Source organism: Giraffa tippelskirchi, chromosome 4 (assembly GCF_054371585.1).
Source record: "Giraffa tippelskirchi isolate mGirTip1 chromosome 4, T2T-mGirTip1v1.2.pri, whole genome shotgun sequence".
Taxonomy (NCBI): Eukaryota; Metazoa; Chordata; class Mammalia; order Artiodactyla; family Giraffidae; genus Giraffa; species Giraffa tippelskirchi.
In genome coordinates this window covers 188,220,610-188,364,788 of record NC_137278.1, presented here as the reverse complement: position 1 = coordinate 188,364,788, position 144,179 = coordinate 188,220,610, and the positions used below count along the sequence as shown (strand labels likewise).

General features: G+C 39.4%; 1 protein-coding gene across 1 annotated transcript; it reads right to left on the bottom strand.

Annotated features, from left to right (window-relative positions):
* Window positions 1–29,621: 29,621 nt before the first annotated feature.
* On the bottom strand, window positions 29,622–122,854 carry SLC15A5 (solute carrier family 15 member 5). Its single transcript, XM_081590517.1, has 9 exons — window positions 122,496–122,854; window positions 118,676–118,899; window positions 106,991–107,161; window positions 96,528–96,748; window positions 96,352–96,382; window positions 75,066–75,254; window positions 64,026–64,154; window positions 36,423–36,531; window positions 29,622–29,769 (listed from the first exon to the last, which is right to left on the bottom strand). The coding sequence occupies exons 1-9, from the start codon at window positions 122,852–122,854 to the stop codon at window positions 29,622–29,624; spliced, it is 1,581 nt and encodes a 526-aa protein (XP_081446643.1).
* Between the last annotated feature and the right edge of the window lie 21,325 nt (window positions 122,855–144,179).

Genomic DNA, 144,179 nt, shown 5'->3' with positions numbered 1-144,179 from the left:
TTCCAGAGATCTTTGGTCTAGCTAAAATGGAAAATAGAAAGATTTAGTTTTACTTACAATATATTTTATTATCTACTCAGTTCAGTTCAGTCTCTCAGTTGTGTCCAACTCTTTGCGACCACATGTACTGCAGCACACCAGGCCTTCCTGTCCATCACCAACTCCCAGAGTCCACCCAAACCCATGTCCATCGAGTCAGTGATGCCATCCAACCATCTCATCCTCTGTCATCCCCTTCTCCTCCCGCCCCCAATCCTACCCAGCATCAGGGTCTTTCCCAATGAGTCAGCTCTTCACATCAGGTGGCCAAAGTATTGGAGTTTCAGCTTCAACATCAGTCCTTCCAGTGAACACCCAGGACTGATCTCCTTTAGGATGGACTGGTTGGATCTCCTTGCAGTCCAAGGGACTCTCAAGAGTCTTCTCCAACACCACAGTTCAAAAGCCTCATTTCTTCAGCGCTCATCTTTCTTTATAGTCCAACTCTCACATCCATATATGACCACTGGGAAAACCATAGCCTTGACTAGATGGACCTTTGTTGACAAAGTAATGTCTCTGCTTTTTAATATGCTGTCTAGGTTGGTCATAACCTATCTTCCAAGGAGTAAGCGTCTTTTAATTTCATGGCTGCAATCACCATCTGCAATGATTTTGGAGCCTCCCCAAAATAAAGTCTGTCACTGTTTCCACTGTTTTCCCATCTATTTGCCATGAAGTGATGGGACAAGATGCCATAATCTTAGTTTTCTGAATGTTGAGCTTTAAGCCAACTTTTCACTCTCCTCTTTCACTTTCATCATGAGGCTCTTTAGTTCTTCTTCACTTTCTGCCATAAGGGTGGTGTCATCTGCATATCTGAGATTATTGATATTTCTCCTGGGAATCTTGATTCCAGCTTGTGCTTCATCCAGCCCAGTGTTTCTCATGATGTACTCTGCATATAAGTTACATAAGCAGGGTGACAATATACAGCCTTGACCTACTCCTTTCCCTATTTGGAACCAGTCTGTTGTTCCATGTCCAGTTTTAACAGTTGTTTCCTGACCTGCATACAGGTTTCTCAAGAGACAGGTCAGATGGTCTGGTATTCCCATCTCTTGAAGAATTTTCCACAGTTTGTTGTGATCCACACAGTCAAAGGCTTTGGCATAGTCAATAAAGCAGAAATAGACGTTTTTCTGGAACTCTCTTGCTTTTTCGATGATTCAGCGGATATTAGCAATTTGATCTCTGGTTCCTCTGCCTTTTCTAAATCCAGGTTGAACATCTGAAAGTTCATGTATTGCTGAAGCCTGGCTTGGAGAATTTTGAGCATTACTTTACTAGTGTGTGAGATGAGTGCAATTGTGCGGTAGTTTGAGCATTCTTTGGCATTGCCTTTCTTTGGGATTGGAATGAAAACTGACCTTTTCCAGTCCTGTGACCACTGCTGAGTTTTCCAAATTTGCTGGCATACTGAGTGCCGCACTTTCACAGCATCATCTTTCAGGATTGGAAATAGCTCAACTGCAATTCCATCACCTCCACTAGCTTTGTTCATAGTGATGCTTCCCAAGTCCCACTTGACTTCACATTCTAGGATGTCTGGCTTTAGGTGAGTGATGATACCATCGTGATTATCTGGATCATGAAGATCTTTTTTGTACAGTTCTTCTGTGTATTCTTGCCACTTCTTCTTAATATCTTCTGCTTCTGTTAGGTCCATACCATTTCTGTCCCTAATTGAGCCCATCTTTGCATGAATTTTTCCCTTGGTATCTCTAATTTTCTTGAAGAGATCTCTAGTCTTTCCCATTCTGTTGTTTTCCTCTATTTCTTTGCACTGATGGCTGAGGAAGGATTTCTTATCTCTCTTTGCTATTCTTCAGAACTCTGCATTCACATGGGTATATCTTTCCTTTTCTCCTTTGCTTTTCGCTTCTCTTCTTTTCACAGCTATTTGTAAGACTTCCTTGGACAGCCATTTGCTTTTTTGCATTTCTTTTTCTTGGGGATGGTCTTGATCCCTGTCTCCTGTACAATGTCATGAACCTCCACCCATTGATCATAAGGCACTCTGGCTATCAGATCTAGTCCCTTAAATCTATTTCTCACTTCCACTGTATAATTGTTAGGGATTTGTTTTAGATCATATCTGAATGGTCTAGTGGTTTTCCCTACTTTATTCAATTTAAGTCTGAATTTGGCAATAAGGAGTTCATGATCTGAGCCACAGTCAGCTCCTAGTCTTGTTTTTGCTGACTGTATAGAGCTTCTCCATCTTTGGCTGCAAAGAATATAATCAGTCTGATTTCGGTATTGACCATCTGGTGATGTCCATTTGTAGAGTCTTCTCTTGTGTTGTTGGAAGAGGGTATTTGCTATGACCAGTGAGTTCTCTTGGCAAAACTCTATTAGCCTTTGCCCTGCTTCATTCCGTACTCCAAGGCCAAATTTGCCTGTTACTCCAGGTGTTTCTTGACTTCCTACTTTTGCATTCCAGTCCCCTGTAGTGAAAAGGACATCCTTTTTGGGTGTTATTTCTAGAAGGTCTTGTAGGTCTTCATAGAACCATTCAACTTCAGCTTCTTCAGCATTACTGGTCAGGGCATAGACTTAGATTACCATGATGTTGAATTGTTTGCCTTACAAAGTTGAGGAAAAGTGACTTTGCATCATCAACTCTGTGCTATGCAGAAATCAAATACAGGACAAAGTGCCAAAGGAGTTACATCACTGGTTCTGGAACCTCTGTCTGAAACATTCATAAAATATGGGAAAACAGGACTGTCCTCAGTCTCCAACAGTTTCCATCAAGCTCCGAAATGGAGTTTCGTATCTCTAATTCCATGCTACCAGAGACTATTTTATTTTCACTTAGGGAAAACAAAAATAAACTTGCAGGTAACTAAAGAGCAGTGATGGCACATGGTTTCTGCTGGGCAAAAGATGTTGGTGCTCATCTGCTGGGAGAAGGTGCGTGCACACTTCTGAGCATCAACTACCAATCTGCCAATTAGTGTTTCTGCAAGGAGGAGGCTGACTCTCTTTTTTGTTATGTAGCCTTTGCAATAACACCAATGTTTCTATATAGTTTATAGTAGTATCATTTTATTTTGACGAGGTAGAGAGGTTATTTTTATTTTGTTTTTAATTTAATTTTTATTGGTGAAAGAGGAGAGTGAAAAAGTTGGCTTAAAGCTCAACGTTCAGAAAACTAAGATCATGGCATCTTGTCCCATCACTTCATGGGAAATAGATGGAGAAACTGTGGAAACAGTGTCAGACTTTATTTTTTCGGGCTCCCGAATCACTGCTGATGGTGACTGCAGCCATGAAATTAAAAGATGCTTACTCCTTGGAAGGAAGGTTATGGCCAACCTAGATAGCATATTTAAAAGCAGAGACATTACTTTGCCAACAAAAGTCCATCTAGTCAACGCTATGGTTTTTCCAGTGGTCATGTATGGATGTGAGAGTTGGACGGTGAAGAAAGCTGAGCACAGAAGAATTGATGCTTTTGAACTGTGGTGTTGGAGGAGACTCTTGAGAGTCCCTTGGACTGCAAGGAGATCCAACCAGTCCATCCTAAAGGAGATCAGTCCTGGGTGTTCACTGGAAGGACTGATGTTGAAGCTGAAACTCCAATACTTTGGCCACCTCATGCGAAGGGTTGACTCATTGGAAAAGACCCTGATGCTGGGTAGGATTGAGGGTGGGAGGAGAAGGGGACAACAGAGGATGAGATTGTTGGATGGCATCACCGACTCGATGGACATGGGTTTGAGTAGACTCCGGGAGTTGGTGATGGACAGAGAGGCCTGGCATGCTGCAATTCATGGGGTCGCAAAGAGTCAGACACGACTGAGCGACTGAATTGAACTGAACATTTGGTTTACAATGCTGTCTTAGTTTCAGGTGTACAGCAAAGTAATTCAATTTTATATATATATATATATATATATATATATATATATATATACACAATCTGTTTCAGATTTTTTCCCCATATAGTTATTACAGAATATTGAGTAGAGTTCCCTGCTATACAGTAGGTCTTTGTTGATTATCTGTTTTATATATAGTAGTGTGTCTATGTTAATCCCAAACTCCTAATTTATCCTTCCCCCACCCATACCTTTCCCCATTGTGGTTTAGTATTTCTGTCATTGATGTTGGTTCAGAGACACTCCTAATATGAATGACTAAGATTCAGAAGTTTTTATGAGCTTTGTCTTGGTGGAGAGTGATTCTAAACTGCTGAGAGGTTTGATGATACAGGAGTTGTGTTGACGAAGAAGTTATCTAATCAGGGTCTATGGCCAAGGCTCAACTCTTGTCTGTTGGCTTTGCCTAGACCACTGAAAGCCTTTATTGACCTTATTTTGTAAACATAAATTCACCCACAATGTAACCTTGCAAGAGGATGCATGCAGCAAATTACAGGTTTGCTATCTTTAAGATCTCTAGATCTAAGATGCAGATATGAGTCAAGCAAGAATTGGAGCATCACTTATGTTTTCCTTTTTCAGAAACTATTATTGTATCTTCATTGTAAGTTAGGCATTTTATTCATTCAAGAAATTCCAATTAAAAAAATATTGTCCATTTTGGATCAAAATAACACCCTTGAAATAGTAGTTTCAGTTTTGATAACAAGTTTGACTTTATCTAGACTATTTCCCCACGTTCCTATGTTGTCCAGCTGTTTATAGTTTGGAAGAACATTAAATAAATAAAGAAAGGGTAAGAGTAAAACTGCCAAGCAAAGTTGACTCTTCTGTCTGACAACTGAACAGCCTCGTAATTAGCTCTAACTTGCTGAGCTAGCCAGTCACAGAAATCTACATGGACTTGACTCATTGGAAAAGACCCTGAGGCTGGGAAAGATTAAGGGCAGGAGGAGAAGGGGGTGAGATGGTTGGATGGCATCATCAACTCAACGGGACATGAGTTTGAGCAAACTCTGGGAGATAGTGAAGGAGAAGGAAACCTGGTGTGCTGCAGTCCCTGGGGTCGCAAAGAGTCTGACATGATTTAAGGACTGAATAACAACACACGGAACTCAGCCTCTGTGTGCATCAGAATCCTCTAAGCAACTTGCTTAGAGCCTTGTGCTCTAATGCAATTTTCATTTTAATCGAGATTTTATCTTTATTTATTTATTATTTATTTTACTTTTGGCTGTGCTGGGTCTTCACTGCGGTGTTCAGTCTTTCTCTAGCTGCTGCGAGGGGGTTTGCTCTTTGATGTGGTACACAGGCTTCTCATTGCAGTGGCTTCTCTTGTTGCAGAGCATGAGCTCTAGGGCTCATGGACTTCAGTAGTCACAGCAGGTGGGCTCAGTAGTTGTGGCACATGGGCTTAGTTGCTCCTTGGCATGTGGAATCTTCCCAGACCAGGGACTGGCCCTGTGTTCCCTATGTGGGCAGGTGGATTCTTATCCACTGTACCACCAGGGAAGTCCTTTAGTCAAGATTTTGATTCAGTGGACCTATGCTAGGACCCAAGAATCTGTCATTTTAATAAGTACTATTGGTGATTCATCCTCAGATGGTTCTTTGGCCAAACTTTGAGAACCAATAGTAAGTGATACCTGAATCATCTGAATTCACAGGAGATTAGTCAGGATGCTATGAGGAAGCAAAGCTTTACTCTCTTCTTAGGGGAAGAGAGGTGATAAGAGGCAGAGAAACTGACAGGGAAGCGAGGGACAAGGAAGAAATGAAGTTGGCCAGGTGTTGTAAGTGTTGATTGCTATGGCAATACATCCTAGGAAAATGTATGAAAATCTTGTCTCACCATTATATAACTGCTTCCCATTGTCCACGTAGGACTGTGGACCACATGTTGCTTGGAGGGCAGGGAGCCCAAAAACATGGACTCTGAGACTGGCCTACAATTAACTTTTGCTTCTGCCACTTATTAGCTGACTGACTTTGGGAAAGCTACTTAATCTCTAAGTTTCCTTATCTGTAAAATGGAAATAATCATAGTATTTATGCCATGGAGTTGTTGTGAGGATGACATGAGCAAATATAAGTAAAAGTACTCCAAAAGTGCTTGGCCATTGGTAAGTTAATGATAGCGATTGTGTTAGTCACTCAGTTGTGCCTGACCCTTTGCAACCTGATGGACTGTGGCCCGCTAGGCTCCTCTGTCTGTGAAATTCTCCAGGAAATACTGGAGTGGGTAGCCATTCCCTCTTGCAGGGGATCTTCCTGACCCAGGGATTGAACCCCAGTCTCCTGCACTGCAGGCAGATTCTTTACTGTCTGGGCCACCAGGAAGCCCCTAAGGTCTTTAGTAAGTTATAGCTAAAAGTGAAAATCGTTCAGTCATGTCTGACTCTTTGTGACCCCATGGACTGAGGCTGGCCAGACTCCTCTGCCCACTGGGGTTTCCAGGCAAAAATACTGGAGTGGGTAGCCATTCCCTCCTGCAGGGGATCTTCCTGACCCAGGGATTGAACCCAGTCTCCTGCATTTCAGGCAAATTCTTTACCGTGTGAACCACCAAGGATGGTAAAAATTAGCTATTACTACTCTTACTTCTAACTCCACGCTTGTCTAGGAAGGAAGGGGAGAGTTGGAAAAAAAGCAATGAGATGAGGTCACTTAGAATAGAAGGAAAAATGTAGCACTTGTGAGCTCTTAAATTGTTCCAAGCCTTTTGTAAGGAGACTTTAATTATTTTAAGATATCTCTATCTTGTAAAACTTGTCTGTCTTTGAATGTCTATGTTTTTAGTACTTTCCTTTTATTTTCTTTTTGCTTGGCTTCTTGGGAAAGTCTTGTATGAAAAACTTCAGTGTTGATGTAAAGAAAAGGGTGCCCTAGAGCATTAATTTTTCAGCTGGAGGAAGTTTTTGAAGTAAAATTTGACCATATGTACTTAAGTGTATTTGTGGATATGAGATGAAAGAGTTCCCCACTGGATTCTGTGAGAGTACTGAGATGCCAAAAAGGTTAACAATCATCTTCTGAGAGCCAGCTTACCTGTGGCCTCTTCCTGACCCATTTTTATGATCCTAGATAAGTGATTTTCAACTCAGAGTAGTTTTACCCCCAAACTATGGTGGAGGTAATGAAGACAATGGTGACCTCCTTCAAAAGGTCCTGTGCATGCACTGCCACACTCAGTGCCCCTGACCCTGCAGCAGGCTACAGCCAACCCACGCCTCTGCTGGAGACTCCTGGACACTCACAGGCAAGTCTGGGTCAGTCTCTTGTGGGGTCACTGCTCCTTTCTCCTGGATTCTGGTGAGCACAAGGTTTCATTTGTGTCCTCCAAGAGTCTGTTTCCCCAGTCGTGTGTAAGTTCTGGCAGATCATTGGTTGGGTTAATTGCAACCTTCTCCAAGAGGGCTTATGGCACACCCAGGTCTGAAACACCCAGAGGCCCTGCCCCTGTGGCAGGCCACTTCTGAGTCATACCTCTGCAGGAGACACTCAAACATTCAAAGGTAGGTCTGGCTCAGTCTCTGTGGGGTCTCCTGGTGTGCACAAGGTTTTGTTTGAGCCTTCTGAGCATCTCTGGTGAGTATGGGATTTGATTCTAAATGTGATTTCGCCCCTCCTACCATGGAGGACATGGAGAACGTGGAACAACAGAATGGTTCCAAATCAGGAAAGGAGTACATCAAGGCTGTATATTGTCACCCTGCTTATTTAACTAATATACAGAGTACTTCATGTGAAATGCTGGGCTGGAGGAAGCACAAGCTGGAATCAAGATTCCTGGGAGAAATAATAACCTCAGATATGCAGATGACACCATCCTTATGGCAGAAAGTGAAGAGGAACTAAAGAGCCTCTTGATGAAAGTGAAAGAGGAGAATGAAAACTCTGGCTTAAAACTCAACATTCAGAAAACTAAGATCCTGGCATCTTGTCCCATCACTTCATGGCAAATAGATGGGGAAACAATGGAAACAGTGACAGACTTTATTTTTGGGGGCTCAAAAATCACTGCAGATGGTGACTGCAGCCATGAAATTAAAGGATGGTTGCTCCTTAGAAGAAAAGCTATGATAACCCTGGACAGTGTATTAAAAAGCAGAGATATTACTATGCCAACAAAGGTCCATCTAGTCAAAGCTATGGTTTTTCCAGTAGTCATGTATGGATGTGAGATTTAGACTATAAAGAAAGCTGAGTGCCGAAGAATTGATGTTTTTGAACTGTGGTGTTGGAGAAGACTCTTGAGAGTCTCTTGGACTACAAGATCAAACCAGTCAATCCTAAAGGAAATCAGTCCTGAATATTCATTGAAAGGACTGATGCTGAAGCTAAAACTCCAATACTCTGGCCACCTGATGCAAAGAGCTGACTCACTGGAAAAGACCCTGATGCTTGGAAGGATTGAAGGCAGGAGAAAAACAGAACGACAGAGGATGAGATGGTTGGATGGCATCACCGACTCGATGGACACGAGTTTGAGCAAGCTGTGGGAGTTGGTGATGGACAGGGAAGCCTGGCATGCTGTAGTCCATGGGGTCTCAAAGTGTTGGACATGACTGAGTGACTGAACTGAACTGAACTGGGATACATTTGGTATATAATCCCAGCTGGTGGGTTCTACTGGCATCCAGTAAGTAGAGGCCAGGGATGCTGCAAACTATCCTACAATGCTCAGGGCAGCCAATTAGACTATTGTTTTTGGTCAGTCACTAAGTCTCGTCCTACTCTGCAATCCATAGACTGCAGCACACCAGGCTTCCTTGTCCATGGGATTCTCCAGAGAATAATACCAGAGTGGGTTGCCATTTTCTACTCCAGAGGATTTTCCCAACCCATGGATCAAACCAACATCTCTTGTGTCTCCTGCACTGCAGGCAGATTCTTTACCTCTAGCACCACCTGGCAAGCCCCTAGGTTGGGTATTAGGCACACTTAGAATTTGGATGCTTGATTGGAAGTAGGCAAATTTGAATTTCTTTTTCTGCAGTGTTGACTTTATCAGGGGAGACATTTCCTCACTTGGGTAATGGAGTCCCTATAATAATTAGCATTAATTGAAATCCAGGTAGGCAGCTTTACTGGAAAGGCTGACAACTAAATCACTCATGGTGGTGATGACCTAGGGGACTAGTCCTGTAGGTCCTTTTTTACTTACATGAATGAAAGAATGGGAGGCAGGACTGAGTGAGGTTATTAAGTTAGTTTTCATGAAGCGTATTCATTATAAATAATCAGCAAATGATTTGGGCTAAACGCCGTGAACCAAACACACACACACACACACACACACACACACACACACACACTTCTCTCAAGGTATATCTGATCTCTATCTAATTGTGGACAGGAATCAGAGTCAGCAAGATTATTCGTTGAATAATATATAGATCCTGTCTTGTAGCCTGGGGACAAGATCGCATGTGTTCCAGTAGTGTCCCTAGAGTGTCTTTGTGTGACTCTGAACTTTTCTTTTATTTTTCCATCATTAAAGTGACCCAAGCCTTTATGGTTTTCTGTTCTGTGAAAACTCTTGCTTACCTCTGGAGAACTAGCTTTGGACCTGAGGCCAACTTCAGAGAGCACTATGATATTTTAAAGAGATCTGAGTTCCTTAGCTTTCTAGAGTTGTATCCTCATTTTAGGGGGAAATAGAGTGGGTGTGTGAGAGGCAAAATCATTTAGTTGACAATATTCCTTTTAGATGGGTCACTGATGAGAAAAAAATCATGGAAAAACTGGAAGAGTCAGGATATCTGCTATGGAACATAAAATGAAAAATAAGATATAAGACTATGGCTTTGTCATATAGACCTTGAAAATAGATGTCACTTAAAGTTCACTGGATAGTTTGTAAGTTTTACAGTTTCTCTCTATTCTTTCTCATGAAAGTACAGAATAAGAAGTGGTCTGGATTATATGAGGGTATATTCTCTATGGAAAGAAAGAAAGTGAAGTTGCTCAGTCGTGTCTGACTCTTTGTGACTCCATTGTCTGTAGCCTACCAGGCTCCTCTGTCCATGGGATTTTCCAGGCAAGGGTACTGGAGTGGGTTGCCATTTCCTTCTCCAGGGCATCTTCCCAACCCAGGGATCGAACCCAGGTCTCCTACATTGCAAGCAGACACCTTACCATCTGAGCAACCAGGGAAGCCCACATATTCTCCATAATCCAGGACAAATGTGGCAGATGCCAAAGCTTTAAGAGTACCAGAAATCTTTTCCCTGTTGTCCTTGTGATTTTTCTGTGAGGAAAGAAAACAAAGAAATATATGGATTCTAGTTCCAGCTTTGTCATTCATTAGCTGAAAAAAAAAATTTACTCATATGCCAAAAAGAAGGAATTGTACTAGATGATATCAAAATTCCCCCTCAGAGCTAAGTTCCTATAAAATCTGTCTCTATGATGTGTCAAGAACACTACATTCAATTTCAAGCAACACTCAATCACAGAAGTTTCTATGAGAAACAGAGTAATATTTCTGTAAGCTGTACCCCACAGAACTCCTTAGTTGTGGACAAGTTGTCAGGCTTAGACTTTATCCTGACCAAATTCATCAGCAGACTGAATTTACTGCTCGTGAGTTGCACACTTGAGTTTAAGCTGCTGTCACTCCAGATAGCTGGACACATTTACTCCTTTGAACAAAACCAAGACAGTGAGGTTACCCACCAGGAGCCTGTTTACACAAGAGACTTGTCAACTCTGTGTATTCTCTGTCCAGGAAAGAAATTCTTGGAGAAGAGAGCTCCAGGCACCCAAGCTTGCTCTAACTACTACTAGCCTTGTAGCTGAAAGGGTTTAGAATACATAACGGTGTCTATTATTTCCATTTGGCTATTGCCACTAAGACACTCACAAGACCTAAAGGTGCCTGGCTACTCTGCTTTGGTATTTGTGTGACAGAGTGGAGCTCTAAATGGGAAAACCCTTTGGTAGGGGAAGAAAATGTGGCTTCATTAAATTGAGGGTTTCAACATATAGAGTCTAAGAGACGGTAGCAGAGTGACAATGTCAGGAGCTGTCAAGATATCTATAAGCTCTGACAAGGATATATGGTAGTGGTGGTGCCTGGGGGTCTTGGGAGTCCTGAAATGCAGAACTTTTGTGATTGGTAGCCTCATCGTAGGGACACCCTACAGCTGTGCCACTGCTATCCTCCTGAGTGACTCTTTAGGGAGTATGTATGTAGGGGGAGGTATGACATAGGAGGGGCTACTTATCCACACGGGGTGGAGAAGGCTCTTCCAGGAGACCTTGTGAACCCCTCAGGGTGAGATTTTGAGTATGGCAGAAGCTCCAACAATCTCAGGTCCACCTAAATGATCTCATTTAACTTTACTTACAACTTCAAAGACATTATTTCCAAATACAGTCACATTCAAAGATACTAGGGGTTAGGGATTCAGCCTATACATTTGAAGTAACCCAAGTCAGTCTACATTCAGCCAGTAACTAGACTTTTCAATGGTATTAAGCCCATAAATTCCTATTTTCTTTGTGTAATTTGGGCTTCCCTGGTGGCACAGCTGGTAAAGAATCCACCTGCAATTGGGGACCTGTGTTCGATCCCTGCGTTGAGAAGATCCCCTGGAGAAGGCAATGGCTACCCACTCCAGTATTCTGGCCTGGAGAATTCCATGGACAATTCCATGGGGTTGCAAAAAGTTAGACACAACTGAGTGACTTTCACTTTCTTTTGTGTAATTTAGGTTGACATTTTTCATCACTTAGAACTTAAAAATTTAAACAAGATGGCTTCCGATGCAACATCTCAGCTCCCGCTCCTCCACAGTCTTTCTCTCCATAGACAAAATATTTTTAGTGCTCTTAAGAAACTTGGAAATAAGGGAAGAGAGACAGATAAAGTTGCCACGAAGTGCAATCAGATGCTTATGAAAATATACCTTCACACTTTGTCCATGAAGCCTGAAAATGTTAGTGATATTGAAGATTAGGTGTCAGCCCCTTCATGTTCACACATAAAAGGAGCTTGGGGAAGTCCAGTTAAACCCACATAGCTTGGGAACAAGTACATAGGCCTATCTCCTATGCCTGGAGAAGGCAATACCCCACTCCAGTACTCCTGCCTGGAAAATCCCATGGACAGAAGAGCCTGGTAGGCTGCAGTCCATGGGGTCTCAAAGAGTCGGACATGACTGAGCGACTTCACTTTCACTGTTCACTTTCATGCATTGGAGAAGGAAATGGCAACCCACTCCAGTGTTCTTGCCTGGAGAATCCCAGGGACAGAGGAGCCTGGTGGGCTGCTGTCTATGGGGTCGCACAGAGTCGGACACGACTGAAGCGACTTAGCAGCAGCAGCATCCCCTATGCCTAGATCAGAGTTCTTTCTATCCTTCTCCTTGATATTTACTCCAGTTGTCCATAGTTCAGAGATAAAGAGCCTAAGTTTGATCCCTGAACTGACTCAACTGTGTGATAAAAAGATTCACCTCCTAGGTGATCTGTGACTGCAAAAATTTTAAAACAGAGTATTATTTATATGAAATATGTACCATTACACCAAAGTCCCTGACTAAATTCAAATTGGCAAAATATATGTGATAGAAGACCGTTTTCTCACTTGTAAACAAATTCTTTTATAGAAATAATGCAAATGAATGTACTTCTCATTCAGGAAAGATTCACAAATGCTACAATCCAAACTGAGATCTTTGTAGATGTGACTTCAATTCCAGTATGTGAGAGGTAATCAATAATTATGGAAGGAAACTTCTCTAAGGCAATATTGGGCTTCAGAACCAGGACTGAGATTTGAAATTTAGAACACCCTCTACCTATCCCTGGAGTCAATTTCACATTCAGGGCATAGGCTTTGGTCTCAGGAATGAACAGGGAGCAGAAAAATGCTATTTTATTGATACTTGCACAATTTTCTAAAGAGGAATCACATTCAGGGTGGATGGATATTTTTTATTTATTGAATGTTCTCAGCATTTCTCATTGGTGTCTCTAAGCAGCAGAACTAAGATCAATAGGAAGGCATAAAGTTGCAAGATGGGAATGAAAAATGAGATTAAGAGTAATGCTTGTAAAAATGCAAAGATACCTGTGTGAGAGACAGCAGAGGAAGCGTGACTCAGACTCTCACAAGCTCTCCTCTCTTGATGCTGTGGCCCCCTTGAGAAAGCTCTTTCTAAAGTGTCGAGAAATTTGAGACATGTGGAGCTTGAGACGGTGACAGAGAACGTGCTATTTCAAGGGGAAAGACCATTCAAAGTTGAGTTTTTCATCACTATGGTAAATACCCAGGACTATAATGAAACATAGCTGTTTTCTGGGGGTTGGATCTTGTCTTCCACAAATATACTAATACATTCAAATGAATGTTTTCATTGGAAAGAGTCACCTTGATAGAACATGTATTACAGCATAGTACCCATTGCTCAAAGCATCTTTGTCCTTGCTTATATTTGCGTATATTCAGAGCTAACAAAGATATATCTGTTGAATTTTTAAAGCTGCCAGAAGCCTGCAAGTGCAAAGATTGGGAAATAAAACCTTGATTTAACTGGATCTTTTTTTTCTCTTTCTTTTATAATTGGTAATCAAACATGGAAAGTCAATATGAAGTAATGGAATTGATTTTCTTGTATGGTTTATAAAATGATGCTGAAGGCTTAAGAAAGGGTTGAACAATGACAATACCATAAATAGAACCTTCCAAGGTGTCTATTCTGAAGGGTCCAATGTTCGAGTGCATTTGGTTTGTGTGTAAACACACATGTACACACACACACACACACACAGAGCTTGTGTACAGGTTGCCATATTTTCAAGTGTCTTGGTTGTGTAGAAAATAAAACTTTATATAACTCAGCTAAATACACATTCAAAGACACTATTACTCTCTGGCTATAAACAACACAATTTAAGTCAGTTCTGAGTTTTCCCTGTTTCTGGTTTACATTCCATCAAGTCACGAAAGATGGAAATGAAAGTGTTAGCCACTCAGTCATGTCCAGCTCTTTGCTATCACTGTCAGGCTTCTCTGTCCATGAAATTCTCCAAGCAAGAATACTGGAGTGAATTGCCATTTCCTTCTCCAGGGGATCTTCCTGACCCAGGGATCGAACCTGGGTCTTCAGTGTTGCAGGCAGATTTTTTACTGTCCGAATCACCAGGGAAGTCCTTAAGTCATAGTTTCTGCTTTTTCTGGGTGCTAATATGAGCTCATAGCACAGTCTCATAACAATACGAATGAGACAATACCTGCTCCCCGGTCTCCACCTGTCCTGCACTGGTTTATCCTGAGATAGATAATTCTCCCATTTGGTCCACTATGTTGTTTTGTGCTTCTATGACCCCTCATCATGACCTCAAAACACATTTGGGGGGCACTTGTTTGTTCTCTGTCTTTCTCTCCTCTCTTTCGGAGCTATAACTTCTGTATCCTGAAGAAGGCAAGTGGGAATGCAGAAGACTTGGACATGCCTTGGACTCTCTGCCCCAGGCATCCCATGAAGCCATTCAGCTCTACTACTGCCTTGCTTTAGTGATATAAGCAACAACAAAAGCCCTGTAAAGATATGCCTGGCACAGAACAAGGATCACTCTGAATGTTTGTTGATTGACTGACTGAAGTGAACACAGATGCTGTCTTCCCAACTTCCAGAAGAACTGCGAGTTCTTTTGGATTCCCCAAATCATCCCAGGATTCTATTCCCTTCTTCACTCTCCTTGAAACTAATGCTACAATGAGAGTGGAAAGAAGAACATGAGGCCCCTTCTAAGAGACTTTGTAAAAATAATTCTAGATCTCCAAGGACTTCCTATATGAACACAGTCACTTGAGGGCTGCCAAGTGTCCCCCTTGTTTGATTAAGTTATATTCATCTTTCAGCTTCCCTGATAGCTCAGATGGTAAAGAATCTACCTGTAATGCTGGAGATGCTGGTTCAATTCCTGGGTCAGGAAGATCCACTGGAGAAGGGATAGGCTACTCCACTCCAGTATTCTTGGGCTTCCCTTGTGGCTCAGCTGGTAAAGAATCCTCCTGCAGTTGGGTGACCTGGTTTTGATCTGTGGGTTGGGAAGATCCCCTGGAGAAGGGAAAGGGCTACCCACTCCAGTATTCTGGCTTGGAGAATTCCATGGACTGTAGAGTCCATGGGGTTGCAAAGAGTCAGACACAACTGAGCGATTTTCATTTCACTACATGTCTTTCAGCATTATGAAATCTACCTCTTGATTCTTCCCTAGACTGTATGCCCCATGAGGAATCTTCTCTGTCTTCCTCACCTTTGTATTCAGTTCAGTTCAGTTCAGTCACTCAGTCATGTCTGACTCTTTGTGACCCCATGAACCGCAGCATGCCAGGCCTCCCTGTCCATCACCAACTCCCGGAGTCCACTCAAACCCATGTCTATCGGGTCAATGATGCCTTCCAGCCATCTCATTCTCTGTCGTCCCCTTCTCCTCCTGCCCTCAATCTTTCCCAGTATCAGGGTCTTTTCCAATGAGTCAGCTCTTCACATCAGGTGGACAAAGTATTGGAGTTTCAGCTTCAACATCAGTCATTCCAGTGAACACCCAGGACTGATCTACTTTAGGATGGACTGGTTGGATCTCCTTGCAGGCCAAGGGACTCTCAAGAGTCTTCTCCAACACCACAGTTCAAAAGCATCAATTCTTCGGTGCTCAGCTTTCTTTATAGTCCAACTCTCACAGCCATACATGACCACGGAAAAACCATAGCCTTTGTATTACTAGGTACTATACTGGGCAGAGCAGCAGGCAATACATATCTTTGAAATAATTAATGTGACCATGAAGAGTTGAACAATTTGAACCACGGTATTTTGACATTTCAGAGGGTTGCTGGTATTTTCTAGACTTTGCTAGTTGCTATCTCAGAAGAATTAGAAGTATTGTTTTAGCCTTGGCTGCATTTTTGCAAATCTGGATATAGTGGGTTAAGAGGGAAAGGTTACTATTCCCAAGTAAACATCCCTTACACAGCCCCAAATTTAATGAAATAGTTGGCTTTTAAAATGTCATTTCAGATAGTTGGTTAAAAAAATTCTTTTTGCACATTCTTTAAGATCTTATTAGAATGCTTTGGGACAACTTGAGATCTGACAAAGTTAGTAATCACATGTAAAATTTTGGTTATATGATGAACAGTCCATTTCTTACCATTCAGACTCCTCAGTGACCATAAATGACTTTGAAAGGAAGAATAATTCTCACCAACTAGTACAGGGAAATCTCCCAAGGACACTTTGCATAGCAAAGATTAGGAATGGCTGGTAAATCTTTAATGGACAATTGGCTCCACTTTTCATGGATTTATGAGAACAGCTGCACCAAACTTACTAAATTGAAATGTTCTGCACTCTGTGGAGAAGGGTCAACTTCTCTCCTCCTTCCTTCCTTTCTCCCTCTCCCTCCCCTTCCCTTTTCTCCTTATTTCATTTCATCCTTTCTTCCTTCCCTCCCTCTCTTCCTTCCTTCCTTATTTTCATTTTTCCCATTACATTTATAGCTACCATGTCTTTAGTTAACTAGTTCTGCACAGAAGTAACTTTACTTATGATCGGCACATGTGAGGGTGAGAAGAATGCTCCTTTCCACTTGTTTTTTCCTCATTCATATCCAATTCAGCTGTACATAGGAGCTAAATTGTTTTTAGGGATGAATAATAAAGTTCAAGGAAGATACTAGTTGTCTGGGATTTTCTTTGGACTTATGCCTTCTTATATCAGATACCAAAGACAGAGAGTTATTATATACGCTCAAAGTCAAGACAAAAATTTAGTATTTCTGTGATATTTGATATTTATTAACTTGGGTTCATCACAAGGAGTGGCACAGCCAATGGGAAGATGGGAGTTAGAAGATGTTAGTCCTTTTCTTAGATTTAGGGCAAATTTTTTAACTTTGAAATTTGAAATTTTAGATAGATTGCCTTTTCATTTTGTTGTTAGTTCCTTTGATGTGCAGACATTTTTTAGTTTTATGTAGTCTTACTTGTATATTTATGTGTTTGTTGCTTGTGCTTTTGATGTCATATCCATACAATTATTGCCAAGACCAATGTCATGAGGATTTTTTGTTTTATGCTAGGAATTTTACAGATTCAGGTCTTATGTTTAAAATGTTTAATCCATTTTGAGTTGATATTTGTGTATATGGTAAGATAAGGGTCCAGCTTCATTCTTTTATATGTGGAGATCCAGTTTTTCCAACACTGTTTTCTGAACAGACTATCTTTTATCCATTATGTGTTCTTGGCATCTTTATTGAGGATTAGTTAACCCAATATGTGTGAGTTTATTTCTGGGCTCTCTATTCCACTTCATTGGTCTTTTTTGTCTTTATGCCAAAACCATACTCTTTTGGATACTATAGCTTTGTAGTATATTTTGAAATCAGGAGAAATGATTCCTTCAGCTTTGTGCTTTCTCAAGATTGATTTGGCTATTCCTGGTCTTTTGTGGTTTCAATGAATTTTAGGTTTTTAAAAATTTCTGTAAAAATTGCTATTGGGATTTTGATATGGATGGCATTGAATCTTTAGATCACTTTGGGCAGGCAGTATGACCATTTGAAAAATATTAAATCTTTCTGTTCATGAACATGGGATGTCTTTTATTTGATTTTTTTCTAATAAATAAATGAATTTGTGTCTTTAAAAAATTTCTTCCATCAATGATTTGTAGTTTTAAGTGTGCAAATTTTTCACTTCTTTGGTTAATCCTAAGTATTTTATTCTTTTCCATGCCAGATAGTAAATGGATTTTCTTAATTTGCAATAGTCCATTCATAGTGTATAGAAATGCAGCTGATTTTTATATGTTGATTGTATATCCTGAAATTTAATGAATTTGCTTATTAGTTCTAACATTAGAAAAAATGGAGTCTTTGGGGTTTTCCATATACAATATCATACCATTTGCAAAGAAGGACAGTTTTACTTCTTTTTGATTGGGGTGCCTTTTATTTTTTCTTATCAGTTTGTTCTGGTGAAGATGTCCAGTACCATGTTGAATAGAAGTGGTGACACTGGACATCCTTGCTTTGTTCTGATCTTAGAGGTAAAGCTTTCAGTTTTTCACCATTGAGTTGATGTTATCTGTGGGCTTTTCATATATAGCCTAGGGCTTCACTGATAGCTTAGGTGGTAAAGAATCCACCTGCAATGCAGGAGACCTCAGTTTGATTTTTGGGTTGGGAAGATCTGCTGCAGAAGAATAGGCTACCTACTCCAGTATTCTTGGGCTTCCCTTGTGGCTCAGCTGGTAAAGAATCAGTCTGCAATGTGGGAGACCTGGGTTCGATCCCTGGGTTGGGAAGATCCCCTGGAGGAGGGAAAGGCTACCCACTCCAGTATTCTGGCTTGGAGAATTCCATGGACTGTATAGTCTTAATTATATTTGTATATGGTCTTAATTATATTCTTATATAGTCTTAATTATATTAAAAAAGAAAAAGACTTTTCATATATAGTCTTAATTATATTGGGATAATTTCTTTCTATTCCTAATTTGTTGAGACTTTTTATCATGATAAGGTATTGAATTCTGTCAAATACTTTTTCTGCATCTACTGAGATAATCATGTGATTTTTTTTATCATTTATTCTACAATGTGCTATATAAAATTAACTCATTTTCATTGTTGAATAATCCTTACATCCCAGGAATAAATCCCATTTGGTTATGGTAATCCTTTTAATATGCTGTTGGGTTTTAGTGTATGTGTCAAACCTACAGTGAGTTTCTTATAGTTAGTATATAGTTGGATTTTTTTTTTTAATCCATTCAGCCACTCTATGTCTTTTGATTGGGGAATTCAAACCATTTACACAAAAATAATTACTGATTGGGAAGGACGTTTTATTGCCACATTTTTGTTTCCTGTTAGTATTATAGTTATCTGGACCCTCCTTTCTTTTCTTGCCATCTTCTTTTGTATTTTGTTGGTATTTTTTTTTTTTTTTATTGATACCTGTCTTTTTCACAGTTCAAATAGGAGGAGACTTAAATGGAGTTTGGTGGTAATCACTAGACCTGCATCTTTCAAGCCCTTGGTGGTGGCAGTAACTTATGTAATCTCTCCAGAAATATAGTACTGCTTTTGGTTTACTGTTTTCCTATGTAGAGGCATTCTAACGTGTTCTAATGGCCTTTCCAACCATAATACAGCAAGTTCCCTACATATGAATAAGTTCCATTCTGAGAGTGCATTCATAAATCCAACAATGTTAACCTAGCTACTCAACACCATTGGTTACACAGTACAGTACCAGTTACATCACCACTGCTTTTATGTTTGCTTCCAGACATCCTGGTCTGAAATAAAGATACTGTACTCATACGGTACTATAGAGTACTGTACAGTAAAGTACACAAAAGCACAACCACTTGTAGGGGATGTACACATGTGACAATATATGCCAGATATTTGAACTAACTTACGTGACTGGACATGCAAACACATAATCACATCTTTGAAAGTTCACAACTTGAAGGTTCGTATGTAGGGGTCTTACTGTAACCTTCAGTCTATAGGCGAGGGAGTCAATGTGGAAATTGTACCAGCTGCTAAGTATGTCTATTCCAATTACACCTTCTGGAACTGGAGAAATAACCACAGGGTGGGTTTGGGAACATACTGAATTAGGCCATACTGAATCGGGCCCACTGCGAATTAGACTTAAGCTAAAATTCCGCTGGTCATCTGGTCTTCATAAGTCCTTACTCTAACCTGTGTGCCATAGTGATGTTCTGGGTCTCATGGAATCAATGTCAGTTCCAATACTGTATCCAGTAATTCCCAAATGGTCTGATCATTTCCTTATGCCCAGTGTACAGGTACTCTAGTAAAAGGCAGTGGGTCCTTTTTGGGGAGGCCTGGGAGAAAAATTAACAGTATATTTTTGCAGTGTACTGGGGTCTTTTCTCAAGGGGACCTGGTTCCCTTTCATCCAAATTGTTCTGTAAAGAGGCTCAAGTCTGAAAATTAATTAAGCGGCTGCAACTCTCTGTTTTTATGATTCAGATTAAACTTGCATTCACTTGATCTAGAACCTTTTCTGCCAGGACAGGTTAAGTAAGAATTCAGCATCTTACTTCTAGGAACACCACGGTCAACTAGTCAGTGCCGTAGGTCTGCATGAGTCAGGCTATTCTGCTTTGCCTCTGCTGTCCAGTATAGTAAAAAGTCTCACTTTGCCTTTGATGGTTGAGTGCTGCCATTGGCCTCTGCCACTTTGGGATCCGATCACTCCCATTGCATTTAGGCTTCCCAATTCAGTGACTGCAGTTCCCACTATAAGGTCTGGCCTACAGAGAACCTTCCAGCATCTCTGATGTATAGCAAAGAATACCAGTGCTGAGAAGTATTCTCTGAGTAAAGGATTGAGTGGTCACATGAATTTAGAAAACACTGAATAGCAAATCCATTTCTTAGAAATTCCCAGTATATATAATAAAGCTTCTGAGAAGTTCTGAAGACATCAAACTAAATTGCTTGTTAAATCCAGAATTTGATGATGGACACTTCTTCCCTAATAATTCTTTTGAGAATTTATACTCTACTGAGCCAGACTGAGTGTCAGAACTCCTGGAAACTTTCCCAATGAAATACGGGTTTCTCTATGGGTGAATTGCATCACCTCTCTGGATCTAGAGTTCTTCATTTGTAAAATAAAAAACTTGATTAGATGTTCCTTAAGGTCCTTTTTAAGTATAAATGCTTGATGATTCAGATTCATTTCCATATGAACAAAATCCATTATGCCTTGTATAGATCACCAACAGGGTTTTAGAAATCTCCACTCAATTCCCTACAGTCAGTCAGTTCAGTTGCTCAGTCATGTCCAACTCTTTGCGACCCCATGGACTGCAGCATGCCAGGCTTCTCTGTCCATCACCAACTCCTGGAGCTTGCTCAAATTCATGTCCATCCAATCGGTGATGGCATTTAACCATCTCATCCTCTGTTGCCCCCTTCTCCTCCTACCTTCAATCTTTCCCAGCATCAGGGTCTTTTCCAATGAGTCAGTTCTTTGCATCAGGTGGCCAAAGAACTGGAGTTTTAGCTTCAGCATCAGTCCTTCTAATTCAGGATTAATTTCCTTGAGGATTGATTGGTTTGATCTCCTAGCTGTCCAAGGGACTCTGAAGAGTCTTCTGCAACACCACAGTTCAAAAGCATCAATTCTTTGGCGCTCATCCTTCTTTATGGTCCAACTCTCACATCCATAGATGACTACTGGAAAAAAACATAGCTTTGACTAGATGGACCTTTGTTGGCAGAGTAATGTCTCTGCTTTTTAATATGCTGTCTAGGTTGGTCAATTCCCTATAGACACCTCAAACTCATTTTGTACAAACATGTTTGCATCCTTTCCACTATCCTGGTGCCCCATCCTCCTGTATTTCTTTCTTTAGTTGAGTGGCATTGTCACTTTGTTGCTTGAATCAGAAACCTGGTGATGATCTTGAACTCTTTTCCCTTTGTCACCACCATATCTGATTAGTATAGCTTAGTGATTAAATGCGTGGGCTTCCATGTTGGACTCTATGAATCCCAGTCCTAATTGTGGGGAAAACGGGCAAGCAGCTTGGCTTCTATTTCAGTTTCCTTATGTACAAAATGAAGACAAGAATAATTCCTAGACCATAGAGAGGTTGTGAGAATTACATGAGATTATTCAGTGCCCAGTGGAAATCCAACAGTTTCTTCTTGTTATTCTGCCTTTGAATGTCTGATGTTCTTCCCATCTCCTATCCACATCTTGCTACCCTAACCTCAGATCTCTTTATCTTCTATAAAAAATTAATTTATTTATCTTTGGTTGCTGAGTCTTCATTGCTGGGCATGGGTTTTCTCTAGTCGCGGCGAGCGGGGGCTGCATTTTGTTACAGTTCACTGGATTCTCATTGCAGTGGCTTTTCTAGTTGTGGCTCCCAAGCTCTAGGCTCGTGGACTCAGTAGTTGTGGCACACAGGTTTAATTGCTCTGCAGCATGCTGGATCTTCCTGGACCAGGGATCGAACCTGTGTCCCCTGCATTGGCAGGTGGAGTCTTAACCACTGGACCACCAGGGAAGTCTGGATCTCATTATCTCTTACCAATATTCACTTACACATAGTGACTATCCTGAACTAACTTTTGTCTAGCCCCTACCAATTGATCCTCTACAGTTTTGGACTGAGTGTTCTTTTTGAAGCACAAATCTGTCAAGTTATTCTGCCCTCAAATCTTGTGCTCCAATCAACTGCTCTTGTCAAAAGTCCAAATGACTTGCAGTTTTCAGAATAAGCTGTGCTGTTTTGTACTTTGCCATGTTGCTTATGCTACTTCCCACCATTACCTGAAATGCTCCTTCTTCTGCCCTTTGTCTAACAGATATCTGTTCTGCTTTAGACAAAAAATGTCCATATTGACATTTGGGGTCCCATGTGCATTTCTAGAATCTTGCTACTTCTTATGAAGAGTTGGATCCAGTTTCCCCTCTTCACATCTAGACAGGATGCTCTGACTACTTCAACAAACAGAAAGCAGTAGAAGTGATGCTGTGTGGCCCCTAGCTAGGTTACAAAAGATGATATTGTTTCTGCTTGGCTTTATTTCTTTCTGGGGATACTTGCCATGTGCTACCAGCCATCAGGTTTCAAAGAAGCCCAAAGGAGCCCATGTAGAGAGACATGGAGAAGCCCATATGGAGAGACATTTTAGCATCAGTTACTAACTGGAATGCTCCTTCTGTACATGGATGTAACTATATGTATTTGTGTATAATTGCTCAGTTGTGTCCTACTCTTTGCGACTCCATGGACTATAGCCTGCCAGGCTCCTCTGTCCATGGGATTTCCCAGGCAAGAATACTGGGGTGGGTTGCCATTTCCTTCTCCAGAGGATCTTCCCAACATAGGGACTAAGCCCATGTCTCCTGCTTGGCAGGCAGATTCTTTACGACTGAGCCACCTGGGAAGCAAATATATGTATGTATATGTATATGTATATGAATATGCATAATGTGTGCTCAGTCTCTTCAGTTGTGTCTGACTCTTTGTGACCCTATGGACCATAGCCCACCAGGCTCGTCTGTCCTTGGGACTCTCCAGGCAAGAATACTGAAGTGGGTTGCCATGCCTTCTTCTAGGGGATCTTCCTGACTCAGGGATCAAACCTGCATCTCCTGTGGCTCCTGCACTGCAGGCAGATTCTTTATCACTGAGCCACCGGGGAAGCCCATATGAATATGTATATGTACATGTATAGGTGGAGATGCAGTTCTCCACAAACATTTCTGTTTTCATGGACCACATATTCTCTATAATCTTATGGGCACATGTAGAAAATAAAGATCCTGTAATAAAATAGGTATCTTCAATGAGGCAAATACCCTTTTAGCTAGACTAACTTGTTAATGTGAAAAATCATTTACGATGTAGCGTGGATTAGCAGAGAAAGCTAGAAGGAGAGAAGCCCTTGGATTTTTTGCACATGCTCATCTAGTCAGTGAACTTCATGGACAGTTAGGCATGTAAGCTTCTTGGTAATTTAAGCCTTCTCTTGTGTGCTGCATACGGTGATCCAGGCTGGCCGTCTGGGATGTGACTCTTGCTTTGAGAGTAATGATAAAGTTTCTAGCACTCACTGTTGTTGTGGGAGGCAGACTGTCGTGGAAGTGTTATTATTAATGAGCATTACTACTGGACAGCTTGAATGAGGGGATAATTTATTCTCCGTGAACTTCTAATTGCAGTAAAATGGTTCATTCACTGCCATACTTGTCCATCTTGTTTGTTTCCGTCTTTCAGGCATGGTTGGCTGCAAAGAAATAAGGCAGAACTGTACAAGCTGCACACAGACAGAAATCTGCATTTCTGGAGATACCGTAGAAACCAGTCAGGAAGGTTTAACCCATGTGAGTGAGGCGTGGGAATGCATTAAGAAGCATTCTGTTATGCTCAAGGGGGCCATCATCAATTCAGGGAAATTAAGGCACTTACTCTGTGCAATGCATCCCACCAAAATGGGAGTTCAAGCTGTCCAGTTTGTTTCCAGAGATGGCTTTGGGAAAATGAAAACTGTCCATGATGATGGCACGTGTGCTTTCTTGATAGTTTCTTCGATGTTCTGGTGACTTCCCCCTGCTACTTGCCAAATTTCTGTGTCCCGCTGATTCCATTTTTTGCCTTCTTTTATCCCTGTTAGCAGTGTTGCCTCACTCTTGGCATCAGTGTCTTGAAATGTGCTTCCGACTTGCTGCTACCATGGTAATAGACACTTGTCATCAGCTATTGACTCGTTACTCTGTTTAGACAAGGTTTGGTCACTTGTGGTTTAGCAGGCTTAAGTATTATAACAACGTGATTCCCAGCCAGTGTGTGGATTCAAACCTGTCTAAGGTGGATGATAGATTAAAGTTTGGGTGCTGTTATATTATTTAATAATTAGTAAGGTCTCTGAGTAGACTTGTGACAACGTATCACTTGGGGAGAAGATCTTGGCTGTCAAATAGCATCCATTCAACCATAGACAATGGATGCTAGACCACAGACCATAGTCCACCTGAATTGAACACACAGCCAGAGAGAGGGAGCAAGATAGATATGGAGAGAGAATGAGTGTGTGTGTGTATGAGAGAGATAGGCAGAGAGAGACAGAAAGACTGGGTCTTGTCATCACAGTGCTCAATTATCTTTGACACTTTTACTAAATTTACTGGAGGAATCCCCGGAAGGTCCGTGTAAAGGCTGAGGAAGTGGAGACTAGTTGGCCTAAGGTTCCATCTTGATCTAACAATGACTGTCAATTGAGGAACAGACAGCTTACCTTATAAACCAAGGAACACTCCAAAAGGACCCCTACAGGGATTGCCACAGAGCCTGAAATTCTGCCTATAGAGACATGCCTTTGGGTTTAAGCAGAAGAACAATAATTATTCACAAAAGAGAGGGAGGGGCAGTCCCTGGGGTCATTAAGAGTTGATATTGTTTGCATCCAACAATTACTGATGGAAGAAGTCCTGTTCTTCTGTGCTGTGACAGAAGATACTGAAATGCCTTGGGCCAAGGCACTGTCTTCGCTGGAATTGCCCTGAGAATATATAAAAATCTGTTGTAGGCAACAGCTCTACTGAGGGGGCAGTTCCATATAAAGGGCTTGCCCCTGGAATTTGTAATCAGGCTCCCTAAGTCCAAATGTTCACTCTGTCCATGCTGCTTGTGCAACCTTTGTAAAGTTATTAACTCCTCTGTGTTTCATGATTTTATCTGTAAAATGGAATTTACCATTGTACTTATAGAGGTAATTGTACTTATAGAGTACTTATTGTGATGACCAAACGCCTGCGCCCATGCTCAGTCGCTTCAGTCCTCTCTGATTCTTTGTGATCGTTTGGATGGCAGCCTTCCAGGCTTCTCTGTCCATGAGATTCTCCAGGCAGGAATATTAGAGTGGGTTGCCATGCCCTCCTCCAGGGGATCTTCCCAGCCTAGGGATTGAACCCACCTCTCTTATATCTCCTGCATTGGCAGGTAGGTTCTTTACCACTAACGCTACCTGGGAAGCTGATGATTAAATGAATTGATATTTAAAAAAAAAACACAACAGTGCCTTGTATTTAGCAGTACTACAGGAGTCTTCACCATTATTAATAATATTTTGGAGGGTAAATTTGCTTTCCTTAACCTGTTCTTTCCTAAGGCAGTTTGGAATTGACGATAGCACGTCTGAGGGCATTTTGTTGCAAGGGGAAGGAAAGGATGTTTTGAGCCCAAGACCCTCTTTCCCAACCCCAGGGTGGTCAGTCTGGGGGCGTCTTTTCAGTGCGGTGCTCCTGAAAGCCTAAGATCCACACAAGGACAGTGGCTGGCTCCACAGAGGGAGCTAAGGGCTGGGGAAGAGATGTTAGAACAATGCTGTTCTGGGTAACCATTCTGTCAGGGTCTCTAACCCCAATGGGGCTTCCCAGGTGGCTCCATGGTAAAGAATCTGTCTGCCAATACAGGAGACATGAGTTCAATCCCTGGGTTAGGAACATCTCCTGGAGAAGCAAATGGCAACACAATCCAGTATTCCTGCCTGGAAAATCCCATAGATAGAGGAGCCTGGCGGGCTGCAGTCCACGGGGTCACAAAAGAGCTGGACACAACTTAGTGACTAAACAACAGCGAACCCCCACGTGGTCTTTCCTTTCATTCTTGTTCCCTTTGGGATGATGTGGAGAGGGTTTCACCCAAAGTGGCTGGGAATCATCTGGTGTTGGTGACTATTATGAGTGTCTTTTGAAGAAGGGGCTGGCACTTTAAAAACAGACGGACCAAGTGAACGTCTTAAGACATCCACTGTCTCTGTGACTCTCGATTATTCGCTGTGTCTCAGAGCTGCAATGTCTCCTGTATGAAACGGGCTTGCCAAAATGTGTCTACTTCCCAGGGTGGTGCCAACCAAATGTGATGATACATGTGACAGCAGCTTGTAAACTATAAAGGGTGACACAGATATGAGTTGTTACTATGAGTGGTTCCTCTAATTTCCCTGTTCTCTACAAGCAGACCTGAATGTTAGCAGCACCTGCGCGCTGTCATCACTCAGCTGTTGATTTCATTTAAGGACCTTATTTATAAGTCTGTAGCTGGTGATTGTATGTCGGCTTTTCTAGCAGTGGTGATGGGCTATGCCCACCACTGGACTGGTTCAAGGTGCTAAGGCTGAGGCTCTTTTGTCATACAGCAAAGGGATCCTGTGGTTTTTAGGAGTCTCCCTCCTTCAATTTGTAAATCATGTAATATTAATAGGAAGCATTTTGGAATCATGAGCTGTTTTTTGGTGATACTGTTACTCTGACAGTCGATAAAATGCTTTCAGAAACCAAGAGAATTAGATTTTGGCCAGGGTGGAATGAATGCTATAAATCAAGATTACCTGAAAGGGATATGAGAAAGGATTAAGCTGAGTCCAAGAGATAATGAGGGGAGGGACTTCCCTGGTAGTCCAGTGGCTAAGACTCAGGGGGCCCAGGTTCAATCCCTGGCAGGGAAACTAGACTCCACATACCCCAGCTAAAAATCTGGCATGATGCAACTAAAAACACCACGGGTGAAGCAACTAATACCTGTTCGATTAATTAATTAACAATTAATTAATAAAAAAAGAGAGAGACAATGAGGGGAAATAGCCAAGAAGCTTGAAAAAATTTCCCAACTTCCAGGAGCAGATTTCTAAGTGTTATTTAAAAAGTCACTCTGATGGCAACGTTTTCACTGGCAGATTCACATCATAAGAACGTGGTTTTCTTAATTTTGTATATCATTCAATGCAGGGACTTTTGGCTGCATTGGATTGAAGTGTTACAAGAAGAAAAGAAAGAGGAAAGAGATGTAGCTGTCAGTTGTGGACAGAGCCAGCTGGTGTCAGATGTGTGCTCTGCAGGTCACAGAAAACATTTTCAAGTACCTCACCTTTCAGGTCTCGGTCGTGGTCAGAAATAGAGCACAGAAGGTGATTCTTAGGAAAGACTTCATCTTGCCGATCTTTTACAACTGAAAAATGGAGCAAACGAGTGTCTGGGTTCAGACCCTCGGCAACAAGTGAGTCAATGCAACAGTGCGGGGACGCAGAACTTTGCCTGCCACCGAGCATATTACTGGAGAAATACTGTACAGAACCCAGCAGGCTTCTGCAAACAACACATCCCTTTAAGTTAACTGGTGTTATAGAGAAGCTGAAATGCTCTGCTTATTTACAAAGCTACAGATTTATGTAAAGCAAAACCAATTACATTTAATGCGTAAACTATTCCAGGTGCTCAGTGATAATGTTGCTAAGCCCTAGACAAGAAACTAGTGTGTGAACGCCTCCTGTTTCCAATGCAAGTGTGTGTAGTCCCTGCAATTTAGCTAATCACGAGTGTCATCCCCAGTGTGAGAATTCTAAGCTCTTCTGGTGCTTGCTTGGGGTCATCTTTATAATTCTGTAGATCTTTTTTCATCTCTAATGATGAGTGAAAGCATAATGAGCACTTTTTCCTATCATGATGTAGAAATTTAAGGAGACAAAGGCAAATTTGGAGGGGGAGGGACAACAAAATAAAGCAGACCCTATTTCTAACAGTGAGAGGGACTGTTGGAGCTTCTGACTTGTTCTGAGATGAGGTGTGTTTAAAGGTTTTTTGATCTTTGGAGCAGTGATTAAACCCAAATGACAAACTCAGCATTTAACCTTTTACAACAAAGCAAGATTCTAAGGCAGATCAGGGATCGGCCTTACTGTTTCATCAGAGAACAAATCCCCCCCAAAAAAGAAGGATTCAAAAAAGTTACAGGGCAAGAATTTTTGTCTGTAAGGGTTTGTCTTTTCACTGTCCTCAGAACAAACAAATGAAAAATAGTTTGAGTAAGAGAAACACCTGGTGCTTTACAGCTGCTCTTTTGCAATTAAAAATGCATATCACACCTCATCAAGATGTATAAATCTTTTATTTTGCAGATCTAAAATATTTTAGATATACACAAGGGAGGTGCTCTAATTGCAGAATCATTTCCAATCAACTGATAAAACCCACCTCTCCTATCCAGCTTCAACTGTCCCAGAAAAGAGTGGTGCTCAGATTTTAGAGACTGATTTGGGTGAGTTTGTTAGAACTGCCAATTCCTGGGAAAAGTTTTGCCTCAAAGCAGTCTGTGGTTGGAGCCAGAAAAATCTGCCTGAAACTTGGGGTCCTCAGCAAAATCTTGATAAGCACTGCTACAAAGATTTGGGACCCTAGTTGTATTTGATTTTTTTTTAAATGAATTTTTTCACATTTATTTGCTTATACTGGTAAAATCTCTTTTGGAAAACAGTTTTCTGAATGCATCTGAACTGGTACCAGTGGAGACCAGGTTAGGGAATCTCTTTAAGCATCTCCTTGATTTGATCACTTGCCCTTCCCCCAACACTCATTTAACCTCCTTAATTTTCTTCTTTCCTTTAATCTCAATAACTCCATCACTTATATTTATTTTACAATTTCTTCAGTATGTGAATATTCACTTTTGGGTTAAGGACCTCTATTTTAGTAATGCTGTTTTTTTAAAAAACTTTTTTTTAAGATTTTTTTTAATGTGGACCATTTTTGTTAAGTCTTTATTAAATTTGTTACAGTATTGCTTGTGTTTTGGCTTTTTGGCTGTGGCTGGGATCTTGCTTAGCTCCTCAGCCAGGGATCAAACCTGTACCCCCTGCAATGGAAGGCAAAGTCTTAATCACTGGACCCAGTAATGCTGCTATTTAATTCAGAGAAAATTTCCTTCACTCATAACTTGATAGTGTAATAGCAAGATGAAGTACAGTAAAACTATATAGGCTTATTGTTTATGTATAAGATATAGGTTATTTGTGTTTAGGTTTATTATTTACTGACATAAACTGTGTATGATTATTATGCCTGGCATGTAATAAGTGCTCAATAAATGTACTGAAAGGAAGAATATTGACATACTATTATTTCAATTCTAAGGACTTAAAACTATGACAACTAAGAGGTGTCATATACATTGCTTTAAATGGCTGAACCATTAAAGTACACAGATAATGTTCATAAGGCCACTCTCATATCAATACATATTAGCTCTTAAACTAAAAGGCATAGCATCCAGCTGAAGAAAACAGTGAATACTCTGCTCATACGATGGGTTGAGTCAAATAGTTTCACAGGGCTGTTTCCCAAAGATCAATACTCGAAGAAAATTCCTGCGTACTGCCGTAAAATTTCAGAGACTTTTCCTGGAGGGGAAGGGTTTCTTCGAGATTACTTCCACTGGTATTCTGGGCATTAAAATGATTTAGATTACAATATCTAAAAAAGAAAGAAAGAAAGGTTTTTTTTTTTTTAAGGCCAGATGTAGATGACTTGATAAATCATTTGCTTTCTCCCCGTGCTGTCTCTCTTTTATTACAATCCCATAGATACTGGCACAACGGTGATGATTATTTAAGAGCCCTGCTCCCCAGAAGAGTCTGGATAAAACGACCAAGGGAGTTTTAGGACATGTGAAGGTGTCTCACAAGGACCTTTAGGTGGCGCTGTTTTACAGTCTGTCAGGAGTCTGATGGTGAGAAACGTGAAAGTCTGGAATTATCAACTGTAGATTTAATGGCAGCAGGACTGGAAAGATTTATCAGATGTACTGTGTGTGTTAAGTCACTTCAGTCGTGTCCGACTCTCTGCAACCTTATGGTCTGTAGTCCACTAGGCTCATCTGTCCATGAGACTTCTCAGGCAAGAATCCTGGAGTGGGTTGCCATTTCCTTCTCCAGGGGATCTTCCTGACACAGGGATCGAACTCATGTCTCTTATGTCTCCTGCATTGGCAGGTGGGTTCTTTACCACCAGCGCCACTTTAGAGTGGTTAGATGTACTGCTGCTGCTGTTGCTGCTGCTAAGTCGCTTCAGTCGTGTCCGACTCTGTGCGACCCCATAGATGACAGCCCACCAGGCTTCGCCATCCCTGGGATTCTCCAGGCAAGAACACTGGAGTGGGTTGCCATTAGATGCACTAGGGGTTTGTAAATTCAGTGCTGAGACTGTGTGGAAAACACCACTGTCAAAGAAGAAATCCACAAATGTGTTTATAAAATGTGTCCCCTTATCTCTGACTCAATGCAATATCTGGATTCCCCATCTTCTAAATGCCAGAAAGTAAGCCAGGGCCCAGTACTCACCCTAACTTACCAAATTCTCACTACAACCTAGGAAGGATGGAACCATTCCCATTTCACAGGCAAAAAAGACTGATGTTTTAAGAGGTTACATAACTTGCTTAGGTTCACATGAGTAATAGTTGACAGAGCTTAGGTTTGAAATCAGAACTCTCCGAGTCCTAACTGTTTTCCTGTATAGCATGTTGCCTCTGAAGACAAATTGTTTCTTAAACACTTTGAAGAAGCTCTAGGAGGAGAGGAATTTCAGGCTGTTTTATTCACTGCTGTATGCCTACTGCTTTGACCAGTGCCTGGTACACGTTGTTGTTTAGTTGCTAAGTCATGCTCGGTCCTTTTGTGAACCCACAGATCGTAGCCAGTCAGGCTCCTGTCTGTGGGATTTCCCAGGCAAGAATATTGGAGTGGGTTGCCATTTCCTTCTCCAGGGTACATAGCAGATGTCCAATAAATATTGGTTGAATGAACAAATGAATAAGAACCATAAGTTCAGTTTTATCAAAGAAACATAAGTCTCCGAGGTTAGGCTTTTTTTTTTAATTTGCGAAGGTTTCTGATGCTAACTTTGCCTTCTTTCCCTTCTCAACATTGCTAAAAATACCTGTAAGAAAAGGATATGCTTTCAATCACTGGTCCTTTGTCTCTGACTTAGGTCTCTTTCGCTAATTGTTACAGGTTATGTACAAAAGATTACTGGTATCATTAACAAAGTAAGCACAATGATATTAATTTATGTGTTTTGCAATTTTGGAGGGATGATGGTGTCAAGCTGTAATAATAAATACCCTTCTATTCTCCCCCGCTATAAACTGTGTGGGCGCGCTAAGTCAGTTCAGTCATGTCCAGCTCTTTGCAACCCCATGGACTGTAGCCCACCAGGCTCCTCTGTCCATGGGATTCTCCAGGAAAGAATACTGGAGTGGGTTACCATGCCCTCCTCCAGGGGATCTTCTCAACCCAAGGATTGAACCTGTGTCTCTTATGTCTCCTGCATTGGCAGGGGAGTTCTTTACCACTAGTTCCACCTGGGAAGCCCAATAAACATCTATTATATCCTTTTATTAATATCTTAGTATCTGATGTAGGAAGCATATTTATACTAAGGTCTATAGAGATATTCATATAATACTTTCCAGCAAGGAAAAACATTTCATCCACCTGCTTCCTTCATCCCCAACCTGGAGAGCCTCAGGTATGTCATGTCACCAGTGCCCTATTTCAGGTATGACTGAGGAGGACTCTAATACAGACAGAGGCAGGGGACTGTTTGCTTTTGTTTCTTCTTAGAAATGGAAGGTACACCTGGTCTGACATTCTGGAATATTCCTAACCATACTTAGCTAGGGCTTCCCTGGTGTCTCAGAGGTAAAGAATTCCCCTGCCAATGCAGAAGATACGGGTTCGATCTCCTTGGGTTGGGAAGATCCTCTGGAGAGGGAAATAGCAACCCACCCCAGTATTCTTGCCTGGGAAATCCCACAGACAGAGGAGCCTGGTGGGCTACAGTCCATGGAATTGCAAAAGAGTTGGACACAACTTAGTGACTAAACAGCAACATACCCAGTTAAGTGATTTTCCCACTGAACTCAACAAGATTAGTTTGGTTCTAGGACTTACACCAGGATTGTAGCACAGTAATATAAACTTGATGGTGGTGTGCCCTTGGATGCTAACACAGATCCAATTCCACTTGTATATTAGTGAGGGTGCTGTTTCATCATTAATCCACTGGCCTCAGGATCTTTGGGACAAGAATAACTGGGGACTCTCCTTGATACTTGGGACTGACATTGATAGATTTATCACCAATATCTGGCTCTGAACAGATATACCTTTGGGTTTGGTAAGAACTGGATTGTGTTTGGAAGTGTATTGAGATAAAACATCATCTGTCTCATAAATAATACATTTCAATAATACTATCCCTGGGACATCTGGGTTTTCTCCTGTTTCCATCCTTATTGTTTGTCGTTGATTAGTTGCTAAGTCGTGTCTGATCCCCATGAACTGTAGCCCACCAGGCTCCTCTGTCCATAGGATTGTCCAGGCAAGCATAGTAGAGTAGGTTGCCATTTCCTACTCCAGGGGATCTTCCTGACCCAGGGATCGAACCCTCGTCTCCTGTTTGGTAGGCAAGTTCTTCACTACCGAGCCACCAGGGAAGCCCTTTATTGTTTGTCAGTGTTTGACAAAAGCAATCAGTATAGAAATAAGCTGGAATCCTGCACTTCTCACTGCAGATACTGATCTAATCACTGAGATTCCATACAGTTTCTCACTTAATGCTTTCAGTTTGGCCTCTCCAATCCCAACTGGGAATAGATACCCAAGGCAATGTGTTCCTTTGAACTAATGTAGTTGGTTCTAGCTATTTAATCTCTATGGGCAAATTTTTCAGGCTCTCCTTTCTTCTGAAATGGGACAGGCATTCTTTTCTTGTGGAGGCTGATCAACAGGTGGTGCTGAGTACAGTTACTTGAGCTGAAGGGACAGTTTCTATCCCCATAGAGTTAAGGGGTCATCAGAGCAGGAAGAAGGCTCTTCCATGGCACTTAGAAGCAGCACAATTTACTCAACTAGGTTTTCACTTCAGTGTTCTCATGTATTCAGTTCAGTTCAGTCACTCAGTCATGTCCGTGGACTGACAGTAACTCTTTGTGACCCCATGGACTGCAGCACGCCAGGCTTCCCTGTCCATCACCAACACCCAGAGCTTGCTCAAACTTAGGTGCATCGAGTCGGTGATGCCATCCAACCATCTTATCCTCTGTTGTCCTCTTCTCCTCCTGCCTTTAATCTTTCCCAGCATCAGGGTCTTTGCCAATGAGTCAGTTCTTCACCTCAGGTGGCCAAAGTATGGAGTTTCAGCTTCAGCATCAGCCCTTCCAATGAATATTCAGGACTGATTTCTTTTAGGATTGACTGGTTTGATCTCCTTGCAATCCAAGGGACTCTCAAGAGTCTTCTCTAGCACCATACTTCTCATGTATAGAGTGTAAGATCAGAGAGGTGGGCAAACATGCTGCTTAAGACAGAAATGCTCAACATATGGAAAATTAATTTCTTCTCATCCTGCTTTGTTTCATCCCCTCTTTGTTTCCTTCCCTCATAAAGGATGCAAGATAAAAGAAAGCATACAGGAGATGGAGAAGATTTGGTAAGAATCCGATTTCTTTCTAAGTAAGACCTACATTGGGGCTTCCTCAATGGCTTAGTGGTAAAGACTCTATCTGCAATGCAGGAGCTGCAGGAGACTTGCCTGGGGTTGGGAAGATCCCCTGGAGGAGGGTATGGCAACCCACTCCAGTATTCTTGCCTGGAGAATCCAATGGACAGAGGAGCCTAGCGGGCTATAGTCCATAATGTTGCAAAGAGTTGGACATGACGAAGTGACTTAGCTCACATGCACAAGCCCTGCCTACATTATCTCTTAGTCCTTTTCATCTCTGGTTCCTCCAATCTCTGGTGCTTTGTATATTTTTATTCCTGCTTCCTTCTCTGTACCTCGCTCGAGCATTTCTCACTTTATAGTAACTCACTTGCTCAACAATCAAAGAAGAATAATCACACTTAAATATTTTGAGTGCTAGATGCTAGCTCCATGCAGACCAGTACTTTGCTTTCTTCAATTTTATTTTTCAAGTGCTTGGAACAATGCTTGGATGAATGAATAAATGTGTGAGTAAGTCCCCGAGCTAATAGATTTTTGGTTCCCATGCTAGTTCTACCTGAATTCAGCCCACAATCATGGTCATCTTGGCCTTATCTCAGCATGAGTCTAGGTGAAAAATAAACAGGAGGAAGAAGGGAGCATAAAGCAACAGATGAGGCCATTATTATTATTATTGCTAGCATTTTTGAGTATTTAGTTATCCTCAAAACAGCCTTATGGCACAGTTACCATTCTTATGGTTTCCTTTTGACAAAGAAGAAACTGAGGCTTAGCAAGGTTAAGCAACTTGCTGAGGTTTGTGCAGCTAAGCTGTGGGACTGGATTCACCTGGGTTTCCTCTAAAGACTCTTTTTTTTCAACTTTATTGACATATATATACTTTTAATTAAGGTAGAGTTGCTTTACAATATTGTGTTAGTTTCTGCAGTACAAAAAAGTGAATCAGCTATATGTATACATATATATATATCCCCTTCCACCCTCACCCATCCCACCCCTCTAGGTCATCACAGAGCACCGAGCTGAGCTCCCTGTGCTATACAATGGGTTCCCACTAGCTAGCTCTTCTACGCATGGTGGTGTATATATGTAAATTCCATTCTCCCAATTCAGCCTGCCCTTGCCTTCCTCATTGTGTGTCTATGTGTCCATTCTCTATGTCTGTCTCTATTCTTGCCCTGAAAATAGGTTCATCTCTACCATTTTTCTAGATTCCACATTCATGTGTTAAGATATGATTTTGTTTCTCTTTCTGACTTAGCTTCACTCGGTATGACAAACTCGAGGTCCGTGTACGTCTCGACAAATGACCCAAACTACTTTTTGAAACACAGGGTCAGATCCTACAGTGAGAGAGTACGTGATATTGAGAAACAACACACATTTGTGAGAATTAGCTGGTGGGGGACACTCATGCGTTTGGAGGCAGTGGCCAGAGGAGAAAGAAGCCTTGCCTTCAGTTTCAGTTTTTATTGCCGACTCTGTTTTGCTGCAGAGATGGGGACATTGCTGTTGAATCCTTCTGCAAGAATCTGACTTTCTAATGTGGTGGTCAATCTAAGAACCAGGCTGGCATTTTTAAAGAGATTTTACAGTACGTAGGGTCACTTTGATAACATACACTTAGGAAGGTAAGAAATTTTAAAATTCAGGAAGCCCTTAGACTTTTAATTTTTTTTTAAATTTTTGTCATTAATTCTGTCTCTCATGAGGTCTCAGTGCTTCTCTTATGCTGGACCACAGGCCCCATGATAGTGAGGGCATAGGTGGCACTGAACATTGACTGATACTGACTTCATGTCCTTCTAATTTACCACATCCCATGACTGATGTTCCAAAAGAGATTTATTAGAGAAATAAAAGAACAATTCAGGCAAGGAATAAGTGGCACTAGATTTGAGACTAAATAGATAAATGAGTGGAAAGAAGTGAGGAAAATAAAGACATATTTAGTTCCTGCAACATGGCAGACATCGTGCTTGGTCTTTTATCAAAATTCATCTCCCCAAAAAGTCCACAAAAGGTTGGAATTATTGTCCTTATTTTACATGTGTGAAGATAGAGGCTCAGAGAGGTGAGACACTTTGCTCAAAAGCACAGCCATCCAAGAAGACATCACTGAGAGAGACAGGCGGGCAATGGATGGATGGTAGATGATACATATTAAGCCACTTGAATGGTCTCAGGTGACTGGCTAAACGATTTTGCACAGTTTGTTATTGACCTTGAAATGGTCACTGCTGATTTAAAGGCCTGAATGGAATCCAAATCTTAAGCCTCATTAGATTTCTAGCTATTTGTTTAATGATATTTGCTTTTAATGATAATGACTCATTCATTCTTATTATCGATACGGTTATTTCTAATTCTAAAATGGCACTGTATGTTGGAGGAAAAATATCTTGTTTTAGAATTGAGCAAAGAACTTTTTTATTATAAGGACTGATGGAAAAAGTGAAGTCTAAATGGAAATTTCTTGCTCTGAATATCTGTTAAATTTCTCTAATATGCTAATTTGTCCAGTCATGGAATACAAGATTCCCATTGGCTCAGTGATGGCTCCCAGATCAATATTTCATGGACTCAGAAATTGTTCATCTTACCACACACTTACTTACCTTTGTGAAACACTCCAGAATCCCAGGACGTTCAACAATGTTAATGATGCCAAGAAGAAGAAGAAGTTTTCTAAATTGCCTTTGTTTAATGTGTTTGGAAACCAATTGCCTGTTTGGAACAAATGTAATTGTTATTCAACTGCAGAGTTGTAAGTTTCTGTGAATATTTCATCATTCCACAATTCATAGAGTTTTATTTGCTTGAATAATACCTACAGAGCAAAAAAGCACATTTGAAACTCAGAGCTAAAATTCATTTAATTCTGTAATTAACAGTAAAATAATAAGCAAAGCATGCCAAATGTTTTGAAGGTCAAAAAACTTGATTTGGATAGCACAACATAGGTATCAGAAGAACCTGATTATGCTACTAATTTGCAAGAATCACATTTTTTATTCATTCTTATATGTTTAATATATAGAACAGTGCTTGGCACCCCCATAGGGATTGTTTGGTAAAATACACTGAACGGATGAAAAATATTTGTCATCACCAGATAGCCCATTGCATGTGCTAATTTTAAGGTTGTGAATGTGAAAGTCACTCAGTTGTGTCTGACTCTGTGATCCCATGGACTGTAGCCTGCCAGGCTCCTCTGTCCATGGACTTCTTCAGCCAAGAATACTGGAGTGGGTAGCCATTCCCTTCTCCAGGGACTCTTCCCAACCCAGGGATCGAACCCAGGTCTCCTGCATTGCAGGTGGATTCTTTATGGTCTGAGCCAGCAGGGAAGCCCAAGAATACTGGAGTGGGTAGACTCTCCCTTCTCCAGGGGATCTTCCAGACCCAGGGATCGAACTGGAATCCCCTGAATTGCAGGAGGATTCTTTACCAGCTAAGCTACCAGGGAAGCCCAATTGTAAGGTTAGTGAGATAATACATGTAGATGCCAGATGTTACTTTATTTTGATAACTGAGATAGGATAAATCCAGTGTTACTTTATTATAATACCACAGACCCTATTGGTCATATTGCAGTCTGTGGTTCATGTGAAGATTTTCTTTTAGCCTGATGAGAATTCCTCAGTTTGATACCCTCAAGTAAGGAATCTTCACCTCCTTTTGATGTCAAACTGAGTATGTGCTGTGCTGTGCTAAGTTGCTTCAGTCCTGTTTGACTCTGTGTGACCTCATGGACAGAGGAGCCTGGTGGACTACAGTTTATGGGATCGCAGAGTCAGACTATGGTCTGCCAGGCTCCTCTGTCCATGGAATTCTCCAGGCAAGAATACTGGAGTGGGTTGCCATGCCTTCCTCCAGGGGATCTTCCCGATGCAGGGAACGAACCCACATCTCTTATATCTCCTGCACTGGCAGGCGGGTTCTTTACCACTAGCATCATCTGGGAAGCCCCAAACTGAGTATATAGGAAGTTAATTAGAGTTCAAGATCATTGCTTTTACTATGCTCCTAAGTTGTGACTTTTGCTTTGGATCTTTGCTAGAACTGTCTTTTCATACCTAAATCTATATATCTATATCCATATTATCACTATGACTTACACACACACTCAGTTTTTCTTCAGTAGGTGTTGAAATTTGATATTGAATATATTCTATGAAATACGATGTATTCTATCATATACATTACACATGCAGTACTTATTTTTTACACTACTTTAAAAACAGCAGTAGGATCTTATATTAATAATATAGTACAGATATATAGCATTACAGAAGTTTAAAAGATTACTTAAAAGGCAAAATCTATCTTCAGAGAGAGAATTTAAATTCAGTTGCAGTTCTGAATGGGCAAAATAGTGAGTTCAGTTCAGTTCAGTCACTCAGTCATGTTCAACTATTTGCGACCCCACGGACTGCAGCACGCCAGACTTCCCCGTCCATCGCCATCTCCCAGAGCTTGCTCAAACCCATGTCCATTGAGTCAGTGATGCCATCCAACCATCTCATCCTCTGTTGCCCCCTGCTCCTCCTGCCTTCAATCTTTCCCAGCATCAGGGTCTTTTCCAATGAGGCAGTTCTTCCCATCAGGTGGCCACCCCGCAAAATGTTATGCATTATGAGAGCAGGAAGAGATCATCTCTGAATAGTCAGCTCCTACACTGGGTTGTGAGCAATCCGTCTATGTCCCAACTGACTTGATCTTCAGTGTCATCTCTGGCACATGGGTTATAGGTTGCTTCCTTAACTAGTATATGGTTTTTGGCTTCTCTCTTGACAGTGTATACTTTTAAATGGGGTTTGAATTAAATGCTTTGTTCAAGGTTGATAGTCAGCAAGTGCACAAGCATGACTGCTGTGAAGAATTGTACCATTTCCCACTTAAAGCTGCCTCTCTTCTGTCATTTAACTTCCCAATGACTATTATTATGGATCAACCATGAAAATTCTCTTGTGTCCATTATAGTCTAGGACCTATAATGAAATCTGGTATTGAGTTTAAAGCTATTTTGTAAGTTCTACTTCCCCATTTTATTAATTTGTGTTCCATTACAATAGAAATTTATGGTTTTATTGCTATACTGGCATGCTGCCTTTATCTGATATTTAGGAGAAGTTTCACTGAATGTCTGTGTCTGTCTATTGGGTATTTTGTAACCCTTTTAATGTGTGTGTGTTTAGAAACTAAACGTTTGATTGTACCTGAGTAGGGGAGTCAGGGTAGAGGTCAAGGTAAGTTGAGATAGCATCACACTTATTTTCAGGAAGAACTAAACCATCCCGCTAAGCCTATTCAAACAGTCCCATTTCCTTATTTCTCCTGAATTAATATCCCAATCATATTTCTGTCCTTTTCATTTCACATCAGCACTTTGCATGTCACGCGATTATACCATTTTATCACCGTGTTTCTCTGGCTAGAGTAAGAGGAGTTTGCACAGAGTAGTCAAAGCCTCAGAATTAACATGACATTAATTCTTCTTGGAGCATGAATTTTACTCCATAATAAGTAATTGAAAAGACTATCTTTATTTCATAACAAAGTCATATGAGGGAGAAGAATATAAATTTTGTAAGATCTTTAAAGGTAAAACGTAATATTTCTAAGAAATTGTGCAATTACAGCAAATACCAGACTATCAGGGCTTCCTAGGTGGCGCTAATGGTAAAGAATCTGCCTGCTAATACAGGAGTCATAAGAGACAGGGCTTTGATCCCTGGGTCAGGAAGATCCCCTGGACGAGGAAGGGCCTGGGAATCTACTCCAGTATTCTTGCCTGGAGAATCCCATGGACAGAGGAGCCTGGCGGGCTATAGTTCATAAGGTCACAAAGAGTGCGACACGGCTGAGCGACCGAGTGTGCACACACGCGCCCGCTGTGGGGTTCGTGTTCTTGCACCTCTGTCATTGGGGTGCTGGGGTGGGCACACAAGAGAAACACCGTCACCTGGTATTATGTGCATGGGGCTGACAGGAGGATGCAGTACTTGAAAAGTCAGAGAAAGGCAGTGGAAATTTACGAATAACACAAGATATTTTGTGACTGGAATTATTTTAAAAAGAGAACCATACCACCTAGTCAAACTCCTGATAATACTCCTTTATTCTTTCTTTTAAAGTTTTTATTAGGGTATAGTTGATTTACAAAGTTTCTTAGTTTCTGCTAAACAGGAAAGTGAATCAGTTATACATATGCATATATCTACTCTTTTTTTGGATTCTCTTCCCATACAGGCCATTACAGAGTATTGAGTAGAGTTCCCTGTGCTACACAGTAGGTTCTTATTAGTTTTCTATTTTATATATAGGAGTATTCTTTCTAAAATATGATTTTTAATGTTCATCTTTCTTCCTAATGCTGATCTCATTCTAGTTCCGTAGTTTTGCCTTTCCTTCTCTAGGGGATCTTCCCAACTCAGGGATGGAACCTGGGTCTCCTGCATTGCAGGCAGATTCTTTACCATTTGAGCCACCAGGGAAGCCTTTGATTGTGTAGCTAATTTACACGGTGAGTTTCATGGTCAAGAAAACCATCACCTGAATTGATTACATGGAACAAACACTAGCATCAAGTTGGAGAGAGAGATTTTTTGTGAAAGCTTAAATTTGCTTTATATATGAGATTACATGTCTATGTATTACATGTCTATGCATGCTCTTTAGAGCTAGCATTGCCTATAGAAAGATATAGAAAAAGTATAGAAACAGCATTGCTGGGATCAAAGAGACTTTTGAAGTCTATTATTTAATAGTTTCATTGTTGGGGATTTGCCCAAATGGATGGCTTCAGCCTTAGTTTCTCCTCTCTAAAATGATAGTAGTACCCCCTCTCATTGAGCTGGTATGAAAAAGAAAAGAGATAATAGATGCTGAGGGCTGGGCACAGAGGGGGTACCCCCCATAAGCATTAGGCTATCCCTTCTCGCACCTCACTTGAGAGGTGCTCATACAAACTCATGGAGCCCGAGCTTGATCTTGAGCCCATCTCCTGTCAGATATTTCTTCATGTTCTGTGTGCCATTTTTTTTTTTTTTTATCATTATCCCAGAACTGGTTGTAAAATGTTCCATTTAACATTGTCAGTTGACTCAGCTCTTAGGTGCTATAACTTTATTTTAGTAGCTTATAAACTTTTATTGTCGTAATTCACATTTGTGCCATTTTTCATCTGACATTTCTAGTAGCTGATTGAAATCAGGAGCATCCTTGCAAAAGGAGACAAAGTGAAGGCTTTCGGTCTCGAATGGGACTAACGAGACTTCTCTAGGTCTTAGCTGCGGGTGGACAGGAAGGTTAACAACATGAGAAAAAAATAGCCACATGAAGAGTCCGGGGCATGATGCAGTGCTGTTTGTTAATGCTGACAGTTAAGCCTTGGTGACGTATTTTGATGTTGTAATCAGCTTGTTAGTAATGAGTGTTAGACTACCAGCTAGTAGAACACTCACAAAATATTTGGCGTTGTTCACTGGCCCCCCAAATCATCTCTCACTCGCCTAGATTGATTTGTTCATTTGAAAATCATTGAAGAAATTTTTATGTACCAGGAAACGGGCATTCCATTGCTTAAGCAAAGGAGCTCATGGATTAGTAACATGAAACATACAAATAGGTACACCACGTACCTTGTTTTACTGCACTTCACAGATATTGCATTTTTTACAAACTGAAGGTTTGTGGCAACTCTTGTCAAGCAAGACTACTGGTGTCATTTTTCCAACAGATTTTTTTTTTTTTTTTTTTGCCACACTGTGTGGCATGTGGGATCTTAGTTCCCCAACCAGGGGAACTATGGGCCTCCAGCAGTGGAAGTGCCGAGTCCTAACCAGTAGACTACCAGGAAACTTCCCCCAAACAGAATCCTTTTTTAATTATGGTATGTACATTGTTTTTTTAGACATATGTTATTGGGCACTTAGTAGACTTACAGTATAAACATGTTTTATGCTATACCATCTTAATAGACAATATAGTGTCTTAATATACAATGGCTTTTACACATACTGTCTTAATAGACTATATAGTGTAAACCTCACTTTTATATACACTGGGAAACCAAAAAAATTCACGTGACTTGCTTTATTGCTGTATTTGCTTTACAAACCTACAGTGTCTCTGAGGTGTGCCGGTAATTATTCTTGAACATTAGACTTTATAGGCACTAAATAAAATGTTTCGGTTTATCTTAAATTATCAGGGTCATTTTAGAGATAAAAGGACCGTAGACTCATCTAAACTAGTTCTTATATTTTATTAACGAAAAGATGAAGGCACAGAGAGGTAAAGGGAAGCTTCACTCAGTAGAATCCTCATTTTCTTTTTTATTTTGAGCTTTTTATTTCTTTTTTTCTTAAATATTTATTTGTTTGACTGCATTGGTCTTAGTTGTGGCCTGAGGGTTTAGTTGCCCTGCAGCCTATGGGATCTCACTTCTCTGACTAGGGATTGAATCTGTGACCCCTGCATTGCAAGGGAGATTCTTAACCACTGGACCATGAGGGAATTCCCAGAACCTTCATTTCTTACTCTTAAAACTGCACAACTACAGCTCCCTATTGGTGCTAATATAACTATTAATTATGATTTTCCTTAGCATCTTGTCAACAGTCTAAAAACATCTGGACAGCAGTCTTTGAAATAGCTTACTCCAAATAACATTCAAAATATCTAAGATGGTATCTCCACCTAAATCCTGGGATTGATATTCAACTTATTATGAGACTCAGAATAATTTACACTAAATTTAAGGTCTTAGGAACAGGCTTGAGAAATACATATAGTTACCCACACATACTATGATGCTATAAACAGCACAAAACTGCTGATGTGAAAGAAAATACTTTATTCCTATTGCATCTTATGCCCTGTAATATGAAGCCCAACATTTCATGTTTTGCCTTTGTGTCTTGAGCATCACAGAGCCCCAAAGGCCTGACCACACATTTCCCTTCTTCATCAGATATGTTCCCCACCCAGGGGTAAATTGTCCCCTCCGGCTAGTTCACTATCAGCCAGACCAGCTACACTCCAACTGGTCCTCAACAGATTTCACTTTTTACCAGTCCTTCACCATTATTCGGCCCAGCAGTCACATCCTTCTACGGGATGCAGAGACCACATCACTGTTTTGTTGCTATAAGCCTGTCCCTCACAGACCCTGTTTGTATGTTCTCTTCCTGCGTGCAGCCCCATAGGGCCAAGCACGGCATGCTCTCGTACCCTAACGTGAGCACAAGTGATGGATAAACCACTGTCAGTCTCATCTGCCCACGTCTTTATCTTATGCTATTTAGGCAGGAGGATCCCTCCCTTGCCAGCATGGTGAATAGGAGGTGACTGGGAAATACCCCCATACCAGAAATCAAGGTCAGTCCTAGACAGAAAGATGGTATTTGTTGTTGAGCTAATGCTCAGTTACTGTTTTGGTTTTTTTTGGTGATGGTGGGGGAAGCCCTTCCCTATAACCCTCTAGCCAGCACCCAGCACTAAGTACCGCTGCTTCTACATCAGGGAGTGGAACTTCCATAAACCATCAGACAAGAAGTAACGGGGGCACAGCACAGTCAGGGGACACTGCACCCAAGAAGTGTAGTCTTCAGAAATATTATAGGTGAACATGAGTTCTGGGAGCACCCGAAAGTCAAGTACGCTTGAGACTGAAGGTTATAATCACACTGTCTGATCAGAGTGTTGAAGAACTAGAAAATGGGGGTAGATAACGTTCTCATGTCAGTCTGCTTATTGTCATAACTTGGGTTTTAATGGGGCTCGTTAACAAAAGACTTTGGCAAAAATATGGAATGTGACTGTGCTGCACTGAGCTGTTTCAGTTGTGTCTAACTCTGCAACACCATGGACTATAGCCAGCCAGGCTCCTCTGTTCACGGGATTTTCCAGGCAGGAATACTGGAGTGGGTTGCCATGCCCTCCTCCAGAAGATCTTCCCGACCCAGGGATTGAACTCTTGTCTCTCACGTCTCCTGCACTGGCAGGCAGGTTCTTTATCACTAGCGCCACCTGGGAATGCGACTGGAGGGAAGGAAATTCATATACATTCTCAGTTAGTAGATACTGCCTCTCAGTAAATCTGTTCCTCAGTAAATCAGATGGTAAAGAATCTGCCTGCAGTGCAGGAGACCCAGTTTCATCCCTGGGTGCGGAAGATCCCCTGGAGAAGGAAATGGCAACCCACTCCAGTACTCTTGTCTGGAGAATCCCATGGACACAGGAGCCTGGTGGGCCTGCCTGGTGGGCTGCAGTCCATGGGTTCACAAAGAGTCGGACACAGATGAGTGACTAACACACTTTCACTTGCACTGAAGATGAGTAAATAGAAAAAAATCCATATGTGGGAAGAAATGTGATGATAATACCTATTATTACTGTTGTTTACAAAATACCCCAACACAAAATGACAAAGGTTAAAATAATAATATAAAAATAACAATGATAAAATGAGAAACTCATACAGCAAATGTAAAAATAAAATAGCAGAAAAACTAATTTCAGGAAAAACTGAATTCAAAGGAAAAACCATGTCAAAGGGACATCGAGGATCTTTTTATATTGATAAAAAGCTCAATTCAAATTGCAGATATGTCAATAAATATCTCTTAGGTAATGAAACATAACAAAATCTGTTGGAAATGCAGAGATAAAAAATAGATAAATAATTCTGCTGAATGATTACATCATAGTTTGATTCTTTTTTTTTTTTTTTTTTTTCAGATAGTGAAGTGCAGTTTATTACACCGGCGGGCCCAAGGCAGAGTATCCTCTTAGCCAAGGACCCCGACCAGCATTTGTGAAAATCTTTTATACCCCATGTGTATGTGTCTGAACCCACCACCCAACTTCCTTGTGACTTACATAAACAAAGGAAAGGTAAATACAATCACAATAACTCCATCATTCATGTGTTATGTGTTCAAACAGTCATTAATCAATAAGCCTGAGGTTACAGATAAGAATTTATGACCGGTCCAGAGGGGGTCTTATCCTTCTATTGTCATTTCCACAGGCACTAAGCACAGAGTTCAGAGTCCATTAGAGAGGTGGCCAAGCATAATCAGCACGAACAGGCCTAAGATGGAGTCCAGGCCCTTTGAATTCCTTCTTCATTCCCCCCCTCTTGATGCTCCTAGTTTCCATAACGAGCATCATTCATTGAGATATATTGTACTTTAGCCCTCTGGCCACCCACATGAGAGAAGGCTATCAACCTCTGGGTTACAAAGTTCACAAGACATTGTGAGAAGCAGGGCCCACAAAGCAGTATGATTAGAACTATTATGACAACAGTAACAATAGTTTTCCACCAATCTCCCTTTACCCAGGACAGGACCAAAGTCCAAAAGGGAATATTTTCATCAGACATGGCTTTCACTTGATTTTGCATATCTTCCAAGGCAGTAGATACATTTTTAGACAGGTCAGGGATGTATACACAACACCCGACTTTAATTATGGCGCAAGTCCCTCCCTGGGCTGCTGTGAGTATGTCTAATGCCATCCTGTTTTGAATTACTGCCCTCCTCATCTGAATTTGTTCTTCGTTCAAGGCTTGAATGGCTTTTGTACTGTCTAAGAGGGCCTATTTAGTGCAATTAGTTAAGGCCTCCACCTTAATCATGATATCCGTTATCCCTACAGAGGGTACAAACAAGGCAGCAAGATAGTCATACCATTGGAACACAGATCTTGTCCATCTTGCATGCAGATAGGGCAGGTTTACTGGAGGTTGATGTAGGCTAGGCTTAATACTGCCATGGGCGAAAGTAAATCCCAGTGTGCAACGCCCTACCCAGCCAACTGGTAACCATGGCCATAAGTTAAGCCCACAGAGCCACTGGGTCCCGTTGGGGGCTACCCAATAGATTCTGGGATTATATTTCCAGTCGGAACCGGGCCACTGAACCGACTGATTGGGGTGATAGGTAACTTCTATGATTTGTTTACATTGTTCAGGAGACAAATAACCCATATATTTTAATTCTTTTGGGTCTAGGTGGCGGTCTCCAAATCCAACTTTGTGTTGTTTTTTTTTTTGTTTGTCCCCAGCAAATAGTAGCGGGAGCAATCAACTGTCTTTTCTCAGTAGTCATCCAGAAATATTCATCCCAGACCTGGTAGTATTGCTCAAGGTACCGGGAGGCCTGATTGCAGATATGTCAATAAATATCTCTTAGGTAATGAAACATAACAAAATCTGTTGGAAATGCAGAGATAAAAAATAGATAAATAATTCTGCTGAATGATTACATCATAGTTTGATTCATTTTTGATAGAATAGGCAAAAAGGAAAATAATGTAGAGAATTAGAATAATGTAATTGGCCCTTTGCTGCACACCTGAAACTAATGCAATACTGTAAATCAACTATACTTCAACAAAAAGGAATAGTATGATTGGTAAGAGTTTAATTACATTGTTGAGTACAAAGAAAAATTTTAGAGGACTTATAGAAGTTTAGATAACATTAATGACAAACCAAATTCCTGTAAATTGATGATTCTGCTCCTAAATAACTAGCTGGTCAAAGAGGAAATGAAATCCACAATCACAATGTATTTAGAAAATAAAGAAAATGAGAAAATTGCATTTACAAATTTAAGCATACAGATTTAAATCCTATTAAGAGACATTTAAAGGTACACTGTTTTCACTTTTAGAGTAAGAATAAGTATACACAAATTAAACACTGAATGTGAAAAATCAGAAAATAAATAAAACAAATCTAAGGAAAGTAGGAGGAAGGAAATAGAATAAAAAGTCAATATCTTAAAGTATATTAAACAGTTCTAAGAGCTGATTCATTGCAGGAAAATGTAACAACAACAAAAAACTTGACAAATCCAATCAAAACATACAACAAAAGAATCAGAAGATATAACAGTGTTAAGTTATGAATATGCTAGGTTATTGTCAAAAAATCTTCTGGAAACAGGATGATTATCTAGGAAAACGTTATTTGCCAAAATAGAACCTAGAAGAAATGATAAATTTTAATGGCAAGAAATAGCAGGGAAAGAAACATTGCAAAGAATGATCCTCAAAGACACATTAGGTCTGAATGCACCTTTTCATTTTCACGGAAGAAGGGAGTCTTTCCTCCGGATCTTACAGAACAAAAGATTATCAAGTATTGATGCTACTCAGGATTGTTTATCCCATGTAGTTAAGATGATTTAATATTGAAAAATCTATTAATTAAATATACCGTAATGTCAGGAGCAGTAAGAAAAATCAAAAGATGATCTCAAGAACTGCTTAAGAAGCATTCAATAAAATTTAGCCTGCTTCATTTAAATCTTAGAGAACAAGAAACAGAAATGTTCTTATGATAACATCCTTTAAGATTCTCTTTATAAACCTATAAATATGCTTAATAGAAAATTAAGAAAAATTTCTGTTAAGGTCATGAGGAAGATAAAATGTGACTGTATTCTGGTTATTAACGTTGCCCTGAAGTTCTGTGTCCTCATGAGGATGCAAAGCAGAGGAATTAATATTGAAAATAAGGATGAAAATTATATTTATCTTAAGATTAGAGAATTCAGCTAAAAACTTAAAAGGATCAACTAAAATGCCCTCATAAATTTACTAAGAAAGTTTAAGAGGTTAGATGCAAGATGAAGACATAAACATTAATAATCTCCCTATATAATAGTGATTATCTCCGTGAGTTGTAATGAGGGAAAATGATTCAGTTCATAATAGCAAAAAGAAAAAGAGCATAAAATACCAACAATAACTCTAAGAAATGTTCAGGATATATGCAAAGAAAAAAATCTTACTGAACTGAATTTTTGAACACTAATAAATTAAAAATGTTACACACTTAGATGGAACACTAACTATTATAAAAACTTTCCCCCTAAAGTTTGCTGTTGACTTCTACCTATTTTTTTAAATAACAGGATTTGGGTAAAACTAATAAAATGACTTCAAAATTCATATGGAGGTATAAACCATAGGGAATATAATTTTTACATTTATTATATTTTTATAAATGAATCACCATGAGAAGTATGATTAGTAATACCTGATATGCATTACATGCATGCATGCTTAGTTGCTCAGTCGTATCCAAATCTTTGCAACCCCATAGACTGTAGCCTGTCAAGCTCCTCTGTTCATAGGATTTTTCAGGCAAGAATACTGAAGTGGGTTGCCATTTCCTCCTCCAGGGGGTCTTTCTGACCCAGGGATCGAACCTGCATCTCCTGTGTCTCCTGCATTCTCAGGCAGGTTCTTTACCCAGTGAGCCACTGGATGCATTATATATCATAAAAACTGTAATAATTAAAAAGAGAGTGACACTAAGCTAAAACCAAGAGGCATCAGAAAGGAACAAGACAGAAAGACATCCTAGAAACAATGCTAAGACCACCTGAGAACTAAGTCTATATTAAAGTACACATCACTAACTAACTGGTTTCATTTCATTTATCCTATAGTTGTGGAATATTTTTTGTTTAACTAACTTTTCTCAATATATATCAAATTATGTTGTGAAACTTGTTTATTTGAATCAAATAAGTGTTATCTTCACTTAATACAAAAATTAAGTCCACATGAATAAGTCTATTCTACTAGAATTCCGTAGGGCTTCCCTGGTAGCTCAGTGGTAAAGAATCTGCCTGCAATGTAGGAGACCCAGGTTGGGTTCACATACCCTGGAGTAGGAAATGGCAACCTGCTCCAGTATTCTTGCCTGGAAAATCCCATGGACAAAGGAGCCTGGCGGGCTACAGTCCATGGGGTCACAAAGAGTTGGACACGACTGGAGGGACTGAGCATGCAAAATTCCATAACCATAGATAAATGTGATGAAGTTAATCACAATGAAAAAGGTTGATAGATTTGATTATTAATATATATCAGCAAAACACATGTAAAACACTCATCTATAAAATTAAATGTTTAGTTAAAACTGGGAAAATATTAGCAATAAATGGCAATGATATAATAATACCTCTAAAATTTAAAGAACATGGAAAGCAATAAGAAAAAACACAGATAGACTAAAAGAAAAATGGGCAAAGAATATGATACGTCATTTTATGAAGAAAAAAAGCAATGTTCGTCACATTAAAAATTTCAATTTCCTGTTCTTAAAAATACAAATTAAAGTAACAATGGAATATAATTTTTTGCTAATCAGATTGACGAAGATTAAAATACATTGAGACAAGTATTATCCTACTACACTGGTGGCATAATTGATTAGCCTTTTAGAAAACAACTTGGCTTTACTTCTCAAGAGTCTTTAAAATATTTAACTTCATTGAAAGAGCAATCATATTTCCAAGATTCTATTCTAAGGGGACAATCCTTATCTGATATACTTTAAGATTATATAAAATATGCACACCTTAGTAATATCTATAGTGTTAGAAAGTGGGAAAAATCTAAACATTCCTTAAGAAGGAAAAGGCAAATTAATATATATTATACATGTATATGATATATATTAAAATTAAATCAATATATATCCCCATCCACGCAATAAAATGTATCAAGTAATTGTTAAAAGTAAGCTTTCCTTTTTTCTTTCAGAGAAGAATCTCAAATGACATGGGACTATCTCTCAACATTTTTAAGGAAAGAACAAAAGGTAGGTACTCGATACAAATTTGTTTATTGAGCTTTCAGCAGGATTAATTCAGGCACTAATTTTGTTTAAAATAAATACCCATAGGACTTCCCTGGTGGCTCCATGGTAAAGAATTTGCCTGCCAATTCAAATCCCTGATCTGGGAAGATCCCGCATGCTGCAGAGTAACTAAGCTGTGTGCCACAACTATTGAGCCTGTGCTCCAGAGCATGGGAAACGCAACTACTGAGCCCATGGGCCACAACTTTTTCTCCATCCCTTTATGCTTTGAATTTATTTCATCAAATATGGCAGAACGACAATAGTTTAAAACATATATGGGCAACTTTATGGGAGAAAAATATTTTTAAACCACTTCATCAAACATACTTTTGAAAATATTTGACTTCTAAAAATCATTTCTGATTTATTATAAAAGACCCAAAACAGCTGGTTTTCTACTACAACCAACTCTTCTTCAGCAGTCAAAGTCTAGATAACAGCCTCGATATGGTAAGTTGCAAGTTATGTGCTATTTATGAACCTGTCCTAAGGTTTTATTTTGGAAATTATAATACCCCAAGTGACAATAACCAGTCGAGTCTGAACCCTTCAGTGACATTTCACTATATTCTGTATTGAAATCCTAGGTTTACCCAATGCCTCAGGTATACATGACATTATTTTAAGTGCTAAAGCATATTGGGTGCTTTTTAAATTTTATTTATTTTTTAATTGGTGGAAAATAGCTTTAAAATTTTGTGTTGGTTTCTGCAGTACAGCACACACTATATATAATATATACATATATATGTATATATAATGACAAGCATATTGTTTTTGATTCCAGGCATATTTCAATTATGACAAGCATATTGTTTTTGATTCAAGGCACATTTCAACTATCTCTTTTTGGAGGAAGAGGTAGTATTTTCTCTTTTTACTAACATTTTATTCAGAATGTTATAGAGCTGTGAAAATATTTAAAATTTTTTATTGAAGTATAGTTGATTTACAGTGTGTTAATTACTGATGTACAGCAAAGTGATTCAGTTGTACATATAAATATACATTGTTTTTCAAATATTCTTTTTCATTATGATTTATCATAGGATGTTGAACATAGTTCTCTGTGCCATACAACAGGACTTGCAGCTTACCCATTCCACATATAAAAGCCTACATCTGCTAACCCCAACCTCCCACTCTATTCCTCCCCTAATCCCTCTCCTCCTTGGCAACCAGAAGTCTGTTCTCTATGTCTATGATTCTGTTTCTGTTTCATAGATTCATTGTGTCATATTTCAGATTCCACATAAGTGATATTATATGGTATTTATCCTTCTTTCTGACTTACTTCACTTAGTATGATAATCTCTATTTGCATTCATGTTGTTGCAAATGGCATTATTTGATTCTTTTTTATGACTAAGTAATATTTCATTCGAACACACACAGATGTTCAGCAATTATTGCCAGCTTTTCTGGTGCCTCAGATGGTAAGAATCCACCTGCAATGCAGGAAACCTGGGTTTGATACCTGGGTCAGGAAGATCCCCTCAAGAAGGGAACAGCAAGGGAACCCACTCCAGTATTCTTGCCTGGAGAATTCCATGGATGGAGGAACCTGGTGGGCTATAGTCCATGTGGTCGCAAAGAGTCAGGCATGACTAAGTGACTCATATACACAATATTTCATTGTATATATATATATATATATATATAAACACACACACCACATCTTCTTTATCCATTCATCTGTCAATGAACATTTAGGTTGTTTCCATGTCTTGGCTATTGTGAATAGTGCTGCTATGAACATAGGGGCACATCCATCTTTTTGAATTACAGTTTTGTCTGGGTATGTATCCAGGAGTGGGATCACTGGATCATGTGGCAATTTTATTTTTAATTTTCTGAGGAACCTCCACACTGTTTTCCATAGTGGCTGCACCAACTAACATTCCCATCAACAGTGCAGAAGGGTTCCCTTTTCTCTACCCTGCCTCGAACATTTATTATTTGTGGACTTTTTAATGATGGCCATTCTGACTGGTGTGAGGTGGTACTTCATTGTAGTTTTGATTTGCGTCTCTTTAACAATTAGCAGTGTTGAGCATCTTTTCGAGTAACTATTAGCCATCTGTAGATCTTCTTTGGAGAAATGTCTATTTAGGTCTCCTGCCTAATTTTCGATAGGGTTGTTTATTTTGTTGTTGTTGAGTTGTATGAGCTGTTTATATATTTTGGAAATTAAGCCCTTGTCAATCATATCATTTGCAAATATTTTCTCCCATTCTGTAGGTTGTATTTTCATTTTGTTTAGGGTTTCCTCTGGGTGTGCAAAAGCTTGTAAATTTGATTAGGTCCTATTTGTTTATTTTTGTCTTTATCTAAAAGTCAAAAACCTTAAAATGTGCCCTTTGAAATTTTTCAAGGACTTCAGTTGGGCGCAGAGAGCAATTATTTCCTTCAAACTTTGTTAGATTTTTTAAAAAGTTATTTTATAATGGGAATGGTCTAGCAAACATCCAAAATGGTTGAGGCAAAACTGAAATGGGTTTTACATCTTACTTTATTTTAGGCACATCTATCACTTCACTGTGTGCTTTGGCTTTGGAGCCAAGAAGTAGGCAATTAAAAAGATGTAACCATCATTCTCCAGGGTGTATGTGCTTCTGCATCTCGAGAAATAAACCCTATGCAGTAAAAAGAGCTTTCCAATCAGGAATCCACCACTATAGGATTTGGGCAACTTGTATAGCTTTCTGAGCTCATTTCCTTCTTATCTGTGATGGGGCTACAAATACCTACCCCCAAAGAATTGTTGTGAAGATTTAATGAAATAATATCCTTGTGAAATGCATGTAGCAAGGTCTGCATATAACTGACACTTAATAAATGTTAATTTCTTTCCTTCCTCCTTTCAGTAACCTGATTTAAATGCTTCATTTGAGATTCATAGCTCTTCTACCTGAGTTAATTTTTAAAACACATTAATTTTCATGATACCCGAAGGAAATAATATCTAACAACTATATTCTAACTTTGGCTTTTCTACCACTTTTTTCATATTTATCTAATAACTACTCAAATTATTATTACCCTCAATTTACAGACAAGGAAACAGAGGCACAGAGAGGCTGAACTGTTTGCCTAAAGTCATGTAAAGGGGATAGAATAAGTATCTGTTGAATGAAGGGGTGGTTGGAGCTTGGGTCCTGAATCTACACATGCTCAATACTTTTTTCTCGTAACAATGTCTGCATGGAGACTTAAATTTGCATTTCTACTTCTTGGGAATTGTGGATAAAAATGAAATCAGCTTGCTGTTTCCAGGAAGGGACACAGTGTCTTTCAAAACTGTAGAGAAATCTCTATGCATTGTTCACTTGAACTGCAGGAGAACGGGCCTGGGTACTCTTTGGGATAACAAGCTTTCTTAGAAGGGTGAGTTCATTCTTTTGAAGAGCATTGGGAGGTAAAAACCCATCAAGATAGTGTGTTCTCATGATGATTTCAATGAATTATCATGGAAATGAGTTTTAGAAGAGAGGTAATGCTTTGTGATAATAGCCCGATAATGCCATTAGCTATGAACTGTAATTGTAATAGCATTAGTCAAATGAATATATCTGATATTAATTTGATTGTCAAATATTTCTATAAGATTCTTCTTGTTAATTAAACATCAGCCTTGGTATTATTAATTCAGTATCTAGCCGGTACTTGCACATAGTAGGAACCTAATATGTTTTTGTGGACTGATTTAATAAATCCATCTCTAAGTGGAGCTATTTCAAAGAGTGAAATATTGAATTTAAATAACATCATGGCTATAGCAGCAACTGATTTTTGCCCCAAATCTGCCTGCTTGCACAGTCTGTTCACTCATTTGCAGCTTCAATTAGCTAATGGTGCAGACATTAATTTCAGAATTTGAGAAGAAAGCTTTTCTCACTTTTTTGCATATTTATAGAAAAATAGCCTATAAGATTTACCCCCAAAGTACTTAAAGTCATGAATAGAGTTTGTGCCTTTCTCCCTGTGTCTTGTGGTCTTTGGACCATTTCAAAATCTACTGGACAGTTTCATGACTGCCTTGAGCACCTGAATATTACTGGGTAGAATCATGCTTTAGGTAGTTTGAAATCACCCTTCATGATCACCAGTGTCAACTACGCCTTCAACACTACCGCCCATCTTAACACTTTTCTTCTTCTTTTTATTTATTTATTTATTTTCGGCTGTGCTGGGTCTTCACTGATGCACATGGGCTTTCTTTAGTTGTGGTGCATGGGCTTCTCATTGTGGTGGTGTCTCTTGTTGCAGAGCACAGGTTCTAGGCACCTGGGCTCAGTAATTATGGTGCATGGACTTAGATGCCCTGCAGCATGTGGAATCTTCTCGGACCAGGGACTGACCCTGTGTCCCCTGCATCGATGGGCAGATTCTTAACCACTGGACCACCAGGGAAGTCCAACACTTCTCTTCTGAATCATCTTTTCTAGCTCTCGAAATAACATTCTCCTATCCCCCATTCTACTTATTCTTCATTCTCATCCTAATTCCTTTTTGCTCTCATGAATGGTTTGCTGCCTCCTTTATGAAGAAAGTTGGGACCCTTGAAAGGAAGACTCCAGTATATTTCTAATATGAGAACTATACATCTGCTTGCACCTGTACACCCATTCTCCTTTCTTCTGTTTCAGTAGAGGAAAGAAATATCCACCCTCTGATAAGAAGTCAATCTCCCTTCTTTCTTGCATCTTTTTTTTTTTTTTGCTCACATATATTTCTTTCTTTTTTAAAAAACTTTTTCTTTTTTATTGGAGTATAACCCATTGATAACGTTCTTATAATTTCAGGTGCACGGCAATGTGACTCAGCCATATGCATACGTGTATCCATTCTTCCCCATTCTCTTGCATTTTTAACTTCTCCACTTGTACCAGATATTTTCATCAGTTAAACATGCTCAAGTATCTTTCAAGATTAAAAAAAAGTATCTTGAACTCACATCTCAGTTTCCCAGATAAAACACAGGACCCACAGTTAAATCTGATTTTGAGAACAACCTTGAAATATTTTTTTAGAAGGAGCATGTCCTGAATATTGCACTGGGAAATTTATAAAGTATAATTTATGCAAAGTACATCCATAATATTGCACAGGATATATTTATTCTAAAAAAAATTTAGCTTACTTGAAATTCAGATATAACTGAGTGTCCTGTATTTTTATCTGCTAAAGTTGGCAATTCTACCCACAGCTTCCTCCAGCCACCACTTTATTTTTTAAATCTTCAGAGAAAGTTCTTCAAAAGAGTTGTTTTAAATGTGATGCCTTTATTTCCTCATTTAGTAGATACTTTTGACCCTGCTCCAATCTGGTTTTCTTTCCCTTTTCACTGCTGAAATGACTCTTGCTACAGTTATCAGCGATCATAATTTGCAAATCTAAAGATACTTTCCATTCTTCATTCTATTATTTGATCTCACAGTAGCATTTTTTTGTACATAAACATATATTGTTTATATAAAATATAGGGAATATAAGGGAAAGGACCACTCATTATCAAATGATGTTAATGACTATTTTGCTGCTGTTAAATAGAAATGTGTTCTATACAGGTATTTAATATCTGACTTCATTTACTTCATCATTGAGCAGCATTTCTGAAACTAAAAGATTGATGAATTTTTGGAGTTTTATACTTTCTCTTTCTTCTTTTTTTGACCATTCCTTACATTACTTGTTTGAGCTATTTCACCTTCAGAGCATCTTTAGAATTTTCTTTTTCATTTCTTACTGATCCTTGTTTTTTGTTAAACATTTTATTTTGTATTGGAGTATAGCCGACTATCAATGTGGTGACAGTTTCAGATCTCACAGTAGCATTTAACGCAATTTACCATTTCCCATTTTCAGTGAACACACACCACACAAACACACATGCATACACATACACATACATGCATGAATGCATATATTTCCCCCTACGTCTCTGGCCATCCTCTTCCTTCTCTAGCCAGCCATTTCTCCTCCACCCAACCTCTAATATTGAGGCTGTTCAGGTCTAGGTCTTTGTCTCCTTTTCTTCTCATTCTTAATACTCACACTAGATAATTTTGTTCACTTCCACGGGTTCAAATGCTATTTTTGTGCCACAGATTGTCATATTTATATATCTCACCCAGATCCTTTTTCTGAGCTCCAGGTATTTCCCTTTGGATGTCTCATAGAAAGGTCAAATTTAATGTGTTAAAAAATGAACAGGTGACAAGTTTTTCAACCTATCTGTCTTCTAATGTTCTCCATTTGGTAAATAGAATCTTTGTCCACCCAGTTATCTTTGGGCAGAATCTGGAATACTTCCTTGACCCCACTTCTGTCTCCTGCATGCTACCACCTCCTGACTGTCAAAACCATCACTAAATACTATTCACCCTACCTCTAAAATCAAGCTTACAGTCATCCATTTCTCTCCATCTGCCTACTTTGTCACTAGTTCATCACTACTAGGCTTGCCTGAGTTTTACTTCATTTGAACCCATCCTGCTTCTCCCAAGCCATTCTTCTTTCCTTTTCAAATTACACTGCATCCACAGTGAACTTAAAACACAAATAGATGTGACTTGTTTAATGTCTTTATACTTTCTTGTTGCATATAGATTTTTTAAAATTAGAGGGAAACTTTTACAATGTTTTGTTGGTTTCTGCTGTACAACAACGTGAATCAGCCATAAGTATACACAGATCCCCTCCCTCTTAAGCATCCCTCCCACCCACCCCATCCCACCCCTGTAGGTCATCACAGAGCACTGAGCTGAGCTCCCTGAGCTATACATCAGCTTCCCACTATCTATTTTACACATGGTAGTATATATATGTCAATGCTACACTCTCAATTGGTCCCACCCTATCCTTCCCCCACTGTGTTCGCAAGACCATTTTCTATGTCTGTGTCTCTATTCCTGCCCTGTAAATAGATTAATCAATACCATTTTTCTAGATTCCATATATATTGCACACAGCTTTTTAAAAAATATCTGTAAGCCAAAGTTCCTGTATGATTTTACTCCTACTTTCTTGACCCAACTTCATGTGATTCTCCATGATTATTTTCAGGCTACTGATCTTCTCTGAGTTCCTCTGATGCACCAGGTGACTCCTTACTCCCAAGCTTTGGTATATGCCTGCTTCCCTGGTGGCTCAGTGGTAAAGAATCCACCAATGCAAGAGATGTGGGTTCGATCCCTGGGTTGGGCAGATCCCTTGGAGAAAGGCATGGCTACCCACTCCAGTACTCTTGCCTGGAGAATTCCATGGACAGAGGAGTCTGACAGGCTATTGTCCATGGAGTCAAAAGGAGTAGGACATGACTGAGTGACTAACACTTTCACTTGTTATATATTCTCTCTACCAGAAAGTCTTCACCCTTATGCTTACCAAGGCAAATACCATTCATCTTTCTAGAGTCAACTTCAACACTGTTTGCAGGCAGGAACACCTAATGTGTGTCTAACTCTATCTAGATGTATAAGTTTGCCATGCAAAGGGTGTACCACTAACAACATAGGTCCAGGAGGGCCAAGAAGAATCTCAGAACATAGCTTTATTTCATCTCATCCCAATCCAGACCTAGAATTGAAGCTGACTAGGACACCTGAGCTCTGCATTTATGGAACATATTCTTTCCTGAAGAATTATAAAAGTGCCAAACTTCATATCCATGACAATCCTAGCCCACTTGGAAAATGTTGAGATCCCACTCAAATTACAATAACAACCACCCCAACAACACAAATCATTATTTTTTGTGTGCCTTTACCGATCTGGTGCTTCATATCTATTTCCTCTGATCATCCAAGATACCTTGGAAGTTGTTAGTGACACCATTTAGAGAAGGAGAAATTGAGACTCAGAAAAGTTAAGTAATGTGCAGTCAGGGATGCAAAATCCTTTCTTCTGTCCCTCTAGGTTCTTCTGTCTGGTCTAAGAATGAAACTGACCTGAGACAGATTGACAGGAGAAAATAAAATTGAATCTTGTACTTACAAGGAACCCCCCCCCACATGACAGGTTCAAAGAGAGAAAGATACAATGAGGTATATATGCCATCATGATGTAAGAAATGGGATAGGAACCTGGAGCTTCCAAGAAAGGAGGATCATTCACAGGATGATAAGAAAGACAGCAGATGTTTGATAACTAGATGTCTGCCCTGCCACATAGATAAATATAATAACGTAATAGTGTAAGAACCTTGTGGCTTCCTAGGTGGCTCAGTGGTAAAGAATCTGCCTACCATTGTGGGACATGTGGGTTTGACCCCTGGTTCAGGAAGAGCCCCTGGAGAAGGGAATGGCTACCCAGTATTTTTGCCTGGAAAATCCCATGGACGGAGAAGTCTGGGGGTCTGAAGTCTAGAGGGTTGCAGTTGACACAACTGACCAACTGAGCCCATAGGCCTAGATAAATAGAGGCCTTTGTTAATTGGATGTTTGCCCTGCCATCTTAGATAAAATGTATCTCTGATGAAAACTGTTTTTTTCTGGGGAAAATTTTCCAATTTAAATTTTTTCTAGGAAGCTAAGGGAGAGGCAGTAGGGTCCCCACTGCCTTTAGCTCAAAATAATCCACATGCCAAAGGAACTCACCTGTTCTGAGCCCTTAGAGCTAAAAACTTCACAGCTTATTAAGGGCGGAGCTGAGTTTGAACTCAAGTGCTCTGACTCCACATTCTGCCCTTTCTACCTCTCATGAACCAACAGCACTGGATACTTGCTGTCCATGTTGGAAAGGTATTTTGAGCTTTGACCTGATACTGTTGTGAAAACTTAAGGTCTCCGGGCAACTCCAAGGGTCTCTGTGGAGCCAAATGTTGAGGATGTGGGATAAATTGTTTCTGGGACATATAATCCCATTGGATGAGGGGGTCTCTGCACCTGATTCTGACTGAGGATGAAGAGAGAGGTTTGCTTGTGGAGCACTGGGGACCTGCCATATTATCCACGGGAATGGTGGCACCAAACTACTTGACAATCAAATGTAGAATATGGCCTGGCTTCCCAGGTGGCGCTAGTGGTAAAGAATCCACCTGCCAGTGCAGGAGATGCAAGGGGCACAGGTTCGATCCCTGGGTCAGGAAGATCCCTTGAGAAGGAAATGACAGCCCACTCCAGTATTCTTCCCTAGAAAATCCCAGGGACAGAGGAGCCTGGCAGGCAACAGTCCATGGGGTCACAAATAGTTGGACACAACATAGCGACTGAATAACAACAACGTAGGTGAACTACTGGGTAGCAAGCCACTTTTCCCCTCTGGGTCTGTCATTTCAAAACCCATATGAAGTTGGACCTTAGGCATTGACCTGAGTTTGAAGAAACCCATCTCTAAGAAAATAGGCACGAACCTGTGAAATCCAGCTGAATAGCTTTCCAGATGCATAAATATTTTCTTCTTTCAAGTTTACTGCAACTGCAAATTCCCATTTCAAGAACAACTCAGTGATTCATGCCGACAAGGCTGTCAGTGGTTTCAATCATCAGAGATATTTAAATGAGAATTTTAAAAGATCACAGTTTTATTTTAAAATGGCTCTTGATGGGCGTTAAACTGCTATGTTCTCTGCCCCTTTGCTGAACTCTGAAGAGGAAGGACTAACAGGGACAGGAAGATGTATACTTTGACCTCTTGATTCTGCCCAATTATCCTTTTTTTCTCTGAGACATTCTGCTTTGGATCTTTCAATCACCTCCACGTCCGTAACTAAGATGTCACTTTTCACTGAATTCCCATTTTGTTATTTTTGTCAGAATGTAAGCTTGTGCTCACGCATGTGAGAAAATTGATCTGGTTGCTAATGGCACAGAGTCGAAATAAGCAGTTTGACTGACTTCTTCACTCCCTTTTTATTAGCATTGCTACTTTTAGATAAACTATTCCTGAAATGATTAGTGTAGGAGGATGGGTTTAGTCTTGTATCTTCTCCTTTAAGGCACTTAGAGTTAGAGATCCCAGAAGCATCAGTTTTCTCACTTGTACTGAAAATGTCACTCTAACAGCTATCTGTCTGCACCGTCAAGTTTTGAGAAATCTTTTGAATTTACCGCATTCACACCATTCTCCATCATGGTGCTAAAAATGACTAATGCAGCTTGGAGACTGTGATAACTGATCATCTTTTCCAATCATATGCTAACACTCACACACACACACTCACATACACACATGCTCTGCTGACATGAATCCTTAAAGATTTAAAATATCCTATATGCTAAATGGAATGTGGAGGGTTGTGGGATGCTTAAACATAGAGCTATAGAGTTCTTTTTCATGATGCTCAGTTCTGTCAAGGAAACTGGTCTGGTTGTTTGATTAAACAGACTGATTTATTTCTAACTGAATGGGCCACTATGGCTTTATTCTATACTTAAAATAATCTCTAACATTAAAATGCTCAAATATATTATTTAACTTTATCTTCTCTTCATCTCTGAGAACAGTGAAGTGCAGCGTTTCCTTTTTTTTAAACATTCTTAACGAGATGGTGTCCTACCTGAAATCATGCAGATTGTCTAAGGATCACTCTCTTTTAGGGGCCTTAATTAGTCACCATAAGCCAGTTAAGGGTCACTAAAATCAAATCATCTAAATGAACTTCATTGCCTTTCTTGATGAATGCTAATCTGATGGCTAAAGTGACTGTCACAAACTCAGATATATCTACTTCCAGAAAAAACCATGTGACAAAAGTCTCCTGTGATGTCATTCTGGGAATGATGGAGAAGCCTATGGGCTCAATGATAGTAACTAGATGAAGAGGCAGCTGACTATATTCAAAAAGGGAGGATTAGTTGATTACCATTAACTTACAGTGAGGCCTCAAGGTATTTTCCACAAGGCTCTGCTTTTGGTCCTGTCCAATTCAACAATTTTATCGATTACCTGAAAGAAGTCTAGGAACTTGCTTACTAAATATGCCAGTGACACAAAGCTGGTAAAGAAGTAAAGATCAGTAATTCACCAGATGACATAATCAAGTTTTTAAACTGTCTGTTATTTAGAATGATGGGCTGACATTTATTAAGGATAAGAGATAAAGTCCTGCATTTAATTAGACAAAGAAATTGTGATAAGATGATTGGAACTGAACTGAGAGAAACTGCTAAAAATAAAAAAAGAAGCCTCAGGTTTTAATTGAACATAGGTGTGATGCAACTACTGAAAAAGTAACTACAATCTCAACAGAGAGAGAGATTGAGAAGGTTGATGAAAGTAACTTATCTATCTCGGATGTACCCATTTTGAGCCTTGTGATTGAGTCTGGAAACCATATTTTAAGAACGATACTGACAAATTGTTTTCTATCCATTAAGATAGAGGGGTTTTGATAATGAAAAATCAGGGAATCATGTACTATGAAAAAAATTGGAGTGGTTTGTCTATATATTAGAAGGGGGTCAAAATAGCTATCGTTATTGAATACTCATTATGCATATTAATTACTTAATCCTCTCAGCAACATAATGAATTATTTATTGTTGCTATTGACATGAAAACTGAGGACTCACAGCTAGACTACCTGGATTGGAATCCGTAGAGTTTGACTATGGAACCTACTCTTTTAACGTTGTACATTATTGCCCCAAATATTTATTGAATGTTTTGAAGAGTTGCTATGTGGATAGAAAAACTAGGTTTATTCTGTGAAATATATTTATCAACAGATGGGTTACTTCTCAAAGTAGAGAACATTTCCTGGGCAGTAGGAGAAGATTGTGCATCTTCTAGTTTTGGGTACAGTGTTAGATTAGATGACCTCTACAGTGACATCCAATTGCAAGATTCTAACTGATTAGGATATGACTTGATGTAACACAGTATTAGTATGAATAGAAAAATATTTTAAAGAAGTAAATTAAATCAATTAGCTGTAATTTAAATGGTGTTCTTTTAAATATAAGTTTAGAGACTGCTCCTCCCCTCTGCCTCACATCGCATGATGCTAAGATGTCCTCACTGTGTGTTCTTGGTAGACCTCCTTTAATGGGCACCAAACTCTGCCAAGACTACATAAACTTTTGAGCTTTCATGGCGGCTCAGTGGTAAAGAATCAGCCTGCCAATGCAGGAAACGTGGGTTCCACCCCTGATCCGGGAAGATCTCACCTGCGGTAGAGCACCTAAGCCCATGTGCCACAACTATTGAGCCTGAGCTCTAGAGCCAGGGAGCCACAACTACTGAGCCCATGCACCCTAGAGCCTGTGCTCGGCAAGGAGAGAAGCCACTGCAGTGAGAAGCCTGCCCACTGCAACTAGAGAGTAGCCGCTTTGTCAGCTTTATAAGATTGTTGTAATAGACCCAGTAATGTTATATAACAGATCCTACCATACTATGCAGATTCTCAGTAAAAATAGATTTTCAGTAAAATATATTTGCAAGAAGAGTTGTGTGTAAAAAGGAAATTGTCTGGCCTTTCTTCCTGGTTCCTGGGAGGTAAACTCTAAAATCTCTGAATTTCCCAAGTGACTGAAGTGTCTTTGTTATTCAAGGTTGGCTCGTTAGGCCCCACCTGATGGTTTTTGTTAATGGCGTGACTCAGAATGGGAGCTGGCAAGCCTGGAAGACCAACCTTAGGGTTAGAGGGTTGGGATTTTGAGCCACAGGGTGGGTATCAGCCCAGTCTCTGGGGAGAGAAGAGAAGCTGGAGACTGAGTTCAATTACATGGCCAATGGTTCAGTCAATCCTGCCCACATAAGATAGAAGTGTTAGTCGCTCAGTCATGTCCAACTCTTAGTGAACCCAAGGACTGTAGCCCGCCAAGCTCCTCTGTCCATGGGACTCTCTAGGCAAAAATACTGGAGTGGGTAGCTATTCCCTTCTCCAGGGAATCTTCTTGACCTGGGGATCGAACCTGGGTCTTCCTACATTGCAGGCAGATTCTTTACAGTCTGAGACACCAGGGAAGCCCCTACCTCAATAAAAACTCTGCACACTGAAGCTCAGGTAAGCTTTCCTGGGTGACAGTGCTCTGTGTACTGTCACACATGATGTGCCAGTTGGGTACCACATCTCTGAGGATGAAACAAGCTTTGTTTCTGGAATCCTCCTAGACCTTGTTTCATGCATCTCTGCCTTTATCTCATTCCGATTTGTATTTTTTTGCTATAATAAAGCTGTAATCACAAGTATTGTGCTTCCTAGCAAATTATCAGTTCTGAGGGGGAGTCTATGGGGAATCTCCACATTTATAGCCAGCTTATCAAAAGATGTTTAGGTAGAGGTAATGGGAAGATTTTTCCAAGTCATCTTATAAAATCCTAATACCAGTGTTATAGGCTTTGTTTACATTTAAAGGCTCCGATCATCAGAGATGTCAACAAATTCTGTTGTTCACACTTAGTTATGACAGGTTGAATGTGAGCTCTTAAGAACTGAAACCATGTCTCACATAATTCCATGTATTAATAACGTAGAGCCTGGCACGTGGTAATTACTCATTACATACTTTGGCTTACCTTTCTCAGTTAACTAAGAACAGGGTTTGATCTTAACAATCAAAGACTGTAGACTTGTTCCTTGAACTCTACTATACCTATCATTTAATTTATTACTCAATTTTATTGCTTCCCTACACCCCTGGAAATTTTGTGAGGATCTGGAAGTTAATTTTGCTTGGCATGGTATCTCTAGTACCCAATATGGTACCTGGAACAGAGTGGATCCTCCATAAATGTTTTTTAAATGGATACCTAGTGTTAAAAGGAGTTTCTCGTTCATAGAATTTATTTTTTCCATAGTTGGAAGGTAGGTAAATTAAATTTATTTGTAGAGAATATGAATATTTGTTTACATTTTTTAAATGTATTGTATTTTTGAAAGGAGAGAACAAAAAGCTTGCAGTATTTCCCATAAAATAAGCACAAGCAAATTTAATAAATTTTAAGTTGTATTAACATCTCAAAACAAATAAAAGAAAAAGTCTGTAGATTTAAAATACAGCCAAAGACATTTTGTCATGACAGCTAATCTTTAATGTTACCCTGTTTGATTTTTCTACCAGCCCATGTAAGAGTAGTACTTTTTATGTAGCATTTGACTTTTTCAGATTGGTTGTTTCTTCTGACCAAAATATCTATTGGGAAATTTTTCCAATTCAACTCACAATTTCTCTTTGGTTGCACAGACTATATTTCTAGATAAAAGATCATCCAGATACCCCCATCCCCCTATATTTACACAGGACTTACCTTTTCTAAGGGTTATCTATGACCCATTATTGAATACAGCCCTGTTGAAAAACCTAATAAGAATATAATGACCAGTTTGCATTAAAGTACAATAAAGACAGCAGACAGGGTCTCATGAGAAGTGACATTCTGTAATTACCTCCTCCTATCAAAAGAAAAACAATTCCCAGAAATTAATGAATACAGCAAGAGTCTATTTCCTATCTTAATTCTATCTTAATTGCAAGAGTGGATCAATTAAAAAAAAGACTACGCTGGCAAAGCCTCTCTTAACGTTTTGTCTCTCAATTCTCTAGTCATCAAATCAATATATATATAAGCAAACCACGGAACTATTTTTTACCTTCTGAGATGAGGTGGACCAACTCCAACAGCAGTGCCCCCGTGAAACAAGCAAATCCATTGATCAGTGTCACGCAATTCATAAAGGTTCCTCTGATGGTACTTGGAACAAATCTGTATATTACAAGGACTGAGAAGACAAAAGTTCAGAATTTTGAGCTTTATTTCTTTTTTTAAACTTTTTATTTTATATTGGAGTATAGCCAATTAGCAGTGCCGTGATAGCTTTAGATGAACAGCAAAGGGACTCAGCCATAAATACACATGCATCCATTCTCCCATAAATTCCCCTCCCATCCAGGCTGCCATATAACATTGGGCCAAGTTCCCTGTGCTATACAGTAGGTCCTTGTTGTTTATTTATTTTAAATACAGGAGTGTGTATATATTGATCCCAAACTCCCTAACTATCCCTTCCCTCCATTCTTCCTCCCAGCAACCATAAGTTCATAGAAAATTCTCTCTAAAGTAAAAGTATAGACACTCTTCAAATCGGTATTGATCATACCTCAAAGAAAGTTTACTGATGCAGGTAAAATTTCTGTTGCGCCTTGTTAACATTGGGCTTCCCTTGTGGCTCAGCTGGTAAAGAATCCACCTGTGATGCAGGAGACCTGGGTTTGATCCCTGGGTTGGGAAGATCTCCTGGAGAAGGGAAAGGCTACTACTCCAGTATTCTGGCCTGGAGAATTGCATGGACTATATAGTCAATGGATTGCAAAGAGTCAGACATGACTGAGCGACTTTCACTTCACTTTTGTTAACATTACTAGAGTAAGATAACAGTATTATGGACTCTATGGGAGAGGGTGGGGGCAGGATGATATGGGAGAATGGCACTGAAGCCTGTAAATTATCATATGTGAAATGAATTGCCAGTCCAGTTTCGATGCATGATACAGGGCGCTCAGGGCTGGTGCACCGGGATGACCCGGAGGGATGGGATGGGGAGGGAGGTGGGAGGGGGATTCTGAAAGGGGAAAACATGTACACCCATGGTGGATTCATGTCAATGTATGGCAAAACAAATACAATATTGTAAAGTTAAAAATAGATAAATAAACTAATTTTAAAAAAATAAATAAATAAAAGGAAAAAAAACGCTTGCTCCTTGGAAGAAAAGTTATGACAAACCTAGACAGTGTATTAAAAAGCAGAGGCATTACTTTGCCAACAAAGGTCTGTATAGTCAAAGCTATGTTTTTCCCAGTAGTCATGTATGGATGTGAGAGTTGGACCATGAAGAAAGCTGAGTGCCAAAGAACTGATGCTTTTGAATTGTGGTGTTGGAGAGACTCTTGAAAGTCCCTTGCACTGCAAGGAAATCCAATCAGTCAATCCTAAAGAAAATCAGTCCTGAATATTCACTGGAAGGACCAATGCTGAAGCTGAAACTCCAAAACTTTGGCCACCTGATGTGAAGAACTGACTCATTAAGGAGAAGAAGGGGACGACAGAGGATGAGATGGTTGGATGGCATCACCGATTTGATGGATATGAGTTTGAGCAAGCTCCAGGAGTTGGTGATGGACAGGGAAGCCTGGAGTGCTGCAGTCCATGGTGTCACAAAGAGTCAGACATGACTGAGTGACTGAACTGAACTGATATTATGTTACAGTTTACAGATATCTACAAGGAATAAAATGTGGCAAAATACACTCCTATATAGCTATAAAGAAAATTTAAGTGCTAGGTGGTTGAGTGTCCCAAAATATTCACCCAAGTTATACGTCAATTTGAATATTTCTTATGGATTTTGGATTGAGCTAAGGCTTGTACTGGAGAGTATCATGCGTGCATGCTAAGTTGCTTCAGTTGTATTTGACCCTTTGTGACCCCATGGACTGAAGTCTGCCAGGCTCCTCTGTCCACGGGATTCTTCAGATAAGAATACTGGAGTGGGTTGCTGTGCCTGCCTCTAAAGGATCTTCCTGACCCAGAGATTGATCCATCCTGCGCCTCTTACATCTCCTGCATTGGCAGGTGGATTCTTTACCACTAGCACCACCTGGGAAGACTTGTACTGGATAGTATCATGATGATATCAGTAAGTTCTATGATTCTGTTCTCCTATATACATCATTAGATTCCCTGTGGAAATCTCAGTCTATCATAGAAAACTAGCATGGCGAATAGCATAAGCTCTGGACTTAGATAAGCTTATGATAAAATCCTGGGTCAGATGTTTACTACCTCTGTGATTTTAGGTTGTTGTTTAGTCACTAAGTCATGCCCAACTCTTTGCAACCCTATGGACTGTAACCCGCCAGGCTCCTCGGTCCATGGCATTCTCCAGGCAAGAATACTGGAGTGGGTTGCCATTTCCTTCTCCAGGGGATCTTTCTGACCCAGGGATCGAACCCATGTCTCCTGCTTGGTAGGCAGATTCTTTACTTAAACTTCTCAAGCCTCAGTCTTCTTCTCTATGAAATGGTAGTAAGATCATTCATTATGCACTTATTTAAGGTGTATGACTGTTACTTGCTATAATTTATACAAGAACTGAATAAGGTTAGCTATTTGTAACAATTTTACCAAATCAAATATCCCCTATTTGTGCAAGACACTATGCAAATCCTTTTATATGCATTAAAAAATTTGTTTTTTTTGCTGCACCTCATGGTTTGCGGGATCCTAGTTCACCAATCAGGGATTGAACCCAGACCCTCATCAGTGAAAGTGTGGAGTCTAAACTACTGGACTGCCAGGGAATTCCCTTTTTATTTATTTATTTTTATATGCATTTAAATATCCCATTTAAGGAGAGGCAGTAGCTTAAGCGTTGGGTCTCCAGAATGGTTATCTTTTTCCTCCCAAGTCATTGTTGGAATAGTAGTAATGATGGTTGTAAGGGTTGAAAAGAAAATTATGAAGGAAAGTTTTTATTTCAAATTTCAATTAAACACAGTGTTTAAATATCAGAAATAAACGAAGTAAGCATATATAATTGTATACATTTCATATCAACATAACGATGAATAGCCATCTTAGGGATACAAACTAAAATCTTTACAGTATTTACTATAATTTGATACCTGTGGTTTGCTTCATAGTTATATCATGAAGAGGAAGACATTATGTGAATGAGGGTAGAGATGAGACAGTTTGGGCCATGTGCAGAAAATTATCAGAGCTGGAATGTGAATACATGGGAGTTTATTGTACTAATCTCTCTCTTTTGTATATAAGTGGCAAAAAATTGTAAAGAAACACACTAAATAATATAAATGGTTTTAGCTCTGAGTGGCTGAATGATTGGATTTTTAATTTTCCTTCCTACTCTTTTGTACTTAGCAAATTTTTCTGCAATGAGAGATTGCAAATAAATATTGAAGCTCTTTTTAAAAAGAAAGGTGGTGATAGAAAACTGATATGCCATGAACACTAAATTTCTAGTTTCACTCTCTCTACAAAGAATGAGATTTAATTATCTTCCCCCTTCCCTTTCAGGAAGATTTCACCCATAGTTTGCCTATACTTTACCCAAGTAAAACTCCGCATTTGTCCAGCACTTTTTAAAAAATTTAATTTTATTGTTGGCTGCCTGGGTCTTCAGTGTGGCTAGTGGACTTAATCATCCCGAGGCATGTAGGATCTTAGTTCCCAGACCAGGGATTGAACTCCCATCTGCATTGGAAGGTGAATTCTTAACCACTGGACCATCAGGGAAGTCCCTTGTCCAGCACTTTTAAATGAACTTACTAATCAGTTCAGTTCAGTTGCTCAGTAATGTCTGACTCTTTGTGACCCCATGAATCACAGCACGCTAGGCCTCCCTGTCCATCACCAACTTCTGGAGTTTACCCAAACTCATGTCCATTGAGTCGGTGATGCCATCCAACCATCTCATCCTCTGTGGTCCCCTTCTCCTCTTGCCCCCAATCCTTCCCAGCATCAGGGTCTTTTCCAGTGAGTCAGCTCTTCCCATCAGGCGGCCAAAGCTTTGGAGCTTCAGCTTCAACATCAGTCCTTCCAATGAACACCCAGGACTGATCTCCTTTAGGATGGACTGGTTGGATCTCCTTTCAGTCCAAGGGACTCTCAAGAGTCTTCTCCAACACCACAGTTCAAAAGCATCAGCTCATCGGCACTCAGCTTTCTTCACAGGCCAACTCTCACATCCATACATGCTGCTGCTGCTGCTGCTGCTGCTAAGTCGCTTCAGTCGTGTCCAACTCTGTGCCCACCAGGCTTCCCCGTCCCTGGGGTTCTCCAGGCAAGAACACTGGAGTGGGTTGCCATTTCCTACTCCAATGCATGAAAGTGAAAAGTGAAAGTGAAGTCGCTCAGTCGTGTCCGACTCTTAGCGACCCCATGGACTGCAGCCTACCAGGCTCCTCTGTCCGTGGGATTTTCCAGGCAAGAGTACTGGAGTGGGGTGCCAATCCATACATGACTACTGGAAAAACCATAGCCTTGACTAGACGGACCTTTGCTGGCAAAGTAACGTTTCTGCTTTTTAATATGCTGTCTAGGTTGGTCATAACTTCCCTTCCAAGGAGTAAGCGTCTTTTAATTTCATGGCTGCAATCACTATCTGCAGTGATTTTGGAGCCCCAAAAAATAAAGTCACCCACTGTTTCCACTGTTTCCCCATCCATTTCCCATGAAGTGATGAGACCAGATGCCATTATCTTAGTTTTCTGAATGTTGAGCTTTAAGCCAACTTTTTCACTCTCCTCTTTCACTTTCATCAAGAGGCTTTTTTGTTCCTCTTCACTTTCTGCCATAAGGGTGGTGTGATCTGCATATCTGAGGTTATTGATATTTCTCTCAGAAATCTTGATTCTAGCTTGTGCTTCCTCTAGCCCAGCGTTTCTCATGATGTACTCTGCATATAAGTTAAATAAGCAGGGTGACAATATACAGCCTTGACGTACTCCTTTTCCTATTTGGAACCAGTCTGTTGTTCCATGTCCAGTTCTAACTGTAGCTTCTTGACCTGCATACAGGTTTCTCAAGAGACAGGTCAGGTGGTCTGGTATTTCCATCTCTTTGAGAATTTTCCACAGTTTATTGTGATGCACACAGTCAAAGGCTTTGGCATAGTCAATAAAGCAGAAATAGATGTTTTTCTGGAACACTCTTGCTTTTTCGATGATCCAGAAGATGTCGGCAATTTGATCTCTGGTTCCTCTGCCTTTTCTAAAACCAGCTTGAACATCTGGAAGTTCACGGTTCACGTATTGCTGATACTTAATGTAAATGTATTACTACTCCTTCCTGTATTTATTTAATGTTTTCATTTTGCTTTCTCCCTGTTCTTCATGTGTTTTTATTTATCATTCAACAAACATTTAAAGGAATCTCTGTGCTTCAGATGTGCTGAAGTACTAAGGCTGAGGGTGGGAGAAAGCATCAGTACATCTTCCCTGGATTTTAAACTCTGGGAGGGCAGAGAACAGAGATATGCATAATACTAAGGGCAGCACTAACCATGTGCTTAATATCACAAATATTGTTATTGGAGATTAAGGTAGTGATGATGAGAAGTAAAATACTGTGAAGAAAGGCTTCAAATATTGGCAGCAGGAGACGTGGGTACCAGAGCTGTCTTGTGCCCTGCAAATTACCTGCAGGAGTTTGAGGCCAAGCTTGCAATTTTCTCAGGAAGATCCAAAGGAAAGTGCAAGAGAAACACTGAAGAGGCTTTGGGCAGGAATGACTCAGTTACAAAAGGGATTTGGCTGATGAACTTTCCTCTTTCTAAATACGAGGAGACAAACAATGGGCAGGAAGATGAAGTAGGCCGATTTCTTTCAGTGAGAAAAAGCAGAACGTTCGGGCCCATTATTACTTTGCTAGTTAATTATTAATCCTGTGCTTTTCTCTGGCTAGAACTTCTGGTGCGGTATATAATTCATGAGCACACTTAGCCAGCTCTCTGCCTGCTGGTTAATCTCTCTTTGGTGGCATTTTCCTCGTTTTGAAAACCTCTGGTTCCCTTTTATAGGACTTCGCTTTTCAAGTCCTCCGATCTGCAATTTTAGGCACCTACTTGCCTGTTTTGATCTTTTTGACTTGGTGATCATCGACTTGATTTTTTTTAGGTTCCATGATATTTCTGTTAGCATGCTGTAGTATAGATGTAATCAACAAGTCTGCCACTATTCTAAAATCCTCATTTTACTGTGAAAAGTGTTAGTTGCTCAGTTGTGTCTGACTCTTTGCTACCTCATGGACTTTATAGCCCACCAGGCTCCTCTGTCCATGGAATTCTCCAGGCAAGAATAGCCATTCCCTTCTTCAGGGCATCTTCTGGACCCAGGGATCAAACCTGAGTCACCGGCATTGCAGGCAGATTTCCTAATGCTTGAGCCAGCAGGGAAGATCATTTTACTGTGAAGACACAGTAAAAAATATACAGTGTACGGGGAAGCTGGTTTTGTTGCCAAAGAGCGAGTTGAAATGTGTCTCCAGGTGGAGACTGTAGTGTTTGCAGAGATGCCCATCACAGCTTATGTGGAATCTACAAACTACAGAGCCATAACTGCCTTCCTCAGGCACCTGGTACTGGGGACTCATTGCTGAAAATTTCTTTTACTTCACTTGTTCTTAAACAGTTAAAATGTGTTTATTGCATTTGGTGAGGGGTCGTTTTGAACATGTGGAGAAGTATGGCAGAACTAGAAAATGGAACTTTATCCTATTACCATTTTCAGATCATTATTCCTCCTTCATTTCTACAAAATCTTCAACTCTGAATCTCATGTTACCGGGTTAGATCACCTAACATTTCTTTTCTGTGCTGTCAGCTGCCAATCTCTGTGACATTTTCTTGTATTTTTCAAAGTCATCGGCTCCCCTCTCATGGTTACACTCTCTGGTTCCACTCTGCCTTAATTCTTGACAGTTTTTAAAAATTACATATTTTTTGATGTGGACTATTTCTGTCTTTTTTGAATTTGGTATACAATATTGCTTCTGTTTTATTTTTTGGCCTCAACACGTGGGATTTTAGTCCCCCAGTGAACTCAGCCCTCCTGAATTGGAAAGTGAAGTCTTAACCACTGGACCTCCCTGGCAATTTTAACACACACATACGTATAGATCATCTTTCCAACCTTCCATTCTGCCATATCTTGGTTTTTCAGTTCCATGGCCCCCTATCCAATGTCCTTGTCCCCCACTTGACCTTAGCCATACACACCTATGGACACATGCTGAATCTTGTACCTCAGGCCAGGGGCTGGTGAACTACGGTCAGGTAAGGTCCAGCTGCCATCTATTTATAAATAAAGTTTAATTGGGACACAGCCACGCCCATTGATTGTATATCATCTCTGATGGCTTATACACCACAATCACAGAGTTCAGTAGTTGCAACAGAAACCAGTGCAAAACCGAACCACTTACTATCTGAAAATTTTAACAGAAAGTTTGCCAACGCACACCCCAGAGTAGTAATTGTCACTGATCCATAATCTCAACTTTGTGCACTGTCCTCTGACTACCATCTTCCAGCTTCCCAGTTTACTCTCGATGGCTCAACCATCAGAATGCTTGTCCTCCTTCAGGGCCTCCACTCCATTACTCCTTTCATTATTTTCACCTCTTTCATGCCCTACATGTTCTCACTACTCTTTTTATCCAAGCTAAGTTCCATGGTCAACTATTAGCATCATATTCTTCCATGTTCCCTCATTTCTTTGCCTGTCTCTTGCCTTCTGGAAATTGACTGGCAAGATAATTCACTATCTGCTCTTAGATCCATGCAGTCTGATGTAGCTAGAGAAAACCACATAACTCTGTTGACCAATTCACTTCTTAAAAATTTTTTATTTTATTTATTTATTTGGCTGTGCCAGGTCTTAGTTGCAGCACAGTGGTGGTGGTTCGGTCTCTAAGCTGTGTCCGATTCTTTGCGACCCCATGGACTGTAGCCTGCCAGACTCATTTGTCCATGGGATTTCCCAGGCAAGAATACTGGAGTGGGCTGCCATTTCCTTCTCTAGATGTGGCATGCAGGATTTTTTAGTTGTGGCATGTGAATTCTTAGTTGTGGCATGTGGGATCTAGTTTCCCAAACAAATGATCGAACCTGGGCCCCTCGGAGCAAAAATAAGTTTGACACCTTACCAGTTTATCTCTTCCTCACTCCCCCAACTGCATGAGACCCTTTGCATTTTCTTGCCAGACACACTCCCACCTGTGCATTTACATACCATTTTTCCAGCATTGATGTTTATTAAAAATATTTTAAACAACTCACACCTAAGTCCACTATATCTCTGGAATATTAAATCTTTTATTTATTTTTTTTAAATAAGAAGTATACATGGGATTAGAGACCAGGTGAATAGAAAAGGAGATGATGAGACAGGACCAGATTTAAATTATATTTCAGAGTAAAAAGTAAGACTTGCTGTTGGATTGGAGGTGAGAAGTAAGGAGAAAAAAAGGACTTTGGATGACTGGTGACAAAGACACAATACTGTTCCCACTATCAGATCTCCTGGTGTTCGAGTTGTGGGAGGTGTGGTTTTCTACTATGGCCTATGAGCCAGACATCTGCGCTTGAGCCGTGAGTCTTGGACTATTAATTTACCTGAAGCATAGTAACAATAATAATAGCACACATGTGCTGTGCTATGCTTAGTCACTCAGTCGTGTCCGACTCTTTTTGACCCCACAGACTGTAGCCCACCAGGTTCCTCTGTCCTTGGGGATTCTCCAGGCAAGAATACTGGAGTGGGTTGCCATGCCCTCCACCAAGGGATCTTCCCAACCCAAGGATCAAATCCAGATCTCCCCCATTGCAGACAGATTCTTACTGTCTGAGCCACCAGGGAAGCTATACAATTGTTAATGGTGAATGCTGTCTATCCTATTTATTGTCTATGTACACTCTGCTTTTTGCTTTATATGAAATATTTCTCTTAGTCCTTACAACATCCCTTCCTCATTTTACAGATAATGAGAAAGGCTCGGAAATGCAGAATAATTGTGCCAAGGTCACACAACTAGTTAATGGCTGAACTGGGTTTGAATTCAGTTCTGCCTGACTTTAAGATTCATGGATATTAACAACTATGCCATACTGCCTTCCAGAAGAATGATTCTTGATTTCATAGTTCAAAACACCCTCTCACATTTTATGTCATTTAATTCTCAGGAGTAGGTTTCATTCCCATTGACTGTTACATCGATGCTGTGATACGAGGAAGAATTATAAGTATTTCCATTTTAAAGGTCTAAAAGGTGAAGCTTAGTGGTTAAGTGGATTTTTAAGGTCACATGTGTAGTTAATAACAAGGCTGGAAATTAAAATGAAATCTTCTGCTCCCTGTCCCATGAGCTCTATAGAGGAAAAGTCAGTGGACTTAGAGGGACCTCAGTTTTCAGATGGGAAATCAGGGATGGATGGACTAAGTGCTTAATATGACATGATCTGCCTTTTTAACTCTCTGGTTAAAAGTACCTTTCTGGCTTTCAAATGTTGAACCACAATTGCTTAGCTGGCTGGGAATTTCCTGACTGTGTTCACTCATCAAATTCATTGATTCCTTGATGACTCAAGCAGTAAAGAGTTCATCTGCATTGTAGGAGACACAGGAGATTCGGGTTCGATCCCTGGGTCAGGAAGATCCCCTGGAGGAGGGAATAGCAACCCACTCCAGTATTCTTGCTTGGAAAATCCCATGGACAGAGGAACCTGGCGGGCTATAGTCCACGGGGTCGCAAAAGAGCTGGACATGACTTAGCAGCTGAGCACATGAGCATTCACTCATCATCTTCATTCATTTACCTATAAAATGTCAGCTGACTACTTGCAACAATTCTCTGGACACATCAGGGAAGCCACAAACATTTGTGTGGTGACATTCTTTTATACTATTTTCATATTCCCTGTAGTGTCAAACAGTGATAGCCACATCTTAGAATCTCATAAAATTATTTATTTCATGGGAATGAAATGACTTAAAATTATAAAAAAGAAGTCTAACATACATATATGGCTGTAATTACACAACTAATTTTATTTTTACTTTTTTCAAAGAATTAACTTGATGTCATAAAAATGTATGTGTGTGTGCATATATATTAAATACATATATATATATATTGCTTTGAGGAATTCAAGAATAATTGAAGATAATAGAATAATTGAAGATGTTAGACAAGAGAATTAGAATTGTCATCTATGAAAATTGCTCAAAAGTTTGAGTTGAGCAGATAGAATGGGAGAGACATTAGAGGCAGGAAGAGAGTCAGGAAGTTATAAAAGTAGTTTTGGTAAAGTCAAATTGGCTTGAGTTACAGTCAGGATTCTCTGTGTGGGGAACTTATAAGGAAGACAGAAATGTAAGATGCAGTAGATCACATTAATAAGTATACACACACACACACACACACACACACACTCTCACACATGCATATTGCAATTTTGTAAGAAGTCACTGAAATACTTTGATGAGTTTTGAAGTGGCTAGTTTAATTAATATCAGCATCTAGATGATACAGATAACCCTTGATACTTAATAAAGTTATTTTGAACCTGTCTTATGAAACGTTAGTGATCACACTTAATTTAGTGTCATTTAATTGAAAGACTCTGAGTTGTCTGGAAAACTGGCTCAAACTTTCATTTCATTTGCATGTTTATATCCTCGAAACATACACTACAAATGTCATTTTTGGAGGGAGTATATAAGTGAGTTTATCTATGAATGAGAGGGAGAGGGAGGGAAGAGGGAAGGGAGAAGATCAGAGGAAAGGTTACATATCCGTCTTGTCTTCTAGGTTTTAGCAAAATTTTCTCCTGTTGTGTATTTGACCAAATGATTGCTACCTTTAACCAGATTAGTAAATCTTCCATTCCACCCTATCAACATTCAGGTAGAATTAATCATTGTCTGTATGTGGTAAAGGAACGAAGAGAAATTATAATTTCTTTTTAAATGAGAGTGATGCCTAAGCTTGTTCTGAAGCATTGTGGGAAATTTCTGGGGCAGGACCAGATTTCCAACCACTTGAGGCGATGTACTCCGTGTGAAGACACAGTATATTCCAACAGGAGGTGAAAAAAATTATTACTCACAGGCTGGGTTGATCAGGGTTTCAGCTACTTCGAGTAAAACGTATTGAAGAACCAGGTGGGACCAGGGCATGGAGGAGACAGTGACAGCTTTGCCTGAAAGAGGTTGTTCCACTGAAGGGAAGTGCTTTCTTTGTATTTCAAAGAAGCCGGCTACCAACACAGACAAGGCAGCAGAAAGATTGCCAGCGACTGAAGAAAAAGAATGCAAAAGATCGCAGCACTGTTTACAATAGCCAGGACATGGAAGCAACCTAGATGTCCATCAGCAGACGAATGGATAAGGAAGCTGTGGTACATATACACAATGGAATATTACTCAGCCATTAAAAAAGATACATTTGAATCGGTTCTACTGAGATGGATGAAACTGGAGCCCATTATACAGAGTGAAGTAAGCCAGAAAGAAAAACAACAATACAGTATACTAATGCATATATGTGGAATTTGAAAGATGGTAACGATAACCCTATATGCGAGACAGAATAAGAGACACAGATGCATGGAACAATTTTATGGACTCTGAGGGAGAAGGTGAGGGTGGGACGTTCTGGGAGAATAGCATTGAAACATGTATATCATCATATGTGAAACAGAACACCATTCCATGTTCGATGCATGTGACAAGGGCTCAGGGCCGGGGCAATGGGATGATCCAGAAGGATGGGATGGGGAGGGATGTGGGTGGGGGGTCCAGGAAGGGGAACACATGTAAACCCATGGCTGATTCATGTCAATGTATGGCAAAAACTATTACAATATTGTAAAGTAATTAGCCCCCAACTAAAATAAATAAATTTATAAAAAAAAAAAAATTTTAAAAAGTCACTGAATTAGAGTATCTCCTGCCATATCTATAAACAAGGATGTCACAGCCATCTATGATTCTGGCCCTCCAAATGGAAATTTTTCAACCCGGAGGGCCTCCAAAGGAAGAACAATCCCTGTGATATAGCTGCCGACACGACACTCCCTACAGGCTGGAGTGAGAGGGTGGGCAGATGGGGATGTGAAAATGCAAGATTACTGGCCCCAGATAGCTGAGGTGCATACGAAAGGAATGAATTCAGTGAGTCCAGACGCTTGCATCTTCCGAGACATGCATGTGTGCCTGCTAAGTCACATCAGTCATGTCTGACTCTTTGTAACTCCATGGACTGTAGCCTGCCAGGCTCCTCTGTCCATGGGATTGTCCAGGCAAGAATACTGGAGTGGGCTGTCATGCCCTCTTCTCCCATACATAGAAGAGCGCTAAATTCCTTACCTTGAGATACCTGGTTTTCTTTAATTAACAGTAATCTTTGATGTTCAGACTATCTGCTCCCTTTGTTGCAAATTTCTATATAATCTGACTTCATCCCCCACCTTCTCAGAGCAGTTTCTCGGGGCTACTTGAGATGCTGCCTCCTTGGCTTGAAATCCTAAAAATTCCCATCAAATGGAACAGCTCTCTACCTTCAGGTTGTGACTAGATTTTTTTAGTCGACACCCCCGAGCAGTGTAATAGGCCACAGTATTTCACATTGACACTAGAGGATGTTTCCTCAACATTTTGTTATTGTTATTCTGGGGATGTCCAGATGTCAGCTGACTGTGCTGTGTGATTTTCCTATGCTTAGGCTTTGGTCTCTCAGAAATGGCTGCTTTAGCTCCCTGTTTCCTGACTGACTGTCCATATGGCCTCAGGTATTTAACCTCACTATCATTTTCCTTGGCTCCGTGTGTGTGTGCTTAGTCGCTCAGTCGTGTCTGACTCTGCAACCCATGGACTATAGCCCACCAGACTCCTCTGTCCATGGGGATTCTCCAGGCAAGAATACTGGAGTTGGTTGCCATGCCCTCCTCCAGGGAATCCTCCCAACCCAGGATTGAACCCAGGTCTCCCGCATTGCAGGCAGATTCTTTACAATCTGATCCACCAGGGAAGCCCTTCCTTGACTCTAAAAGGTGGTTACTTTGTAGGATGGCTGAGATTTAAATAAGATCACATACAGGTAATACTGGGCTTCCTTGGTGGCTCAGAGGGAAAGAATCCGCCTGCAATACAGAAGACGCAGGAGACGTGGGTTCAATCCCTGGGTCGGGAAGATCCCTTGGAGAAGGGCATGGGAATCTGCTCCAGTATTCTTGCCTGGAGAATCCCATGGACAGAGGAGCTTGGTGGGCTACAGTCCGTAGAGTGGCAAAGAGTTGGACATGACTGAGGTGACTGAGCATGCGCGCACACCCAGGTATTATTGTAACAGTTCCTGGTAGCAATTAGTAGCAATTATTGTTGAAGCTAAAGCAATGGTTTTGAAATTTTATCCTCAGATAAAATATATTATTCTGAAAATATTTAAAATCTATGTCTGAATAAAAAATGATTTGGGAAAACGTAAAATAAATGATGTCTTCAAAAGATTGTAATTATTATTTAAAAAAAGGTTATGAAATAAACTGTAAGCATTATCAGTCCTTGGTTTTCTGACATTTCTCTAATCCCTGTAGAAAAAGTAAAGTAGCTATTACAGAATTAAAGATTAGGAACTTTTGCTTAGGAAAAACTATTAAATGTAGTTAAGTAGGTACGCAGGTCAGGAAGCAACAGTTAGAACTGGACATGGAACAACAGACTGGTTCCAAATAGGAAAAGGAGTACAACAAGGCTGTATATTGTCACCCTGCTTATTTAACTTCTATGCAGAGTACATCATGAGAAACGCTGGGCTAGAGGAAGTGCAAGCTGGAATCAAGGTTGCTGGGAGAAATATCAATAACCTCAGATATGCAGATGACACCACTCTTATGGCAGAAAGTGAAGAACTAAAGAGCCTCTTGATGAAAGTGAAAGAGGAGAGTGAAAAAGTTGGCTTAAAGCTCAACGTTCAGAAAAGTAAGATCATGGCATCTGGTCCCATCACTTCATGGCAAATAGATGGGGAAACAGTGGAAACAGTGAGAGATTTTATTTTCAGTTCAGTTCAGTCGCTCAGCCGTGTCCAACTCTTTGCAACCCCATGAATTGCAGCACCCCAGGCCTATCTGTCCATCACCAACTCCCAGAGTCTACCCAAACCCATGTCCATCGAGTCGGTGATGCCATCTAACCATCTCATCCTCTCTCGTCCCCTTCTCCTCCCGCCCCCAATCCTACCCAGCATTAGGGTCTTTTTCAATGAGTCAACCCTTCACATGAGGTGGCCAAAGTATTGGAGTTTCAGCTTCAACATCAGACCTTCCAATGAACACCCAGGATTGATCTCTTTCAGGATGGATTGATTGGATCTCCTTGCAGTCCAAGGGACTCTCAAAAGTCTTCTCCAACACCACAGTTCAAAAGCATCAATTCTTCAGCGCTCAGCTTTCTTCACCATCCAACTCTCACATCCATACATGACCACTGGAAAAACCATAGCCTTGACTAGACGGACTTTTGTTGGCAAAGTAATGTCTCTGCTTTTAAATATGCTATTCAGGTTGGCCATAACCTTCCTTCCAAGGAGTAAGCGTCTTTTAATTTCATGGCTGCAATCACCATCAGCAGTGATTCTGGAACCCAAAAAAATAAAGTCTGACACTGTTTCCACTGTTTCCCCATCTACTTCCCATGAAGTGATGGGACCAGATGCCATGATCTTAGTTTTCTGAACGTTGAGGTTTAAGCCAACTTTTTCACTCTCCTCTTTCACCTTCATCAAGAGGCTCTTTAGTTCTTCACTTTCTGCCATAAGGGTGGTGTCATCCGCGTATCTGAGGTTATTGATATTTCTCCCGGCCATCTTGATTCCAGCTTGTGTTTCTTCCAGCCCAGCGTTTCTCATGATATACTCTGCATATAAGTTAAATAAGCAGGGTGACAATATACAGCCTTGACGTACTCCTTTTCCTATTTGGAACCAGTCTGTTGTTCCATGTCCAGTTCTAACTGTTGCTTCCTGACCTGCATACAGGTTTCTCAAGAGACAGGTCAGATGGTCTGGTATTCCCATCTCTTGAAGAATTTTCCACAGTTTATTGTGATCCACACAGTCAAAGGCTTTGGCTTAGTCAATAAAGCAGAAATAGATGTTTTTCTGGAACTCTCTTGCTTTTTCGATGATCCAGCGGATATTGGCAATTTGATCTCTGGTTCCTCTGCCTTTTCTAAAACCAGCTTGAACATCTGGAAGTTCATGGTTCACGTATTGCTGAAGCCTGGCTTGCAGAATTTTGAGCATTACTTTACTAGCATGTGAGATGAGTGCAATTGTGCGGTTGTTTGAGCATTCTTTGGCATTGCCTTTCTTTGGGATTGGAATGAAAACTGACCTCTTCCAGTCCTGTGGCCACAGCTGAGTCTTCCAAATTTGCTGGCATATCGAGTGCAGCACTTTCATAGCATCACCTTTGAGGATATGAAATAGCTCAACTGGAATTCCATCACTTCCACTAGCTTTGTTCGTAGTGATGCTTTCTAAGGCCCACTTGACTTCACATTCCAGGATGTCTGGCTCGAGGTGAGTGATCACACCATCATGATTATCTGGGTCGTGAAGATCTTTTTTGTACAGTTCTTCTGTGTATTCTCGACACCTCTTCTTAATATCTTCTGCTTCTGTTAGGTCCATAACATTTCTGTCCTTTATCGAGCCTATCTTTGCATGAAATGTTCCTTTGGTATCTCTAATTTTCTTGAAGAAATCTCTAGTCTTTCCCAATCTGTTGTTTTCCTCTATTTCTTTGCACTGATTGCTGAGGAAGGCTTTCTTATCTCTCCTTGCTATTCTTTGGAACTCTGCATTCAGATGAGAATATCTTTCCTTTTCTCCTTTGCTTTTCGCTTCTCTTCTCTTCCCAGCTATCTGTAAGGCCTCCTCAGACAGCCATTTTGCTTTTTTGCATTTCTTTTCCATGGGGATTTTCTTGATCCCTGTCTCCTATACAATGTCACGAACCTCTGTCCATAGTTCATCAGGCATTCTGTCTATCAGGTCTAGTCCCTTAAATCTATTTGTCACTTCCACTGTATACTCATAAGGGATTTGATCTAGGTCATACCTGAATGGACTAGTGGTTTTCCCTACTTTCTTCAATTTAAGTCTGATTTTGGCAATAAGCAGTTCATGATCTGAGCCACAGTCTGCTCCCGATCTTGTTTTTGCTGACTGTATAAAGCTTCTCCATCTTTGTCTGCAAAGAATATAATCAATCTGATTTCGGTCTTGACCATCTGGTGATGTCCACGTGTAGAGTCTTCTCTTGTGTTGTTGGAAGAGGGTGTTTGCTATTACCAGTGCGTTCTCGTGGCAAAACTCTATTAGCCTCTGCCCTGTTTGTGGGGCTCCTAAATCACTGCAGATGGTGACTGCAGCCATGAAATTAAAAGACACTTGCTCCTTGGAAGGAAAGCTATGACCAACCTAGACAGCATATTAAAAAGCAGAGACATTACTTTACCAACAAAAGTCTGTCTAGTCAAGGATATGGTTTTTCCAGTAGTCATGTATGGATGTGAGAGTTGGACTGTGAAGAAAGCTGAGCACCGAAGAATTGATGCTTTTGAACTGTGGTGTTAAAGAAGACTCTTGAGAGTCCCTTGGACTGCAAGGAGATCCAACTAGTCCATCCTAAAGGAAATTAGTCGTGAATATTCTTTGGAAGGACTGATGTTGAAGCTGAAGCTCCAATACTTTGGCCACCTGATGGGAAGAGCTGACTCATTGGAAAAGACCCTGATGCTGGGAAAGATTGAGGGCAGGAGGAGAAGGGGGTGACAGAGGATGAGATGGCTGGATGGCATCACCGACTCGATGGGCATGGGTTTGGGTGGACTCTGGGAGTTGGTGATGGACAGGGATGCCTGGCGTGCTGCGGTTCTTGGGGTCGCAAAGAGTCGGACACAACTGAGCGACTGAAGTGAACTGAAGTAGGTAGAGAATGGAAGGAATAATTGGAAGGAATTATTCAGATAGCAGTTCAACTCTTCTCTTATTTTTAAGGAATTAATTAGGAAATTTTGGTTGAAAATGAGAAGAGATTTTGTTACAGTTTATATCTACTGCAACCATTTCGTTTCTCAATTTATCATTCATATTGCTGGACTTAATCGTATTGATAGAGCAGAGGCAAACTTTAGCTTGATGGAATTTACTTGAAATTTAGAGATAGTCACCTTTTGCTAACTTGCATAAAATTTCAGATAAGGCAAACTTTCAGTTCAGAAAAATCAATCTAATGTTTAAATAGCTTAGTGTTTGTTTTAGTTGATAGAGAAACTGGTAGGTAAATTTTTTGATTGTATCTCAACATTTAAATGTTTCCATAAAGTCTGCTCTTTCTGAGACCTCAAGAAACAGAAGGTATAAAAAAGGAGGAAATCCGAATAACAGAAAATTTAAGAAATTTTAAAATATGTTATTACTTTAAATTAGATTCCATGAAGGCCCATTCATAATGAAGTAGTGATTTTGGTTCTGTTAACAGCTCAGATTGAACAAAGGAATTTTAATATTACCTGTCTTGAAGATATGACTTCCCTGGTGGCTCAGAGGGTAAAGAATCTGCCTGCGATGCAGGAAACCTGGGTTCAATCCCTAGGTCAAGAAGATCCCCTGGAGAAGGGAATGGCAACCCACTCCAGTATTCTTGCCTGGAAAATCCCATGGACAGAGGAGCCTGAAGGGCTACAGTCCATGGGGTTGCAGAGTTGGACACAACTGAGTGACTAATACGCACACACCTTGAAGATAAAATTCATCACAGAATTTATCTATACTTAGCACACTAAAACTCACTAGAAAGAGACATAAAATGCCAATTTGATTTAATATTTACTCTATTACTGCTATACGTAAAGTTGTCTGTTAGGGCAGTTGGGGAGGTAAGATAAAAAAAAATTGTTTCAGTTTTTGTGGACTTACAATGCTATTCTAAAAGGAGAAGAATTTACTTCCAGCTGGCAAAGTGAGAGAAATCATTCTATGACTTAAAGAAAGAAGGACTGAACTTCCCTGGTGGTTCAGTGGTTAAGAATCCTCCTGCCAATTCAGGAGACATGGTTCAATCCCTGGTCAGGGAAAATCTCACATGTCTTGGAGCAACTAAGCCCATGTGCCACCATTACTGAGCCCGCATCATAGAGCCTGTGCTCTGCAACAAGAGAAGCCACCAAAATGAGAAGCCCTTGAAGTGCAACCAGGCTAGCCCCTGCTTGCTGCAACTGGAAAAAGCCTTCACACAGCAATTAAGACCCAGTGCAGCCAATAAATAAATAAATACTCAAAAAGAAAGAAAGAAAGAAGGGTTTCAGTAGGAAGAGGTGAGGACAGCATGAGTGGCCTGAGCAAAAGCAGTCATGAGAGTCTCAGAAAAATTTTCAGAATGGTGAGAAACTCAAGTTATTTAGATATCAGGGGAGAAGACATATTGAGGTCAGATCATAAGAGGCATTTAATAAATTTTTAAGGAATTTTCAAATTAACTCTGAAGAAAATGGAATCGTTGAAGATATTAGACACAAGTGAAAAGATCAGAGTTGGCTTTTAGGATGATAACTCTAAGAGCCAGGTGCTGGTTGATAGAATGGGAGTGATACTGAAGGTAGGAAGACGGGAAGTTAAAGGCTAAAGTATGGGCTTCCCAGGTGGTGCTAGAGGTAAAGAATTCGTCTGCTAAGGCAAGAGACAGTCGTGGGTTTGATCTCTGGGTCGGGAGGATCCCCTGGAGAAAGAAATGGCACCCCATTCCAGTATTCTTGTCTGGAAAATTCCATGGACAGAAGAGTCTGGTGGGCTACAGTCCGTGGAGTCGCAAAGAGTTGGACACGACTGAGCAACTGTGCAGAAAATGACCTATTTATTAAGTACAGAAAAATAAATTATTTCTTTGGTTTTGCAATGACATACATATTATTATTGTTTAAAAATGTTTTTTATAATCATATTATTCAGCAATATTAGACAAATGACACCTAAAGATTTAAAAAAATGATTTGCCTCTGGGAATTATGACTGACTGGATGTAAAGAAAGCAACAGCTGGAGACTGTTACTTACTGTTAAAAAACTTTCAGAACTATTTATTTTCTCACCTACCACACTTCCCTGAATCTAAGATTAATTTAGCTATATGAGGAAATATTCTTTCATACCACTGAGAAAGGAAAAAAAATGCTGCCACTCTAGCATAATATGCAACCCAATTTCATGCACAAATACAATGGACTGAATTGTGTTCCTTCAAAATTCATACATTTGAAGCCATAACCTCCAAAGTCCTTACTTGAAGACAGAGCCTTCAAAGAGGCGATTAAGGTTAAATGAGGTCGTAAGAGCGGGACACTAATCTAATATGGTGCTCAGTTGCTTCAGTCATGTCCAGCACTTGCAATACCATGGACTGTAGCCTGCCAGGCTCCCCTGTCCATGGGATTTCCCAGGCAAGAATACTGGACTGGGTTGTCATTTCCTTCTCCAGGGAATCTTCCCAACCAAGCAATCCAACCTGGGTGTCCTACATTGGCATGCAAATTCTTTACTGCCTGAGCCACCAGGGAAGCCCTGTATAACTGTTATCTTTGTAAGAAGAATAAAAGATACCACGTCTATACAGACACAGAGGAAAGGAAGGGTGAAGACAGTAAGAAGTTGGCCATCTACAATCCAAGGATAGAGGTCTTAGGGGAAATTTAGCCTGCCAACACCTTGATATTGGATTTCTAGCCTCCAGAACTGTAAGAAATAAACTTGTTGTGAAAGCCACCTAGTGTATGATATCTTGTTCTGGTAGCACTAGCCAACTGATTACAGGTATGTTCAGGTATTACGGGAAAATTAAGTTGTCAAGAACTTTCCTGGCAGTCCAGTGGTTAAGACTCTGAGCTCCCCAATGCAGGGGGCATGGGTTCGACTCCTGGTCAGGGAACTAAGATCCTTCATGCAAAAAATTAAGTTGTTCAAATATTGTGCAATTAAATTGTAAGATATTCCCAAGAAACTTGAGTTGTTCAAATATTGTGCAATTAAATTGTAAGATATTCCCATGAACCTTAACCTTGAGGTAGATAGAATAGATTTTCAAAATTTCTTGGCTTTCTTGTTTTAGAATTTGAATTTTCTGTGTATCTTCTATAATATATCTCATTCTAACTAATTTAGTATAGTTTAGATAAAGATATCATGTCCACTCCCCACACCATTTTTTTATCACCTGTTTTATATAAAAAGGCTTATATTGTATTTTATCCAAGAAAGTTTATAGCTTTAGAGGCAATAGGTTAGACAAGAGATGGGCAAATTGTTTTTGTAAAAAACCAGTAGTAAGTATTTTTGGTTTTATGTGACAAAAGGCAACATTTGGAAGCTATGTAAGTATTATATAATAAGAAATAGAATATATTTTCTACAAATTTTTTATTGATAAGATTCAAACTAATAATGCTTTTTTGGGGGTGTGATGTAATTTCACTTAATTGGTATTCAAAGTTATCATCTCTTATCAAATCAATGGCAAATGTTCATCAGTGAAAACAACTTTTAGCTTGCAGATAACGTAAAAGCAAATGGTGGGCCAGATTTGGCCCACAAGTGTAGTGGTTGGCCAAATCCTGGTTGACTTGTCAGCTTTTATTGCCTACTGTTGAATTTTAGCTCTGACCGTGATGTGAAATTGTGGCATTTTTTTTTTACTTAAGCCTCTGCTGGCAGTACACAAGCATGAAATGTGAGAGAGCAGTCTCTTGGCTTTTTGCTCTGTCCTTGAAACTTAAAGTCTAGTCTTTGATCAACAGTATAGGAATCACTTGGCAGCTTGCTAGACAGAATTTCAAGCTCCATCCTAGGAGGTTTGATCAGACCTACATTCAACAAGATCCAAGAAGCTCTGAGACCTGTTCTAGGAAAATCCAATGAAAGAGTTCTCCAAACAATTTCAAGCAAAGCACAAATATTTAGTTCATTTACCTAGATATTTTAGGGCAAAGCATATTTTACCTGAAACATCAAACTAACTGCATTTGCTTTTTATATGCTACTGCACTCTGGCGCAGGTGAAAAACAGCTTTTTTAAAAATTCAAAACAAAGCTGGATTCCAACCTAAATTAAATCTGCTCCAATATTATCCTTAACGTCTATGAGATCATAACTTGTCCAAAGCAGACTGTAGTTTGTCAGAAAGTACACATTTTAAACCTCTAGCAGATCTGTATTTACAAGATAAAGCACATGGTTCCAAAGGAGATCTTATATTCAGATAAATAACGTTTGCTTTAGTACTGACTATGTGATTGTAGGGGCTTCACTGGTAGCTCAAATGGTAAACAATCTGCCTGCAATGCCGGAAACCTGGGTTTGACCCTGCATGGGAAAGATCCCCTGGAGGAGGAAATGGCAACCCCCCCCACCCAAAGTATTCTTGCCTGGAGAATCCCATGGACAAAGGAGCCTGGTGGGCTATAGTCCATAGGGTTGCAAAGATTTGGACACGACTGAAGGGGCTGAACACACATATGGTTGTAGACAACTCTCTAAAAGTCTTAAATCTGTTAGAGTTTATTCTACTATCCCACCTTGTAATAATTTTTTCAAATCAGACTACAATGAATTTTTTAAGTCAGAATTTATTCAAACATTTTGATTGGACTTGCCATTTCCTGTTGAAGCAAAATCTAACACTACAATATAAATATGTAAAGATGATTCCAACATTGGATAAATTTACCACTGAGAAAACCATAGACCTTTTTTTTTAATGTGTCATTTGATATATGAGTCTCTGATTTGTAACACAACTGAAAGGATGAAACTCTACTGAGTCCTTGAGAAATTGCCCTCAGATCCATGATTTTGGCAAATTCCAAGAACAGGAAATTGGCTAATGTAAAGAACACACTGGTGTCCATAAAACACTCTTACAGAGACAGCTATGATTTTATCATCATATATATTTCTGCCTTTGTGGAAGATCTTTCTCACCTGCTACTTGGCATATGTTTTTTGCTTTGTTTCTCCTATTAGTGGTATGTTCCTGTGTTTGAATTGAGCTATCCATATTCTGTCTTTTGTTTCTCTTTAGACCACTGGGAACTCATTTCAGGAGGTTCAGCTTCAGTTTGTGTTTTAACTTCTGAATCTGAAACAGGTTATTCATTTGCATGGAGATCAGTTACACAAACATATCTGCAAGGCATAAAATATTGCTTCAGTTGACTTACTAGATGGTCTAATTTAGGGCTCCCCAACCTCCGAGATCTAATGTTTGATGATCTGAGATGGAATTGATATAACAATAATAGAAATAAAGTGCACAATAAATGTACACTCTTGAATCATTCGGAAACCATTCCCCCCTCCAACCTGTGCAAAAATTATTTTCCCTGAAAAAATCTATTTTCCTTCTTGTCTACTTCACCTCAAATTTAATTCCAGTGTTGATGTCAACTTTAAAAGTAAGAACCTAAGAACATCAGTGTGCTTTTATTAAACAAATGAACAACTGAATGAACGAGTTATTCAGGCTAGATATTTGCATGTTACTTTTTTTAGTGTTTACAAAACTTCCTGCCAGGTATTTTGCAGAAGGTATACACTGTGATGTTTCTTGGTGTCACAGTTCTGAAAACTATACTAGAGAAAAAGTAGTTTTGATGAAATAATCCTACTTTCAATGATGGTAACTGGATCTCTGGCTTGGTTTTTAATTTATCAAGCACTTTGATTCCAACCAAAAAGAAACTCTGTCAATTATTAGAACTAGTAGAAGGTACTGGTTATATAAACAGGGACCAGCACCTTGGCTGTACCTGAATCATAAAGAACTTTGAATTAGGATTTGAATTTTCAAGTTTTATTTTAAAGAGGAAGGCCTGGAAGATACTTGAATATACTTCATCTGCATTTCAACATCAATGTTACTTAAAAGCCAAGATAACAGCTACCTACTGCGTTGTGCACTTCTGCTTTCTATAAGGCTTAATAACAATCTTAATTAGGCTAATTTTAGTCAGATTAATACTGGTGTGTGTCAGCACTAGCTACTAAATGCCATATACTGGATTTTAACTAATGATAGGAGAGGAAATACTCATGGTGTAAACATTTTTGAACTGAAAAAGGCTAAAACAATGTATATCCAACTATGACAGAGGATACATCATAATATCACTGATTCTAGATTTTTGGTGTATTAAGGCTGACTTTTAAATAGACACATCTGTCTCGTGTAATGTAAGGAAAATACAGTTTTGATGAAACACTCTGTGTGTATCAAACCTTTGTCTTCCAAGTTCTAAAAGATTTGGAGATTTTTTTTTATCATTGGTACAGTGATATACTTGTTAATTTCTTTAGCTGATAAACTCAAGAATGTCCTATCTTCAATTAGAAACCCCTCTTTCCTTGCATTGTTATGAGCTAGATAAATAAAAGCAAGCTCATTTTTTTTCCTTTGTTAAATTTCTACTTTGACCAACCAAATGAGATTTCTCTACCCTTCACTCTTGGCCTGGGCTGTCATTATCCTTGTCAAACCCTAGGCATCGCAGCGTCGGCACCATCTGCCTCCTTAAACGTGACAGTCCTTGGACAGGGAGTGACTGACTGTGAAAGGGAGTGGGGAAACCTTAAAGACCAACTCATTGTGATGGCAGGAGGATTTTTCATTTACTGCATAGCCTTGATTAGAAATAGCAGTAAGGATTCCCAATTAACACTGATAATGTCTATAATTTAAATGTTCAAAACAGCACTATTTACAATAGCCAGGACATGGAAGCAACCTAGACAGCCATTGACAGATGAATGGATAAAGAACATATGGTACATATATATGATGGAATATTATGCAACCATAAAAAGGAACGAAATTGAGTCAGTTGTAGTGATGTGAATGAACCTAGAGCCTTTCATACAGAGTAAAGTAAGTGCGATAGAGAAAAACGAATATTGTGTATTAATGTACATATATTGAATCTAGAAAAATGGTTCTGATTAATCTATTTGCAGGGCAGGAATAGAGGTACAGAAGTAGAAAACAGACTTGTGGACACAGTGGGGGAAGGAAAGGGGGTGATGAATTGAGAGTAGCATCAACATATATACACTTCCATGTGTGGAACAGATAACTAGTGGGAAGCTGCTGTATAGCACAGGGAGCTCAGCTTGGTGCTCTGTGATGACCTAGAGGGGTGGAATCGGGGTATGGGAGGGAGAGTATATATGTATACATATGACTGAGTCACGTTGTTGTACAGCAGAAACTAACACAACATTGTAAAACAATTATACTCCAATAAAAAAGAACTATAGATAGCTAGTAAGTGGAATAATAATAGTAAATAATAAAACAACGGCCTTAGAATTAGAAGGGCTGAATTCAAATAAGACATTATCTTTGAGATCCTTGACCTAGTAAATGATGATTTATCATGAGATGAAGTGGGATATGCATAGGAAGGTGCCTAAGTTCAAATGAGGAATTCATAAATATTTGTTTGTTCATAATTTATATACTTACATACTTCACTCACATTTTCAAGGCACTTAGGTTCAAAGCGAAAGTAAATTTTGATGTTAGATTAATTCAGTTATGTAAATTACTATCAAAAAGTACCCTAGGTTTATGCTTCTATGTCCTGATAAAACTTATTAATCTTCCATAATCACAGGCAGGATATGGAAAACTTAAGCAAACATCTAGTTAAAAAGATGCATATCATCACACCTCTTTATTTCCCCAGAGCAAAATATTATGCAAATAAGTGAGCAAGTATGTAAATGAACAAATGAATGGAGTCTGGCTTAGAAACAATTGAATTCAGTAATTTGTACTCAGAAGGATATCGCTCAGATTTTTTAGATGAATCTAGTTTCTTTCCTTTTCTTCCTGTCCACTAAGTCTGTTACCAACCTTCACAGGGTATATTTAGTTCATTAACATCAAGTAATATATCAGATAACTCTATCTAACTTTCCTCCCTCCAGAAAAACACATACACTTCTTTAAGAATAGCTGCTGCTGCTGCTGAGTCGCTTCAGTCGTGTCCGACTCTGTGCGACCCCATAGATGGCAGCTCACCAGGCTCCACCGCCCCTAGGATTCTCCAGGCAAGAACACTGGAGTGGGTTGCCATTCCTTCTCCAGTGCATGAAAGGGAAAAGTGAAAGTGAAGTCGCTCAGTCGTGTCCAACTCTTCGCGACTCCATGGACTGCAGCCTACCAGGCTCCTCCGTCCATGGGAGTTTCCAGGCAAGAGTACTAGAGTGGGGTGCCATTGCCCTTTAAGAATAAACATGCTTTCAAATATGTGAGACTGGAGAATTGTCCAAAAGAAAGTGCTCATACTTCAAGTGAATTTAAGATTTCTTATACTCAGGAAGGATTTTATTATTTTTTTTGGCCACGCCATGTAGCTTGCAAGATCTTAGTTCCCCGACCAGAGAAGGTACCTGAGTCCTCACCCGGGCCCTCGTTAGTGAGAGCACAGAGTCCTAACCATTAGACTGCCATGGAATTCACAGGAAGGATTTTAAAAAGTAGTTCTTTCATCCATATTGTATACCACATTTCTCTAAAGTAACCCAATTTAAAAATTTTTTTAGTAATAAAGCATAATTCAGAAGCTTAGACTGCATTTTCATGATTCTGTACAGGACTGCCAAGAATTCTGGCATTTTGCAATATAAATTTACCCCCAAGTTGTTCTGCATTCATTATATTTTAATAGTACTTGCTGAGGGTGTGTACAAAGTCTTATTTTTCTTTTGTATCCTCAAATAGTGCTGGGCATTCACTAAATACTGGTTTGGATTTCTACACTAGCAGACAAAAAAAAAAAAAAGCAGTTTGTAAGATTTAAGGATTGTTAAAATCTATTAAGTTTTATAGTTTGTCTAAACCTATAACAATAAATAATGTCAGGGTTACTGGTTTACAGAATAAATCAAAAAATATTTTGTACTGAAGACCTCTACAACTGAAGATAAAATAAACTGAGTTTAGTCACTTTGAGGTCTTTCTAAAAACAAATCTACTCTGTGATGTGATCTGGAGTGATCTTGTTGACGGCTCTGGTAAATAACAGGAGGCACATATGCTAAAATGTAACTTCTATAAACAGAGAAACAGCAAAAAATATATATAATAATGGGTTGCCAGAAGACTGTGTTGTCTTCACAGATCTCTACAAAGGAGGTTTTAAGAATAACAGGTTAACCAAGAGAAAGGAAATTTCCAGATGCCTGGCCTTGACTCTCAATGAAATTATTTCTCAAGTAGATGATAAGGCATAATGTTGCCATTGCATGCTATTTCTTAAGAGTTTCAAACTTCCTCTGCTTTCTGTTTATCCTCACCAAACAGTTAGACCTGACCCTGCAAATGATGACTCAGTATTAGCTAATATTTATAGAGCTTCCACTCTGTGCCCCAACCTTGCTTTAGGCACTATTATCACCTTGAATGATTTCAAACGTTTTAAAGAACACAGGGTTCCAACATTTATCTCGGGTATGGCCTTTAATTGAAAAAGTGAGCTAGAAGACAAAATTAAGTGGCTTTCCCAAGTCACCCAGGAACAGCTCAGCAGTGCGGGGGCTGGGACCCCAGTCTCTGGTCATTAGATGAGCTTGGTGTTCCTGCTCCATCGCTTGTCTTCTTGTTCCATGGCAGTGCCTGGGGGACCACAGCGAGGCAGAGGAGAGCGTCACCAGAATGCTCCTCCTCTCCCATTTCATTGGCAGAAATTTTACTTCACGCTCTGTAGATTGTGTTCTGAGTAAGATGTCCTCCGTTTTTTTCACTTTAAAAAACTGAGAGTAGACCACATCAACAACAACAAAATGGTAATAATATGAGGTCTATGTTCAGTCATGTTCAACTCTTTGCCGCCCTATGAACTGTAGCCCACCAGGCTCCTTTGTCCATGACACTTTCCAGGCAAGAATGCTGGAGTAGATTGCCATTTCCTTCTCCAATGGATCTGTCTGATTCAGGGATGGAATCTGTGTAAGATGTCCTATATTTTTTTCACTTTAAAAATTAAGAGTGGACCATAACAACAACAAAGTAGCAATTATATGAGGTCAAGGATGTGTTAACTAACCTTATTGTCATAAATATTTTGCAATATAGAATGGTATCAATTTATAACATTGTGTACTTTAAACTTACACATTTGATGCTTTTGAATTATGGTGTTGGAGAAGACTCTTGAGAGTCCCTTGCACAGCAAGGAGATCAATCCTAAAGGAAATCAACCCTGAATATTCACTGGAAGGACTGATGCTGAAGCTGAAGCTCAGTAATTTGGCCTCCTGATTCAAAGAGCCGACTCATTGGAAAAGACCCTGATGCTGGGGAAGACTGAGAGCAGGAGAAGGGATGACAGAAGATGCAATGGTTGGAGAGCATGGCCGATTCAATGGACATGAGTTTGATCAAACTCTGGGATATAGTGAAGGACAGGGAAGCCTGGCGTGCTCCAGTCCATGGGCTTGCAAAGAGCTGGACACAACTGAGCAACTGAATCTTTATTTTAAAAATGGAAGGATAATTCTTTAAGAGTATGTAAATGGACACCCAAAGGAATAGAGAGAATATACAAATATTCAGTTCACTTCAGTCGCTCAGTCGTGTCCGACTCTTTGCGACCCCATGAACTGCAGCACACCAGGCCTCTCTGTCCATCACCGACTCCCGGAGTCTACCCAAACCCATGAGCTTTGTTGCAATAATCACATCTTTGTCATTATCATTAGTAGCACAGAGTATTTCTTTAATTCCCAGTGGCACACAAAGCTACTAATTGGCTTGGTGAGAAAGTCAACCCAAGTCTTGTCCTTAAGGAATGGATTCTCTATTTTTTTTTTTTCTTACAGTGCGTGAACTTCATTAGGATTCCTGCTTTACCCTCATCCTGGGAGAGCAACCTGGCTCAAACATCCAGATGATAACTTCTTGTTTGAAACCTTCACTATCTCCTTCTCTAATTATCAGTTGTGCAACTTGAGAAGCATAAGGAAAAGCAGAGTCATAAGTCAGTACAGTTGCTAACAAGCCCACCGATTATAAAATGATCCTATTGCTCTGTTAACTGCCTCCATCCAGGGATGGACTACATTTTCACTGAGTTTTTTTTGATCTATATAAAATATGTCCTGGTGATAATTTATCTTCCGATCTTGAATTTGACCCTTGGGATAGTAAACAGGATTGTTATAGTTGGGTAAAGACAGCAAGAGAGAAGGGAACATTAGCTAGTTCTGCCCTAGTTCCATCAAAATATTAAGTTCCTTCCTTAATCAGAGGAAAATGAATGATTTTTTTTAAGAAAAAATGCTGGCAGCAGAGCTCCTCTAAGACTGAGAGGCTCACAGCACAACTTGGAAGTTTCTGTTACTGATTTAAAACGAGAATTATTGTTAATAGGAATAAAGTTATTATCAGCATGAATCACAGACACAGAAACCTGTTAACTTAATAATGTGGCAAATGTATGATTAATCTTTAGTGAAGCAATATTCATATATTGCCTAATCTAAGAAAAGGCTCTGATGTCTTGAAAGCTTGAAATCATTTCTGCTTCTGCCTCAAGTTCTGAAATCATCTCCTTTTAAAATTTTAAATACTCTTATTTCATACAAGCCTCTGAGTATTCAGGAATAATTGCTGTCAATAGAGATTCATTTTCACCTCTGAATGGCCAGTAATGTCAAATGGCAACATCATGGGCCTTAATATCAACATATTTTAAATGTATGTCTTGGAACTGAAGGTCAATAATTGCTACTAAATTTAAAATATGGCAGGCTATGATGTTTTATTCTTGGTGCTTTGATCTCTTTTATACTGGTGATTATTTCATCTGGAGGCAAAAATCTAACACCAGCCTATCCCAGCAGAAGTTTCATCTGCCTCCCTTGAGAAGTATATTCTAACAATTTTCTCTGGAGTTTCTGGTATAACATTACTGTAAATGATTTGGAACCTGTATAGTCTGTACAGGGTTGTTTTTTTTTTTAATTAATTTTTGGCTGCACCACCTGGCATGCAGGATCTTAGTTCCTTGACCAGGAATCAAACCCATGACTCCTGCAGTTGAAACAGAGTCTTAACCACTGGACTGCCCAGGGAGTCCCTTGTACAGGGATTTTAAAAAATATGATTTTATCTATTTGTTTATTATATTTTTGGCTGCTCTGGGTCTTCGTTGCTTTATTGCTTTTCTTTAGTTGCCACGAGCAGGGGCTACTCTCTAGTTGCAGTGCTTGGGCTTCTCATCGCAGTGGCTTCTCTGTTGCAGAGCATGGGCTCTAAGGCACCCAGGCTTCAGTAGTTGAGGCATGTGGGCTCAGTAGCTGCGGCCCCCAGGCTCTAGAGAACAGGCTCAATAGTTGTGGTGCACAGGCTTGGTTGCCCTGAGGCATGTGGGATCTTCCCTGATCAGAGGTCGAATCCATGTCTCCTGCATTGGCAGGCAGATTCTTCACCACTGAACCATCAGGGAAACCCTGTATAAGGGTTTTAAACCCAGATGTGAGAGAGGTATAGTTGGTAACAGCAAAGTGTAGGCACTGATACCCACCCTGGGTTGGGACAGCCATGCTGCCATATTGCTACTAGGGCAACCAAGAGCAAATTGCAAGTCACTTAATGTCTCTGAGACTCAGATTTAGGATAACAAAATCAGTCCTGAGGCGTGCTGTGGGGGTTGACTTAAGACACTGTGAAGTCATCCTTTAGAGGCTATGCCACATATAGGTGGTCAATAATATTAGTGTTTGTTCTTTGCAACAGAGTAGGCATCTAGATTTGGTGATATGCTTAAAAATTAGTTTATCAAAGTTTATAATAATTTATGTCAAATTTAAAAATATATGACAGTTTGCAGAGAAGGGCTGGATTTAGTCAAAAGAAACAGTAGGAGTCACTACATTATGAGGGTAAGAATCAAGAATTTGTGTTATTTGCACAGAAGGTTCAAGGCTGCCCATGGGTCAGTTGGCAATTTTGTACTCATGATTGATTTCTTCATTCTAAGATTTTTTATAATATTAATGATCATATATAGAGGTGGTATTTTTGTATTTTTGCACTATCTACTATCGTGGAGTCAAGAAAGAGTTTGAATCTACTAAATCAGCCTAGTTTTCATGCATTGTTTAGAACAAGGGTCAGCAAGCTTTTCTGTAAAAGGCCAGATAGACAATATTTCCACGTGTGGATTCTGTTACAACTACTCGACTCTGCTGTTTGCATGCATAAACAGACATACTATGACAGAAAACATAAGACTGTGTTCCAATAAAACTGTATTTATGAACGCTGAATTTTTTTTTCTTTTAAAGAAGAGGCTTTTATTCTAGTTGCTGGGAGGATCCTTCTAACCAAAGAAAAATCCTGTGCTTATTCTTTTCTAACAATTGTACTTTCTTTTTTGTTAATTGAAGTAGAGTTGATTCACAACGCTGTGCTACTTTCAGGTGTACAGCAAAGTGATTCAGTGTATATACACTCAATATATGGGGCTCTCTGATAGCTCAGTTGGTAAAGAATCCACCTGCAATGCAGGAGACCTCAGTTTGATTTCTAGGTCAGGAAGATATGCTGGAGAAGGGATAGACTACCCACTCCAGTATTCTTGGGCATCTCTTGTGGCTCAGCTGGTAAAGAATCTGCCTGTAATGTGGGGGATCTGTGTTCAATCCCTGAGTTGGGAAGATCCTGTGGGGAAGCGAAAGGCTACCCACTCCAGTATTCTGGCCTGGAGAATTCCATGGACTGTATAGTCCATGGGGTTGCAAAGAGTCAGACATGACTGAGTGACTTTCACTTCACTTCATATTCTATATATATATATATATATATATATATATATATATATATATATACAAACACACATACACATATAGTTTTGGCCAAAGTTCATTCAGGTTTTCCCATGAGATGTTATAAAAAACCCAAATGAACTTTTTGGCCAACCCTTGTTCAGATTCTTTTCCCTTAAAAGTTATTACAAAATACTGAATGTAGTTCCTTGTATTAGATAAGGCCTTGTTGGTTATCTATAGTACTGCATGCATGCTGTCGCTTCAGCAGTGTCTGACTCTGTACGACCCTATGGACCGTACCCTGCCAGGCTCCTCTGTCCATGGGATTTCCCAGGTAAGAATACTGGAGTGGGTTGCCATGCTCTCTTGTAGGGGATCTTCCTGAGCCAGGGGTTGAACCCGTGTCTCTTACATCTCCTGCACTGGCAGGCAGGTTCTTTACCACTAGCGCCACCCAGTAGAATGTATATGTTAATCCCAAACTCCTAATTTATCCTTACTGCCCTTTCCCATTGGTAATCATAAATTTGTTGTTTGTTTTCTATGGACACCTCATTTTGAATTTCATACAATTTATAAATATAATTGTACGCCCAATTATAATTATAATGTACTGCAGAATATTATTCTTTTTTTTGATCTTAAAAAATCATATGGAAATGCAAAAACCTTCTTACCTTACAGGATATGTGAAAAAGGCAGTGGGCTGGATTGGGTTTGCAGGTAGTAATTTGCTGACCCCTGGTTTAGAGGAGCAGGCATTGTACTAAGAGTCAGGGGATAAGATTCTGCCTTTTCTTTCACTACTGTTCACTGTTTGACCTACTTACCCCAAATCACTTAATTTTTCCAAGCCTGTTTCCTCTTCAACAAATGAAGGAGTTGAGTAAGTTAATCTCTAAGAATTTTTTCTAGATCTATAGATCATAGAATCTACTATTCTATGATTTAACTCACTCATTAGCTATCTAATTCCAAATGAGATGTTAGCAATGAAGAGTTTCAAATTTCTTCAAAGATTTTTATAATCATTTATATTTCTTCATAACTGAATCAGCCAATTTAGCTACTTGTTAACACCAATTTTTAAAGGCTTGGTCAAGGAGGAAAGCAAAGTTAATTTATCTCCATTTTTGTTGCTCAGACGCTCAGTCATGTCCGACTCTTTGTGACCCCATGCACTATAGCCCACCAGGGTCCTCTGTCCGTGGGATTCCCCAGGCAAGAGTACTGGAGTGGGAGGCTATGTCCTTCTCCAGGGGAACTTCCTGACTCAGGGATCGAACTCTTTATCTCTTATATCTCCCACATTGGCAGATGAATTCTTTACCACCAGCACCACCTGAGAAGCCCATAATTGCCCACAGATCTCATATTTTTCTGAGTTACTCACAGGCCTTGGAAATTCTGTAAAGTATTGTCTGCCATGTCCGCACCTACTGACAGACACTTGCAGTTCTACAGGAAAAATGCCACACTCAGATCCTCCTCTGGAATGCTTATACCTGACTCCACTTGGTCCTTAAAAGCTAGAGCCTATAATGATTAGAAGATTTATAGGTTAACATCCTAATGAAGTATATGGGAAGCACTTGTTGGGGTGAAAAGAAATGTCTACTTGTAATGTTATCATGCAATCATTTTACTGTTTCTGTGGGTAGTATTAATTATCTTTCCTCACCTGCATAACGCATATTTTGTAGAGGAGCTGAAAAATAAAGAGTGGCAGAAGGCTGAAGAAAAATTTTGTGTCTTCCACAAGGTGCTCACTGTAGCGACCGCCATTTTTTTCCTTGGCATGGTCCAACCAGCTTGTCACACCTTCGCCAAGGTGGCAATACTGCAGACAACGTGTTTTCAGTGCATTAACAAACACCCTGAATGTTGTCAGGAGGGAGCAACCTGCAAATAATTGGAAATATTATGTATTTAGTAAAGGAATATTTTTCAGTTTTCCAAAATATCTATCAGAAAGATGACAATGGTAAGGATGAAGGGCAGTAAAGTGAGAAGATTTTTAGCACCCAAGGGGCTGAATTCAAAGGAACAAGCTTCTGACGAGGATTCTGGCATCCTGGTGACCAGCCCAAGGTGGTGCCTGACAGCCGATGTAAAAAATGAAAAAGGTAAGATCAATGGAAGCATATTAAAAAGGGAAGAAAGGTGACAAAATATAGCACCAAAGTAAAAGATTTCAGAATCTCTCAGAAGCCTCTAACTTTAACACATTAATGAATGAGACAACCTGAACTTTCTTTTACAGCCTTAACACAAAGAATTGGTTACTATTTTTTTTTAAATATAAATTGCCATATAAATAATCCTCACTTTCCTTGTCAGGTAGAAGGTGGTTTCTTATTTTGACATGTAGATGAAAGGAAATATATTCTCTGCTTGACTTTATCCTTGAATTTCAGACATAAGGTTAAAGTTTGAACTCTTCAAATGACTTTATATATGTTGATAGTGTCACCAAAAGTTCAGATTAGATTAGTTGGCTTTTGACTTTTCCAGTAGTTTCCTCTGGGTTTATATGGCTGTCGCTTAGCATCAGAAGCATTTTATTGCTTTAGATATTTGCAATCACTTAACTGCTAGTGATTTGCAACCTCATTGTTGCTTCTTTTATGATCTTTCAAATTTCACCTTTTCATTGACTCCATTAGGACTTCCTGATCCAATGACAGATAAGAGATCCTGGTTTAGGTAGCAGTTCAGAGGTGCCATCATGATTGTTAAAATGTTTCACAGCACTCCTTTGGACCAGATAAACCCTGCCTCAAATTACAAAGACACCAAACCATGGTTGCAGGATAAAGAGTGAGATAAATAGGAAAATGCTTGAGTTTCTCCAAAGAAGGCTGCTTTAGAAACTCAGAGTATACAGTTTGATCATCATTTTAAATATGTTTAAGTTTCCCATAGTAAAATTCTAGATGAAATGCATTGTAACCAGTTCATTTAAATGCCAAAGTGTTAGTTTTCAGATTTAAATAAAGAATATTAATTTCTTTTTATGGTTATAGAGTGATGATATTGATTGGATCTGGTCTTTTCTTTAAGAGTTGTAATAGACCTATTATGTCAGTCTTTGATTAATTGAGGAAGCTGGGGGACTGGTAATTGAATATGGAGCCTTTCACCTCTAAGTCACTGAATCAAATCCAGCCCAAATTGGTAGTGACCAAGAATGATTACAGCAGAGGCTCTTCGGCGGCTTCTGTGAAGTGTGTTGAGGTCAAGTGGAAGTATGTCGGGATAATTGCTGACAGGAGACAGGCTCATATCTACTGTCACTCTTGCCTCGTAGTTACTGTGGCCAGACTTGGATGAAAGGCCCCCAGAACTGAGAAGTCCAAAGGAGACAGAAGTCCCTGTGAGTGGTCAAGGTTTGTGTCTCTTAAAAACGAAATAATTGGGACATCTCTTTACTATTGGAGGAAGAACTGCTCTATTAGGAAACTTTCTCAGCTATTTCAATTAGTTTATTTAAGGTTTTGGTAAGATGAGAACTGAAAATGTCTTGATGAACAGTCTAGAGACTGAATTTGAACAGGTCCGGGCTTAGAGGTTTAACTTCCTGACGTTTCCTTCTGATCTTGCTTCCGTTGTTCATCAACCTGTTCTCTGCTCAACAGTACCGAGCAGTCAGAAGGGTCATTACTGGCATTGATCCAACTTACTCTGTGCTTTCAAATAAGCTTTATTATTAAATGATAACGATTTGAAGGATAAAAGATTATTTCCAGAGATATTTTCCCTAATTTCCTTCCTATGTTTTAAATTCAGGACTTTCTTGAATATAATATTTTAAACTCACTATTTCTTCTTCACATAAACAAATCACTACGTTTCAAGATAAATTGGAATCTGCTTTTATGTGTGATAAATTGATATCTCCAATCTTATTAATAGTTAATATTGCTATCTTATTATTTCTAAAGAAAGGGAGTTTGAATTAGTGCTTCTGAAATTAGCCGTGTTAAAAGATAAAAGTTTTTTTTTTAATTTCCCAACTATAATAGTCAACATATTTGTGAAGTGTTATTAAATGAAATACCTAAGTTCAGTTCAGTCGCTCAGCCGTGTCCGACTCTTTGCGACCCCATGAATTGCAGCACGCCAGGCCTCTCTGTCCATCACCAACTCCCAGAGTCTACCCAAACCCATGTCCATCGAGTCAGTGATGCCATCCAACCATCTCATCCTCTGTTGTCCCTTTCTCCTCCCGCCCCCAATCCTACCCAGCATTAGGGTCTTTTCCAATGAGTCAACTCTTCGCATGAGGTGGCCAAAGTATTGGAGTTTCAGCTTCAACATCAGACCTTCCAATGAACACCCAGGATTGATCTCTTTTAGGATGGATTGATTGGATCTCCTTGCAGTCCAAGGGACTCTCAAGAATCTTCTCCAACACCACAGTTCAAAAGCATCAATTCTTCTGTGCTCAGCTTTCTTCACCATCCAACTCTCACATCCATACATGACCACTGGAAAAACCATAGCCTTGACTAGACGGACTTTTGTTGGCAAAGTAATGTCTCTGCTTTTAAATATGCTATCCAGGTTGGCCATAACCTTCCTTCCAAGGAGTAAGCGTCTTTTAATTTCATGGCTGCAATCACCATCAGCAGTGATTCTGGAGCCCAAAAAAATAAAGTCTGACACTGTTTCAACTGTTTCCCCATCTGTTTCCCATGAAGTGATGGGACCAGATGCCATGATCTTAGTTTTCTGAACGTTGAGCTTTAAGCCAACTTTTTCACTCTCCTCTTTCACCTTCATCAAGAGGCTCTTTAGTTCTTCTTCACTTTCTGCCATAAGGGTGGTGTCATCTGCATATCTGAGGTTATTGATATTTCTCCCGGCAATCTTGATTCCAGCTTGTGTTTCTTCCAGCCTAGCATTTCTCATGACGTACTCTGCATATGTTAAATAAGCAGGGTGACAATATACAGCCTTGACGTACTCCTTTTCCTATTTGGAACCAGTCTGTTGTTCCATGTCCAGTTCTAACTGTTGCTTCCTGACCTGCATACAGGTTTAAAAACAAAGATACAAAATATAAAACCTGATCATCTGATTATTAAATTCAACAGATATATGATATAACTTTCCATAATAGTTCTACATGTTTTCTCCCAGTGACTTTATTTTCTTTGTTACACACTAGTAGCAATTTATGATAAGCATTGCTTGATGGACCAAGTTTTGAGTAGCCTACCTTGAATACACACTTTGAACAATGAATTTATTTAAACAAGTAAAATTGTATCTGATATGGTGATATGAAACAATAAAAAAAAATGATTAAGAACAAGAAATGATTAAGTATGAACGAGGTCTAAAATTTTAGCTAGCCCTTCAAGTGTGCATAAGTGATGCCAAACAAATGTGAATGCCAACATTCATTTAACATATTTATTACATACCTACTGTGTGCCAGTAACTTTTCTAGTCCTTAAGAATATAGTAGTGAAGAAGATCTATAGCTCCCCGAGAAGACACTAAACAAGCTGGGAAATACTAGCTGAGTTCAATGATGAAAACAAAGTGAAGTGATAAGATAGAGACTGTAGAAGTAAGGTGTGCATGTCTGCGCTCAGTCATGTCAGACTCCTCGTGACCCCATGGACCGTAGCCCGCCAGGCTCTTCCGTCCATGGCATTTCCCGGGCAAGAATACAGGAGTGGTTTGCCATTTCCTACTCCAGGGGATCTTCTTGACCCAAGAGTCGAACCTTCATCTCCTGCATCTCTTGCATTGACGGGCAGATTCTATACCACTGCTCCACCTGGGAAGCCTGGGGTAGGGTGTAGACGACACCTAAAGAGTTGAAATTTGAATTGAGAGTTGAGTAGATTGGAAATAGGCAAAACGACCCAGAGGAAGCATATACCAAGCGTGTCATGAAGTAGAAATGAGCTGGGAGAGGATAAGAAACAGTAAAGATCAATGAAGCTGTAGCTCAGAATGTTGGAAGGAAATAAGGTCTAAGAGTTGGTCAGGGTCAGATTTTACAGGCCAAAGTAAGGAACCTGGAGTTTATTCTTCATGTTATGAGAAACCATTAAGAAATTTTACACAGAGTAGAATAAGATATGATGTACGTTTTAAAAATTTACTCTGGAACTCTGGTAGTTGCGTGCATAATGGATTTTAAGGAACAAGAGACAAAGATGGAAGATAGTCAGTGGGTAGTGATGACTTGTCTAGACTGCAGCAAGAAGAGAAGTGAAAAGAATGGGATGTGTTTGCATGTCAATGCCAAACCCCTACTATCCCCCTCCCCAATCCGTCCTTCCTGGTAACCATAAATTCACTCTCTAAGTTTGTTAGTCTGTTTCTGTTTTATAAATAAGTTCATTTGTACCTTTTTCTAGATTCATAGAAGTGATATCATTATGATATTTGTCTTTCTCTTCTGATTTGTTTCACTCAGTATATATTGACAATCGCTAAGTCCATCCATGCTGCCATAAATGGCATTATTTCATTCTTCTTAATGGCTGAGTTTTCATCACATATAATGTACACACTGCTATATTTAAAATGGATAACCAACAAAGGCCTACTGTATACCACAGGAAACTCTACTCAATATTGTATAACTACCTAAATGGGAAAAGAATTTGAAAAAGAATAGATACATGTGTAACTAAATCACTTCACTGTACATCTGTAACACAACATTGTTAATCATCTATCACCTAATCACCTATACTTCAATATAAAATAAAAAGTTAAAAAAAGAATGAAATGTGTTGTTGAAAAATCAACAGGATATTTTCACATAGGGAGAGGTTGAAGAAATGAGAAGATTTGAGGATGCTACTTCTGTTCTCCTTACATGAAGATGAAAAAGACAAGCACATTTGTAGCTGGATGAATTAAGAGTTGAGGTTTGGTCAGCTTAAATTTGAGATGACCCTAGATAACCAAATTAAAATGGTGAATAGGAAGTCACAAATGTGAGTTTCAAGATGAGTAGAGAGGTTAAATGACATGGAGTGTTTGGCGTGGGTCCCTTAAGGAAAGAGGGTGAAGAGAGAAGAATGGGGTCTTGGAATAAACCCCAGGGCTCTGTTCCAATACTTTGGCCATCTAATGTGAAGAGCTGATTCAAGACCCTGATGCTGGGAAAGACTGAGGCAGGAGGAGAAGGGGACGCCAGAGGATGAGATGGTTGCATGGCATCAATGGACATAAGTTTGAGCAAACTTCTCGAGATAGTAAAGGACAGGGAAACCTGGAATGCTACAGTCCACGGGGTTGCAAAGAGTTGAGCACAACTGAGTGACTGAACAACAACAACTCCATTAGGAGACTATAAGAATGAGAAAACGTGGTCAAGGAGAAAGAGTGGACAATGAACTAGATGGATTGTTAGTCAGAGGAAAGAGGAAGTAATAAAGCTAATTGATAAGGTGGAATGAGAGGGAGCCAGTAAGGAGGCAGGAAAAGGAGCTATGCTATAATCTGTCTATGCAGAGGGAGCATCCATTATCCATTCAAACTGTAACTAGCCCTGAGTGTCAGGAGAGAAGTCCCACTGAAAACATCTGTATCTAAACATCATACCATATTCTTGGATTAATCTATTAGGCTTAACAGGAAACTCAAGCCTTCTGTACAAATAATATTGTGTGTCTTGTAGACTCAGCCTTTAAAAAAAGTCCATTGTCATTATAATCCTCATATTGCTTTTCTACACCAGGAGCAGAAACAGGAAGCTGAAAAAAAAACCTGAAATGAAAATGAACCGAGACTTCAAGCTCCAGTTTAAACGTGCACGGCAAACACACCAGGTGTGCACATTTTAAAATAAAACAGATGAGCTATTTTAAATGCTTATTGCCAAACTTAAAAGATCGTAATTATTCTATTTAAAAAAAAAAACTCTAGAAAGCAATTTTTAAATTCTTTGTACCTTTAAGTCCTTGGCTCTGATGGTCTGCACCTCTGACCTTGATCTAATCATGAATACCTATGCTACTTAATTATAATAAAAAATCCTACATTGCACTCTAGATGGTAGATGCACTTTTTTTTTTTCTTCTTCTTTGGTCACCTGCCAGTTCTCAAAATTACAGCAGTGGGAAGAAATGCAAATGAAGACTGTGCTTGACAGCTAAACATAATGGAATGCATGGTCCACATTTGAAAAGTTACCTTAAAATAAAAGGTAGCATATAAAAAATCATTTCTTTAAGGTCACCTATGGCTTTGAAATACAGCTTTGAGGAAGTTCCAATTTAGTCATCAGAGAGGAAGAAGCCAAAATAAGGATGATATACTTTTCTAAAGGGAAGACAGAGTTTTACGTCACCATAGTTAGGTGATTGTATAACTTTGAAAAAGAAAACAAAACAAAGCAAAACAACTCCAAAACATTCATTTTATAGAGTATTGTGTAAAGTAAACCGCTGGTGAACATTTTATAATTTTACTTGCAGCTAATACAATTTTTTTCTTGTAACTGTCCAAAGAAAGATTACCTTATCACATGTTAAAATATGTAGCATGTGAACTACAGTAGTCTGGCAGTAAACAGAGCTGATCAAATATTACATGAAGAATCATAGTTCTTTATTCAGATGAATATATACTTTCAAATAGGAGATTAGGAAGCAAATGGTTGGATGCTGAATAGTTATTTAGAAAATCTAAATGTAAAAATTATGTATAAGCTTCTCTGTTGGCTTAGAAAGTAAAGAATCTGCCTGCGATGCAGGAGACCCAGGTTTGATCCCTGGCTTGGGAAGAAGCCCTGGAGTAGGAAATGGTAACCTGCTCCAATATTTCTTGCCTGGAAAATTCAATGGACATAAGAGCCTGGTAGGCTGCAGTCCATGGGTTGCAAACAGTCAGACACGACTGAGTGACTAACACATTCACAAAAGCAGAATTATTTGACAATTACATGTTCTAGAATATGCCAAAGTGGTCTTTTGACAAAAGTTTATACTTCCTTTACATTTTCCTCTTTTTTTGCCTTTTGGGGCTGACAGAGAGTATATCTCAGACATCTTTTTGCATAATGAACCCATTCCACAGACTGCCAGGAGGCTGTGTACTGCCCAGCTGTGATTGACAAAACACAGAGCTCTGAGAAACAAAGCAGAGGCTTCCAGGGTAATGTTTTCCCTGTTTCACTGCCTCAGTACGTGGTGTAAAAAAACCCAGCTCTAGCCTGAGAGAAGTAAGGTCTAGGTTCTGGTTCCATATCAGCCACTGCCTATGACATCTTGGGCAACTCATTAAAATTCAATTATGTCTCATCTTCTGCACTCAGTTTAACAATAACAAACAATGAACATTTACTATATTCTAAGTATATATATGACTCAGAAATTTTCTTTTATAATTAAATTTATTTATTTTTAATTGAGGGCTTCCCTTGTGGCTCACCTGGTAAAGAATCTGCCTGAAGTGTGGGAGACCTGGGTTTGATCCCTGGGTTGGGAAGATCCCCTGGAGAAGGAAAAGGCTCCCCACTCCAGTATTCTGGCCTGGAGAATTCCATGGATTGTATAGTCCGTGGGGTCGCAGAGTTGGACACGACTGAGCAACTTTCACTGATTTTTAATTTAAGGACAATTGCTTTACAGTATTGTGTTGGCTTCTGCCAAACTGACACATGAATTTTTAACTGTATTCAGAAATAGATCATTTCAACACAACGTGCTAGGTGAGAAAAAACAAAGCCCATGGAGTATAGTCTGTAAAAGGAAACACTGTGCCCTTCTTGCCCACCTCACTGGTATGGGGTGAAATGAAGTCCCAGTGGTGAATGTGCTTAATTTTAAAAAATATAACTTCTTGCATTGCTATTAGTGGTAGCTATACAGATAAGTGGTAGAAATAGTGGTAACAGTGAAGGTACTACTAAAAATAAAATATGTTAGAAATTAAGATCAGAGTTTTTTTTTAAACAAGAGAGATAATATGAACAGAGTGACTGATCAAAGGAAGAGAACAGAAATTCCAGAAATGCGAGTGGTGGTGTACAGGAAGGTGGCATCTCAAAGCAGTGGGAAAAAATGCACTTTTTAATAAGAGGCTGGATAATATGACAGTCATATGGAGAAAGATAAAATTGAGTTCACTCTTAAAACTTATTCTAATACAATTTCCAAATGGGTCACAGATATAAAGGTAAATATATATACGCCAAAGAAATATGAATGAATTCTTTTATAATCTGGGAGTGAGGAAAACTTTTTCAACATAACTCAAAATCTAGAAATGTAAAGAAGATAGGCAAATTTGATTTCAAACATAAGCTATGCAAAAGACAAAGCAAATAGACAAAAGTCTTGTGCATGGAAGGGCTCCAGCCGTGGCTCAAGGGCAAAGAATCCAGCTGCAATGCAGGAGGTGTGGGTTCAATCCCTGGGTCGGAAAGATCTGGAGAAGGAAATGGCAATTCACTCTAGTATTCTTGCCTGGGAAATCCCATGGACAGAGGAGCCTGGTGGGCTACAGTCCACAGGGTCACAAAGAGTCAGACATGATTTAGCAACTCAACAACAGCAACAACTTGTAGTGCTGTTCATCACAGCACTATTTACAGTAGTAGACCATGGAAGCAACCTAGATGTCCATCGACAGATGAATAGATGAAGAAATTGTAGTACATATATAAAATGGTATATTACTCAACTGTAAGAAGGAATGAATATGAGTCGGTTCTAATGCAGTGGATGAACCTAAAGCCTATTATAAAGAGTGAAGTAAGACAGAAAGAGAAAACAAATATTGTATATTAATGCACATATATGGAATCTATGGGCTTCCCAGGTGACACTAGTGGTAAAGAACCCACCTGCCAATGCAGGAGACATAAGAGATGCGGGTTCAATTCCTGGGTTGTGAAGATCCGCTGGAGGAGGGCATGGCAACCCACTCAGTATTCTCGCCTGGAGAATCCTGTGGACAGAGAAGACTGGTAGGCTACAGTCCAGTCCACAGGGTCACTAATAGATGACCTGTTAATTGTTTTTAATAATAGGTTAAAAACAACTAATAGGTCATCTTTGGAAGACATTGAAGTTCAACTCATTAATTTGAAAATCTAAAAATAGAGGGAAAGAATTAAACATTTATCTTCTTTTCTTTACACAAACTGTACTTCTGTGTAATGAAATAGTTATTGAGAATATATTTCAGCTAATAAAATTTCTCTTTATAGAATTTCTTTATAGAATTATTTCAGCTAATAAAAGAGGAAGAAATATAGAATATCACCAACCTGCAACCCCCAGTGGGATCATAGATTTAGACAAAAATTATCAATGGGTACTGACCCTGCAAAAGCAGATAATGAGACAGTGTGAAGTACCTAACACCATCTGTGAAGGAATTTTGCCAAAAATGAAAAATCTGAATCTGATTAAGGATTTATGTCTGTCAGACATTTTAGGGGAAATAAAGAGGGAAAAACTTTTGGATGACATTAAGCGGATATAATCAGCAAAATTCAGATTATGTGAAATGCTCAGATTTCTTAAGGAAAAAAATATTGAAAGGAGAGAAATAGAGATGAAGGGGGAATATATATGATTTAAGGGACATAGCTGCCATTTGGAATATATGGGCCTTATTTGGATTTCATTTGCATGAATTATAAAACAAAACAAAATAGACAGATTTTAAAAGGGAAACAGATTTTTTAACAGATACTTGATCATCTTAAGAAATTCTCTGTGTGCATTAATGACATTGTGATTATATTTTTAAAGTATTGAGCATATATATAACTTCTTTTTATACACACACATATGAAGCACTGTAATATTTAGTTCTTGCTTCAGAACTACCAGTTGGGATGGGGAAAAAGTGAGTAGAGATGAATTGAGAATTGTTGAAGTTGAGAGCTAGATAGAAGCGTTCATATATGATTTTTTTCTACTTTTGTTTATGTTTAAGATATTCCATTAGTAAAACTTTTTTAAATAAGGGAAAAATAAGATAGAGATTATTGATATTCTTATAGACTCTGTTGCTCTCAAGTTAAGTAAATGACAGACTCTACAAATTTTCTGAGTTGAAAGTGAAATTATAGGGAATCTAAGAGGAAGAAGATGCGTCAAGAAAAGCATAAAAACCAAAAAAAAAAAAAGTAAAGTGAGATTTACTTACATTTTTCTGGCTGATAAATCAGATTATAGTGCATCATATAAAGAGTTACCAGAGCCATAAGTGTAGACATAAAAGGAATAAGTAAAACCAGGGCCCAGGCCCCTGAGTGTTGGATATAAGATATTCCCAGAAAGACCACAGTTGCATTCAGGTTCATGATCCAATAAAACCTGGGAATCAAAAACAAAAATAAAATTGCCATTGAGTAGCTTCATTAAATAATTGCTAATTTTAATTCTTTTAATAAACATAAGCTATAAAGTAGTAGCATATGAGCCAAACTAGATTTTGTAAATATTGTTTATTAGCTTTCTTTTTTCAAATTCCATTTTTAAAATTTTTATAAAAATTTTCAAGGTTATACTCCATTTATAGTTGTTACAAAACAGTGGCTCTATTCCCCATGTTGTACAATACATCCTTGTAGCCTGTCTTACATACAACAGTTTGTACCTCTCACTCTCCCAGCCTCTATATTCCCCCACCCCATAACCACAAGTTCATTCTCTATATCTGTGAGTCTGCTTCTCTTTTGTTATATTTATTAGTTTGTTGCATTTTTTAGATTCTACATATAAGTGAAATCATACAGTATTTGTCTTCCTCTCTCTGACTTATTTCACTTGACAAAATACCCTCCAATGCAGAGTTCCAAAGAATAGCAAGGAGAGATAAGAAAGCCTTCCTCAGTGATCAATGCAAAGAAATAGAGGAAAACAATAGAATGGGAAAGACTAGAGATCTCTTCAAGAAAATTAGAGATACCAAGGGAACATTTCATGCAAAGATGGGCTCAATAAAGGACAGAAATGGTAGGGACCTAACAGAAGCAGAAGATCTTAAGAAGAAGTGGCAAGAATACACAGAAGAATTGTACAAAAAAGTTCTTCACAACCCAGACAATCACGATGGTGTGATCACTCACCTAGAGCCAAATATCCTGGAATGTGAAGTCAAGTGGGCCTTAGGAAGCATCACTACGAACAAAGCTAGTGGAGGTGATGGAATTCCAGTTGAGCTATTTCAAATCCTGAAAGATGATGCTGTGAAAGTGCTGCACTCGATATGCCAGCAAATGTGGAAAACTCAGCAGTGGTCACAGGACTGGAAAAAGTCAGTTTTCATTCCAATCCCAAAGAAAGGCAATGCCAAAGAATGCTCAAACTACCACACAATTACACTCATCTCACACACCAGTAAAGTAATGCTCAAAATTCTCCAAGCCAGGCTTCAGCAATACGTGAACCATGAACTTCCAGATGTTCAAGCTGGTTTTAGAAAATGCAGAGGAACCAGAGATCAAATTGCCAACATCTGCTGGATCACCAGAAAAGCAAGAGAGTACCAGAAAAACATCTATTTCTGCTTTATTGACTATGCCAAAGCCTTTGACTGTGTGGATCACAATAAACTGTGGAAAATTCTGAAAGAGATGGGAATACCAGACCACCTGACCTGTCTCTTGAGAAACCTGTATGCAGGTCAAGAAGCTACAGTTAGAACTGGACATGGAACAACAGACTGGTTCCAAATAGGAAAAGGAGTATGTCAAGGCTGTATATTGTCACCCTGCTTAGTTAACTTATATGCAGAGTACATCATGAGAAACGCTGGGCTGGAGGAAGCACAAGCTGGAATCAAGATTGCCAGGAGAAATATCAATAACCTCAGATATGCAGATGACACCACCCTTATGGCATAAAGTGAAGAAGAACTAAAGAGCCTCTTGATGAAAGTGAAAGAGGAGAGTGAAAAACTTGGCTTAAAGCTCAACATTCAGAAAACTAAGATCATGGCATCCGGTCCCATCAATTCATGGCAGATAGATGGGGAAACAGTGGAAACAGTGGCTGACTTTATTTTTCTGGGCTCCAAAATCACTGCAGATGATGACTGCAGCCATGAAATTAAAAGACGCTTACTCCTTGGAAGGAAAGTTATGACCAACCTAGATAGCATATTAAAAAGCAGAGACATTCCTTTGCCAACAAAGGTCCATCTAGTCAAGGCTATGGTTTTTCCAGTGGTCATGTATGGATGTGAGAATAGGACTATAAAGAAACCTGAGCACCAAAGAAATGATGCTTTTGAACTGTGGTGTTGGAGAAGACTCTTGAGAGTCCCTTGGACTGAAAGGAGATCCAACCAGTCCATCCTAAAGGAGATCAGTCTTGGGTGTTCATTGGAAGGACTGATGTTGAAGCTGAAACTCCAATACTTTGGCCACCTGATGGGAAGTGCTGACTCCCTGGAAAAGACCCTGATGCTGGGAAAGATTGAGGACAGTAGGAGAAGGGGACGACAGAGGATGAGATGGCTGGATGGCATCACGGACTCTATGGACATGGGTTTGGGTGGACTCAGGGAGTTGGTGATGGACAGGGAGGCCTGACGTGCTGCCGTTCATGGGATCGCAAAGAGTCAGACACGACTGAGCGACTGAACTGAACTGGACTGCTGCAAATGGCAAAATTTCTTTCTTTTTCATGCCCACGTAGTATTCCATTTTATGTATATACCACATCTCTGTTATTTATTCATCTATTGATGGGCACTTGGAAACTGTAAATAATGTTTCTATGAATATTGGGGTGCATGATTCTTTTCAAAATTACTGTTTTTGTGGTTTTTTTTCAGATATATATACTCAGAAGTGGAATTGCTGGGTTATATAGTAGTTCTATTTTTGTTTTTTTGAGAAACTTCCATGCTGTTTTCCACAGTGGCTGTACCAATTTCCTTTCACACCCACAGTGCACAAGGGTTCCCTTTCTTCCACATCCCCACCAACATTTGTTATTTGTGTTCTGTTTGATGATAGACATTCTTATGGGTGTGAAGTCATATTAATATCTCATTGTGGTTTTGATTTGCATTTCCTTGATGGTTAGACATGTTGAGCATCTTTTCATATGCCCGTTGGCCATATACATCTCTGTTTATTAGCTTTCCTATTAAGTACATACTTATTAAGTGGGGTCTGGTTGGTCACTGCTCAAAAGCCAATAAAGAGGCAAAGTTGGTAGAAAGGAAAAATTGCTTTGTTTGGGGTGCCAGCAACTAGGGCAGGGGGATTCCCTGGTGGCTCAGTTGGTAAAGAATCCGCCTGCAGTGCAGGAGACCTGGTTTGATCCCTGGGTCAGGAAGATTACCTGGAGATGGAAATGGCAACCCACTCCAGTATTCTTGCCTGGGAAATCCTATGGACAGAGGAGTCTGGTGGGCTAAGTCCATGGGGTCACAACTAGTTGAATATGATAACTGGAGCAGGGAGAAAGCAGGCTCCTGTCCAAAGGCTGACTCCCCTCCACTGACAATCAATGGACAAGAGCTTTTATCGGCAGAAGAAGGGGGCTACATATAGAAACAGTACAGTTGAGTCTGACAGTCATCTTGAAATTGGTCATATGGTGGTCTGACCAATGCCATCTTGTCAATTTAAGTTTTGAATATGTATGCACCCATGAAATGATCACCCTATTCAAAATCTTGAACATCTACTCTCCATAACTGACCTAGAAAAGTAATCAAATGTCAAGCATGGTCATGCCAAGTAAGCTGACTGACTGTAATCTACTAATAGTGATTTATTTATCACCATGCAGGGGAGGTACAGAGTTAGAATTTTCTAGGACAATAGGATAGAGTCCCTTGGCTCTACCTCAGGTCATCTTTAATGCTTCTGCAAGCCACACACTTGAAGTGTGGCTGGTAGTAACAAAGAGAAGCTGGAGCTGCAAGCAATGTTATAGTCCTTTTAATTTTTAAGAAACCCTGTTTCAAATGCTAAGTATTGCAGAAAACTCCAAGAGGACACCGTTGAGACTCTTCAGTACACCACCGGGGAATGTAAATGGAATTACTCTAAAGAGGGTCAAGGAAAATTACAATTCTTCCAAGACTTACATCTTGTGAAATATAGTTATAAACCAAAGAATTATAGTGCTGAATATCTCTGTATAGGAAGAGATTTCACATAAAGTACTAAGTGTATTTTAACAAATGTCACCCGACCTATTTGATTGTGTAATTTTCTAAAAGAATTGCCTAGTACAATCACGCTTTATATATGTCTTTGTTGATCCATGGACAGGACAAGCCATAGATAATTAAGGGTAAAATTATATATGTATCAACTGTAAAAAAAAATGAAAGAAATAAAAATCCACAGTCTTCAAACTCACCATTAAGACTCCTTTCATCTCATAGCTCACTAGCAAATTGAATATATAAAGCACCTCTCGCACAGAAAGTCAGAGAGCAAAGCACTAAAGCAAAATAAATACCAGTGATTAAGGAAAATTGAAAGCAGCAGTAAAAATATGTTTCTTTAGTCTACTTTTAAACACAGACTGGGAACTGCAAATAATTGGGAGTATATATAAATGGTAATTTTTTTTTTTTGGTCTTCATGATTCCACGGTGTTGAATACAAATAAAGGGGAAAAACCTTATCGCTGCAAAATTCAGCAAACTTTTTGGGATTAATAATTTTAAAATTCGCCGTAATTTATTTAGTAATAATTTTTAAAGTCATTCAAATGTTTTCTCATTTTTTAGACTGACCAATTTCAACACGCTTCAGACTTATTTTAAGTGATTATAAGAGAAACAGTTTGAAATGGGCTTTCCATCCTACTTGAGAACATAATGAAAGAGGGGAGGAAAACTTCCAGTCTCCCAAGCCTTAGTGGACAATTTTAAGAGTCCAGAGAGAAAATGTTATCCTTCATGGAACGATACTGAGATAATTCACCAGGATTATGGTGGCTCTTCACCGGGATTTGTGGCTCTCCCACGGGTTAAAATTGAACTCTTTAGAAGAGTCAGTGTAACACTGAGGCGCTGATTTCATGGTGGATGCTGTTGTCAGTCACTGCTTCTTCTAGCATAACCACTGGCCCACTGAAGTACTTCAAAGAATAATCTAGCTGACATGAACTTGGAGAAAGAGAGACCAGAGGAAGTTTTGCAGTTTCTACTTAAAATTATTGGAGTATAGTTGATTTACAGTGTTTGTGTTGGTTTCAAGTATACAGCATAGTGAATCTGTTAAATAGTACATATATTCATTCTTTTGCAGATTCTTTTCCCACATGGGTTATTACAGAATATTGAGTAGAGTTCCCTATGCTATACAATAGGTCCTTGTTGATTATCTGTTATATAAATATAGTAGTGTGGGCTTCCCAGGTGGCTCAGTGTTAAAGAACCAGCCTGCCAATGCAGGATCCAGGTTCGAGCCTCAGGCCAGGGACATCCCCTGGAGAAGGAAATGACAACCTACTCCAGTATTCTTGCTTGGGAAATCCCATGAACAGAGGAGCCTGGAGGGCTACAGTCCCTGGGGTTGCAGAAGAGTAGGACATGCTACTGCTACTGCTAAGACTGAACAATTAAACAATAGTAGTATAGTAGTATCTGTGTGTTCATCCCAAGCTCCTAACTTATCCCTCCCTGCTAAGTTTCCCTTCTTTAACCATAAGTTTGTTTCCAAAATTAGTGAGTCCGTTTTTGTTTTGTAAATAAATTCATTTATATAATTTTTTCCTACTTTTCATCTATAAATATTTGTCAACAATGCTATTAAAGAAAAGACAGCTTAATAAAAGAAGATCATTGATTTTGGTGGACGGGCAGCACGATTAAAGTAAAAGGTTTATTTTTAATTAAGAAATTTCGGGGGAACGCTTCATTCTCTTTCTTTGCTCTCCCTGCTCTCCTCTTTTCACTTGCTCTCATTCCCTTTCTGTCTTTATTTCCCTTTCTTTTGTCAACGTCCCAATTTTAACAGTTGTTAATGTTGTTGAAGAGAAAACCAGGTCCAAAATGATGTCACTTGGGCTAAAGTCCATGATACCAAACCTAGACTTAGATATATGACTTACTTGAAGTTTTGAGCCTCCCCAGAAACGTAATCAACCAGTCTGGAATTTTCTGATCAGCATCAATGAAGGCATCTGTCTTGTGAACCTCTCCATCCCTCAGGAGAAAGAGCAGCAATCTATGTGGTGCAACACTTGCCATTCCCTTCCCAACACCCACCCCCAAAAGAAGATATCTTGGCCCCAAATCAATGCTTTCTTTTCTTTTGCTAATAGCTCCCTTGCCCCACCCTTCTTCTTACAAAAGCCTCCCATTTTGTACAGCCCCTCAAAGCACCCTTCTGGTTGTTAGAAGAAATGTTCCCAATTCATGAATGACCTAATAATAAAGCCCACTAGGTCTTCAAATCTACTCTGTTGCTTTTTTTGAAAAAGGTGTATCATTTTCTCATTTTCTGAGTTTAAGATCTTTGAACCACTGCATGTTTATGGATGACAATAAGTCACTATTGATGCACCAACAGCTTAAAAGCCACCGCACAGGCCTTAAGAAAAAGCAGGAGGCTGCAGGATCAGTATGAAATGTAAGAAATTTCTTTCTTTTTCTTTCTTTTCTCAATACTTTTTAGTTTGTCATTGTATGCTAGAGAGGAAATCTGAGTGTATTTTCTGAATGCTGACAATTGTGGCAAAGATAACAGAGGAGGTGCTTGTTGTTACTACGGTGAGTGGGCACATTTGTTAAACTTGGCTGGAGCCCAGGCAAATAGAATTTTGGAAGGCTTGGTGGTTTTTTAAAAAACTGTTTACAAGTTCTTTCTCAGTATTTAACTTAGAAGCTATTCTGAGTGCAAGCATACCTTGAAGATATCAATACTATGGGTCTGGTTTCAGACCACCAAGATATAAGAGGTGGCATGAAGTTTTTGGTGCAAAAACGTTTTGGTTTCCCAGTGTATATAAAAGTTATGTTTACACTATACTATAATGCATTAAACGTGCAATAGCGTTATGCCTAAAAAAACAATGTGCTTATCTTAATTTAAAAATATTTTATTGCTAAATAATACTAACCATCATCTGAGCCTTGAGTGCACGGTGGTAGTAACATCAAGGATCACTGATCACAGATCACCATAGTAAATAAAATAATAATAATGAAGTTTACATACTGTGAGAATTATCAGATGCTTCAGAGAAACAAAGTTAGCAAAGGCTGTTGGAAAAACGGCACCAATTGACTCGCTGAACACAAGGTTGCCATTAACTTGCAACTTGTCAATTTTATAAAATTTACAATTCATAAAAATTTATAAATTTTTGAACTTAAAAATTCTATTCCCTGTGAAGCACAAGAAAGCAAAGCAATAAAATGAATTATGTCCATGTTAATGAGTACTAATAAGAAATAAGTTCTAATAAGACTATGCCAAGAACTGTTTTGATTTTGCTAGTTGAAATGCATCTTGTAAATTATGATTTTACCATTGCAGAATGGTATAATTTCCTATTTTGTTTTTCTCCTCAAGGATTAGGTAGAATTTCTCAATCAGGTAGATTTCTGGGGTGGTAAAGAAAAATTGTTATGAATCATCAAAGATTTCTGAAGCATCTTGGTACAAAATAAGCACTTTCATCAGTGTTTAGCTCCATTTCTTTTCAAGAATCCAGACCAGTGTGGAATTCTCTTTTCTTAAGTCTCTGGAACTGTTTTCAAAATTCTGAAGCACTTGGTAAAAATGCACATTCCCCAGCTATGCTCCCAGGAAATTCTGATCTGAGAAGTTGGAGGTAGGGGCGTGGGCAATGTTTTTTGTTTGTTTGTCTTGTTTTTTAATTAATTTTTATTGGCGTATAGTTACTTTACAATGTTGTGTTAATTACTACTGTATGGTAAAGTGAATCAACCATACATATACATATACTCTCTCCCTTTTGAATTTCCTTCCCATTCAAGTCATCACACTGCATCAAGGAGAGTTATGGGGAACATTTTTTAACAAAATCCTCAAGCGATTCTTAAAATCAAGCAACACTGCTTGAGAGCAGTGGTTCTCAAACCTGACTGCTTAAGCAGCTTTTAAAAAAAAGCCTCATCTCTGGTTCCCACCTCAAATTAACACGATTGGAATTTCTGGTGGCAGGGTACAGGCATCAGTATTTTTAAGCTTTCCTGGACATCTAGGTTTGAGAATCATTTCTCTCAGACAATACTCTAATACTCCCTGGTGGCTTGGCTGGTAAAGTATCCACCTGCAATGCAGGAGACCCATGTTCGATCCCTGGGTTAGGAAGATGCCCTGGAGAAGGGAATGGCGACCCACTCCAGTATCTTGCCTGGAGAATCCCATGGTAGTGGAGTCTGGTGGGCTACAGCCCATGGGGTTACAAAGAGTCAGACACAACTAATGACTAACTTTCACTTTCTCTCAGACAATACTTTAGTAAATATTACAACAGGTTTGAAAAAAAGGCTGTGGGATAATAACTTTTGACCTCTAGTGTTTTCCTAAGATAAAAATATTAAATTTGAGTGAGTATTTTAAATCAGAAGACTTTAGTAAGAGACATATATTATGTAGAGTCAAACTGAGTACCAGATAATCAAAATTCCAGGGATGGAATAATTCAGTCTCTAGACTTTTACAAGAAATTAACCAATATACTATTTGAGCCTTTACAGCATGTAGAGTTCACTCTGGTAACTGGTTCACAACAGACTACGATATGCAAATCGGATGCAAATTATCAGGTGGAGTAAGTAGAGATATGAGTGAGTGATTGTTAGTAGCTCAGTCACATCCGACTCTTTGCGATCTCATAAACTGTAGCCCACCAGGCTCCCGTGTCCATGGAATTCTCCAGGCAAGAATACTGGAGTGGGTTGCTATTCCCTTTTCCAGGGGATCTTCCCAACCCAGAGATCGAACCTGGGTCTCCTGCATTGTGGACAGATTCTTTACCATCTGAGCCACCAGGGAAACCCAAAATAGAGACGTGAGGGAGCAAGATTTAACTGTGGTAGGATTTAAAATTACAGTCATGAACAGACTTAATTATTCACCATTCATTTTGCTTCTGGAAAAGATTCTGCACAGGTGTATTTACTTATATGATCTCCAGTATGGTAACTCTTAATTGTACACCTCAGAGTTTGGAAAACGCTGAAAGAGCCAGGTTCAGTTCTGGGTGATGGCACAAGGAGAAGTTGGCAGATTATTATGCCTCTTGATTTCAGGGAGCTTAGCTTTATTCTTTCAATGAGGTACATATTTGAGGATGATCCAGTACCAGATGGTGATGTTGGCTGGGAGAGGTTTTCTCACCTACATTTGGCAGCTCCACTCGGAAGTGGTGCTTTCAATGCCTGAGACTTCCAGTCTACACTATTTCACATGATCATTGGGAAGCGTTAGGTGGTAGAGATGCAATGACACCTCTCATTAAGGGTCCTGTAACTATGAACATCTGACATCTGTGCTGAAACCGGAACTGGATGCAACCTTCAAGTGGTTATGGATTTAGGTGGTATGTTGCTTTTTCAAAAGCCACTACTGAAATTCATTATATTAACCAGGCTTGTAGTTTCTAGGGGCATTTTTGACTTGAAGAAATAGATGATAAATCAATGGGCTGCTCATTTTAAAGATGACCTTCTCCTAAATGGCCTTCCTCTTTCCCAGAAGTTGGACAATGACTTTAGCTGATGACTTATTCGTCATTGAATAACACTGGTCATAGCTACCCTGATTTGAATACCTATAATGTGCCATGGTACTTTGCATAAAAACTCCACAGCAGCCCTCCAAGGCATCCACATTCTGTGGTTGAGGGACCGGGGGCTTTGAGAGGTGAAGAAACTTGCCGAAAACCGTAAGACAAGTAAGTGACACAGCCAGGTTCCTGCCAGCTGTCTGGCTGCCCAGCAGGGGTTCTATCCATTTTGCCACCAACCCCTGCAGTACGTACAAGAATAAAATGAACATTCATTTCTATAAACTGAAACAAGCAGTGGTTCATAAAAGTTTTTCCATAGTTTAGTATTTGAACTGAGAAAGAAAAAACAACCATCTTCAGCCTTCAAGGAGCTTATTATTTCTACAGTCTTTCATCATGTTAAAGAATAACACTCTGATTCTTTATATCCCTTTCTCAGCGCTCTTAATTTTAAAAAATATTGCATGATCCCTTTATCAGAGATTTTAATGAAATCAGGAAATAATAAGTAACCCAGTCTAAAGGTGTTCATCTTAAATGTGGCTTGGCTCCAGAAATTCATTTTCACCCCATTCCTCATCCCCCTTTCCAGTGTCCTAAAGCACAAACCTATTGGGTGTCCCCTCCATTTCCCCGAGGAAATATTTCATTCATATAATGTCTCCTTTGTAATCAACGCTGAGAAATGTCACTTTGATTAAACACAACTCTGAATGACTAAGACCACAGTACAATAAATTCTCCAGAGCTATCTTTCAGAACAACTGATTGCTCTCTAGTCTTAATCCTCCAGAGTCTTATTTAATCAAAATGATGTTGCTAATTAAGGATTAAAACCTCCGAATAGAATAAAAAAGAAAGATTTTTCTTTCTCTTCTGGGCAGGTCAAGGAGGCAGAATTTGCTGTAAGGAAGTAAAAAGTTCCTTCCACCTTTGGTAAAATAGCATTATTCTCTTTCGTCTGGACTTAATCCAAAATAGACCCGAGTGCTTTGTAATAGTAACATAATATGGCAGGAGGGTGGGGAGAAGGAAAGGAAGGAAGAAAGAAAGACAGAAAGAAAAAAGGAACTGTCTCATATAGCTACATGTAATAATACCTAAATAATATATATTATAATTTTTTCATTTAATGCTTTAAATATGAGTTCTCTTTAGACATTTGGTCTCATTCTATTTCTGCTTTGCTTTTATCTATTGCTAACGCTGGTGGAAAAGACAATATTTTAGAAAAGTGTTGCTAACTCATTTCACAGAGAAGAGGAAGAAAGACAACATATCTCAGATATATCTGATACCCCCGATGAATGACGATAGCAACAAAGTTCTCTACTAAGTGTTGAACTACTTTTTCTTAAGATCAAAATTTCAGTTTTTTCTTGAATTTGTATTTGATAATTAAAATTGTTCTTTAGAAACACATAACACTGTAAAAGAACTCACTGGGAGAGAAAGACTCATAGAAATGTGGTTTGATTTCTATGGATTGGAAATTCTGTCGGGAGCTGGAGGTGAAGTGAATGTGAAATAGAGATGTTGGTTGATGCTTTAACGGATATTTAAAAAGTAAAATTCTTCTATCCTTCTCATCTTCTTGCTGAATTTATAATTCCTGCCGAATTAGTCTATCACAATGTAGACATAACTAAGAAAAACAACTTGTTGATTACTGCTATGTGCCATGTTCTCTGCCAGCAGTATGCATATTACTACCTCTAAGAAAATCCAAGAAGAGGTATTATGATAACCCTGCAGAAATGTTTAAACTCATAAAGAATAAATGACATGACTAAGATCAGGCAATTGTGTAGAGTTGAGATTTCCACCAAGGCCTGTTTGGCTCCAAAACCATCTTCTATTCAACATGACCCACCATCTCACACTTGTTTACGTGGAGGACAAATTCATCAATGTGTTTCAAGAAGGTGCCGGTAAGCTGTATTGGTCTATACCTGACTCATAGGCTCCCAGGACTACTGGCTTAATCACCGTCACAGGTATGATTTCACTGTCACCCAGCCCAATCAATGGCAAAGGCTGCACGACTGCCATCAAAATGGAACCAGAGAGCAAACAACGAGAAATGCACAAAGGGAAAAGGATGTCATAAGCCTGTTTTCTCTCCTAGCTAGCGCTACTTAACAGTTAAAAAGGGATGTACGTTTCTGGGATCCACGCTCCTGAAGGCTGTAAGCACCCAACGGACAGACTGCAGCTCTGATTCCTCCTGTGCCGAGGCAGATGGCCAACAGTGCTACGTGAAACAGCCTTGTCTGCTCTTTTTTGGGTACATTGTTAATCAGATGGTGAGTGCCTATGTAGAAACCCTCCAAGGGAAAGGCAGCCACAGATAATAAAGCAGTGCCAGTAGATGGAGAAAAAGAGAAATAAATATGCATAGACCACTGACTCAACAAAGCATACCAGAAATAAAGTTTTTCTTCTGAATGTAGCCTCGTCATGTGATAGTCTTATTAAAATATTAATCATGGCAATTCTGGAGGTAATATAATTTTCCTAAAAGTAAATATTTCCCTCAGTATGTGTTTTTAATGAATTCAGAGTCCTAGTTTATTTTTCCCTCAAACTTGAACCACCTCTCAGAATGTATAAACAAAATCATGTCCATTTTGAAGGAACTTTTTATCTTGTGTTGGGGTATAGCCGATTAACAATGTTGTGATAGTTTCAGGTGAATAGCAAAGGGACTCAGCCATACATATACACACACTGCTAAGTTTAAAAGAGATAATCAACAAGGACCTATTGTACAGCACATGGAACTCCGCTCAATGTAATGTGGCAGCCCAAATGGGAGAGGGGCTTGGGGGAGAGCAAATCAAGTCCATTTTAACAAAATTAAAGCAATTCAGAAACATTTGATGTGAGATACTAAAGATGTCTGCACTCCCACCCCTCAAAGAAAACCACCTATCACAAGGGTTACTTGTTCTTAATCAATAGAGACAGAAAACGCTATGATCTTAGGCAACTCAGAAGCCTGTTAAAGAAAACTTTTTTGTTGTTGTTTTTTAGCATGAATTACTTGTATTTTTCTTTCTAAAATTTTTTATTGGAGTACAGTTACTTCACAATGTTGTGTTAGTTTCCACTGTATAGCAAAGTGAATCAGCTCTACATACACATACACATATACATACTCAGTTCAGTTCAGTCGTGTCCGACTCTTTGTGACCCCATGGACCACAGCACGCCAGGCCTCCCTGTCCATCACCAACTCCCTGAGTCCACCCAAACCCATGTCCATCGAGTTGGCGATGCCATCTGCCCATCGCATCCACTGTCGTCCCCTTCTCCTCCTGCCCTCAATCTTTCCCAGCATCAGGGTCTTTTCCAGGGAGTCAGCTCTTCCCATCAGGTGGCCAAAGTATTGGAGTTTCAGCTTCAACATCAGTCCTTCCAATGAACACCCAAGACTGATCTCCTTTAGGATGGACTGGTTAGATCTCCTTTCAGTCCAAGGGACTCTCAAGAGTCTTCTCCAACACCACAGTTGAAAAGCATCAATTCTTCGGTGCTCAGCTTTCTTTATAGTCCAGCTCTCACATCCATACATGACCACTGGAAAAACCATAGCCTTGACTAGACGGACCTTGTTGGCAAAGTAATGTCTCTGCTTTTTAATATGCTATTTAGGTTGGTCATAATTCTCCTTCCAAGGAGTAAGTGTCTTTTAATTTCATGGCTGCAGTCACCATCTGCAGTGATTTTGGAGCCCAGAAAAATAAAGTCTGACACTGTTTCCACTGTTTCCCCATCTATCTGCCATGAAGTGATGGGACCGGATGCCATGATCTTAGTTTTCTGAATGTTGAGGTTTAAGCCAAGTTTTTCACTCTCCTCTTTCACTTTCATCAAGAGGCTCTTTAGTTCTTCTTCACTTTATGCCATAAGGGTGGTGTCATCTGCATATCTGAGGTTATTGATATTTCTCCTGGCAATCTTGATTCCAGCTTGTGCTTCCTCCAGCCCAGCGTTTCTCATGATGTACTCTGCATATAAGTTAAATAAGCAGGGTGACAATATATAGCCTTGACGTACTCCTTTTCCTATTTGGGACCAGTCTGTTGTTCCATGTCCAGTTCTAACTGTTGCTTCCTGACCTGCATACAGGTTTCTCAAGAGGCAGGTCAGGTGGTCTGGTATTCCCATCTCCTTCAGAATTTTCCACAGTTTATTGTGATCCACACATATACATATATCCCATTTTTTGGATTTCCAAATGTCCATCAACAGAGGAACAGATAAAGAACATGTGATACATATATACAAGGGAGTATTACTCAGCCATAAAAAGGAATGAAATTGGGTCATTTGTAGAGGCACATATGAACCTAGAGACTATCATACAGAGTGACGTAAAAGTCAGAAAGAGAAAAACAAATACCGTGTATCAACACATATATGTGGAATCTAGAAAAATGATATAGATGATCTTATCTGCAACGGTGATTGGCACTGATGTATATGTACACTATTATGTAATCTGTTACCAAGTAAAAAAGAGTACATCATGCTTAAATGCCTCCTCATCAGAAAATATTCCCTGATACAGAAGACAAGCTTTGTCACTATCTAGTCTGTCCTGTCCACTTCCCCAGCTTTATTTTTCATCATTGTACATTACCACCCAACAAAATAGCCTTTTCTAGATTTTCTCATGCCCCATTTGAGAAAGTTAGCTTCATAAGAAAAGAGACTGCCTTCTTCTCTGTTACATTCCAGAACCTGGAACAATGCCTAGTAGTCAATGAGAAACATTTGTGGAATGGTGAATGAATATTTGCCATGCAGTGACTTAGTTTATGTTTCACAGAACTGAAGCAGTTTACAAGTTTGAATCACACTCTGATCGATTCAGTGAATGGTACTTGGCCATCTGATGGAAATGTGCACAGGCTGAGTACCTGCTACCCATCACTTCCTCATCATCTTCCCCATCGCCCAAAACTGCATTTCTGCTGCACTGGTTGGTTTTGATGAACTACCTTCCTAAGTTCCTCAACTCAGAACTTGGGAGTTAATTTCTGTCCTTCCATCATATTTGTGCCCTTGTTTAGTTGATGAGTTTTTTTTTATGGTTTTATGTTCTTTCCTGGATTGATACTTCTCCATCACCTAGACCAGCATCCTGAGATTTTCTGTTCTCTCTAACCTCTCACTGTGATTGTTTATTGAAAGATTTCCCAAATGTGTTCATCTCATCTTCAGTAACTCCTTTGTGTCTAGAAGATCACCTTGAACTTTACAGTCTAAATTTCTAGACTGTTCATCAACTTGATCTCTATACTTTATCAAACAAACGATATTTTCCCAACATTGCTTGCAATCACTTTGCTCCCCAAATTTTAAGGATATATTTCTTTTTGCGTCATGTAAAGTAGCACAGGATAGTGTTAAATTGACTCATTTTTTTAAGCAAGTAACCATAACTCATAACATGGAAGTCATGTATTCAAATGCAATCTTAATTACTATATGACTAATTAAAAGACCATTTTTTCATGAAAACGTTTCTCAGTTATTCTACATGAACTTCCAAACACCTTTTTAGCACATTTCATTTTAATTGTCAAGCAAATGAATGTCACATTTCACATAGAATTTGTCACAAATTTGGGCTTGTGATAGGAAGGGGGAAAAGGAGGGCATTCTACAGAAAACAGACATTTAAAGAGATAATTAATGTAAAATATAATCAGTGCAATGATAAAGATATCAAAGCAACTTCTAACCCACACATAGAGACACACATACATAAATACACAGTTACTAGTATCCCTCAAATTATACAGAGAGTAAAATAAACTGAAACAACATTCTAGGCTCATTTATTACACTTTATGCTAAAAACAAGGTGGGAATAACATAAATCAAACATTCTAATAAAAATCCACTAAAATAAGTTGTAAAACAATCCAGTCAGAAGTGGACACTCACCTAGAAAGTTCAGAAATAAGCAAATATGGACCAGTTTGTTTCTTCCTAGGCAGACATCAGCAAGCCAACCTGCAAACACCTGGGTAAGGATGGACGCTCCAATAAAACACAAGTTCAAAATGGCGGCCTGGTAATTGCGATAACCAAGTTTGACAGTGCAGAAGGGAATCATATTGCAGACGACTTCGAAGAAAGTGAACTTCTCACACAGCTCTACTAGAAGCGAACAGATTCCAACCTGAATTTTTTTCACAGAGTATGAGGAAAACAAATAACCAATATGTCTTATGGTTTTCTCCTTCTCGATGCTGTGATTTAAGGGTACCCTCTCATTGGTGTTTTTAAAGCCTGTAACAGACATGACTAGCCTCCTTGAATACTACTTACCTTAGTGGTTTGAACTTGGTGATTTTTGCTCCCATCCCTCTAATGAAAAAATAAATAAGATCTTTACTTTGAATTTCACAACTCCATGCTAAAGTTTCATAAGGCTTTTTTTGCACGTTAAAGTTCATTTTGATGATCCAAGAGAACATGAGAAGAGACATGAGTGTTTAAACCATGGTAGCTCAGTGTGGCCAAATCTGATTTGTTTGTCTAATTACTTAGAGGCTAAATTAGGCTTTTCCTCCAAAATTTATATTGAATTACATGAATCCAGTTGCATACATGTGGAAACTCATCTGCCTCACACTGATAAAGGTTTAAATACGGAGGCAGAAGAAGCAGTTTTTCAGGAGAATTTGAGCACTAGATCAAGAAATAATTTGAGCCTAATAATTTCTGATACTTTAATTAAAACAAGCCAGAATAGTACCTAGAGATAAAGCGCGAAAGGAAATCTGTTTGTAGGGGGCAGGATACCTTATCATTATTACATTTCTTGTTATTTTTGGTTGGAATTCTGATAAGAAAGCTAATTAGGAACAAAAGTGCTAGTACATTTAGGTAACAAGCAGAGTTTGCAAGACAGTAATTTTAGTGCACTAATGAAAGGAGAAATTTTTAAACAAAAACCCTGTTCCTTTAAGTTGACCCCATGCTTGTAGAACAGCCTCTCAGAGGAAATCAGAATGAAAAGGCACTATTTGATTCATTATTAGTCAGCAAGAGGGGTACAGCAGCTATCCTACACATGCTTTGGGGAATATCAACTCTGGTATCACCCTGACCCTCCAGCTGGGTGAATGGATGTTAATATTCTATTTTGGAAAGCAGGAGAGCACAAATTAAGCTAAAAAAGCGGCAGTAAAAAGAGAACATTTTAACAGTTAGGAGTTTAGCAGAAGGACATAGGAAGACAAGGGAGTAGAATTATTGGGTCAAAGTCATAATAATTCAAAACATAGCAGGTGAGTACAGGAATGTTATTTTCATGTTGGAGTCGAAAGCAGAAGACTGACAAAGACTTTTGACTGTGATTCTTTGACCTGAGAGATTGGGTGCAAAACACTTTGTGTTGACCTCCTCTGAGGGTCTCATTGGAATGGTGGCTATCTTCACCAGCTCAGCACTACTTTTCCCTCTTTTGTTAACAATGCCCTGTTTTTCCTTTGTGTGGAGTGATCATGCAATTTCTTATCCAAACTTACACGTTTGTGAGCAAAAGTCATGCTATTTATAGTTATTTGTGAAAAACAGGTACATACTGGGATCGTCTAGGGCAAACCCCAATGTGTGGTCCTCCTACCTTTGAGGAATGACTTCCTTCTATTCCACGAGATCCTGGTGGGGCTTTCTTCTGGCCAAGGGAGATCAGCACATGGTCTAAGATGGTCGTTTCGCTGTTTCTCCACAAGGAATTTTAGTCATAAGTGGACTGATAAGATTAGACCTGGTGGAAGCTGAGTCTGATGGTACTACCCAAGAGGGATTGTCCATGTGCCCCTGATGGAGAGCTTAGGACTGTTCTGGTTCATATTCTTCAGGGGGACATGGTTAGTTTTTCCTTCTGTAAAGGACTCAATTTCTTTTCTTAAGAAAAATCTTCATTGCATTTGTTACGATACTGCTTCTGTTTTATGCCTTGGTTCTTTGGCATGCCATGTGGGGTCTTAGTTCCCTGACCAGGACTTGAATCCACACCCCCTGCGTTGAAGGCAAAGTCTTAACCACTGGACCACCAGGGAAGTCCCAAGACTCAATTTACAATCAATTTTGGTTTAAGTTAGCCCCCTTTGATTTCTGTGGCTTACAAAGAACCCTCAGTGATACTGTTTTTTTTTTCTCCCCATCCCAGATGGAAGGGAAAGATGGTCCCCAGCCACTGGTTGATATATTAATATTTAGCCAGTACCTGACAAAGAACTCCTGCAGTGTGATTGCACAGGCAGGGTAGCACCACCTCTTACCGGGGCCTGGTGATGATTATGTTTGAATTCTTTGGCTCCTCTGTGCATTCTTGCCCAAGGACATGACTCAGGTGGTGGGAACCTGTCATCAGGGATGGTTACCAGGGAGTGTGCAGTGTGAGCTCTGTCGCTAAGTCATGTCTGACTCTTGGCGACCCCGTGGACAGTAGCCCAACCAGACTCCTCAGTCCATGGGATTCTCCAGGTAAGAAACCTGGAGAGGGTTGCCATTCCCTCTCCAGAGGATCTTCCTAACCCAGGGATTGAATCCTTGTCTCCTGCATTGGCAGGTGGATTATTTACCACTGAACCACCGGGGCTTCCCCAAAGCAACAGTATTTGCTGAGTAGAGTTGAAACAATAGGAAAGCATTTCTCAATACTGAGCTCAGAATGAACATAAAGGACAAGTCTCAACTCCACTTGAGAATAACACTTGGAGGGAAATATTGAATACTGTCGTTATGAATATACTTGAGTCCTTAAGTGGGAATTTAGGCATACTTTAGCTTTATACAACCTTATCCTAACACCAACACCCTCAGGCTTGTTTTCTGTCCTTCCCCCTCCATGCCACCCTTAATAAAATGACATTTTCCCCCCACTATAGAAATAGGTATACACATTAGATACAATTTGGAAAACGTCTAAAAATGGAAAAAACAGGGAATCTTTTTGAAGCATTTCCTTTGATGTTGTCCCCTCATGGTTAGTTTTTATCAGCAAGCCTTAAATATCTCAGTTGAATAATTGTATACAATTACTGTATAATATGTTTTCTACCCCTTTTGTAGGTAATGTTATAAGCAGTTTAACATGCCATTGTGAACTCCTTGTAAACATGAATTTTTATGGTTGCATTAATAGACAGATATATGGCTCACTTAACTATTCCTCCATTTTGGGTTAGTTACATTTGTCTCAGATCAGTTATGTCAATCTTTCTTTAACTTTGGACCCTGAGCCCACATTTAAAAGAGAAGGCACCGTATTAGCAAAAATTTAATGCATATTTGTGCATAAAGGTTCTCATTCCCTGATTACATCCTTAGGCTAGTTTCTCAGAAGTAACACCACTGGGTTAAAGTGTGGAAAAGTTTTTAGGCATCTTGATATTTAATGTTAAATTATAATACAAACCAGGCGTGTTTTAAAATTAAAGAGCTTGTATCATTTTTGGAATGCAAAAGTTTACTTATCCTATTTAGTAGAGGAAATTTATTATAATACATATTTATTATAGATATTATTTATATTATATATTTATAATATATAATACATATTTAATGTATCTTATCTAATAGAGGAAATTAATCAAAGGCCTGTTTGATAACCTAATTACCACCCATGATTTTTACTGGGCACCCAAAGCCTGAATATATCAGCTTCTGCAAGGGTTTCATTGGAAATGTACTAGAAACATAAGCCCTACTTTTAAGGAGAACATTTTTAACAATGCAGGGTTAAAAAGCATTTCTATAAAATATCCCCAAGTTGATTATAAATTCTGAGGAAACTGTATTGTCTTTCAAAATGATTTTACAGTATGTTGGTGTAATAATTTCAAATTTGATATGTACTTATGGAATAATTTTTCATAAGTCCTCTCTAAGCATTTAAAAAAATTTTTTAATTGAAGGATAATTGCTTTACAATGTTGTGTTAGAATAAGCATTTTTAAGGGATGGTGGGAATGTAAATTGGTACAACCACTACGGAGGACAGTACAAAGTTGCCTTTAAAAAACTAAGAATAAACCTATCATATGACTCACTGATCCTACTACTGCGTATATACCCTGAAAAAACCATAATTCAAAAAGACACATGTACCCCCAATGTTCGTAGAAGTACTACTTACAGTAACTAAGACATGGAAGCAAACTAAATGTTCATTGACAGACGAATAAATAAAGCTGTGATATATATATGCATGCGTGGGTGCTAAGTTTCTTCTGTCTTTTCTGACTCTTTGAGGCTGTATGGACTATAGCCTACCTGGCTCTTCTGTCCAGGGGAATCTCCAGGCAAGAATACTGGAGTGGGTTGCCATGCCCTCTTCCAAGGGATCTTCCTGACCCAGGAAAAGGACCCAAGTCTCTTGTATCTCCTGCATTGGCAGGCTGGTTGTTTGCCAATAGTGCCACCTGGGAAGCCACATATATACCTATTATATATATATATGTATATATATATATATAAAATACACACATACACACACACACACACACATATATATATAAAATACACATACATGCACACATACACACACACACACAGTGAAATACTACTTGGCCATAAAAAAAACAAAAATAATGCCATTTGCAGCAACATGAATGCAACCAGAGATTATCATACTAAGTGAAGTAAGTCAGAAAGAGAAAGACAAATACCATATGATATCTCTCATATGTGGAATCTAAAATATGATACAAATGAACTTATTTACAAGACAGAAACAGATTCATAGACATAAAAACAATTTATGGTTACCAAAGGGCAAAGAGAGAGGGATAAATTAGGTGTTTGGGATTAGCAGATACAAACTACTATATATAAAATAGATAAACAACAAGGTCCCACTGCATAGCACAAGGAACTATATTTAATATCCCATAATAAACCATAATAGAAAAGAATGTGAAAAAGAATACATATATGTAAAGATATAACGGAATCACTTTGCTGTACATTAGAAACTGATACAGCATTGCAAATCACCTATGCTTCAATAAAAAATACTCCTTTGATTCTCAAGGATAGTTTTCTGTGTGTTCTTAAGACACTGTGCATATGTCTCGTAAAAAATAGTTTTTAATTAGTTTGCATTTTCTTCACTGACCATGTGTTGAGAATGGGGCAGTTTCATGTTTATCTCTATACCTCACTGCCTAGAACAGTGCATGGAATGTTATTTCACTTTGTGTCTAGTGGCTAAGAGTGAGTGTGACATACCAGACAGAAATAACATTTACTCATGAGGAGTTCTACAAGAAGTGCTGCTTATTTATTTGTTTTTTAAAATCTGCTACCAGATCTTGACTCTAGTAATTGGGTAGAATCCACTTGATGTCTATATATGAATACATGACTAGTTGACTTCCTGAGTGAATAAATGAAAAAACAATTTAAGATTAGATATTCCTAGGATGTTTTGAAGAAACAAAGGCATTCTTATGCACCTAATGACCCCTATCTGACCACTAGCAATATTTATTGAGCACTGAGTGGCTACCAGGCCCTGGGGAGCCCATGATGACAAAAGTAGCAAACTTGACTGGAAAAGGGTAACCATACAGTGAGGAATATCAACAATTAAGCAAGAACTACACTCCAGAGAGTTATGTGCTGTGGTGGAGGAAGAAGAGAGTGAAGAAGAGCTTATAGCAGGGTTTCAGTCAGGGAGCAGGGGGGCAGTATATGTATACATATGGTTGATTCACTTTTCTATACAGCAGAAACTAACAACATTGTAAAGCAATTATACTCCAATAAAAATGAAGTCCACAGAAAACTTCCCATGGAAGTGATACCTATGCTTGAATCCCCTGCGTGCCTGCTAAGTCACTTCAGTTGGGTCCAACTCTTTATGACTCTTTGTACTGTAGCCTGTCAGGTTCCTCTGTCCATGGGATTCTCCAGGCAAGAATACTGGAGTGGACTGCAATTTCCTCCTCCAGGGGATCGTCCCCAGTCAGGGATCCAACCCGTGTCTCCTGTGTCTCCTGCATTGCAGGTGTATTCTTTACCGCTAGCACCATCTGGGAAGTCCTTGAATCCCTTAGAAGGACACAATTCAGCCTCAGGAAAATGTATAAGATGAGGCTTGTTCCTAACAAAGGGCATGTTCTCCATAACACAGATCACTTTACTTTTTTTTAAAATTAAGTTTTACTGGAGTATAGTTGATTTACAAGGTTGTGTTACTTTTTGCTGCACAGCAAAGTGAATCAGTTGTGTATATATATATATATTCACTCTTCTTTAGATTCTTTTCCCATAAGGTCATTACAAAGTATTGAGTAGAGTTCCTTGTGCTATACAGTAGGTCCTTGTTAGTTATCTATTTTATATATATTAATAGTAGTCTGTATATGTCAATCACAATCTCCCCGTTTTCTTCACTGACAATGTGTTGAGAATAGGAGCAGTTTCATATTTATCTTTATACCTCTTTTCTTAGAACAGTGCCTGGAATATTATTTCAGTTTGTGTCTAGTGGCTAAGAGTAGAAAAGAGTAGCCTCTCCCCTTTTCCCTTTGGTAACCATAGGTTTGCTTTCTACATCTGTGACTCTATTTTTGTTTTGTAAATAAGTTTATTTGCACTATTTTTTCTAGATTCCACATATGTGATATATGATATTTATCTTTCCCTGTCTGACTTACCTCATTCAGTATAAAAATCTCCAGGTTTATCTTTGTCACTGCAAATGGCATTATTTCATTCTTATTTTATGACTGAGGAATATTCCATTGTATATATGTACCACATCTTCTATCCATTGATGGACATTTAGACTGCTTCCATGTCTTGGTTACTGTAAATAGTGCTGCAATGAACATTGGGGTGCATATACCTTTTTGAATTATTGTTTTCTCAAGGTATATGCCCAGGAGTGGGATTGCTGGATCATAGGATAGCTCTGTTTTTAGTTTTTTAAAGATTTAAAAGGCTTAGATTGGAGAGCTCCAAGGTTAGGGAGAAAAGAGTCAGGAAGCTAAAAGATAAGAAAAAAACTAGATCATAAATGGCTTTATAATATTGAATTTGGACTGGGGTCCTGAAGTTGGCCCTCTTTTACATGTTGAACCCATTGAATAGAACAAATTTCTACAATAAAGCAAGATACAAAAGACTAAAATCTTTCATACTATATCATTTTTTTTCCACTCACGATCAGAAGTATGGACCCCAGTTAAGAGATATTGACAAAACTCAGTAATTCCTAACTACTTCTTTTACTACCACCACTACCTAGAATACTAGCATAGTAATCTAGGCAAAAGTGAATGAAAAAAAGAAATGCCAAGATTTGCTAGAAAATTGAAGGTAGAATCTTTAGTACTAATTGGCTATGTGTCATGATGAAGTAAGAGTGTCAAGGATGATGAGTACATTACATTGCAGACGTTGCTGTGGATAGTGGTACTGTTCAACATCAAGGAACAGAAAGAAAATGAAGTGAAATTGAAAGTGGCTCAGTCGTGTCCGACTCTTTGCAGCCCCATGGACTATATAGTCCATGGAATTCTCCAGGCCAGAATACTGGATTGGGTAGCCTTTCCCTTCTTCAGGGGATCTTCCCAACCCAGGGATGGGACCCAGGTCTCCCACATTGCAGGCAGATTCTTTACCAGCTGAGCCACAAGGGAAGTTCAAGAATACTGGAGTGGGTATCCTATCCCTTCTCCAGCAGATCTTCCTGACCCGGGAATAGAACCAGGGTCTCTTGCATTGGAGGCAAATTCTTTACCAACTGAGCTATCAGGGAAGTCCACTAAGGAAGAGCTGGAGTCAAACTATCTCTACCATTTGGCAAATTGGGGCACCTGCAGAATATCCAATCAATGATGAAAGAGGGAAATGGAGTTCCCTTTGTGTGTATGTGGAAAGAGTTACTTCCTGCTTTGAGTGGAAGTGAAACATAACCCCAATGACATTTTCTGTAATGATGTTAAATATTGCAGGGCAAAAGTATTTCAGAACATTGCTGTTTAATCACCTCTACTGAATATTACGTGTATTTCATGGGAATTTATGGAGCACCATGTCATATCTTTGAAAAGCACCTAGAGAAGACTCTAGGAGACTATAGCCTCTGCTAAACATATGCCAGGATGATAACCTTAAGATAAAGTTAACATTTTTATTCAAGAAAGAAAATGGATTTGTTTTAGTTGTTTTGAAATTCATCACAAGATGTATTCTATTTTAAAATTTTAATTTTTTGAGTCACTATTTTTAAAGTTTTGCCAAGTCTACTAAACAATTTGTTATTTTTAATACTAGATTATATCTTCACTAAAAGAAAAATGTAAGCAGTTGAATCATGTACTATGTTAATCAATATGAAGGTAAAACTAATTTCTTGTCATTCACCTCAGATTTGGGTTTTGCCAATTTTAGAGATCTGTAGGAGGAAATTATTACTCTCTATGGTTCTGACCTTGAAAACTTAAAATGTTGATGAATGTTAAAGTCCCCACTTAAAAAACATTAAAAACAAATTTTCTTTGGCCATACCTCAAGTCATGTGGAACCTTAATTTCCCGACCTGAGATCAAACCTATGCCTCCTACATTGGAAGTGCAGAGTCTTAACCACTGAACTGCCAGGGAAGTCCCAGCCCCCAGTTTTAATCCAATCATTTGCTTAGAATATGGGTTTGGTCTTAAGTTAATAGACATGTTTTGAAAGAATGATGCCTTGCTTACGGAAAGCATCTTATCATAGGGGGAGGAAGGATTGGAAATATAGATACAGGAGTAGCACTAGTGGCATCTGGTTTTTAAAATTTATAATTTTAGATCGACTGGCACCTAACATCAAAATTATACAGTCTTAAATCTGGAAGAGGGTATTTGTGCCCAGTGGACAGAAGAGCTTGGTGGGTTACAGTCCATGGGGAAGCAAGCGTCAGACACGACTTAGTGGCTAAACCATCACTATCACCTTGTTTTACAATGTTTTACAACTGAAGATCTGAGAGGTGAAGTGATTTGTCTAAGCTTACTTAACTAATTGATAGCTTGTCCTGTGATAAAATTCATGCCACTTTGTTGCCAATCCAATTTTATTTCTATAGCATTGTAGTTGGGTAAAATAATCTGTCTTAGAGCTCTGAAGGTTGAGTATCTTGAAAATTAGAAATTGACCCAGACCAATAAAGTTTATAGTTAATCAAGTTCATAACATTGTAGAAATGCTTTTAGACTCAGTTCTCTTGTTATCTACACACATTTGTACAATAAACTTAACTTCTCAGGGACTCGGTTTCCTTTCATGGTGACTAATGCCCTTGGATTACATGATATTTAAAGCCCTTTCTAGTTTTCAGATTCTAATTTCCCTTGCTAAAGATCCTGGAAATTTACAAGAAATATATCCTTTTCACAGTAGTAATAGAGTTGCCTTTCTATAAATTTTACTTTTCATATATGTAAACTCTGAACAGGGCATAAGTAAGATTTAACTATTTTAAAAGATGCAATTACCATGGTTATAGCTAGATTTCTATCTTTGTAGTACTGTCCCTGTGGATCCAATTTGAGAGGTGAGAAGGTAAAAAGCAAAGGAAGAGCTCCGCATCTCTCTCTCACTCCCTGGACCCCAGAGTTAGAAAATTGTCCCTGTCCTTTCAAAATTCATGCAGGAGAAAAAACAGAAAATTTAAAAATATATAGTTATAAATAGCACTTTGATACTGATTTCATTGTTTCTTCAAACTCTGCAAATTTTATTCTCGGGACTTTATTCAAACACATGTAATTACCCAAGCTAAGCAGTTTTTCATACTTTCAAAGCTCTTGCATTATTGCACCTGTACGACGGCTTTATAATTCAGTAGTAATTGAACAGCAATTATTTTTCATGATGCATGTACATTTTTATATCAGATTGTTGGCAGATATTCTTTATGATGATGTCGTTTTCACTAATGAGGAAATTAGAGCGAGTTATCTCATAGAGTGAGATGTCTTTTTGTGACTCATTTCCTAGCTCTTGACATGGATTTTAGAAAGTTGTATTGTGAAGCTACATATACAAATGGGAACAATGTTATTTCTGAACCCATGGAATCCAGGGGCAGTGGTGAGCTGTTTTATAAGGCTGGTAAGATCCTGCCTATCTTGTCCATGTGATAGACTCTGATATTAAACTTACATATGTATCTACCTATATATTTAGATTGTAAAAATTCCAAGAGAACAAAAATCAAACCTTTTAAGTTTCCGCAGTGCTCTGCCCAAAGTGTGTGCTGTGTGTGTGTGTGTGCTCATTTGTGTCTGACTCTTTGCAACCCCAGGCTCCTCTATCCATGGCATTCTCCAGACAAGAATACTGGAGTGGGTTGCCATGCCCTCATCCAGGGGATCGTCCAGTTCTGGATTCAAACCCACATCTCTTAAGTCTCCTGCATTGGCAGGCAGGTTCTTTACCACTAGTGCCACCTGGGAAAGCTTATTTTGATAATTCTAGAGCACAGTATGAAGAGAAGGAGTGGTAAGAGATGAGCAAGATGGGGCAAGATTGTGGAGGGTCTTGTTTCATGATACAGAGCTTAGATTTTATGCTGAACTCATGAGAAAGCCGTGAAGTTTTCTATTTGTGGGTTGTTGGACTCAGAACTATATTCTAAAGAGCCAGAAGGAGTATCCTTCCAGCATCAATGGGAAGAATGGCTAGGAGGCCATAGAAACCGGTTAGCAAAGACGTAACCTGGGAGATAAGTGATCACAGCCTATTTGTGGGCGTTTTAATGAGGGTAGAAGGCAGGGTATAGATTAGTGAGTCATGGAGGAGGAAAAGATGACAAAAATTTCTGACTGATTTAAATACAGATGATAGGGAAGGGGAAGTCAGTCTGGACTCCCAGGTTTCTGACTGGACAGATTTCATAGCACTGTTTGCTGAGACACAGATGGGTGGGAGGGTTTTGAAGTAGGAGTGTATGTGGGAATGAGGAACATCATGGACTCAGTTTTGATATATTGCTTTTGAGAAGCCTGAGGAACATACTGAAATAGATGTGCAGAATATCCGTATCTGAAGTTGAGGAGACAACCTGGACCAGAAATACAAATTGAGTCACATGCTTACTGATGCTCAATAGAACCATAAGAGTGGTTGAAGCCATTTAAAGAGGATGGGGAGAGTAAAACAAAGGCAAAACAAGGCCAGGTGGAGGATTTCAATATTTAAGTCAGAAAAAGAGTTGTGCATGTGGGAATGCAGGATGGAAAAGGGAGTGGTGGCTGGGGTGGGATTGCCCGGTAGATTTTGGAAGAAATGAATCGTCAAATAAAATGCATCTAAATAATTTAATAATAAAGTATTTATATCTTTGAGCTTCCCAGGTGGTTCAGTGGTAAAGAATCCACCTGCCAATGCAGGAGACGTAGTTTCAATCCCTTGGTCAGGAAGATCCCCTGAAAGAGGAAATGGCAACCCACCCCAGCGTTCTAGCCTGGAAAATTCCATGGACAGAGGAGTCTGGAGGGCTACAGTCCATGGGGTCACAAAGAGTCAGACACGACTGAGCAACTGAGCACACACATACACATTGATATCTTTGCTGAGGGGCCAATTTCATTGGCACACTAAATGCTGTACTGAACGTGATTTCAAAGCGCTCAGAGCATGTTCCTGGATTCTTATGTAAGATGCCTGTATAAAAGGGTGGGATTAATTCCCCTAAGTTGAGGAGGCCATCAGATAATATTTGAACTGACCATGAAGAAAATGGGAATCTGCCTTATGGAAAGGGTGAAAAGTGAATTCTATTTAGGGTAACAGTATAAACAAAATCCTGCAGCCTGGTAAACATAGAATATTTGGGTCCCTATGTGACTGGGTGGTCCTGACGGTCCCCCTTCTCCAGGCCTCCAAGTTTCCCCTTGTGCACACCCCCACCTTTTGATCAAAATGACATAGAATCCAATTGGTAAGATAGCTTCAGAAACAGTTTTCAGAGATCAATCTCCAGTGATACAGAACAAAATAAGCAAAAGCCCCAGAATGAACCTGAGAAAAAAATAATACTGGAAATGGACAGGAAGAGGTAAAGAGAATAAACAAGTCTTAGATATTCATGCCTACAGGCTTCCCCAGTGACTCAGCAGGTAAAGAATCTGCCTTGCAATGCAGGAGACAAATGTTCAGTCCCTGAGGCGGGAAGACACCCTGGAGGAGGAAATGGCAACCCTCTCCAGTATTCTTGCCTGAAAAATCCCATGGACAGAGGAGGAGCCCAGAGGGCTACAGTCCATGGGGTTGCAGAGTCAGACACAACTGAGCATACATTGATGCCTAACTGTACTCATTGTATGGAATGGGTCAAGGATACTGGTCCCAGAGAGATTATGGAAGTTGACTCACCCCACCCGGGTCCCCATACACATTTGGGTGAATGAATGACATTTAACTGGAGTGGAAGATACAGAAGAAAAAGCTCATTTAGTTTGAATTTAGATGTATGGTTGAAGTTCCTAAGAAATGTAAGGATATTCAGATATAGAAATTTGGACCTGGGACACAAGAATGTGAGCCATAATGAAGTTGACCCAGGAATCATCAACGTATAGATAATTCTTAGAGCCAGTAAAATACATGAGTTCATAAGGGATGTATAGCAAGATGAGAAGACCACCAAGGACTCAGTCCTGTGAGGACTTGACAATTCTGTATGAGACTTGATATTTTTTTTTTTTCACTCATCCTCCTAGATTCTGATGTCATTTTCTCCAAAGGTATCTATGGTAAGTAGCTAAGTAAAATGGAAAATTGAGGTTATTCTAAATATTGGTAAGTATTTCAATATTTCTTTTTAAAAGAACATCTACCACTCAGAGGAAAAAACAGTCTGGATTGTTTCAGTCTTTATTTGCCTCCATTTTTTTACTCTTTTTAACAACACCATAAAAAAACCACACTGATGATTTGGGTTGACTCGTTTCATTTTATCTTTTAATTTTCAAATTCCTTCTTTTTGGGATTTTACTTATAGCCATACCCAGTTAATCTGCTTTTTTTTAAAAAAAATCTACTTTGCGCCTTACTCTGGCCACCTCTACTGAGAGAAATCAGCAACTATTTCCTGAATCTTTTTGTGCTGTGCTGATGGTCTTCATTTAACACCCAGAAAGCACAGAACATTTAGCTGTTGCCTTTCCTTACATTTGCAATTCATACTCTGTGTCAATTCATGTGGTTGATATTATAAAAATCATTTTAAACCTAGTTTAACTTTTCTTTTTTAACGTTTGGCTTATTCATAATTTTATGAGCTATAAATTTTATTGCATTGTGAATTGCCTTTCCCATCTGCAGATAACTCTGAGGAAGTCCTTGGAGAAATTGCTTAGGATGTGGTAAAAAAAATGAAAAGAAAAGGACTTCTGTTGTGATGTGGTGTTAGGCCAAAATGTATACTTGAGTAGAAAATGACCTGGGGGGAAGGATTTGGTGTCTCTCTGTAAATTCAGTTTTATTTGAAGGGTTCACTCTGGCTGAACAAGTAAATTCTGCCCACAACATGCAAAATGAACATGAAATTGGATGCAATTGCATGGTTTACTGAAACAATAGTTCTAATGAATCCATATAAAGTCCTTCTGAGCAAAAATGTTCTTCAGTGTGATTATTCAGATACACTGTCAATATGAATGAAAATAAGGAGAACATGCAAATTTCTATTTTTCTTGTGAAATGCAGATTTAGTCTTGGTATGGATTACATCTGGGATTATTATGGTCATACCAAAAGGAGAAGGGAGCGGCAGAGGATGAGATGGTTGGATAGCACCACCAACTCAATGGATATGAAGTTGAGCAAACTTTGGGAGACAGTGGAGGATGGGGAGGCCTGCATGATGCAGTCCATGGGGTCAAAAAGAGTTAGACACGACTTAGCAACTAAACAACATAGACAACAACCAGATATTTATTGAATGTTTTAGGATTCCCACAATCACATTTTATTATTAAGGCAAAGCTGAAATATGTAGATGAAAAATTATTATGTTGATTATTTTCACATTAGGTTTATTTATATTGACAAACACTAAACAACTGTAAGGATATTAAAGAACGGCTATAATGAATTAGGGGTTCAAGTTCTTCTGGCCTGTTGATTCAGCACAAATATAGTTTTATTTATTCACTAGCTATTTAAAACTAGTGTGTTTATATTTCCAATAATGTGAAATATTTTCCTAGAGAGTTTGGAGAGGCCCACTATCAGAGTGTTAAGAAGTAGAAGATACTGCGTTTGAGTACTGTTTGTTGGAATTAAACTTCATTTAAAAAATTTTTCTGTCTGGAATACATATTTTTACTATGTCCATGTACACCAAACATGTCCTCATGGAAGGGCCTGTTCCTCAGCCCTTTCCTCTGTCTAAATAGAATGCTTTTATCCCAGGTAACCACATATCCATCTTCCTCACCTCCATCAAAACTTTGCTTAGTTACCATTTTCTCAGTTAGGCCTACACTGAGCTTCCTCTTTAAAATTACTCACTGACTCCCCACTGGATAGGCTTTCCTGGTGGCTCAGTGGCAAAGAGCCTGCCTACTAATGCAGAAGATGCAGCAGGTTGGATCCCTGAGTTGGGAAGATCCCCTGGAGGAGGACATGGCAATCCACTCCAGTATTCTTGCCTGGAGAATCCCATGGACAGAGGAGCCTGGCGGGCTACAGTCCATGGGGTCTCAAAGAGTCGGACATGACTGAGCACACACTCTGCACTCTGGGGACCAGCTTGTCCTGCTTTGCCTGGAACTTTCCTTGTTTTAACACTGTAAGTCCCACATCCCAAACACCTCCCCCTCTAGTACCCCTTACTCTGTCCAAGTTGTTAATTTCTGTGTACATGTATGTATGTATCCATCCATCTTCATATACACCACACACACACATATGCATACATACACTTAGGTGAATATTTCCCTATAGAAGAATTGTTTTACAACAGTAGGACTTTTCACTGTCCTCCCTATCCCCACAGAAAAATCCAAAGGCCTCAAAGTAGTGCTCAATAAATACTCATGAAATGAATGAAAAAAATTTATATGTCAAGGCAGATTAGTAAAAATTAGAATAGAAAAGCCATGCTGATGTCCCATCTATCAAATTGGTGTTTTGATTTTTATCATTTTTCTCACTCATGCTACTGCTGCTGCTAAGTCACTTCAGTCGTGTCCAACTCTGTGCGACCCCTTAGATGGCAGCCCACCAGGCTCCTCTGTCCACAGGATTCTCCAGGCAAGAAGACTGGAGTGGGTTGCCATTTCCTTCTCCTTTCTCACTCATACTTACAGGTAAATGCTGCATGACTCAGTGATTGCAAATGGCAGAAAAGGTAATGCCTTATATACTGGTCATTTGAATGGGAAATTGAGATTTAAGTAATGAAAATGTTTATTCGTATCAGAATTGTGCTGCTGGATGATAAGATTGGATAGTAACTTTCAGCTGTGCTTCAGTCCATTGGAGACACTGATAGAAAATAAAGAGGAGGCAATGGTGGGCCTGAAAGAGCATTCTAGAACTAACTTGGCATCTTTTTTTGAAAGAAGGCAAGGGAACAAGCAGATTTAGATTCAAATTCAGTCTACCAAAATGTGCGTGGGTGCTTTTACATGTTGTATATAGATATATGTATGTAATGGAAAAAAAAATCCCAAACCAAAAGCCAAATATAATAGACCTAGTGCTGTGCTCAGTCACTCAGTCATGTCCGACTCTTTGTGCCCCCATGGATTGTGGCCCACCAGGCTCCTCTGTCCACGGGATTCTCCAGGCAAGAATACTGGAGTGTGTTGCCATTTTCTTCTCCAAGGGATCTTCCCAACCTGGAGATCAAACTTAAGTCTCCCACACTGCAGGCAGATTCTTTACCATTTGAGCCACCAGGAAGCCCAAGAATACTGGAGTGGGTACCCTATCCCTTCTCAGGGGATCTTCCCCACCCAGGAATGGAACTGGGGTCTCCTGCATTGCAGGTGGATTCTTTACCAGCTGAGCTACCAGGGAAGCCCATAATAGACCTGGATGTGTTATTAAATGACATTAAACCAATATCTCAAGTAGAAAAGAGGATATTAGCCCAGAAAAATGGCACTGTTCACCAGAATCACTCAGGTACTCAGGATGAGTCCCTACAAGTCTTTATAATGGTTTCTTTCAGCCTATGCCCTGACTGATGGCAAAGTCTTGTTACCTTCCATTATCCCTCCTTCTCATAATTCCTTTCTCATTTAAGCTTCTGAGTTTTTGGAGATTTCTCTCTTCTTTCCTAGCCTTTACATCCAATCAAACAACTGCACTTGTTTTATTTTCAGATACTTTTCAGCTTGTCTCCTCTTTTCTACCCTTAGTGTCCCTTATTTGGCGTTCCCTCATGATCCCTTGCCATAATTATTGTAAAAGACTCTCTCCACTTTAGTGATATTACAATTCCTTCTCTAGCCAGCTGCCATAATCCTCTATTTACTGTGTCTCTCTCCCGAATAAAGCACTTGCTCCTTGGAAAGACGCAGTGCTCACCATCCTCTGACCTCTGTTTTTCATTCTTCAGCAACTTTTTCTGCTTCGTCAACACCAAACTACCTATGTGTGTATGCTCAGTTGCTTCAGTCATGTCTGACTCTGCAGCCCCATGGACTGTATCCCACCCGGCTCCTCTGTCCCTGGGATTCTCCACGCAAGAATACTGGAGTGGGTTGCCATGCCCTCCTCCAGAGGAATCTTCCTGATGCAGGGATCGAACCTTCGAACCCTCTCTCAAGTCTCTTGCATAGGCAGGCAGGTTCTTTATCATTAGTACCACCTGGGAAACCCACCGATATTTCCCACCACAACTCTGGCCTTAGTTTCTTTTGGCCCATGCTGTCTCCTCTTTTGTGAATACTATCCTCTCCAGTTGGCTAAGTTTTATTCGTATTTCAAGATTTATGTCAGATTTCCTGTCCTCTCAGAAGCTGTGCCCACGTTTCAGTCCATGGAAGGTGACATGTCCTGTCTCTGTGCTGCTCCAACACTGTGCTTCAAGATATCACATTACCATTATCTATTTTTATCTCTTTTCCTCATTTTGTCCTTCCATCTCACAGATATGGATGAAGTCATTCCTTTTCAGATTGACAGCATCCAGCAAAGTACTTGGTGATGAAACAACTGTTTGTTGAAAGAATGAATAAATGAATGAATGAATGCTTATACGACTTCACTGTTACCAGCACTGAATCGATGTTCACACTCAAGTCATCTATTGGTCAGCGAAGGACTTCCTTTAAACTCTTTTTTCAAGGTATCTCTTTTGTTTCTCTCATGGAGAATTCTCTTTTCCTTCGACACCTGACAAATGAGTCACACCTCAGCTGTAATGAAATTTTCCTTCCACTGCCAATTCTCTGTTCCTGATGGAAGGATCCATGTTAAAACTTTTTATTTTATTCCCTTCAGACTATTGTAATGGTCTTTTGGCTGGTGTCCCAGCGCTTATAATTAACAGACTTCAGTTGGTATGAAATGTTGGTGCTGGAATCTAACCCAACACTGGATCAAATAAGCACATAACTCTGGTTTTCGTGTTGTCAAAATTAGAGATGGAAAATTATTATTAGTTCCACATAGACTCTGATCCTCTGGGGAGTTAAGGCAAAATTGCTTCCCTCTGGTGTTTTGTCCACTGAGTTTAAGTGAATCAAGCAACAGGTTTTCTGCTATTTCCCTTGGGAGATTCTTTCACTGTCAAATAGAAGTGATTAAAAAAAAAAAGAAGGGGAAAAAAAGAAGGAAAAAAACCTCTTCAACTTATATTAGGTTTTGTTGACTGTTTTCTTTCTAGCCTTTGCTCAGTGGAATTCCGAAGCATCTGTACCTGATGGAGTGTATCCTTTTGGCCAAAAGGTTTATTTTCTTCTGTGATGCTAGTTGAAGGCATTGCCTTTATAATGACCCATTTAATCCCAGTCACTTGGAAATGAGTTAAATACTACCTCCTTCACACAATCTAAATTGGTTTAACATCTTTCCGTGCAAGTTATTTGTGTAATTTCCTGCCCATGCTAATGTATACATCTCAATCTGACTACATAGACTTCAGGTCTAAACAAATGATGTCAGGGGCCCAGGAGAGAATTACTGTATTGATCTATTAAATAGACCTAAAATGCTTGTTTGGATTTGGAAGTCACTTGCAATCAGTAGCATTTTAGTGAAAAGCTTAGACTGTGAATGACTTAGTAGAAGGAGGCAAAGCCACATTGTCTAACTACCCTAGGGACTGGTATTCCAACAAGTTTTCCCAAAGGCTTTCACTACTGACAGACTTTGCTATGAGACGTGATGTCAGTTTCTCCATTAATTGCATCCTTTTTATTAGATTATGGTATGAGGGAGGAAGAAAATTTCCTCCACCCTTCTCGGTTCTTCTAATTGGTCTAAGAATTAAATTGACATGAGACAGATTAACAGGAGAAAATCTGACAAAATTTGATAACACTTATACCTAAGAGGAACTTCCCAGGTGGCTCAGTGGTAAACAATCTTCCTGCCAAAGTGGAGACGCGGGTTTGATCCTTGGGTTGGGAAGATCCCCTGGAGAAGGAAATGGCAACCCACTCCAGTATTCTTGTCTGAAAAATCCCATGGATAGAGGAGCCTGGCAGGCTACAGCCCAAAGTATTGCTAACAGACATGACTTAGCCACTAGACAACAACAAACTTCAACAATACCTGAGAAAAACTCAAGAGAACTGAGTAACTCACCAAAGAGGCAGAAGTGCTTAGTCACTCAGTCCTGTCCCACTCTTTGTGACCCTTTGGACTGTAGCCTGTAGGTTCCTCTCTGTCAATGGGATTTTTCAGAAAAGAATGCTGGAGTGGGTTGCCATTTTCCTCTTCCAGGGGATCTTCCCGACCCAGGGATCAAACCTGTGTCTCCTGCACAGCAAGCAGATTCTTTACCCCCAAACTTCACCCTAAATACTATATTCAGTTAAAGACAAAAGAATATGTTGGGAGCAGTGGGATTTCAAAGTGAAGGAAGGCAATTGACATGGAGATGGAAAAGTAAGCCTTTGATAAAAAAATGTTCCATGGGCCACTCAGAGACCTTGGGACAAAGAGAGGAATTTTAACAGACTTTGCTAGGTTCCTCCCTGTGTCCACACCGAGTTCATACTTCAGTGATCTAAGCTGACACTCCCTTCCTGGAACGTGTCCTCTGCATTCTTTTAGGCACTTAGGGGGAAGGTCAACAGTTCTTCCTGAGTCTTTTGGGTCTTAAAAATAATCAAATTAAAATTATTCTTGATGCCAGAGCTATGCAATTTGGGGTGGCAAGTTTTGCTCCCCTACAGTGAGTGGACATAGGGGAAATTTCTCTCATTCTACCTCTTCACAAATACATGCTGCATTCATTAAGAAGGATTTTAATAGGGGAAGAAAGCTTGCTGGGATTTGAAGCCAGATAGATTTCCATTCAAATGCTGATTCTTCTACCTTCTAGCTGGGAAATGTTTAAAAAGTTATTCGCCTTTCTAAATCTCTTATTTCTCATTTATAAATTAAGAATAGTAATGATACTCATATAATTGCTGTGGGGATGAAAGGAAATAATGTATGTAATATATGTTGGCATATGGTAAACACTTAATGAAATTCCCCTTCTCTTTTTCTAAGAAGACTATTCTATTACATAAATCAGTGAGGGTGTGTTGGAAAACAGGTAAATATCTGGTAGGAATTTAATGTGCATTTGTGGAGATAGGAAATCAAGGTGTACTATATGTTTAATTATTAGTAAAGTGACTCATTTGAAAAGACCCTGATGCTGGGGAAGATTGAGGGCAGGAGGAGAAGGGGACAACAGAGGATGAGATGGTTAGATGGCATCATCGACTTGATGGAAATGGGTTTGGGTGGATTCCGGGAGTTGGTGATAGACAGGGAGTCCTGGCGTGCTGCAGTTCATGGGGTCACAAAGAGTCGGACACGACTGAGCGACTGACCTGAACTGAACTGAAAGTGCCACAAAGACATTGAATAAAAAATTCCATATAAGTTCAAGATACTACTGCCACTGCTAATATTTTTATCCACTTAGTGATAGGTCACATCCCTTAATAGCTCTTTCTTGACCTATGAAACACTTCAAACTTTTTTTTTTCCAAAGGATCTTTCTATATCCTCAAATATTATTTGGGACACCTCAGTCTTGCCTATTTGTGTCAATATTAAGTAAATGTATCATACTAAGAAGTTCTTTCTTTTTTTAAACATTTATGTCTTTACTTTTGGCTGTGCTGGGTCTTCATTACTCTATAGGCTGTCTCTAGTTGCAACAAGTGGGGGCTACTCTCTAGTTGTGGTGTGTGGGCTTCTCATTGTGGTATCTTCTTTTGCTGCGAAGCACAGGTTCTAGGCAAGCAGGCTCAGTAGTTGTGGCGTGCGGGCTTAGTTGTTCCACAGTATGTGGGATATTTCCAGACCAGGGATCAAACCTGTGTCCCCTCATTGGCAGGTGGATTCTTAACCACTGGAACCACCAGATAAATCCCCAAATTTATTCATATTCTGGAAACCTTTTTTTTCCCTCTTGTTTACAATCAATTGATTAATAATATTAATGAACTTCTTAGAGCAAGCAAAGTATGATGTGTGTATTTGTGTGTATGTTGGGGGTGGGCAGGAGTGTTGAGCAAAAACTGAAAGAAAGCTTTATGTCATTTGAATAGATCCAGTCTCCCAAGCTTGCATCTTCTTCCAGGCTAACTTTTGAGGTCCCACACCTTTATCATTTGTCTTGTATTACTGTACATCCTCCTTTGTTGCCTATGTATCAATAACAAAGGCCGTAGAACCTTTGGATGTAGATGTGATATGAGGGTTGAGCAGGAGGGTGCCTGCCTCACAACACCAGGTGGATTTCTTGCTAGTCCTGGTTAAACCTGTAGGAACCTGGGAGAAGACTGAGTGCTGCATGGCTTGCAGTCTTGAGCAGATCTGCTGTAAAACGGTTGGTGTTGAAAGGTGTTTCTAGATTGTGTTTCAAACTATGGTATGATTCAGTAAAAATAATCTATTTTTTGCTCTCTGTTGTTTAAATTTTTTTCATCTTAGCATTTAAGTTGTATGTTATATTTTGAGAGATTTTCTAACTATTAAAAACAACTCTTCATGAGACAGATCAAAATCAAACCTAGTTGAAAAAAATAGTTCTGAAAGGCAGATGTTTAACTTATTTGTATCTAAAGCTAGGCTCTGGTCCCATTAAAAGAAGTGCCAGAGCAGTGTTGATTTGGTTGTGTGTGTGTTCAGTTGCTCAGTTGTGTCTGACTCTTTACAATCCCATGAACTATAACCCACCAGGCTCTGCTATCCATGGGGTTTCCCAGACAAGAATACTGGGGCAGGTTGCCATTTCCTCCTCCAGGGGATCTTTCTGACCCAAGGATCAAACTGATGTCTCCTGCATCTCCTACATTGCAGGTGGATTCTTTACAAGTAAGCACCGGTTATTTTCACACAAATCTGCATTAATATCAAAGAGACTTTACTCCAAGTATGCAAAATCATGTAGCATTAATTAATTAGTGTTACCTTTA

Coding starts and splice junctions, on each gene's coding strand:
- SLC15A5 (XM_081590517.1), bottom strand. CDS start 122,854: ATGTCTGTTACAGGCTTTAAAAACACCAATGAGAGGGTACCCTTAAAT. Junction 107,162..118,675: donor ACGTACATCCCTTTTTAACT/GTTAAGTAGCGC, acceptor TTTTGATTCCCA/GGTTTTATTGGATCATGAAC. Junction 64,155..75,065: donor AACCCTGATCAACCCAGCCT/GTGAGTAATAAT, acceptor TTGTCTTCTCAG/TCCTTGTAATATACAGATTT.